Source organism: Helianthus annuus, chromosome 12, assembly GCF_002127325.2.
Source record: "Helianthus annuus cultivar XRQ/B chromosome 12, HanXRQr2.0-SUNRISE, whole genome shotgun sequence".
NCBI lineage: Eukaryota > Viridiplantae > Streptophyta > Magnoliopsida > Asterales > Asteraceae > Helianthus > Helianthus annuus.
Genome location: NC_035444.2, coordinates 29,769,827 through 29,914,005, shown reverse-complemented (window position 1 = coordinate 29,914,005; position 144,179 = coordinate 29,769,827). Strand labels below are relative to the sequence as shown.

General features: G+C 38.1%; 5 protein-coding genes, 2 long non-coding RNA genes and 3 pseudogenes across 11 annotated transcripts in view; 3 read left to right on the top strand and 7 right to left on the bottom strand.

Moving 5' to 3' along the window:
- The window catches only part of LOC110892656 (ARMADILLO BTB ARABIDOPSIS PROTEIN 1-like), a 5,394-nt gene extending 2,568 nt beyond the window's left edge, over positions 1-2,826 (bottom strand). The window contains exon 1 of the mRNA XM_022139807.1: positions 2,821-2,826. Coding sequence (XP_021995499.1) covers positions 2,821-2,826 — 6 coding nt within the window. The remainder of the gene's footprint in view (positions 1-2,820) is intronic.
- A 2,364-nt stretch (positions 2,827-5,190) lies between these two features.
- Positions 5,191-10,029, bottom strand: LOC110892655 (annotated as a pseudogene).
- A 40,751-nt stretch (positions 10,030-50,780) lies between these two features.
- On the bottom strand, positions 50,781-56,991 carry LOC110892654 (serine/threonine-protein phosphatase 2A 65 kDa regulatory subunit A beta isoform-like). Its single transcript, XM_022139805.2, has 3 exons — positions 56,873-56,991; positions 56,735-56,801; positions 50,781-50,900 (listed from the first exon to the last, which is right to left on the bottom strand). Exons 1-3 carry the CDS (start codon positions 56,971-56,973, stop codon positions 50,781-50,783), a joined length of 288 nt encoding a protein of 95 aa, XP_021995497.2. The 5' UTR covers positions 56,974-56,991.
- LOC110894511 lies at positions 51,718-55,600 on the top strand. Of its 2 annotated transcripts, XR_002566367.2 has the most exons (7): positions 51,718-51,864; positions 53,179-53,337; positions 53,611-53,665; positions 53,805-53,956; positions 54,790-54,917; positions 55,016-55,099; positions 55,342-55,600. It is a non-coding gene; the product is annotated as an uncharacterized LOC110894511 (long non-coding RNA). The 2 variants fall into 2 exon arrangements; XR_002566366.2 differs by lacking the exon at positions 53,805-53,956 and having other exon boundaries at positions 51,723-51,864.
- A 2,958-nt stretch (positions 56,992-59,949) lies between the features above and the next one.
- On the bottom strand, positions 59,950-60,565 carry LOC118484841. The gene is made up of 3 exons (XR_004874652.1): positions 60,464-60,565; positions 60,292-60,324; positions 59,950-60,068 (listed from the first exon to the last, which is right to left on the bottom strand). It is a non-coding gene; the product is annotated as an uncharacterized LOC118484841 (long non-coding RNA).
- A 4,461-nt stretch (positions 60,566-65,026) lies between these two features.
- On the bottom strand, positions 65,027-69,659 carry LOC110894509 (IST1 homolog). Its single transcript, XM_022141735.2, has 5 exons — positions 69,275-69,659; positions 68,273-68,376; positions 67,607-67,748; positions 66,887-67,038; positions 65,027-65,662 (listed from the first exon to the last, which is right to left on the bottom strand). Exons 1-5 carry the CDS (start codon positions 69,458-69,460, stop codon positions 65,536-65,538), a joined length of 711 nt encoding a protein of 236 aa, XP_021997427.2. The 5' UTR covers positions 69,461-69,659; the 3' UTR covers positions 65,027-65,535.
- Positions 69,660-79,212: 9,553 nt separating this feature from the next.
- LOC110896537 lies at positions 79,213-82,763 on the bottom strand (annotated as a pseudogene).
- A 3,231-nt stretch (positions 82,764-85,994) lies between these two features.
- On the bottom strand, positions 85,995-87,401 carry LOC110894508 (annotated as a pseudogene).
- Positions 87,402-88,561: 1,160 nt separating this feature from the next.
- Positions 88,562-91,546, top strand: LOC110894507 (uncharacterized metal-dependent hydrolase YabD). Of its 4 annotated transcripts, none has more exons than XM_022141733.2 (4): positions 88,587-88,674; positions 89,473-89,590; positions 89,723-90,618; positions 91,295-91,546. In XM_022141733.2, the coding sequence occupies exons 3-4, from the start codon at positions 89,775-89,777 to the stop codon at positions 91,297-91,299; spliced, it is 849 nt and encodes a 282-aa protein (XP_021997425.1). In that variant the 5' UTR covers positions 88,587-88,674; positions 89,473-89,590; positions 89,723-89,774; the 3' UTR covers positions 91,300-91,546. The 4 variants fall into 4 exon arrangements, with proteins under 4 accessions (XP_021997424.1, XP_021997423.1, XP_021997425.1 ...); XM_022141734.2 differs by having other exon boundaries at positions 88,610-88,678; XM_022141732.2 differs by lacking the exon at positions 89,473-89,590 and having other exon boundaries at positions 88,562-88,678.
- A 4,351-nt stretch (positions 91,547-95,897) lies between these two features.
- LOC110896536 (60S ribosomal protein L39-1-like) lies at positions 95,898-96,301 on the top strand. The gene is made up of 2 exons (XM_022143827.2): positions 95,898-96,044; positions 96,134-96,301. Exons 1-2 carry the CDS (start codon positions 95,959-95,961, stop codon positions 96,180-96,182), a joined length of 135 nt encoding a protein of 44 aa, XP_021999519.1. The 5' UTR covers positions 95,898-95,958; the 3' UTR covers positions 96,183-96,301.
- The last annotated feature ends 47,878 nt before the right edge of the window (positions 96,302-144,179 follow it).

Sequence of the window (144,179 nt, the reverse complement as noted above, 5' to 3'; positions counted from 1 at the left end):
GAACTGTGGCCAAAACGCGGCGTTTTGGTCCGGTTAACCACAAAAAGACTGACGAGTTTCTGACGGGTCTGTTGACCGGACCAAAACGTCGAGCTTTGGCCGCGTTTCAGACAAAAGACTGACACCCGGTCTGGTTGCAAGACCAAAACGCGGCCAAAGCTCGGCGTTTTGGTCCGGTCAACAGACCCGTCAGACTTTATCTGGTTAACCGGACCAAAACGCCACGTTTTGGCCACAGTTCGACACTGCAGAGTGTGCATATAAAGACAAAAACCACCTTTTTAGGATGACTATCTACACACTTGGTGTGTATATAGTTTGGGCCTATATTAAATATGGGCATTGGGAATAATGAACTAAAAAGACAACTCTGTCAGGTCATAATTCACATATTTTCAGTCAAACTTTCTTAATATTAAAACCTATATAAAGAAGTAACTTTTTCATGCATATAGAGTTGTAACATGTGCTCTGGGGATTTTTCAAAAAAAAAAAACTTGATTTTTTAGTTTTAACCCAAAGGTTTTACCTTTTGCAATTTTAACCCTATAAAATTTGTTTTTTTAACTTTAACTCGAAACTTTTCATTATTTGCAATTTAACTTCACAACTTTTGTCAATTATACTTCTCATCTTTGGTTTAACGTTTTTACGTTTCGTTACGTATAGTTCTAAATTTTTCGAGTTCATAGGACGCAACGTACGAGTGTGGTTCAACTTTTTATGCTTTGTTTCAAATTTTGAAAGTTAACATGGCGCAACGTGCATATGTGGTTCAACGTTTTTACCTCTATTTTTTCATGTTTGACAGGTTCGTCGCAACACGCAGATCCTAGGTCGACTCAGTGTTGGTGGTCGATCACGGTTGTGTGACATTAATACTATTTGAAGTCGTTTTACGCCCCGCCACAAAGCAGGTTGTGCTTTGGGTGTTTTCTAAAGAAAAAATGGTTATGCATATGGTTGTCGTAACCTTGGCTTTAGAGGTTTTCCAAAAAAAAATTGATTTTTTTTTTACTTTTCACCCAAAAGTATTTCATAAATTACTTTTAACCCAAAACTATTTGTTTTTTTTTGCTTTTAACCCAAAACTTTTTATCTTTTGCAATCTATCCTCATAACTTTTTTTACTTTCAACTTTGATCCTTTATAGTTTTCATTTTCCGCAAATTTTCCGCTTTATGCTTGGTTCTAAATTTTGTGACTTAACACATCGCAACGTGCGTCTTTGGTTTAACCTTTTTTACGTTTTGTTCTAAATTTTGCGAGTTAACACGACGCAACGTGCGTGTATGGGTGAACGTTTTTACATCGTCTTTTTTTTCGTTTGACAGGTTTAACATAACGTGCGGGTCTTAAGTCAACTTAGTTATAACTAAAGAATCCCCGCCGCATTGCGGCGGGTCTCAATTCTAGTTTTTTTTGAAAGGTAACTTTCTTAATACTTAACCAATTTATTTTGTTTAATTTGTTGTATACTACTTATATGTTTTATTTATTTTTTAGTTATTTATTTATCATTATATTAAGTTTAGCTTTAATTTACTAATAAAATTTCGGTTTGTTGAATATATTTTTATCACAAATCAAATATTATCTATAAAACTTCTAAATAACATTTAAAGTTTTATATAAACCTATTTGATAACATTCTCGTATATGTGATATACCCGTTAATAAAAAAATTGGTAATCATCATATGTTTTAGGGCTGCAATATATGTGATATAGGTTAATATTAGGGGTGAAATTGGGGCCAAATTTTTGCCTTAAACTTGTTGAATCTTTTTGTAATTATGTCTATTTTTATTTGTTTAATCTTAATGTGATTTAGATAGAAATTAGAGCTTGAAAACGTTTTTTATTTGATATTAATATTTTTGTAATTACTTTTTTAATGTTTGAGAACGTTTTTTATTTGATATTAATATTTGACCCGACCTGACCCGACTCGAATCACCGACATCCAACCCGAACATATCCCCTCGAAACAAAGCGATAGGAAATTTTTTTTTGGTCCGGTGACTTCCGACCCCCCGATGAAAATTTTCAAGCTTCGCCACTGCTTAAAATAATTCGTTGACATAAATGTTTGGATTCTAGTTATGTTTCTCTAGAATATTATCAACATAACCATTCTTATTGTATAGTTATACGTAAGGAAGAATGTTGTACAACGTTCTACAACTTATAATTTTTTTTATCTCTGTGTTATAACCGAATAAAGGAAGAGGATTTATATTAATGAAACTAGTTATAAAAACCGTCGCCGCGTTGCGGCGAACTTATTTGGTTATTTAGTCTATGTCTATATGAATTTGAAATCACTACGAGCGTGTTGCACACGGGATCGCTGACAAGAATAAAAAGAAAATGTAGAAAAAATACACTAAAAATAACCGAAAGAAAATCAACTAAAAAAGTTGTATAGTAATGATGTTCGGTAGAAGCCCGTAGTCAGAGATGAGCAAATAGTGATGGGTACCGGTACCGAATTTCCTGAACCGAAAGATCCTAAGTACCAGTTCGGTACTGACGTTTGTCGTTCCTAGTACAGGTTCGCTACCGGTTTTTACCTTCATATACCGATATCGTAATCGGTATTCTCGGTACCAATACCGATTCGGTATCAGTTGGCACCGAGCTCATCCCTACCCCTGAAAATTAAATAAAAAGTTGTACGATACCGTTGGTGTTCGTACGGTACCCGTGAGCAAATGGTACTGCTACCAGTACCAAATTTCTCGAACTAAATGACTATCAAACTCAATCCGATACCAACTTTTGGCGTTTTATGTACCAGGCTGATGCTGGTTTTTACCTTCATGTATCGATAACGAACCGATATTTTCGATACAAGTACTGGTTAACACCAAATTTATCAGACTTAAAAAGTAAAGGAGATAACAATTTATTATTTGACAACCAGCACGTGTTTATCCCATTTGCTTTTGATACTTTTGGTTTTCTGGCGCCAGAGGCTGTGGACCTACTTAGTCGAGTTCAAAGGGTCATGCATAGTAATGTTATGACCCCGAGATCTATGGACGTAGTTTTTAAAAGGCTTAGTTTTGCTATTTAAAAAGGGGTAGCGGCGCAGCTTGTTGCCCGTTTACCAACTATCTCGATGTAAATTACCTGTTTATTAATAAATAATAATCAAATAATAAAACTATAAAAAAACTGTATATAATATTTTATTATGTTTATAGTTTACTGTTCATTTGATTCGCTTTTTAATAATTTAATTTAATTTAATTTAATTAATTTTAATTTAATTTAATTTTAATATATAGGATCAAATACTGAAAAAGGCCTTGGAAATTTCTTTCGCTTTGGATTCTTTAGAAACGTTGAGTTGGGCCCGTTTCAGGGTAGTAATATACCTAGAGCAATGGTTAAATTTTGATGGCCCAACGAAGGCCTTATAAGAAGTCAAGAAACCAAGGTGGATGTGGTTGTTGAGTTTATAAAATAGTTTTTATTTTTTAAGATATTATTATTATTTTTATTTTTTATTCTTTTATTAGTGTGTTTATATTGTCTTTTAAGGCTGGTTAGGTTGGGTGGTGTGGTCTCAAGCCTTTAGAGGTTTTATCATGTCATGTAAGCGTTCACGTAGGCGACACATAGGGGGGGGGGGGGGCTTTATCGTTAACTTGCATGGTATGGAATAACGCCCCTGTAAAGCCCTTTTTAACTATATTATAAACAAAAGAAAAATAAATAAATAAACTCAAATCCGATTGGTTCAAGCACTGGGCTCCATCCCCTTCTTTATCTTCACGCCCGCTATGGCTTATACGGAGGCCAAGGATAGCGCCCCCTTGGGGAAGGCAGGATGGTGTAGGGGCACCAAAATGGGTGAGGTGGCAGGGGGTGTGAGACAACACCACCCGGCCTTATCATTTTACTAACTTTTATTGTCACATCTTAAAGTGATTGCCACACTATTGCGACGGGGACGAGCACTAATGCCACACTACTGTCACCAACATATCACACCACTTTTACTCACTTTTTTTTCACTAGCTCATTGTTTTCGTTTCACAAGTTTTCACTGCACATCATTCGTCTTCTAATTATTTCTTATATATTAAATATCATTTTAACTAAATTAGTAAATATTATTTAACAAAATTGTATTTTTAATTAAGTAAATAAATTAGTAAATAATAAAAATAATTGTAACTAGTATTAAGCACCCCACGCGTTGCGGCGGGGGCGAGCACTAATGCCACACTACTGCCAGCGACCATCGACACTGAAGTTAGAGCGTGTTAATGCGAAGAAATTAACTGAAACGTAAAACATAGAATAAAATAACTAAGTTGATCTAGGACTCGCGCGTTACGATGAACCCGCGACTATTTTTTCCCCTTTGACAGGTTCATCGTAATCTATATATATTATATATCATTACCACTATACAAACCATAATGAATATATTACAACAATCATTGCATCAATATGTTGCAAATTATATTTATATAAGATTTTGGCTAAATTAATTAGATTATTATAAATAATAATAATTTACAAATAAAACACAAAATTGAATGGATCAAACTGATTGAACATGGTAAGATAATGAAACCATTATTTGATTAGGGCACAACCACTTAAGCACAATTTACAATCATACATGCATACAAGACAGACTGAATTTGGTAAGGTAATGAAACTATTATTTGATTAAGGTACAACCACTTAAGCACAATTTATAACCAAACATGCATACAAATTATTTGGTTAAGCACTACTAGAAAAATGGAACTTTTCAACATGTTTTTCCGTCACAAATGTGTCGCAAATTTGAATTTGCAACGCATTTGTAACAAAAACCTAATATTGGAAAAGGCCCATGGAAAACTTTTTGCAACATATTTACTACGCAAATTTCAACTTATTTGCAACGGAAATATTGTGTTAGAAATTTGTAACGCATTTCCTACGATTCTTTAATTACTCTTGCATAAGATTTGTGACGTGTTTGCAACGGAAACATGCGTTGGAAATTTATTTATAACGCATTTCCTACGCCATTTCTTAAAGAATTTGCAACGTATTTGTAACGAAATATTTATAAAAAAATTTAAAAAAAAAAACTGGAAAATTTAATTTTCTATATAAATTTGCTTTTTTTCTTTTTGCTGAAAATTGCATGAAAAATCACCAAAAAAAATATAGAAAAGAGTAAAAAACCTGCTTTAAATTCACCGTACTTCGAAAATAATACATAACGCAAGTTCTAGTGTTTTTAAACCACAAACTAACATGCGTATATGTCTAAAAAGACAAACATATGTATGATAAACCACAAAACAAACGTCTCGCAAAGGTTACAGAGTGTTGCATACTTCCGGTCTTCTTTCTCCACATTCAAATAGAACTTTTTAATACCTTCCAAAGTGACCCGCTCGCGTTCTGCTTCTGAGCTGATACGAATTCCATCAATATGTCGAATATAATATTCCTAAGACGTTTCGACGAATAAGTTAGTTTTCTAAACAAAATTCAATAGCAAGTGACTTTTTAACGAGTTAATTTTGTGCATAAGTAGCATACCTGATAAGCTTCCATCTTCGCGGTATGTACTACTCCATGATAAACCACATATTGCATGTCGGTAATGGTGCAGACCGTATCAAATAACAGTTTCGGCCGATCCTTACATCTCATGGTAATTACTGTGTAATCTTTGTCGACACAATCTAACACACTAACCTCTCTTCAATCCAGTAACGTCTTTGTGTTCAACCTTTTCATAATCCCTATCAGCAAACATAATCTGGTGTAATCTTCTCTCTCAGTGCATAGAACCAGGGGGCGAAAGCGTCATTTTTGCAGTCTTCAAGTCATTGTTTGCCTTAAAAACATTGCAAAGGCGGTTTTTAATGGTTAAAAGTCTATCTGGATCTTCAATTGCACAACCCGTCATATCATCAGTCATATTCACCACGGCTGCAGCCCGAGCATTGTGGGTCCATATTTTGGCACTGACCACATTGCAACTAAGATCAGCAAGAACGGCACATACTTCAGATAGTAACCCAGGTCGGTCTGCCCCAGCTAGTTCAATTGATGTGTAGTCTAAAGAAGACTTTAGCCCAACTGAACTTTCCAGTGACAGAACATAAAAGGCGTCGCTTTCGAGTACCTGTCATAATTTTATATCAAATACGCGAAAATCAACTTAGTCATGAACACCAAAACATCATCCCATACAAAAAGATTGATATAAAAACATAACAAGAAAGTTCCTAACCTTTTTTATATAACTGATCACCCCGCCATCTCTAACTTTGTTTCCGTTTCGTTGCTTCACATTAAAAACTGCAACAAAAATGTCAAAAACATAACAAATCCTATGAGCTAAGAACATAAAAGAACAAAAAAAAATGATATGGGATTTGCTAGAAGCTTGCAGTACCTCTAAAGCTAGTGCTTCTAAATTAGTTCCAGATGACATTTCTTCATTTTCTTATCATTACCATCACCTGCATCACAGAAACAAGGGTGTCACTGTTCAATGCCTATAAAACTGTATGATGGAGATCAAGTATAACAACAATCATGTCACAGTTCAATGACCATATTGACTTTTAAAATATTTTAAAGTTGGGCTGAAACTGGACTGCCCGCCGAAGATGATGGAAAATATAAACAGACAGAAATCAGTCCTGGTCATAAAAGAACGATCTTTCTAGTGCGAAAAAAGACCCATTTAATACCTCTAACACTCGGATTCAGCTTCTTATGACGGTATATTCCCCTCTAAGAAGTGCCTCCTCTGTATTAAGTATATTGTCACTAGCATTTGACCCATACACAGAAACTTTCTCAATTGATTGGGATGCCTACTAATGCGTATTATAGTCAACAAGGAATTGTTTTGTTTGTAGTTCTACGTAAAGATAAGAAAATATGTAAGTAAAATAAGTATATAAAGTTTTCATTTTCTTCAAATAGAGTGTTACAGAAAAAGGTAGTATTATTAAACCTATAGTGATGTTTTCACAGACTCAGGTGTAACAGACTCCCATGGTCCACCATTTGACCACTTGTTTAGTCATCAGTTACTAGGATCTTATTTCCATATATGTTTAGTCAATCGGTCATTCATACTCAGGATCCATCAAATCGAACCGAACAAATCGAACAAAAACCAAATTTAACATTGTCTGATTGACACTCACTAGATTAAATTGATAGAAAGCTTTGAGCTGCTAAACATGGATTGCAATTTGCATCATGAAACTCAATCTAACGCACATACATGAACATATATAACTATAAATACGTAAATCAACCGGAATCAAGCAAAAACTTCAAAGTCAATATGAAAATTATTACACACCTTTGCATAATAATCCTTCCAGACTCTTCTAGCAATCCGATGACCTCCTAAATCGAACGCTTTGAACTTAATTTTACAGATACTCAACTCTTCAGAAGTCCGATGTTGCGTTGGTTGATGTTGAACTAATCTATGGTTAACAAATAATATCAGGTCAGAATACAACAAAAACTACAAAATCACGATGAAAATCTCACAAATAGGTAACAATTAGGTTAAAATTGATGCGATTTCGTTTAAAAAACGATAAAGAGGTAATCAGTCAAAACTGATGCAATTTTGTGTTAGGAAAACGAAATTAAGAGGCAATTAGATCAAACCTGATGCAATTTCGTTAGAAAAAAAACTAAGAGGCAATTAGGTCAAAACTGATGCAATTTTGTTAGAAAAACAAAATTAAGAAGTAATTAGGTCAAACTTGATGCAATCTTGGTTAGGAAGACGAAATTAAGGGGTAAATAGATCAAATTTGACGCAATTTTTGTTAATGAAACAAAATTAAGAGGCAATTAGGTCAAAAATGAATTGATTTTGTGTAAGACAAAGAAATTAAGAGGTAATTAGGTCAAAACGGATGCATTTTTGTTTGAAAGCTGAAACTAAGATTGAATTAGGTTATAGATAGAACTGACCTCATCTTTAAGCATGTGAAGCAAGGTAGTTTTGCTGGCATTATTGAGGTATACACAGAGAGATTCGATTGAAATTACATGAGAGAAGAAGAGGTGGAGCAGAGTGGAGGTGGAGCAAGTTTTGGTGGCTATTGCCTGATATTCTAGTAGTGTTAACAAGCTCATCAGTGGACATATCAAGGAGAGCATCCAGATCAACTCCTCTGAAACTGAACTTCTTGAACGTTCTCTTCTTCGGTGTTCCGGCTGCCGCAACATCAACCTCAACATCCGCCTGAAATAACAATAAAAAATTGTTTTTTAGATGAAATTGTGAACTCGAATCTACAGAACCGATTGATGGAGAGAAAATTGAGAATCACCATTGTTGATTTGCTGAAGAATCTGGTATGCGCCGCTAGGGTTTTTGAGGGACTGTGAGATACTAGAGGGTGAAATTGACCGTTGAAAGTTTGGTGAACTTACCGGAGATGCGTGACGATCCAACAGATTTGTGTTTTTCCGGCGATAATCGGAATTTTGGTGAATTGATGAATGAATTTGGGGATTCAGAGCAAAAGTGGTGAAGTTGGGATTTTAAAGTTTAAAAGGTGATGGTATAATTGTAATTAGTTGGGTATTATTAGGGTTAAATATATAATTAGTTGAAAGTGGTGGTCAGTTGCATATCTGGTGGTTGTAATCTGCGTGGTTTATTTTTATAAGGACACTATATTTCCGTTACAAATACGTAGCAACTTGTTATACATTTTCAACCCACAACTTAGAATTAGTAGTTTCATTTGGGTAGTGTTTGGTATGCATGAATGACAGGTGGAATGGAATGAGTGATTACAAGGGAATGAAGAAATGAGTGTTTGGTTGGTCAATGGAATGGAATCACCCATTCCAAAAGGCATTTCATTCCCTCAAAATCATTCCTTCCAACCCCCATGTTTTTTTTTCATTCCATCCCCTCTTGCACCATTCATCAACAACACCACAACCCACGACCTTCGTCACAACCCACCACCACCACCACCCACCACCGACGCCATCGTCGCCACCCGCCACCACCTCACCCCGACAGCCGCCGCCGCCACCCACTCGCCACCGTTGTCACCCACAGCTGCGACCAACCGCCGCCGCCACTCGCCGCCGCCGCCCACCACCATCGTCGACGCCACCACCACCAACTGCCGCCGCCACCAACCGCCACCTTTTCTGCCACCCACCACCAACGGCCACCTTGTCGCCACCACCACTCGTCGTCACCGCCGCACCGCCACTCGCCGCCACCACCGCCACCCATCGCCGCCGCCGACACCCACCACCGCCACCTATAACCACCCACAATCACTACCACCGACCACCACCACTCACCGCTAATTTTATTACTCCGTTTTTCTTACCTACCGAACAATACACAATAATAATTCATTTCACTCACATGGTAACCAAACAAGACATGGAATGGTAATGATCCATTGCATTCCCTCGTCCATTCCATTACCTCGTCCATTCCATTCCTTCGTCCATTCCATTCCTTCGTTCATTCCATTACCCCATACCAAACAGACCCTTGGGGTTTTAATTGGAAATGTGTTGCAAAATTGTATTTAAATATAATTCAAATTAGAGTTTTTTTGTTTGTGTGGCTAATGTGTCACAAATTTGTTTAAAAAAAATAGGTTTCTTTTTTCGTCAATATTGTGTTGCAAACATGTCGGAATTTGCGACGCATTTTTTTGCGTTGGAAATTTGCGTAGCAAAAACACACTTTTCTAGTAGTGAAGGTACAAACATTTAAGCATAATTTACAACCAAATATGCATACTATTTGATCAAGGTACAAACATTTAAGCATAATTTACAACCAAAGATATATGCTATATGTTTAAGGTACAAATATTTAAGCATAATTTACAACTAAAGATGCATATACATATTACAAATTAATAGTGTATAATAGTGTATAATGTATAAATATAAATTTTAACAAAAATTCACTGAATAACTTTAGGTTATGAATAACTTAAAAAAAAGAGTTAACTGCCATTTTTGTCCCTGTGGTTTGGTCACTTTGGCCATTTCAGTCCATTTTTCAAAAATGCGCCATTTTCGTCCCCCACGTTCTGGAAAGGTGCCATTTCAGTCCAAAAATCATAACCCAGTTAAGTCAGTTTGTAAATAAGGACTGATTATGTAAATTTGTAACATAAAGGACTGATTGTGTAAATTTGTAACACCACCACCACTAGCTCTGCCACCACCACCACTCCGCTGCCACCACCACCACCACCACCACCACCGCCACCACCGCCACCACAGCCACCACAGCCACACCGCCACTCTGTTAACTGCCGCCGGAACCGGAGCTCAGCCTAAAAATCAAAACAGATGTCGTCTTCTTCGTTTCAACAACAGTTTCCCGACGCTTTCAAAGTGTCACAAAAACAAAGAAACCCAGCTTCTTTTTCGTTTCAACGACAGTCGAACCCAAACCAAAATATGAAACTCAGCCGCAAAACACTCCAACCTGATGATGGTTTGATAAAAGTTTAAAGGCGGTGGTCGGAGAACGAAGATAATGGCCGGTAGTCGGTGATTGATAAGTGATGGCGGTGGACGGAGATGATGGTACGACGATGACTGAATTAAAGAGAAACAGTTACAGGTTCTGGGATGATCGGTGTACGGTGGTGTGGAGGAATGATGGTGGCAGTGGAGATCGTTAGTTACTATTTTAACGTCTTCATGCTGCGCAGACGAACTGAGCAGAACAGACTAGATCCAATGAATGCCGACAGCGATGATGATGAATCGCCGGAGTATGATTCAGAACCCAGAAAGTTACGCGACGGTTGTAGTTTTGATTCAACATCGGAGAAAATCGTTGTCGATGAAAGCGGAGATGGAGGCCATGATTTCTTATATGATTCCTGCACGTCATCTGATACCATTGGTGCACCGTGTACAACTAAAGTCAACACATCATGGGTGAACCATGAGTTTAACTTTGAACCTTTGGATCCACGAGTATGGGATGTCGGTTATTTTTCGTGTGCCAGAACTAAAACTGAGTTCTTGCCCACAGGCTCAATGATTGAAGAGGTTTTTGGCGTTGAATCTTGGGCAAAAATGAAGAAGAAGCTGATAATTTAGCAAGTAATGTGGCAAAAATGAAATTAGGAGAAAAGGTTGTTGATTGGTGGTGGTGGCAGTGGCTGTGGTGGCTGTGGTGGCGGTGGTGGTGGCAGCGGAGTGGTGGTGGTGGCAGGGCTGTGGTGGCGGTGGTGGCGGTGGTGGCGGTGGTGGTGGTGGTGGCAGCGGAGTGGTGGTGGTGGCAGGGCTAGTGGTGGTGGTGTTACAAATTTACACAATCAGTCCTTTATGTTACAAATTTACACAATCAGTCCTTATTTACAAACTGACTTAACTGGGTTATGATTTTTGGACTGAAATGGCACCTTTCCAGAACGTGGGGGACGAAAATGGCGCATTTTTGAAAAATGGACTGAAATGGCCAAAGTGACCAAACCACAGGGACGAAAATGGCAGTTAACTCTAAAAAAAATGATGAGGTTTGATGTGTAATTTAATTTGAACCTTAGGGGGATTTTAAAAACACCTAATTAAATCAAAGAACAATTGCTTTGACTTCTTCGACGGCTCCGATCTGAAAATTCGCCGCAAATCACACCAGGGAAGGTTGCAGTTGGCTCCAACGTAGGGATGAGCATGGTATTTGTTTGGTATCAAAAAAACAAAGAAAATTGGTATCAGTATTGATACGAATATACCGGTTCGTTACCGGTATTTACCTGTAAATACCCGTACCGTACCGGTACCGAAAAACGAGAAAAATGAGTACCGGTATCAAATATACCCGGTACTAAAGGTGTACAAATATTTTTTTTAAACCAGTCTGGTTTTAACCGAACCGGTTTTTTCATCCAAAACAAAAACCTGTATTTTTTATAACCGGTTTCGGTTACTAACCGGTTTTTCAAACCCAAAACAGTAACCGGTTGGGATCGGTTTTTACAAAAAAAAAAAGGTTTTTAACCGGTTTTTACCAAAAAAAAAAAAACAACGGTTTTTAACCGGTTTCGGTTATTAACCGGTTTTTCAAATCAAAAATAGTAACTGGTCACAAATCGCCGGTTCGGTTCGGTTCTAAAACCGGTTTCGGTTTTTTTTTCCGGTTACGGTTCTATAACCGGTTTTTTTTGTACACCTCTACCCGGTACGGTTCGGTACCGGTACCCAGTAACAAATGCTCATCCCTACTCCAACGCCTCTTTTCCTTCGTCCGACGAACATTTAGGGCATGCGGACCCACTTCACGAGCATTAGTTCTCAAAAATGGGTACACTCATCGTACAAAGTCTCTCTTCTTCCTTTGGCTTCACATCTCATCAGACTATACGGTGCCGTGGTGTGGAGGCCTCAATCATGCCGGAACACCATCCCTTGTGCGGCGTGGGGGAAGGGCGGCATCTTCTTCACCGGCGGGATGTTTTGGTGATGATGAGGTGGCGGTTGTTTATTGGATGGAGGATTTTATTTTATTTTTTAAATATAAAATAATTACAAAAAGTGTATATCACGTGTCACACTGTTATAATTTCAAAGGATGATTGTCATTGAAGAGAATGACCTCCATATATACAAGAGTACAGCACTGAAATTAAGGGGAGAAATTGTCTCCTTGTGTTGACTAAACTAATTTACATATAATCACAATTTAATATAAATATATTTTGACTAAAATTAAGGCAGACTATTATCCCCCGTCAATCGAACAGGTGGTGGTCCGACGCGAAGCATGTTTCGAAACCGTTGAAAGAGAGGTTTTGGTAGACTCTTTGTGAATATATCTGCCACCTGGAGATTGGAAGGAACAAATTTTGTATGAAGACGACCGGATGCCACAAGTTCCCGAACAAAGTGATAGTCAATGTCAATATGTTTAGCCCTTTTGTGAGCGACCGGATTTTGGCTTAAGAAGATTGCACTTTTGTTGTCACAAAGCAATGTAGGTCGATCTGGCGGTAGGGCATGTAGTTCTCGAAGAAGATGAGTAAGCCAAATAATTTCAGTTGTCGTATTTGCCATAGCCCTGTATTCAGATTCACATCTAGACCTTGAAACAGTAGGTTGTTTCTTAGCACTCCATGATACGAGGTTTCCACCTAAATAGATCGAGTAACCATATGTCGAACGCCGAGTTTCAATACACCGAGCCCAATATGCATCTGAATAACCCACTAGCTTGGTGGTATGAGGTCTGTCAAAGGTAAGACCGTAGGATAATGTTCCCTTGACATAGCGTAAAATCCTTTTAACAGACTGAAAATGAGATATAGTGGGAGATTGTAAATATTGACTAGCTTGGTTGACGGCGTATGAGAGATCGGGTCTCGTAATGGTGAGATATTGTAGCGCACCAACAAGGGATCTATAGAGAGTGGGATCATGGAATGGAACTCCCTTGGAAGTGAATGGTTCGGATGTCGACAGTGGCGTTGCAACTGGATTTGCATCTAATAGACCTGCACGAGCTAATAAATCATAAGCATATTTAGCTTGAGACAAAAATATACCCGACGTCATGTGTGAAACTTCAAGACCCAAAAAGTAGCCCAAAGTGCCCAAATCTTTTATGGCAAACTCACTATGAAGTTGATGAATAAAGTCTCGCATGATGAGGTCGTCATTGCCAGTTAAGATGATGTCGTCTACATATACGAGAAGATAGATGAGAGCCTTGTTCTTTTTGAAAACAAAAAGAGAAGTGTCAGCTTTGCTACAAAGAAAACCACGATTAATGAGAAAAGTGCTAAGGCGTTGGAACCATGCATGTGGCGCTTGCTTTAACCCATAAAGAGCTTTACGTAAACGACACACGTGGGTGGGGAAGTTTCTACCGACAAATCCGGGTGGTTGTTCCATGTAAACTGTTTCAGTGAGATTGCCATTTAAGAAAGCATTTTTGACGTCTAGTTGATGCAATGGCCATTGATAAATAGTTGCAAGTGCAAGGACCACACGTACCGTAGAAGCTTTAACGACCAGGCTAAAGGTATGAAAATAGTCGAGTCCTGGAACTTGGGTGAACCCTTGAGCCACTAAACGAGCCTTGTATCGATCAATGGAACCATTGGATTTATATTTTGTTCTATAAATCCATTTAGAGCCGACTACATTAGACGTTTTTGGTCGCGGCACCAATTCCCAAGTTTGATTGTTTTTTAAAGCCAACATTTCTTCATGCATGGCCTTGACCCATTTAGAATGTTTTGCTGCCGACTTGTAGCCTTTTGGGTCATGTGAAACAAATAAAGCATAATGAAGGTTGTTTGAAAAAATAGAAAGATTTGCAAAGTGCTTTGGCATAAAAATACCATTCTTTGATCTCGTGACCATTTGATGGGTGTTGGAAGGTTGTTGTGGTTCAGGTGTGATGTGGGTTAATCCAGAATTTTGAGATTGGGTTGAGTGATGATGGGCTTGGGAAGGTGTGGGATTTGGTTAGGCTTGGAAAGTTGTTGTTTGGGTTGACGTGATTGGAGTGGTGCCAGTTGGATTGGGGTGGTGTGGGCCTGGGACATTGTTTCTGGGGGTGTATTGGGTGGTGATGTGGGCTCGATTTGATCAAATTGGACCGACAAAGTGGGTGCAACATGATCGGGTTGGGCTGGTAAATTTTGCTCAGCTGTATTAGTGGGGATGTTGGTTGTTGGTAAAAGGCATAAGTCACAAAGAGTAGAAGGGTTATGGGTACATTTAGGCTTGGATTCAGTAGTGACAGTATGTGGTGATGGAGATAAGTTGGGATTTTTTGGTTGTAGTAAATGGGCAGGCAATGATTCATCAAAATTTGAGAAAATAAGGGTCGCCTCATTTACGGGTGGGATATTTCCACTAAATGGGAACACGTCTTCATCGAATTGTGCGTGACGTGTAACATATACACGCGAAGTGGTTGGGTCCATACAATGATACCCTTTGTACTTTGGACTATAGCCAATAAAAATGCACGAGGTACTTCGCGGGGCGAGTTTGTGTTTGGCATAATTTCTTAGGTAGGGAAAAACGCGACAACCGAAAACACGAAAAATTTGCATAGATTGGTGGTTGACCAAAGAGAACCTCAAAGGGGGACTTGTGATCAAGAAGAGGAGTGGGTAGTCGATTTATAATATATATGGCCGATGTAAAAGCGTCCACCCATAAATTTGTCGGGGCATGAGAATTAAATAACATTGCAAGTCCAGTTTCGGTTATGTGTCGATGTTTTCTCTCGGCTCTACCGTTTTGTTGTGGAGTATAAGGGCATGAGAGGCGATGTTGAATTCCATATTGTTGGAATAATTGTTGTACTCGATTATTTGTGAACTCGGTGCCACCATCACTCTGAAACACCTTAACTTTGCGTGAGAGTTGATTTTGCACAAAGGGTAAGAACACCAATAATGCGTTGAAAAATTCAGACTTGGTTTTTAATGGATAAAACCATGTGAACCTTGAATGGTCGTCAATAAAAATTGCATAATAATAACCCTCGGTCGAAACAATAGGTGCGGGTCCCCCACAGATCGCAATGTATCAACTCTAAGGCATGCATAGAACGTTTTTGATTTAAATCAAAAGGCAAACGACGTGACTTAGATAATTGACAAGAGGAACAAAGTCCCGGTTTAGGTAATAACGAAGTAACCGATAAATGACCTGACTTATTTAATTTTGAAATAACATCAAAGGAGACATGTCCGAGTCTACTATGCCACCTTTCAAAAGACACTTTAAGATGATGTGATGAAAAAGAAGCCACAAAAGCTTGTTGTCCTTTTCGAAGAACATAAAGCCCGTTTTCACATGTTCCGCTTGCTAGCACTTCCTTCGTTTGTCGTTCCTGAATATTAAAGAAATTATTAGAAAATAACACATCAACGGGTGAGTCATGGGTGAGTCGACTAATAGAAAGAAGACTCTTGGTAAGATGAGGAACCACAAGAACATGAGATAGTGGTAACTTGTTGTTGATTTTGGTATGACCGATTTTTGAGATGGGTAGGGACTGACCATTTCCGAATGTCACAAAATTATTATTACCCGGATTGTGATAGATACCGGCGAGAGCATCCGCATTTGGAGTCATATGAATTTTGGCTCCCGAATCCGCGGTCCAATCTGGATAGTTTTCATTAACTTGACATTGAGCTTGAAAGGCGTGTGCAAGATTCGCATCGATAGGAGAAGCACGTTGTGCAAAGGTGGACAAGCTAGGACATGCATTTGCATAGTGTCCTTCTTTACGACAAAGTTGGCAATGTGGTGGTCTTCGCCCACGACACGTCCCGAGCCTCGACCACGTCCCCGGTTTGCGCCATGAGAGTTGCAAGACGGGTTAGCGGAGCGTGATTGATGCGCAACAAATGCAACTTGGGGAGTGGTAGCAACATGTATAGATTGTAAAAAAATTTCATGATTTTCAGCTTTGGAGAGCAAGTCACGAAATACAGTGGGTGTAGGGAGAGCACGGTGAGCGGTAGAGAACGTTTCAAAAGCTGATCCTAAACCACATAAGAACCAGTGGCATTTGTCACTTTCGTCAACCGGGTGACCAATGGCGGCGAGTTGGTCGCAAAGAAGTTTAAACTTCCGACCAAATTCTGAAACGGTAGACGAACCTTTTTGTAGTTGGCGAAGAGTGTCTCTTAAAGTGTGTATCCGTTCCAAAGAACAGTGACTGTAAGCATTCTCGAGAGCAAGCCAAACTTGACGAGCCGACGAGAGCCCGATTACTTCGGTCAAAGCCTCTTCGGATAAAGAGGACTGAATTAACAGTAAAACTTTCTGATCGGTGTCTTTCCAGGTTGCGAAATCCAGATTCGGAGTGGATTTTTCATTGGTAGTGATGGTCTTTGGTGGGGAAGAAACAGTGCCATCAACATAGCCTATTAGTTTTTGAAAAGAAAGAACATGCTCAATTTGGCTTTTCCATGGGACATAGTTGGATGAGGTTAGTTTGTGGGGAAGAAGATGGAGGAGGGTTTGAAGAGGGATGGTGGTGGTATTCTCAGAAGATCCAGCCATTGATGATTGGAGAATGAGAAAACAAGAAAGAAGGGAGGTTTAATTAAAAAAAAAAGAGGTTTGTCCAAGATGTATTAGGCTGATACCATGTTATAATTTCAAAGGATGATTGTTATTGAAGAGAATGACCTCCATATATACAAGAGTACAACACTGAAATTAAGGGGAGAAATTGTCTCCTTGTGTTGACTAAACTAATTTACATATAATCACAATTTAATATAAATATATTTTGACTAAAATTAAGGCAGACTATTACACACCACGCCACCCTTCCATGCTCCCATCCCACCCCATGCTTTTTGGTTCTATTTTATCTTTCTGACAGGTGCTGACACGACTTCTACGTAGTGCTTCCTGCCCTCTTTTCATACCCTCTTTTTATGTCCTCCCACATCTTAAGTTCAAAGTCTTCGTAGCTTACAACCTCAAAAATGTTGGGCGGTTGGTTGCTGCTAACAATACCAAGTTGCAAACATTGTGGTTAGTAACAATTAATTTATGTTATATCATATATGTGTTACAAACAAAAATACGTAAAAAAAATCTAAATTCTTATTGTAACATCTTTTTCACTCTATCTATATATATATATATATATATATCTATGTATATATAGACAGAGATAGACGGGAGAGGTGTGTAAATATTAACACCGCGCAATCCATGGCGAACCAACCTTGTAACAAGGGGTAACCTCCGTTGCATCTTGACACTCCGACGGTAGTGTAAATTTTAAAAAAAATTAAAGTTTTTTTCAATTTCATTACCTTTTTTTGAAGTGTGATCGTTTAGTTTGGCTTTGATTCTTGTTTCAAGAAATAATAATAATAATAATAATAATAATAATAATAATAATAATAATAATAATAATAATAATAATAATAATAAGACCCGCACCGCTTGCGCGTGGACATATTGCAAACATTGAACGAATTAGTCCAAGCGTAATGTGATGTGTTAAATGTATGAAAACGCACGTTTTGAGGTATTTGATTTAACTCAATAGCATTGAAGTTGGATCAAAATGTAAAGTAATCGAATTTATATCATGATGTATTTATATGTGACCCAACTCATATACAGGAAACGTATAAAAATACATAAAACGTGTATAAAGGGAAAATTGGCACGTGTAGTCGAAAGTAGGGTTGTTCACGAGCCGAACCAAACCGCTTAGACCTTTGCTCGTGCTCGGTTCGTTTATACACCGAACCGAACCGAGCGTTTCCTCACCGAGCCAAAGTCGAACAAGCGTCTTTCGATCTGAACTTTTTTCGAACAAGCGTTGAGCGAGTATTGAGCGTCATAGAACAAAAAAGGAAAGTGACGATGGGGTTGCTAGTTATTAGAATAAAGTGCATTTTTTGTCCAATTAAAACACAAGTAAAAAAATTTAACAAATAACAAGGAATACAAGAACACTCAACTAGTTCTGTTGAGATTAAATGAGCGGGAAGATAAATCGTCGACCTATTGAAGCATACCCTTGTTCTATTGGAAATTTGAAATTGAATGACCGATTGAAGCAGAAACCCTGGCGAGTTGGCGTCTTAGTGAGTGGCGATGGAGAAATCAAATAATGATGGCCAATGGGGGGTTTTGATTAGGATCTTGTACTTCTGAATCAAATGGCGGGTTGAGACTTGAGTATTGATCAGCGCTTCGTATTTCACTATTTGAAATTTTGTCTCAACTACTCAATTGGACATTTAAGTATTGGAAAATGGACTATTGGTATTGAACTTCAACTCTAATAGGACATTTAAGTATTGGAAAATGGACTATTGATATTAAACTTCAATTCTAATTACTTAAATAAGCTCTATTTGGACCTTGGTCCAAACATTGTTAATGTGGGCCTCTAGTCATTTCATTAAAAATGACACACACACATGTACATATTAAAAAATAAATCGAGCCAACCGATCTGAACCGAACCGAGCGAACCTTTGCTCGTGCTCGGTTCGTTTACAAACCGAACCAATTTGAACCGAGCTTTTTTTTCAATCGAGCTGAATTGAACGAGCAAATTCCGAGCATTTTGTGTGTGAGCATTGAACGAGCGTCGAGCGCCGTGCAATTTGAACAGCCCTAGTCGAAAGACATATTCACATCAAGGATTGAAATTTACCCCTAGCACGTCACGGTGGGATCAAAACGTAAAAGTGGAATTGTACATAACATAAGCCCAAAAATGTATTATATTTGACCTCACTTGTTAAAAAAAACGTTTATTCCGAAACATAAATAAAAATATGCACGTAAATAATAGTTCTTTTTTAGGTAAAGGAACGAAAGGAGTAAACTCGAAACTTTAGAAACTCAAGTGTGTCAAAAAGATATTTTACAAAGTTCTTAAACACCATGATAGATTAGATTTTTAAAAAGATATTAGCAAAAAAATAGTTAAATGCAAAAGTGTAGGGGTTAAACTGCAATTTTAGAACTTGAGGGGTTGTGTGATGTGTGTAAAATGAGGGACCATTTCTGTAAATGCTACAGACTTTTGGGGGTTGTAAATGGAGTAAATGTATAGGGTTAAAAATGTAATTTTCATAACTAAAATGGCACTAATATATACGACCAGCGACCGATGTGTCATGGGCTCGTTACTTAAAATTTAATGGATTAGTCCAAATGTTGTGTCATGCGATAAGCATATGAAAGCGCATGTATCGACATACTTAGTTCAAACTCAATGAATAATACTAAAATTGCAACGTGGTGGATGTTTGGGTTAAAAAGATAAGAGACTAAAGATGCAATTTGATCATACCTAGAGGTGGTTTGAAAAGTCAACGGATTAAATATGCATATTGATGAAAGACAATACACTAAGCAAACTGATCAAACCTAAAGGTGATTTGGAAAGGGTAAGAGACTAAACATATAAATTGACCAAACTATGGGAGGCTTTGATGGTGTGTGGGGAGGACCTCTGCACAAGACTCACGATTTCGAGGGGTATGCGATTTAAAAAAATCTGATATGTATATGTTATTTTTTTAAATAGTAAACACATACCACTTTCAATATAGGCCCATTTACAAATCATTTTTTATGATCTAGAATTTTTCCCACTTGGAATTAGGTTTATTAAGCCCAATAGTGATTTGATCTTTTTTAAATAATAACAAAACATAACAGAATGGCATATTTTTTCAATCTCGAACAGGATACGTAAATTTTCAGAGACGTCTCTGACCAAACCTAGGGAGAAGCCGATGGAGTTACCATCGACTTTTAGGATTAAGAAAGATAGAATAATAAAATTATTATTATTATTATTATTATTATTATTATTATTATTATTATTATTATTATTATTGTTGTTGTTGTTGTTGTTGTTGTTGTTAGAGTAAATTACAAGTTTTGTCCTTTATGTTTACATCAAATTTCAGGCGATGTCCTTTAACGCAAAAGTTGACAGGCGGTGTCCTTTACCTTTCAAAATCTTGCACGTTTTGTCCTTTAGACCAAACACATTTAGTTTTTTTGGTTAAATCTAGCCATGTGCAAGGCACATGAGGGTACTATTGTAATTTCACCATTCAAGGGGCTATTGTGTAAGATAAATTATATCATGGGGCTATTATGTAACTTGAACCAAATTCCCAATTCCCCCAACAATCCAGTGTTCAAATTCTCAATTCCCCCTTCAAACCCTAGATGTTATCGTCCACCGTCTCAATCACCGCAAACCGTCCCGACCCTTCCTTACAAAGACCCACATTCACCAGCGACAAAAAAACCGCCCTAGATGCCACCGGAAACGACGATCTCGTGTAACACCCCAAAAATGTTTATTTGATAAGTTAAAGTTTATTTAAAAACTTAACTTAGTTAGTTGGATTTAGTTTCCATGATATAAAATAATAAAGGGGTGAAGTTTAAAACTAAATAAGTAAAGGAAACTTGAGGGACTAAAGTTGTAACATGTCAAAAATTAAAGTTAATTAAAATTAAAAAGGATTAAAAACCCACACACACTCTCTGTGCGTGGGTTCTGGACGATCGAAGAGAAGAAAAGGGTTGAAACCCTAGCATCAAGAAATCCAGCAATTTAGCTTGAATCAAAGGAAAAATTCAATGCATGATGCCCTAAACTCGAGTAGCTAACCTCAATTTCTAAGGTGGTAAGTTAAATTTTCTGAAATCATGATTTGTAGAATGAGGGGTTCAACCAATCTCGAAATTTTATGCCTAAATGTGAGAAATCTGAGTTAGGGTTACCTTCTAGGATAAGAATCATGTTGATTTTTAGGTTATTTGAAAGATTTTGGTAAAAACCCACTTGTAGTAGTAATGCTATGAAGATGATGATGCTAAATGTGTTAAATTGAGTACGGTTATGATATAAGAAGTTAGGTATTGTAGATTATTATTATAAGGATCCGATTTAGGATGAAGGTTATGTGAAAATTTGTTGAATTTCATGATTTTGATATGAACTAGTAAGATTATGTATAATATACTTGTACACTATGCCTTGTAGATGGTACGCACGCAATGTGTTCGATGAAATGCCTAAGTGAGTTTAGTTATGGTTTTTACATGAATACTTGTTAAGTCGATGTAACTCCTTTATGATAATGGCGTATGTGATTAGTAGACACCATAATGAACTATAAGGAATGTAAAAGTAATGTTTTTGAAAGCTAAAGTATGGGATTATGACCTATAGGCACGAAGAAGGAAGAAGGCGCAAGTCACTCGAAGGCATAAGTATATCAAGATCGCGGTAAGTTCTTTTGAACTTTATTTACTCTACTAGTAGATTTACGATGATATTGAATGATATTATTTGATAATACAATTCGTGTAATTTCTTTACGGATAAAGATTGGTTAGATGTAAGAGTTTATCTCGAAAAAGGTTTTAGAAGTTATGTTGTAGTGGATGCGAAATAGCAAATCCCTTGTGGATTTGGTTATGCTAACAAAGGGTATGATAAGCTATGCAAGTCGACAAGTTCTAGTTGAACAAGTCGAGTAAGAATAAGCTACTACCCGTTTTGAACGGGTGGTCATGAATGCTATGACAAATGCTTGAAGTTTAATCCGTTATACGGATGGAAAGGAAAGATTTATGTTGAAAGCAATTAACCCAATTAAACGGGTCGAAAGTGTATGCTTAACTCTCACTGAGAGTGTTTATGCCAAACCCAATTAAACGGGTTGAATATGTATGCTTAACTCTCAATGAGAGTGTTTATGCTAAACCCAATTACTTGGGTAGTCGAATGCGTAAAAAGAATGAAAGTTCTTGTATGGATGGAGCTAAAACGAAAGAATTATGATTTAATATGTGCGACAACTAACCTTTAAAATTTGGTTGTTAATGTAGGTAAAACTCCACTCTAGGCGACTTGGAGATTTGGAGCGAGCACGGGCCCATGCTATGTTATACCAAATGCTTCCGCTAGTTTTTGTTCGTCTTTATGGTCCATGACTTGTTATTTTGTCCAACTTTGTTAGTAGTCGTATTTTGCAAAAACTTGTTGTCTTTGTCTTGGGTAGTTTAATGTCAAAAAGGGTCATGGATTGTTGTTAGTTTTATGTGTTAAAAACAGGGAGGCATGCCCGTTTTACGAACGGGTCATGCCCAAATTTCCTAAGAATTTTATTATGTATCAAAGCTTGGTAATTTGATGTCTATAAATTACTTTTGTAAGTTGTTTTGTAAGGACGAAAAATGTGGGCCTAACAAGTTGGTATCAGAGCCTAGGTTTGAGGGATTCGAGCTTTTAACGCGATGCTTGAACTCAAACCGACGGCTCATTCGAAAGTGTGCTCGCTCCAAGATCACCAATGAGGTAACAATTTAAGTTTTTAGTGAACGCAAGTATGTGTAATGTGCTTGTAAAGTTAAGTTAAGTTAAGTATGCGAAGGGGTAAATATGGAGGGTAAAATGATAAGTTCTAGGGACCGCACGGCTGGAAACGGACCCGAAAAAGAGTTAAAACACTTAAAAATGGAAGCAGCAGCGGATTAACAAACGGCAGGCCGTCGCCGACGGCTGGATGCCCGTCGCCGACGCCACCCCCCCAGGGCCGACGCCCTATCTGTCTGCCGACGGAAGTAAGTGGCCGACGCCACATTCTGAGGCCCGTCGCCGACGAATCCTCTAACCGTCGCCGACGGGTTGTGCAAATCCGATCCGTGAAATTTCCATGTTTTTCACGTTCTAGCCAAACGTACTTCCCGAAAGCCTGATTCACGGCCCCGTTGAGCCCTTATGGGACAAATTAAGCCATGAAAGGATAAAAGAAAATTGGTGGTAACGAAAAATTTTTGTTTTTCACATTTAGAGTTACCGGGTTGTCCGAAAGCCTATTTAATGATTATGTAGGGTCCATATAAGGCCTAATAGATGTATGTAACCACGATTAGTGGTTACGATGGAAAGAAAATTTTAAGGGTCGAAAGTAATGTGTCGGATGACACAAATGAATGCTAAAAAAAAATGAATGAAAAAAATGAGTAAAGTTTTAAATGTGAGGATGCGAATGAAGTAAATACGGACTAATAAACTATGATGTATTGAAAGCTTGTGAACTATAATTGAAGTTACCATACTTCTCAGAAATGCCCGTTTTATGCTCCTGGCAAGTTAATAGAAGATATAATAAGTTATGTAAGGTTATGTAGACCGTTGGCGATAAAGTAAAAATTTATGAAAATTCGGATGAATGTATGCTTTGATCAGAATTATGCATTAGAGGCGTGTACCTTGTACCTGAATGGTGTGATGCTTATGTGTAATTAATTAAATTGCCATATTACGATTAAAGGGCAAATACGTGCTAAACGCGAATCATATGAGCATAATAGTAAAAGATACGTTGGAATTATGTTATATAGTTAACTTGAATGGTAATTACCATTGTAGAATCATGAAGCATTAGTATGCGAAAATGCGTGAAGGTGAATGTACATATGTGTATTGTTTGGGGGATTACGTAAATTATATGTATGAAATACGTAGAATATTAGTATTACGGTCTATCATGTTTTACGTGTTCAAAAGTCTGGAGTATGTAAGCAAGACAGTTGACTATCTAAAAGTCAACAGTATAGGAATATTATGAAATGGTCATTAGACACAAAAGCTAAAGTAAAGAGTTGATATGTTAAGTATTAAGTGATTTACGTGTTATGCCTGACGATAGTTTAGTTGTATGGATTGGAAGTGAGATGACTAATAATAAATGCCTTGTTTTTTTTTTTTTTTTTACGAAATTTGACTAACGAAAGTCAATTAACTTATGAATAGAAAGAAAATGAATAGTTGTATGTATGCTCACATAAGCTAACAGTGTTATGAATGTAATAATATATTAATATGTAAGGATGGAAGTCTTGTCAGTTGATTCAAGTATGGATGGCAAACGGAGTAAGAGGAAGCAATGAGGCAAGCATGAACATGAACGCTAAAGGTAAGTGATTTCGCAATCGCTTCGAATTCATCTACATGAAGGTGTATACGTGTTTGAGTATTCGGAATCAAAGCGGAATGTATAAATAAATAAGAAAGGTTATGGTACGTTTTGTTGAGATTGTTGGCATAATGTTAAACCGATAAGACCTCATTACAAGGGTAAATCGGTCATAAATTTTAGTTGAGGAATTCTAAGGCGGAAATGAGAACTTGGTAATGTCGATGAAAGGTATGGGAAGAATATTAGTTGGGATGTCAGTTAAAGACATTTTGTAAAGATGTTCGAATTGAGAGTAAGTGCAACATGTACGGAAATACTTATATACAAAAAAAAAGTATTGGGTGGTGGTTGACCTTATAAGGATATATTGTAGAATACAGTAAATAATAATTACTTACAAACTTTGGAAATATTACGTAAGAACTGCAACGTGTAATGTAGGATACTCGTTAGTAAGGGACATGCTAGAGAACGTAGGTGAATTAACACCAAATATGGTGAACGAACAAATGGAAATGATATATTAAGAAATGGTCATGAATTGACCGAAGCTCGAGAAAAACACGAGAATCATCTCACTTATGTCCAGTCAAGCTAGCAAAAAGGGGTCTAACGATTCTTAAAGGATTGGATCAATATAGGAAAGAAGGATAAGAATGAAAAGTTTAAGCTTACGATTGAATGTGAATCAAATTTAAGAAAGAATGGTGGGAAGACCACTAGAAATAGGATGTAGAGTGTGGCGTAGAGACGCGCTACATGAATTAGGACATGGAATTAGTGCTAGAACCCAACACTTGAAGTTGAATGTAGAAGATTAATACGAAAATATATCATAAGAAATATCATGGTAATTGATACGACAGGAGAACGTAAGGTACAGATGAAAATATCAGAATATGAGAAATGGATTCAAACTAGTAAAAGTGAAAAGTAATAATTTAAAAAAAAGTTCGAATCCATTAGTGAAGACGTATTAAAGAAGTGAGAATAACTAAGTACCAAACTCAAATAAAGTTATACGGGTCAAAGGACGATCGCTATTTGAACCCGGTATTAAATGTTCGGTTTATCAAGTTTATTACTTATAGGTGAGCATAATGTATGGGCATGCTTTGTCACAGTTTGGAAAGCATTGCCGTCGCAAAGTATAACTAACGAGTCAAGGGTTTTGACCCGCGCCAGGTACGTATAAAAGATTATATTTTTAATAGGATCTTAGGGCTCGACTAGAGAATGATGTGTCAAAATAAGATAACTGATACCCATATGTGAGAATGTATTTACAATTAGACTTCCGAAAGGTCAAACGAAATAAATGAAGTCCTTGCAATTATTCAAGTATAAGGTACGAACGTGTACCTCGATGCGACCACAATAGGTAAGGGGGTGTTAATCCGACACTGAAAGGTCAAACTGCGAAAGTTGGCGAGATAATCAATAAAAAAAAAAGAAATGGAACGTATGATATGTTTAGCATGTACGTAAGAAAATTTTGAAAGAGAAAATAGGCGAACCAACACCCTGTAGGACGCAATTAGGAAAGGTTGTGTGCTAACTATTTATGATGTAATTCTTCGTGAAATGATAGTATTGAAGCTAGTGGAAGGATGCCCACGAGTGGGAGCATATTTCATGAATGAATGAGAACAATTCTGGTACGGAAGGTACCTATAAAGAAGCGAATCGATCCGGCACACGGATGACCGGCTTATACATTGAAAGCGAAGTTAGTAAAATGTTTAATTTTTAATTCATGATTAAGAATCCATAGATTTATTTGTAAATGTGAGCAAATGAATTGGTTAAACGCTCGTATGGTACTCGTACACAACATACTTAGTCGTTATCATAAGTAGTTCGTGCAAGGAGCTAATAATGAAGTGTGCGAAGGATTAAATTTAAGGCTAAATTCAAACTTGTAATTAGATCAAGTGACGGTAGTAACCATAGAATGATGCCTTATACCCGTATTAAGTATGAAAGAGTAATTAGGAAGTGGATAGCTTGGTATCAGTACCACTAAGTCATTAAATGTCTATAGTATGCGTATAATGTTATGTTAAGCCCTCATGTGAACAAGAAAGTAATTGGAAAAAAAAACGTTAGTAATGGGATGATGGGGTGGTTTATGATTACAATAATGAATTATAGCGTACATGATTCGTGTGTAGAATAAAATAAATCGATTGTTTATATTAGTAGATGTATGAATATGTTACGCTTAATTAGAAGGATAGAAACAAGCCGCAAGCATAAGCTTGTACGACAAATAGTATGTATTTGGAATAAATTTCAATGAACGAACCGCTAGTGATGATGTATGTTAGGAACTAGTATTATAAAGTGAAAACGACACTAATAAGAGTTCCGGATCAGATTCTGACTTATATGTGATTATGAAAGTAAATTGTTTGAGTTAAGAACGGAGGGACAATGCGTACAGATACGTTTATGCATAAATGAACACTTGCCAAGATTCAAAATGCGTCCATGTTATATTAAGCAGTGTGAGCAAATAGATGTAAAAGTAAGAATAGAAGTGGTCTTGTTGGAATGAGAAAGGTTTCGGGGACGAAACCTCTTTTAAGGAGGGTAGATTTGTAACACCCCAAAAATGTTTATTTGATAAGTTAAAGTTTATTTAAAAACTTAACTTAGTTAGTTGGATTTAATTTCCATGATATAAAATAATAAAGGGGTGAAGTTTAAAACTAAATAAGTAAAGGAAACTTGAGGGACTAAAGTTGTAACATGTCAAAAATTAAAGTTAATTAAAATTAAAAAGGATTAAAAACCCACACACACTCTCTGTGTGTGGGTTCTGGACGATCGAAGAGAAGAAAAGGGTTGAAACCCTAGCATCAAGAAATCCAGCAATTTAGCTTGAATCAAAGGAAAAATTCAATGCATGATGCCCTAAACTCGAGTAGCTAACCTCAATTTCTAAGGTGGTAAGTTAAATTTTCTGAAATCATGATTTGTAGAATGAGGGGTTCAACCAATCTCGAAATTTTATGCCTAAATGTGAGAAATCTGAGTTAGAGTTACCTTCTAGGATAAGAATCATGTTGATTTTTAGGTTATTTGAAAGATTTTGGTAAAAACCCACTTGTAGTAGTAATGCTATGAAGATGATGATGCTAAATGTGTTAAATTGAGTACGGTTATGATATAAGAAGTTAGGTATTGTAGATTATTATTATAAGGATCCGATTTAGGATGAAGGTTATGTGAAAATTTGTTGAATTTCATGATTTTGATATGAACTAGTAAGATTATGTATAATATACTTGTACACTATGCCTTGTAGATGGTACGCACGCAATGTGTTCGATGAAATGCCTAAGTGAGTTTAGTTATGGTTTTTACATGAATACTTGTTAAGTCGATGTAACTCCTTTATGATAATGGCGTATGTGATTAGTAGACACCATAATGAACTATAAGGAATGCAAAAGTAATGTTTTTGAAAGCTAAAGTATGGGATTATGACCTATAGGCACGAAGAAGGAAGAAGGCGCAAGTCACTCGAAGGCATAAGTATATCAAGATCGCGGTAAGTTCTTTTGAACTTTATTTACTCTACTAGTAGATTTACGATGATATTGAATGATATTATTTGATAATACAATTCGTGTAATTTCTTTACGGATAAAGATTGGTTAGATGTAAGAGTTTATCTCGAAAAAGGTTTTAGAAGTTATGTTGTAGTGGATGCGAAATAGCAAATCCCTTGTGGATTTGGTTATGCTAACAAAGGGTATGATAAGCTATGCAAGTCGACAAGTTCTAGTTGAACAAGTCGAGTAAGAATAAGCTACTACCCGTTTTGAACGGGTGGTCATGAATGCTATGACAAATGCTTGAAGTTTAATCCGTTATACGGATGGAAAGGAAAGATTTATGTTGAAAGCAATTAACCCAATTAAACGGGTCGAAAGTGTATGCTTAACTCTCACTGAGAGTGTTTATGCCAAACCCAATTAAACGGGTTGAATATGTATGCTCAACTCTCAATGAGAGTGTTTATGCTAAACCCAATTACTTGGGTAGTCGAATGCGTAAAAAGAATGAAATTTCTTGTATGGATGGAGCTAAAACGAAAGAATTATGATTTAATATGTGCGACAACTAACCTTTAAAATTTGGTTGTTAATGTAGGTAAAACTCCACTCTAGGCGACTTGGAGATTTGGAGCGAGCACGGGCCCATGCTATGTTATACCAAATGCTTCCGCTAGTTTTTGTTCGTCTTTATGGTCCATGACTTGTTATTTTGTCCAACTTTGTCAGTAGTCGTATTTTGCAAAAACTTGTTGTCTTTGTCTTGGGTAGTTTAATGTCAAAAAGGGTCATGGATTGTTGTTAGTTTTATGTGTTAAAAACAGGGAGGCATGCCCGTTTTACGAACGGGTCATGCCCAAATTTCCTAAGAATTTTATTATGTATCAAAGCTTGGTAATTTGATGTCTATAAATTACTTTTGTAAGTTGTTTTGTAAGGACGAAAAATGTGGGCCTAACATCTCGACACTTCTCCGGCCACCGACGACACCACCAGCAGAGCCAAAGATCTCACCCACTCAACCAAACAAGTAGACACTCTTCTCGAAAGATCTGTTCAAACAAAAAACCGTATACCAACAAATTCAACCACCAAATTACGAAAACGAACCGTCGTTAAAAAAGCAACCGGTCCCTCGCCTTCTCGCCCGCCTTGGAAGACTGCTGTGAGCGTAATTGTAAAGAATTTAGGCCTTTTGGCTATACTGTTGGTTCTGATTCAGATGGTTCGTAGGTTAGGGTTTAATCAGGGAGGTATTGGATCCGGTGGATCTGTTTCTGTGTTGGGTTTGGAGTACGAAAGGCGGATTACGGTGGTGGTTGGGTGTTGGTGGTGGCGGTGGGAGATGGGATGTGGCAGCTGTAACACCCCGTGTATTCGAATGTCAAAGTCAAAGTCAAAGTCCAAGTCAACTTTGACTTTCTTTGACTGTAGATAGTCGATTTCGTGTCTTAGTTGTATTATGTGGAGTAAGTGTTGTAATCAGCAAGAATCGAAGTAATCGAACGTGTTTTAATGCGAACCGATCTACGACTGTAAATGATAGGAAGTAACAATGCGATAAAGTTAATCTAATCAGAAATCAAACCGATCTAACAATCAATCGAACTCAAGACTCGAGTCATGCGAATTTGGTATTATTAAACGTGTGTGTGTGCCTTACGTGTTACTTGTGCGTGCTACTTTATGTTTGGTGTGGTATTCAAGCAAATCAATCGAAAATCGAATCGAAACTCGAAAGGCAATCAAACTCAAATAGAAACCGAGATCGAAGCATGACTTAACGAAGACTGTATGTTAGATATAGTGGTTGGGATTAAAAGTAATTTGACTAGGAACTCTATTGAAATCATAACATCATACGTCGAAATCGAAACGTCGAAAATCGTCGCAAAATACTCAAGGTGCGTGGCGGATCGAACTGGAAGCATCCTGATCGAACAGGCCAGCCGATCGTCTAGTATCTTGCCAGCCGATCGTCTAGTATCTTGCCAGCCGATCGAGCAGCCCACTTGATCGGATCTCCCAGCCAATCGGCTGACACTTTCCTCTTTTGGAAGCCTATAAATAGGGCTGTCATTGTCATACTTTCCACTTTTGGAAAGCTCTGACCAAACCAGCTATCTTCTTCACCTTTTCTCAGATTTCTCTCAATCCCGGTAAGTTTTCACTCTAATTCTTGTACGATCTTGATCATTACTTGATTCTACACCTTTCTATCTTTCAAAACTTAGATTCTAACCGTGAAATCACCAAGATCTAAGCGTTCTTGGGTGATGTCATCATAGTGTTCTTAAAGAACATCATGTTTTGGCCTCATTCCACTATGATTAGCTTCGATCTAACCGATTTCCACATAAACAAGCTAAAATCCATCATGGATCTAAACATTTCATAATGTAAAGGATTGAAAGAAGGATTTCCAACTTTCTTTCAACTCTTTTACACTCAATGCCTTCAAACCGGTAGAAACGGAGCTTGAACCGGCTAACCAATCATTCAAATGGTTGGGAGGGTTCAAGATTCGGGTCTATAAAAAAGGTTCATCGATAACGGTTAAACTCTAAACCGGCATTCCAAACCGTTCAACCGGCCGGACTTGGGTGATTCCTGTTCGAGCCAAGGGAACAGGTGGGAATGAAGGTTATCATAATTCAACACGTTGTCAAGATACCTTGAAAGAATAACAAATAAACAAACAACCAGGTGTTAGACGAAAGGCCGACCAGGTCAGAAATACTGGCCGAACGGCTAGGCTGTCAAACAGCCCAGCCGATCGGATACGCCGGCCGATCGGCTAGCACATGGCCCCACACTCCGAACTTTTGAAGAATAGTATTGACGAAGTAATGTTCAATCGAAAGGGTCACTCGATGGGTAAACATTACTGTTCGGATCATGAGATACTATGCTTCAACACTTAATCGTTTTCGCAAACTTGTTCGTAGTAGAGAATGTCAGCCGATCGAACAGACTGTCCGATCGAGTGACATTCAGCTGGGGACTAACATGAAGCTCCTAGCCGATCGAGTGGGCTAGCCGATCGAGTGAGCTAGCCGATCGAACGAACCGTTCGATCGAACGACTCGAAAAGGTAGGAACACTTCAGTGTTCTCAAATACTGCAACAAAAACTTCCAAAGTTCAAATCCCCTAACACAAACACACCAGAGGAAGAAACAATCCACTCGAATAGTCCAGCCGATCGAGCCAGCCGGCCGATCGAACAGGACTGTCCAATCGGATATACCAGCCGATCGAACGGGCCGTTCGATCAAACCTGTCGTTCGATCGACCAGCCCATTTGATCCATCCACACTTGTTTACCTTTCCGCGTTACTTATCGTTATGCTATCGAACTATTCAGGCTAATCTTACTCTCAGCACTCCCTTCAATCCACAATCAATCATGGTGAGTATACTCGATCCCTTTTTGCTTTAGCACTTTTGGGTGTTACATACGTTACTTATCAAATCACAATCAAACACAAACTATTTGAACGCTGACCGAATTGCATGTGCTATTTGACTAAATGAATGTTGTTTATTATGTTTACACGTGGAGTGCTATCTACCTGCCTTAGCAACATAGTACTATAGTTTGGACTCAGCACCCGTTCACACGGGGGTTGTTAAGGACAAATACTTGCATGGATTACGGTGGTAATCATGTATTTCGAACCGTCTCGGACAGTCAACCCGCAGTCGTTGGTACCGATGGTCCCATGTCGATAATTAACATGCATCGTTTTCCTCTGTGTACGTGCATGGTTATGCGTAAACTATTCGAACTCTATATGCTATTATCAAACTTGTGTGCTCACCTTTACATTTTATGTATTGACATTATTTTAACGTATGTGACAGGTAATTAGGATGCTTACTTGCTAGGAAAGCGAGGCAATAATAAAGCTTTAGAGCCCATCTAGCAGTTGTAGGTCGTAGCCTACCTAGGGGTCTCTAGAGGTGAATAAACTATAGCCGTGGAGCCGTTGGAGTTGTTCGATCAAGCATCTATGGCATTAGTTGTCTGTAGATCTTGTCCGGACGAGTCTTAATGACTCTGGGCCGTACCTTAAAACATTTGGTTTGTAATAAATTAAATCTGAGTTGTCGAAACAGTACTACTTGTTTAGTTGTATTCTATGATAACTTGTTTATTTATTTGGGATACGGTATGGGACGTATCACTTAACTGAATTTGTAATAATAGTTGTTGTGGAAACTCCTGGACAATCTGTTTCGCTCAGTGCCGCGCCCCGATGATTCCGCCATCGGTTGGGGTGTGACAGATTGGTATCAGAGCCATAACTATAGGGAATTAGGCAGACACGACCTAGTCCGGGTCGCTGTCTTAGAGACCTAGACTATAGTTAGGAACCATCAGACCCAGTTTATATGCCTTATTCTGCAATCTCTCACTATCACTGCACTCAAATTTCAAATAAAGTCGGTAGATTTAGTTAGGAATAGGTGTGAAAGCCGCAAACTCCTGACCAAACTGCCTGACTTATACTAATACTAATCGTTTATTCATGCTTATCTCATTATTTTTACCAACAAACAAGGGGGATTATACCAAATCAGGAGTGAAATCCATAATTTGATGCATAATTTCCCCTATTTTCATTAAAAACAAGGAAGAAATTGCTAAGCCAAGGGGTGAAACCCTGACCTTGGCAGTTGTTCTATACTTATTTATCTCACCAAGGCATCGACGGACTCCAACAACCTGAACTCACGAGTATGACCTAGGGAACGCGTGCGGAATGCCCGAGAATCGAGGCAGAAACACGACCTCTAGAATCGAAAGTGACGACAAGTCTACTGCGAATTGTCGAATTGTCTTGGGTAGTCGATGTCTAGTAGCCGCAGACAATCTATCTCTCGATTTCATACGTTTAACAAATTCGTCTGGTGCTCTTGTTGATTTTATATGTTTATGTATGCTTTTTCTGCTTTGTGTTTATAATTGCTCCTCTGTTTCTATTTCGGGATGTTATTCGATTCTGCTACCAAATTTCAATCGACACACGCGACTCGCATCGTTATCTTATCCCTAAAACGACACTCAGCTATCGCGAAGCTAGACGATATCATACTATACTGTGCTACACGACTAAGTTAGGATTATTCGATACAATATTCGAACGGTACTCGAACTTTGAAGGATAGGTTTCTGTTTTCTGACTGCTTCTGTGATTAAATGATTACGTGTTATCGTGCTTATGTGACTTTGTGTTTATGTGCTTCTGTGCTTACGTGCATCTGTGGTTTTGTGCATATGTGTGTACGTGCTTATGTGATTCGACGTGATTCTAAGCTTTAGTAGGCTAGACGTGTGAGGTGAGATTCGATTTTGTTGTGTTGAGTCCTGTGACGATGTCTGTTGCAGACCATGTCGTCGTCTGGATCACGTCAACGTCTGACCCGCCAAGAAAAGAGAGACCGACGCCTCGCTGCTATCATCTCCAAAACCGTGGCGAAAGCTGTGAGTGAGGTGTATGAAAACGCTAGCAAGTCGTCAGAAGAATCCCGAACCGAGATCTCCAAGGATTCAAGAAAGGCTGCTTTCAGCTTCAAGCAGTTCAAAGCATGCGGACCAAAGGAGTTCACTGGCGAAGATGGTCCAACAGCCATGTTTCACTGGTTTGACTCGGTCGAAGTCACTCTGCGCCAGAGCGGATGTCCTAAGCATCTCCGTACTCTCAACGCAACAGGCGTCTTCCAGTCCCGTGCTCTAGACTGGTGGACGGCCGAACGAAACAAGCGCGGAAATGATGCAGCTTACGGGCTATCATGGAAGGAGTTGAAAGCGATCATGATCGAAGAATTCTGCCCTCCTCATGAACGCCAAAAGCTGGAGGATGAGTTCTGGGAAATCAAGCAGAAGGATGGAGACAACGCTGCTCTCACTGCTCGCTTCAAGCAGCTTAGTATCATCTGTCCTGACCAAGTCAAGACCTCAGATCAAGCCATCAAGAGGTACATCCGAGCCCTACCCGACTGTGTAGCCGATTTTGTTCACGCAGCCAAGCCAGCAACGATCGAAGAAACCTACCTGCTCGCCGCTGAGATCAACGATAAGCGAGTCAAGTCTGGTTTCTGGGATAAGCAAACCAAGTCTCTGCATCAAGCTACTACAACACCCACCGACACACCTGCTCAATCCTCCAAGTCATCGAGAAGGAAGAAGAAGCATAACAACAACAGCTCCAACAACAAGAGCTGTGCTGCCGCAACCACTGCTACTCCTCTACAAGCAGTACCAGCTCAACAGCAGCACCACCAGCGTTCAGCTCCAGTGATCAATGCACCGCCAGCGAAGCGTGCATACACAGGCCCTCACCCACTCTGCCCAACGTGTTCGTATCATCATCCAGTGGGTCTAGCTTGTCGTTTTTGCACTCACTGCAACCTCTACGGTCATTTCACTGCGAACTGCCGTTATGGTCCTCGTCAAACCCCAGCTCAAGCTACTGTCAACCAAGCCCTACTCCCTGCTCCTCAAGGCCAACCAGCAGCTCCAGCACCAACAGTCAATGCTCGAGTCTGCTTTGCATGTGGTGACCCTAACCACTTTGCAAACAGGTGCCCGAACAGGGTAGTCAAGCAAGAGCCCCAGCAGCAACAGCAACAACAGCAGCCTCAGCAGCAGCAGCAGCAAGCAGCCCATGCCCGAACTTTCAACCTCAACGTCCGCCAGGCTCAGGCGGATAACAACGTGGTTAATGGTACGTTCCTTGTGAATGGTATTTATGCATCATGTTTGTTTGATACCGGAGCCGATAACTGCTTTGTGTCATTTGAATTCGAGAAGCTCCTTAGTCGTAAGCGCTCTTACCTATCCTCGTCATTCGAAGTCGAAGTTGCTACAGGGAGAACCATTGCCGTTAACTCAGTACTCCGTGATTGTACTCTCGAACTCAACGATCACATCTTTCCGATCAACCTTATTCCGATGCAACTCGGAAGCTTTGACGTCATAATCGGCATGGACTTTCTTCGTGAAAACCATGCTGAAGTCGTGTGCTTTGAAAAGATGATCCGATTCTCGCTCGCAAATGGTGATCTCCTACGTGTTTATGGTGAAACAACGTCGAAAGGTCTCAAGCTTATGTCGTGTATTCAAGCCAGCAAGTATCTCCGCAAGGAATGCCGACCCTTCTTGGCCAACATCGTAGTAGCGGAGAAGGGAAAGAAAGAGAAAGTTGAAGTCAAAGATGTTCCAGTGGTTCGTGAATTTCTTCAGGTGTTCCCTGATGATCTTCCTGGACTACCACCAAGTCGTGATATCGACTTTCGTATCGATCTCATTCCTGGAGCTAACCCCGTTGCCAAAGCCCCTTATCGACTCGTTCCATCCGAAATGCGGGAACTCTCGAATCAACTCCAGGAATTACTCGAAAAAGGCTTTATTCGCCCAAGCACCTCTCCTTGGGGCGCGCCAGTCCTTTTCGTCAAAAAGAAGGACGGGTCGTTCCGGATGTGCATCGACTATCGGGAATTGAATAAGCTGACCATCAAGAACCGATACCTTTTGCCCCGAATTGACGATTTGTTTGATCAGCTACAAGGTGCAGCATGCTTCTCTAAGATCGATCTACGTTCAGGATATCATCATCTACGGATTCAGGAGGAAGACATTCCTAAAACTGCTTTTCGAACCCGTTATGGCCATTACGAATTTGTTGTCATGCCCTTTGGATTAACCAACGCACCCGCGGTTTTCATGGATCTCATGAATCGTGTGTGTAAGCCTTATCTTGACCGTTTCGTCATCGTGTTCATCGACGATGTCTTGATCTATTCCAAATCGAAAGCCGAACATGCGCAACATCTACGTTTGGTTCTCGAGTTACTTCAGGGGAACCAACTCTATGCCAAGTTCTCCAAGTGCGAATTCTGGTTGGAGGAGGTTCAGTTTCTGGGTCACATAGTGAATAGTCGGGGTATCCATGTCGATCCTGCGAAGATTGAAGCCGTCAAAAGCTGGATTACGCCTAAGAACCCGTCAGAAGTTCGTTCTTTTCTCGGACTAGCGGGCTATTACCGACGATTCATCGAAGGATTCTCCAAAATCGCTGTGCCGCTTACCGCTCTTACCCATAAGGACAAGCCTTTTGTGTGGGGAAGCGCACAAGAGATTGCCTTTCAAACCCTTAAGCATATGCTGTGCAACGCACCGATCTTACACTGCCCGACGGAAGCGACAACTTCATTGTCTACTGTGATGCTTCTAACCTTGGTCTCGGCTGTGTTCTCATGCAGCGAGACAAGGTTATAGCCTACGCCTCTCGACAGCTCAAGATCCACGAGAAGAACTATACAACCCATGACCTCGAGCTAGGCGCGGTTGTCTTTGCATTGAAGATTTGGCGACACTACCTGTATGGCACTAAGTGTACAATCTACACTGATCACAGGAGTTTACAACACATCTTTAATCAGAGAGAGCTTAATATGCGTCAACGCCGATGGGTAGAACTTCTCAATGATTACGACTGTGAGATTTGTTATCACCCAGGCAAGGCGAATGTGGTTGTTGACGCTCTCAGCAGAAAGAGTTACGTGCTCAGTACTCGAAACATCCAAGCACAGCACAACCTCGAAACCCTCATCCGAGAAGCTCAACATGCTTGCTTTAACGAGCGTACATTAAAGAAAGAAAGGATCTATCACGATGGAGCTCAGTTAGTAAGCAAACCAGATGGGATATTCTATTACCTGGACCGAATTTGGATCCCTAAGCGGACCGATTTGCGAAAGATTATCATGAACGAAGCCCACAAGTCCCGATATTCTATTCATCCCGGTGCAGAGAAGATGTACCAGGACCTTCGTTATAAGTACTGGTGGCCGGGTATGAAAAGGGATATCGCTCTGTACATTGGAAGCTGTTTAACGTGTGCAAAAGTCAAGGCTGAACATCAAAGACCTCCTGGCTTACTCGAACAACCGCCGATACCCATATGGAAGTGGGAGAGTATAGCTATGGATTTCATAACGAAACTCCAGCCCACGCCATCAGGTCACGACAGTATTTGGGTCATAGTTGACCGTCTAACGAAATCAGCCCACTTTTTGCCGATACGAGAAGACTACAAGGTGGAACGACTAGCCCAAATCTACACCGACGAGATCATTCGTAATCATGGTACGCCTCGTGACATCATTTCAGATCGTGACGCCCGGTTCACTTCGCGGTTGTGGGAAACGTTTCAAGCGGCCCTTGGTAAGTCGCTTAATCTGAGTACTGCATTCCACCCTCAAACCGACGGACAGACTGAAAGAACGATCCGTACTCTTGAAGACATGCTCCGAGCGTGTGTAATAGATTTTGGTGGAAGTTGGAACAAACACCTGCCATTGGTGGAATTCTCGTACAATAACAACTATCATGCCAGCATCCAAATGGCACCTTTCGAGGCCTTGTATGGTAGAAGATGTCGATCGCCTATTGTGTGGCACGAGATCGGTCACTCGCAACTAACCGGTCCCGAGATTCTACAAGAAACGACTGAAAAAATCCACCAGATAAGAGAAAACCTGGTAAAAGCTCGGAACAGACAGAAGAGTTACGCCGATAAAAGACGCAAGCCCCTTGAATTTGAAGTTGGTGACTACGTACTCCTAAAGGTATCACCTTGGAAGGGTGTAGTCCGATTCGGCAAGAAAGGGAAACTCGCGCCTCGATATGTTGAACCTTTTAGGATTCTAGAAAGAATCGGAAAAGTCGCCTACAGACTCGAATTACCGGAGGAACTCAGTAACGTCCACCCGACTTTCCATGTCTCTAACCTCCGGAAATGCCTTGCTGATCATGATCTAATCGTACCACTCGACGATCTTCAGGTCAACGAAACATTACACTTCGTGGAAAAGCCTGTCGAAATCATGGATCGCCAAACCAAGCAGCTCAGGCGCTCTCGCATCCCGATCGTGAAGGTCCGATGGGAAGGCAAACGAGGCGCGGAGTTCACTTGGGAACTCGAAAGCGACATGAAGGCCAAGTACCCGCAGTTGTTTAAATAAATAGATCTGAAGCATCAAATTGGTAAATCACGGTGCTGTGTAGCCTTCGAGCCTAATTTCGGGACGAAATTCCCTAAACAAGGGGAGGCTGTAACACCCCGTGTTTTCGAATGTCAAAGTCAAAGTCCAAGTCAACTTTGACTTTCTTTGATTGTAGACAGTCGATTTCGTGTCTTAGTTGTATTATGTGGAGTAAGTGTTGTAATCAGCAAGAATCGAAGTAATCGAACGTGTTTTAATGCGAACCGATCTACGACTGTAAATGATAGGAAGTAACAATGCGATAAAGTTAATCTAATCAGAAATCAAACCGTTCTAACAATCAATCGAACTCAAGACTCGAGTCATGCGAATTTGGTATTATTAAACGTGTGTGTGTGCCTTACGTGTTACTTGTGCGTGCTACTTTATGTTTGGTGTGGTATTCAAGCAAATCAATCGAAAATCGAATCGAAACTCGAAAGGCAATCAAACTCAAATCGAAACCGACATCGAAGCATGACTTAACGAAGACTGTATGTTAGATATAGTGGTTGGGATTAAAAGTAATTTGACTAGGAACTCTATTGAAATCATAACATCATACGTCGAAATCGAAACGTCGAAAATCATCGCAAAATACTCAAGGTGCGTGGCGGATCGAACTGGAAGCATCCTGATCGAACAGTCCAGCCGATCGGCTAGTATCTTGCCAGCCGATCGAGCAGCCCACTTGATCGGATCTCCCAGCCGATCGGCTGACACTTTCCTCTTTTGGAAGCCTATAAATAGGGCTGTCATTGTCATACTTTCCACTTTTGGAAAGCTCTGACCGAACCAGCTATCTTCTTCACCTTTTCTCAGATTTCTCTCAATCCCGGTAAGTTTTCACTCTAATTCTTGTACGATCTTGATCATTACTTGATTCTACACCTTTCTATCTTTCAAAACTTAGATTCTAACCGTGAAATCACCAAGATCTAAGCGTTCTTGGGTGATGTCATCATAGTGTTCTTAAAGAACATCATGTTTTGGCCTCATTCCACTATGATTAGCTTGGATCTAACCGATTTCCACATAAACAAGCTAAAATCCATCATGGATCTAAACATTTCATAATGTAAAGGATTGAAAGAAGGATTTCCAACTTTCTTTCAACTCTTTTACACTCAATGCCTTCAAACCGGTAGAAACGGAGCTTGAACCGGCTAACTAATCATTCAAATGGTTGGGAGGGTTCAAGATTCGGGTCTATAAACAAGGTTCATCGATAACGGTTAAACTCTAAACCTGCATTCCAAACCGTTCAACCGGCCGGACTTGGGTGATTCCTGTTCGAGCCAAGGGAACAGGTGGGAACGAAGGTTATCATAGTTCAACACGTTGTCAAGATACCTTGAAAGAATAACAAATAAACAAACAACCAGGTGTTAGACGAAAGGCCGACCAGGTCAGAAATGCTGGCCGAACGGCTAGGCTGTCAAACAGCCCAGCCGATCGGATACGCCAGCCGATCGACCGGGCCAGCCGATCGGCTACCACATGGCCCCACACTCCGAACTTTTGAAGAATAGTATTGACGAAGTAATGTTCAATCGAAAGGGTCACTCGATGGGTAAACATTACTGTTCGGATCATGAGATACTATGCTTCAACACTTAATCGTTTTCACAAACTTGTTCGTAGTAGAGAATGTCAGCCGATCGAACAGACTGTCCGATCGAGTGACATTCAGCTGGGGACTAACATGAAGCTCCTAGCCGATCGAGTGGGTTAGCCAATCGAGTGAGCTAGCCGATCGAACGAACCGTTCGATCGAACGACTCGAAAAGGTAGGAACACTTCAGTGTTCTCAAATACTGCAACAAAAACTTCCAAAGTTCAAATCCTCTAACACAAACACACCAGAGGAAGAAACAATCCACTCGAATAGTCCAGCCGATCGAGCCAGCCGGCCGATCGAACAGGACTGTCCAATCGGATATACCAGCCGATCGAACGGGCCGTTCGATCGAACCTGCCGTTCGATCGACCAGCCCATTTGATCCATCCATACTTGTTTACCTTTCCGCGTTACTTATCGTTATGCTATCGAACTATTCAGGCTAATCTTACTCTCAGCGCTCCCTTCAATCCACAATCAATCACGGTGAGTATACTCGATCCCTTTTTTACTTTAACACTTTTGGGTGTTACATACGTTACTTATCAAATCACAATCAAACACAAACTATTTGAACGCTGACCGAATTGCATGTGCTATTTGACTAAATGAATGCTGTTTATTATGTTTACACGTGGAGTGCTATCTACCTGCCTTAGCAACATAGTACTATAGTTTGGACTCAGCTCCCGTTCACACGGGGGTTGTTAAGGACAAATACTTGCATGGATTACGGTGGTAATCATGTATTGCGAACCGTCTCGGACGGTCAACCCGCAGTCGTTGGTACCGATGGTCCCATGTCGATAATTAACATGCATCGTTTTCCTCTGTGTACGTGCCTGGTTATGCGTAAACTATTCGAACTCTATATGCTATTATCAAACTTGTGTGCTCACCTTTACATTTTATGTATTGACATTATTTTAACGTATGTGACAGGTAATTAGGATGCTTACTTGCTAGGAAAGCGAGGCAATAATAAAGCTTTAGAGCCCATCTAGCAGTTGTAGGTCGTAGCCTACCTATGGGTCTCTAGAGGTGAATAAACTATAGCCGTGGAGCCGTTGGAGTTGTTCGATCAAGCATCTATGGCATTAGTTGTCTGTAGATCTTGTCCGGACGAGTCTTAATGACTCTGGGCCGTACCTTAAAACATTTGGTTTGTAATAAATTAAATCTGAGTTGTCGAAACAGTACTACTTGTTTAGTTGTATTCTATGATAACTTGTTTATTTATTTGGGATATGGTATGGGACGTATCACTTAACTGAATTTGTAATAATAGTTGTTGTGGAAACTCCTGGACAATCTGTTTCGCTCAGTGCCGCGCCCCGATGATTCCGCCATCAGTTGGGGTGTGACAGCAGCGGTGGGTGTTGGTGGTGGGAGGTGGAGGTGGTGGTGGGAGGTGGTGGTGGGAGGTGGTGGTAGTGGGTGAAGAGAGAGAAAGGAGAGGAGAGAGAGAGAGAGAGAGAGAGAAGAGAGAGGGAGAGAGAGTCAGAGAGAAGATTTCTGTTTTTTTCAGTATTTATATTTTATTTTCTATTTCATACACAACTAGTCCTTTGAATATCAAGTTATTTACTTAGTAGTCCCCAGGGAGGTAATGACAATAATGCCCTCGTATGATTAGATTTAACCAAAAAATCTAACTGAGTTTGGCCTAAAGGATATAACGTGCAAGATTTTGTAACATTAAGGACAAAACTTGTCAACTTTTACGCTAAAGGACAACGTCTGCAATTTGGTGTAAACATAAAGGACAAAACTTGTAATTTACTCTTGTTGTTATTATTATTATTATATGAGTTTTTCGACATTTACATCCTTCTCACCCGAGTTTCCTTCTTAAGTTCAGATTAATTCTTTTGCAAGTATAACCAGCTAGGTAAATTTGGATTATTGGCGGACAGTGGTGGATCTAGAATATCCGCATAGGGGTAACGTTTTAATAAAAAAGGGTAACGAAATCGAAAAAACGTCAAATTTTTCCAAAATTTGCACTACCGTCGGAGCGTAAAGGGGCAACGGAGGTTACCCCTTCTATAACTCTAGGTCCGCCCCTGACGGATTACTGGAATATCATGTATATACACCAATTCAGGAGAAAATCCAATAAAACCATCCGATCATATCCCTAATAACTTTGGAAAACCCCCTTGTGAGAATTGAACCAGAACCTAATGGTCCTTAAACCTTATCCCACCTCTAAAATATGATTAGACTATAAGTGAAATCAATTTTTTTCCCTATGTTTAAATCAAACTTAATTAAATTATAAAGGTTACGCCATTAATTTATACTTTCCAGAGTATGGTTACATACGTGATGAGGAAGGAATATTATTTTTTGTTTTCGGTTGACTATCAAGAAAAAGGAAACGTATGCATGCAGCAACACAAAAAAGTTTCATATGAAATTTCCGTCATTCCTTTTAAACATGCATCTTTTACATGAAAAGTTGTGAGAATTTTACTTATTATTTTTGGACTAATATAAACGGAAAGAAAGGCTACCATACTAGAGAATTGGGTTGTACGGAACCGTAAAGGAGTGGTAATTACGAGTCTTACAATTGAAAAACAATTAGGCTATACAGTATGGGGATCGGCTTTGAACCGTCCCCTACCGTCGCCGTTCCTCCCTCCACCTCGTCCCCCCCCTCCACCTCGTCCTTTTCGTCTTCTGCTCGCCGTCCAGGACGGTCCAAATAAGGACAAAACTCCCTCACAGACCATATATACATACAATATATAATATATATTTTATGATCATCCCCCATTTCCATACCTCCATTCTCTTTGCCCCATCCTCATGCCCATCCTATGTGGCGCTTACGTGGCGGACCATCCTCCAAGGGAGGACCATCACCATACCCTCTAGCCTTAGAGAAAATGGTATTATAGGCTTTTCTCACTTAAACTTATTCCCACATTGATTTTCAAACAACTATAACTTTTTCATACGTTAATATGTTTAAAAAATGTACGCCGTATTAACAAGCATTTCACTCTTTAATTCGAGCAGCCTATTGCTATAATTTTCTTAAAAAAATTTACGGGATTTTGAATACTCATTACGTGATTACGTGATTTTGAATACCTAGTACCCATTAGGTGATTTTGAGTACCCAGTGCATGACTACGCGGTTTCATTATAGTATGTGAAACCACACTAAAAAGGTGTTTGGGATTACGTTTTGAAGTGATTATTTGATTATTGCGTTTGTAAAACATAAATAATCAAAAAAGTGTTTGGATGAAAAGGTGATTATCTGCCTCCAAAACGCAATTTTGGAGAAGCATGTACCTACATGCTTTTTCAAAACTTCGTTTTGAAAACGCAAAATCTATTTTGAAAAGCATAATCTATTTTGAAAACGCAACACCAAACACCCCCTAAATGATTACATAATTACGTAACAATAGTTGACTATGTGTTATTATGTGATTACGTGATTTTAAATACCCATTTTGTGATTGCGTGATTTCATTATAGTATTTTTGTGAAACCCCACTGAGTGATTACGTAATTACGTAAAAAAACATGTAATACATAATATTTCTTATGAAATACCTAGGTCTAATCACATATTAAGGATAAATTATATACAAAACATTAACCAAAATCAACATATAATAGCCACATAATGTCGTATATTAAAATTTTAATCACGTAATAAAGCATAAACAATCAAGTTCTTATTATTTGAATGTGTGATCATGTAATAAGCATAATTGTGATAACATTAGTTATAACAAATCATATTGAATGTGTAATCATGTAATGGATTTATACTGAATGCGTAATTACGTAATGGTTTATGTTGAATGTGTAATCACGTAATGTGTATTCAAAATTACGTAGTCATGTGCTGGGTAATCAAAATAACGTAATCACAAAATGGACTAATAGGAATCTTGTAATAAAAAGTAAGCAAACTATAGCAAGAGGCTGCTCGAATTTAAGAGAATGAAATGCTCGTTAACCAGTGTAGTTTCTTTGAAAAAAATATCAAGGTGTGAAAAAGTTATAGTCATTTGAAAATCAATGGGGGAAGTTGTTTACTTGAGAAAGGACCAAAATACCCTTGCTGCCAATAACACTTGTCCTCCTCTAATTTTCGCATATGCTTCGTACGAGAAGTTTGTCATCTACATGGTCTCACCACTATATAAGGATGTACATATGTTATGTCGATATTTAAAATTTCAATCCTAACTATAAAAACTATAGATTTAGCTAGTCTTAATTGTTTGTAACTTTGATAATTAATATGACTTTAACTAACGGATGGATTCTTCGGTAAAAATAGGACCTGTCGGTAACCATTGGTGGAGTTCAATTAGGAAACGGGCATGAGTAAAGACTTCACAAACGGATAACCCACTGATATTACCGGTGGATCACCAATGTACAGTTTACTAACAAATCACTGACGGCTATTTCACCAACGGTAGCCTATTACATGTGAATTACAATATTACTGACGGAATTGTGATTAGTCTTTCACTAACAAGTCGTTGGCTGCTTCGTCAGTTGGATAATTATTTTTAATAAAAAATAAATAATATTAACAATATATCCCGTAAAATTGAATAACACGTTCCAAATAATATAAAAAAATCATGTCAATACAAAAGAATTCATTTTGATCAAAGTCCGTAATAAGATGCAAAATATGTTCATATAATGACAAACTATCCAGCCAATGATAGGAGTATGAGGTGGCTTGATGAGTTGACGCATAAAAGCCCTAAATTGCTCATTCAGATGGTTTTTGATATGTTTCCGTTCAACCTTCGGCTTTTCCTACAGCATGTTGTTGGGTAAACTTTTGTTTAACGATAACTTTTTTCTATTTTCATGTAATTTTCCGGCTCTCGACGCAATCTGTCAATGATTATCAACGAAGCAACACCTATTAAAAATTGGCTTTTTTTTCTTATTTCGCTTTATCCACCAATGATCACCAACAATCGAGACATCAATGAAAGTCATTATTAGTAGGTTACTGTTTATAATGTGTCTGGTTTCTAATATTGACCGACCTTACATATAATATCAAATTGATTTGAAATAATATATTCTAACAAAACAACTGAAATAAAAGTGATGTGTATGAATGTGTACTTAATTTCAGACCACGTTTAAAAGATAAAATTACCTAAAACTACATACAAACGAAAAGTGTACCAGACGTGAAATAGTATAAAAGGCAAGACCGAGTATCGAACCTAGGGACTCTAATTAGCAAATTCTAAAACTTGACCTAAACTGAATTACTAGCCTAAAGTTGATTTAGATTTTTGTTTGATATTAATTAACTAATAACCTAAATTAACTAATGAGAACTAAGATGAATACAAGAGCAAATAATAACTGAGAATATGACAAGTGATGATGAACGATCCATATAGACATGAATCCCTAATGACATGCAATGACCGTCTAATTTGACAATTACCACATTTTCTGATTGTAGATAGACGAACCTCTTGTTAAAGATGGCAAATGCTATAGTAATTAGACACTATGGATGTGACTGACACGCACAAGCCTAAGAATCGATCTATAACATACAATTAGAAAGTGAATGAAGTGTTAGATAGAAACGAGTCTAACTAAAGATACCGAATCACACACTTATAGACTTGAAAAACAAAGACTTTAACAAACTTGTAGATGTAAACCTAGTTTTACATTGATAAACCAAAAACCTAGAATCACCTAGACGCGAATAAATAGAAATACCCTGCGCTCTTGAGTGTCTACAACTACCAAACAACGACTAGACAAACCCTATCAATCCCAAATCATTTCTCTATTCAATGGGATTGGAAGCACGCTTATGTGTAATGATTTTAGCTGATTAATTACCTATATCATTTCTAATAATAGGGTTAAGACGCAAGTTGGTCAGATTAACGAATTAACCAATGATTTTAATGTGATTATGATGAATTTCTTTTTTACAAACACATCAATAATGCAAACCAATCAAATAAACTCAGCAAACAGTCGCATACATGATTAAATTTAGTATCAATTCAAAACTACTTTACTTCAAACACAAAACATGGATAAAAGTCAAACCAAAAGTAAAAAACAAGTCAATAGTTCATCAAACTCTAGGCAGCTATGAAACCTTAGCCTCTAAACATGATTACAGAAGCAAAACATAGTTAAAAAAAGGATAACATCTTGTTCATGAAAAAGAAATTAAAGAAAAAACTGAAAAAGTAAAACCTACGGGTTGCAAACTTCAAAAATTCAAGCTTTATCTGCAATTCACGATCCTAGCACCTTCTCTAGCTCTTGAATGCTCCAATAATCTTCTCTGGTTTGTAAAATTGTGAAGGAATATGACCTGATGGCTAGAAACGTGTTTAAATAGTGAAAGCATCATATATGGTGTCGAATTGCTTGTAGGCGTGTCGCGAGGAATCCTCTTCTCCCTCTCACGACACGGGACAAAAATAATAGAGCTAAAATAGTCGGTCAAATGCGGATGAGTTCTAGTCAAACACAAACATCACCCGGCGCATCGCGAGGTGGCATTCACCCTCTCTCGCGACTCACCTACCCCTTACATCTTCAGAATTTTCACTTTAAGTGGGAAGAGTTTCGCAAGGAGCAAAACCACGTCCAAAACGGAACTAAGATTACCCTTTCTATCTAGCATTGCTGAAATATTGAAGTGGAATGGGAAAGTGACACCTTCTCCCATGTAGGAGGAGAGATTAAACTTAATGTGCTATTGAAGTGGGGACACTCCTTCCTTATTGTTCCATGGAAAAACACACTCGTGTACTCGCGAAGGGTGTTTAAACTTGCATTCGCACTCGCACACGCGCGTGGCATGGGCACAATGTGGCGTTTTGATGACGCACTTTGCACTTCGCGAGCCGCTTGAGAGCCGTCTTTGTATTTTGTTACCGCTAGTGCATGGTCTAGTACATAGGTTACAAGGACCAGGTGGCGCATGATGACTTGGCGTGCGCGGGTATGCGCGAGTAGCGCATGACTAGGCAGTGTCCTGATCAGGGCGTACGACTTCCAAAGAGCGCCCAGGTGGTGCGCTTGGCGTACGAAAGTGAGCCAATATGGCGAGACTGTGTGGCGCGCTTGTATAGGTACACTGTGCGCACCAGGGTGGTGCATACCTGTAAACTTGCGCGCGCGTGACTCACAGAAGATTCCCATACTTCAGTAACAGAGCAGTTTCGAATCAGCACTTGAAACATACGAGTCAAGGCACCTTAACTGAGAATTAAATGACGAATTCAAGTGCATTGAAGACGTTTAATGCGGTGTAATTCTCTCTATTAATTTAACTTTTCTGTTTCATCTCAACCTGCAGTATAAATACCATGTGAGACTAGTAAAAGGGAAACCAGAATTACCAACAGCACATGCATAAAATTCTCTCCAACCTTTTGCTTCTTTTGCTTCTTGTTTCAAGGTTGCTATTTGGGTCCTCGTGCCAATCCGGGTAGTACACGGTGCTTGGGTTGTTGTACCCTGGAAAACGAAACGAGTTCTCTTGTGAGACTTGGAATTTGTTTTAAGGGCATGATGTTAAACACAACCCTCAGCCTCTAGTACATTGTGTTTTATTTTATACACAAACAGTTCCTACACTTCATTCCTTGCTCTTGATTTCTCGTCTCTTGGTCTTTTAAACCCGTGTCTGCTCTGTTAATGCACTGGGACCTGCAAATACATAAACAAATCAAATAGAAACTAAAAACATACAAAAACGACTCTAAAACTATAAAAAAAATATACAATTTAGATAGGATAGATGCATGTATTTTACAACACATTAAAAAAAAAAAAAAGACGCGTCAACATGCCTGGTTTCAAATATTGACTGACTTCAAATATAATATCAAATTGATTTGAAATTTAACAAAATAACTAGAATAAAAGACACGTCTAGCATTGAATTATGAATAAAATATAGAATAATATCTTTCAAAGATTAGCATCGTGCCTTAATAATCACCACAACTTTATGGTCGTGATAAGACTTGCGGACTTGTAATTTGGTTAAACCAACTTTTATTTTATTGACTTGTGTAAGTCAACATATTACTCGTCAATGAATTTGGCTCCAATTGGAAACTTAACTTTACCTACATCCCACCTTCCATGCAACCCACCCACTCCCCGTTGACCGTATCCAAACCAATTATTCACATTCACTAAGACTATATATATACATATGCACATATGCTCCCCAATTAACCATCAATATTTCATTCTTTCTTGCAACTCAACACAAAAATGGATTCATTTCAAAATTCTTCAAGTGTGGTTGATGCGGATGATAACGCGTTTTACCAAGAACTCAGTCGACAAATATTGATGCTTACGGATGAAGATGATGATGACAAAAGTGTGCGTTTGAATGGTGTTGCGGAATATAGGCGGATGCCAGTGGCTTATGGTGGTGTTGGGTGGAGACCAGAGACTAAGAACTACTATAGTTGGTCTGACCCCGAGAGGTATCCGGTCCCTAGTTGGATGGAGAGCTTGTGGGCTAACGGTGGTGGTGGAACCGGAGTTTTCATACCTAGCGGTGCGGTGACTAGTCGTCGCGGCAAGAAGTCCGGTAGGAGAAGGTATAATAATAACAATAATAAGGGAACCAAAAATAATGATAAAGGAAGAGTGTATTCACCGGTTGTACGAAAGATACATGGTTAGTTGGGTAGTTATATGGCTAGTTTACTTATATGTAATTAACACATAAGATTATTTATATGTAACTATAATCATATATGAGACTAATAAAACTTTGTGTTATATATATTTACCATCTTTGTGTTATATGTCTTTCCTGGTGGAGTACAATAACTAGTATCTTTGTAGTATCAAATCAATGGACTAATATTATAAATAGAGTAATGTATTTGTGTTTGATTCGTCTCTTTAAGAACGCTCGTAATTGGGCACCAACGGATGTAAGTAGCATCCGTGGCAGAGAACTACAGATGGACATCCGTTCGCTGTCTGTTGTTTGTTCGTTTGACCTTCATGGAGGATGTACACACCATTATTAGAATACAATACAAGTACATGAAAGACTTTTCATATATATATACAAACGTATTTAGAACTTCGTTCTAATTCTTATACATTTTCATATATTATATAAGAATTATAGCTTCTTTTAATTATCTACCTTAAGTTAACTACAAAATATTTAGTCACAAAAAACAAGACTCAATATGACCAAAAACAAGACACAATATGACCAAAATATTTAATTATGTATCTTATTATATTTCAAAATATGACCCAAAAAAATACCGAATATATTTAATTTAGATTTATGTAATTACCAACGTGAACATAAATACAGGCTAATCAAGCAGTGAGAATCGTATTTGATTCGTAAAATATGAAGATTTGCGTTATGTGGTTCATAGATTCCAGTGCACTACATTAAAGAGATACTCAAACTAAAAAATGACCACATTTTTTTAGGATAGTAAGCTATGTCAAGTGTTGGGTCTGTGACAAACCGAGTCGATACCATTAGAGCAACGTAGGAATCAATACCCATATTCAATTTGATGGCTCCTGATCGATATAACACACATGTTGATTGCTATACCGATTACCAAGTGACGAAATCGTACCAACACTATAATGAGCTGAACGGATACTAATCAGAAGCAGGGGCGGACCCACATGATATGGGTCGGGGTCCGCGGACCCCAATATTTTTTTAAAAAATAGTAGAACCGGTATGTTAAATGTTTTAAGGACCCCATAAAACAAATTAGTTGGACAACATAGTATTAAAAGCAAAGATGGTATGATGGTAAATCTCCTTGTGTTTCAACAGGCAGGTCTTAAGATCAAGTCTCACATCTCTTGCTTTTTAGTTTATTTTTTCAATCAAAATTAAAGTAGTGTTAAAACACCACAACCACCCATTGATCCTCTAATTTACTTTTTTAAAATGATAAATTTAATGTCTCCGAATGATTTTATTTCACATTTGATTAAATAAGACTTTCAACATATAGGGTATGTTTGGCATGTAGCTTTTAGGAGCTTCTAGCTTTAAGCTTTTAAGAAAAAGCTCCTATTTAATAAAAAGTCTTGTTTGTTTAAAGGAGCTTTAAACTTTTAGGTTCGGAGCTTGAAGCTTTTGGTTGAACGCTACTACTAGTAGCGTTTAGAAGGAGCTACAAGCTTTTAGGGAAAAATGACTATTTTAACCTCTCAAAATAAGAAACTTTTTAATGCACCAGCTTTCTAAATTTTTAGTTATGTCCATTTTGGTAATTTTATACATTTTATTAAAAGCTCCAGCTACTCTACCAAACACCAAATATATCTAAAAAGCTACAGCTACTAGCTACCAGCTACAGCTACTAGCTTCCAGCCACCAGCTACCAGCTTTCAGCTTTCAGCTACCAGCCACCAGCTAGTTTTGCCATACATACCCATAGTGGCGTTCAAAAAAAAAAAGCTTAAACAAAATTTTGAAGTTATGCGAAGTAGTTGTGTTGTTTAGGTAGCTATTGATTTCAAGCAATTTATTAATCATCACAATTTGATAACTTGATTATTAAAAATGGTTATTAATAATGTAGTGGTTTAATGTCCACTAAATGCTTCTACATTATTTCCTAGCCCCGACCCGACTACAATGACCGACCCGAAAATTTTAATGTTTGGTTGTGAAAAATTCTAAGACAAAAAAATAGACCCCAATGAAAAAAAATCCTGAGTCCGCCACTGATCGAAAGCCCGCCGCATAGCAGAAGAAATCCCACTAGCTAACTTGAAAATACAGATACTCGTACCAAGAAACCAGGCACGTTTAATTTCCGTTTTTAAACCAAACTGCGTAAAAGATTCAAATTTCTTAAATGTTACCCAATTCACAAACCCACCCATGCCATAGTCTAGTTTCAAAATTTAAAATGAATATATATCGACATTTTACAGCATTCATTAATACTAGAGGCAATAGATATACAATAGAATTAGCTAGACGTCATGACTTGATCGATCGATTGAAGAGCTTGATTTGCAAAATGACGAACATCAACATCTGGGTCCTCCGCCAGCTCAACCAGGCATGGCCTAATGCCTTTCTCTACCACCTGTATCATATGCAAACTTGTGTTATACCTCTATAGTCATCTCACAAAATTTCACATTTATAGTCATGAAATATGCGATCTATCTTTACTACTCAAGTTGAAAATGTAGATATGTAAATTTGGTTCGTGTATCATCATAATATTTAATTCACATAGTATTTGTTTACTATGTAGATATTTATAGTCATGAAATATGCGATATATCTTTACTACAAAGGGGTTTTTAGGGTACAATACTCAAATTTAATTCACATAGTATTTGTTTCTAGTATGTTTTTTCGTACTATTGAAAAAATAAAGACTGATACACGATTAACAATGAATATGCGGCCAAATATTCAGATGTCCCACAGCTATATGCGAGAAATTGTTCTAACATCCACCATATAGACATCACATTCTAGAAAATGACCATGTTAGGTCGTATACGTAGTTGGGCGCTGGGTGGGGGGGGGGGATTTTTGAGCTATAGCGCCCGCCTCACCATTACAGGCGACGCGATGGGGTAGTTTTTTGCTACTAGAAAATTGGGCAATTGTGACCAAAATTTGCTACCAAAAAAATGGTAGCAAATTTAGCCACCGATTTGCCACGAAAATGAAAATAAGTGTATTTATCATGATATGGTAGCAAAGTGGTTGCAATTTTTGCCACTTTTTTATTTTCGGTGGCAATTTGTGGGAAAATACGCAAAAGCATGAAAAATAGAAAAGGAATTTGTTAATTGTGACCATATTATCGGTGACAACATGAAAATTCAAATAGACAGGTAATTTTTTAGTGGATTTGGGCGCTTCAAAATAAATTAATTAGAATTAGGTTCCAACCAAATAACTACCCTCCCAAAATTCTAATCCCTCTTCTCACCCGCTCCCCTGAGTCTAGCCATTCAAAAAACTCTACTCCCATACGTTTGATCTGATCGAAGAACCAAGACTCTTGCAGAACCAACTTCACCTTTCAGGTAGATCTTTGTGTTTATGGAATTGATTTAAGGGGATTTGGGTTAAGAATTGAGGTTTGTAGTTTGTTAGGGTTTAGATCTATATTAAGCATTTAGATTTCCGACATTCTTGTACAATGCGGACACATCACACATGCATCCATCCACTTATCGTTATTTGGAGCTAATAATTTTTCTTTTTCATTTTCATTTTTTTCATAATTGGAGCTTTTCTTTGTTTTTTGAGGGTTTATTTGTTGCCCGCCCACAAATTATGATAGATCCTTCTGGGTGGTATTAGATGTATTGTATGTTCCCTATATTCATAAGCCTATGACAGTGCTGTAACTACAACACATTCATACATTTGAATTAGTACCCAAAAAGACATATTAGCATATAGGGATGTTTGTTAAGAATACCTTTTATCCAGTGGTAGAGTTAAGGATAGAGGTTGAGTATGGCAAGGTTCTATGGTTACAAGTAGACCTGGCAAATGGGTCGGGTCGGGTCATAGGTCAAAACGGGTTCGGGTCAGAACGGGGCGGGTTAGTTAAAAAATGTTTTTCTTTTTAAAAAAAAAACATAGAACTGAAACTTTTGTTTTTATTTTTGTATGTGAAATTTTTGTTTTTATTCTGCTATGATGTTTTTTTGCCTATCTGGTCATCTCTTATATGGACTAAAGTGGCCAGTTTAGAAAGAAAATAAGCTGCTCGACGATATGGTCATGGATGGGCTCATTAATGTTGGCTTAATATTATGTCGGAACTTACTGTAATTATTGACATAAGGTATTGCTGATGCTTCACAAGAAGTCATGAGATATGGGTCGAAACGGTTCGATTCGAAACAGTACCGGTCCAAACGGTAAGGGTCAAAATGGTTCGATTATCGTTCGAGTCAATAATTACAGATTAGTGACATTAACGAGTCAATAATGATAGACTAAGGTACGGGTCGAACGGTTCGCGTCGAAACGGTATGCATCGAAACGGTACGCGTCGAAACGGTTCACGTCGAAACGGTAGCGAAACTCGTCTCGTGCGGAAACTCATGTCGGCCCAAAACCCGTTGCGATCCGAAACCCGTCCCATGCAGAAACCCGTGAGGTGTACCGACATTGTTTTTAATCGCTGTCAATCCTTTCAAAAGATTACCTCATCTGTATGCCAACGATGTGATTTCAAAATACATAAACGCAGCTTTTGGGGAACTGAGCCCACATCCTTATGCTCTTGCACATACTGCTTATAGGCATTCTATATAAATTACTTACTTTTCAATTCATAAGGTCCATTTAGTCACTACTAAACAAGAATTTGTCTGATACAGGCAGATGGTCAACGAAGAAATAAGCCAATCAATTCTTGTTAGTGGAGAAAGTGGAGCTGGTAAAATTGAAAGCACAAAGAATCTTATGCAGTATCTTGCATTTATGGCCCTTCAGATTCATCCGAGGGAAAACGAAGTGTGGAACAACAAGTCTTAGAAGTATGCAATATTGTTCTTTATATATTTTTACCTTACACACAAAATAGGGTGAAAACTACATAGTAAGAAAGTTTCATAATGTTACATTGTTGTGAATTTTTTCATAAACGGTTAAAACTGGGTGACATAATTAAATGAAATTTGCTCAAAAAAATTTTACCAAAAATTTTAATAGAAACCCAATCTCACAACTGTTCATTCAAATAACTACTCATCAAAAAACGAAAAAATGATGAAAGTCTGTCTTTATTTCACAAATATTCTATTTTGCAGTCTAATCCGGTTCTAGAAGCATTTGGTAATGCAAAGACAGAAACAATAACTCAAGGTACCAATAGCTCCAACCTACCAAATAGTTAAATAACAATGAATCTTCTTTTCAGTTGATTAACTTGTTTAAATAATGTGGTATTGTGATAGCCGTTTTGGTATATTTGTTGAGATCCAACTTAATAATCACATTACAGTAGTCTGAAAAGTACAAAGTTGAAAATCCAAGAAAGATTCATTACCTTAATCAATCAAACTTTTATGAACTGAATGGAGTTGACGAGTCTAAATAGTATCTTGCTACAAAGAAAGCTATGGATGTTGTTGGAATCAGCTCTCTGATGAACAGGTGCTCACAAAATTGTCACCTTTTTATTTTCTAAATAATAGTTTTGCATAAACTACTTTTGTTGGACAAGAGGCTATATTCCGTGTTGTTGCTGCAATTCTTCACTTAGGCAACCGTTGGACTTCAGCAATAAGCAAACAATTTTGTGGATCATCTTTATATGTTCATGATTGTTTTTACCTACGTATAAGTTCGCATTTTTGTTTTACGATTTTTCTCGATTTTGGTCGTCGTTTTCTTACTTACTACTTAGTATAGTTTTACGACCCCCGCACCCGCAACGCAGGGGTTAAACACTAGTTTATACTTTATAGCTTTTGAATGCGATTAATCTATTATCTATCGTTTAACAACGGATTTGGCTAAAAGTACCTCCTATATACTTGTTATACCCCCTATTATACGGGTGTATAGCACATCTTATACGCGCGTATAACATAGGTATATCTTGGGAGTGAGTGATTTGAAAGATAGAATTATATATATTATAATGAAATGATAACGATGATTATAACCCAATCCTAAAAAGCGCAAGTCGGTTTTGACTTAGGCTCGTATGATTTAAACTAATAACATTGGTGAGCCAAGCTCGAGCCAAGATTTGACTTGTTTAAGCGATATTAAAGCGAGCTCAAGCTGAGCTTTTAGCTTATTTGAGATTGTACCCAAAATAGCTCAAGCTGAGCCGAGCTTTGGGTTTTACTCAGGCCTGGCCCGGCTTGTTTACACACCTATGTAGAACCATGATGACACTATTTTCGTTCACGTACACACTTGATTTTAAAGCAATCACCACAACCCATTCTATTCTTGAATAGTGTTATTGTGTTTAGGTGAAGCTGAATACATTGTGGAAAGTGAGGTCTAGTTCTCTGCAGGTGTAGCAACATGAAATCACCAGCACTAAAGTAATGGGGTCTTTGCTCTCATGTGACCATCAAGACAAAATTCATAGCTTTTGGTACAACAAATATAGCATATATATTTTTTTTTGGATTTTGAATATATAGAAGTTTTATAACATTGTTTATAAAAATGATTTTTGGTTTTTGTATACAGTTGTGGCAATTCAGATGTTTAATACTTGAGTCTGAGTGCAAATTTGCATCATGAGTTAGACTATTAGCTACTATGGTTACTATGGTGAGACAATATCCATTTATACAATTCTTGTTTCTTTTCTATGTTGGTAGTAGATAAGACCAGCGAGTCTTTTTGTATTCATATTTTTTCTATGGTGAGACAATATCCATTTAACTTCTAGCACTTGAATTGTAGCTTACAATTGGATATTGTTATCTTTGCAACCAACTTGACCCGTTATTAGTTTTAATTAATTCTGGATTCTTTGAATTAATTCATTGGTTGTTTTGTTGATTGAAAAGTTGAACTTAGTTATCAAGGATCTCGTTAAGGAAAATGATGAAGAAAAAGAAAGGCTAAATGGAATTATTGCCGGGTTGTTGGCTGAAAAAGAAAAAGATAAGTGGATAAAGATGCTATGCTCATACGATGTCACAAATTGAAGCTATGTTAACAAGTACAATTTGAAGATAGGCTACAAACACTTGGTTTTGAATGTTTCGATGTTTATCTTATTAGGATTTTTTTAGTTATTTGATGTTTTAGCTGGTATTTCTATTAGAATGTTTTATACACTTTTGATACACATATGTTTTATATAATTTTGGGTTTTTGTGATCTTATTAGACTTTTTATATAATTTTGTAATTTTATTGATTATGTATTTTTTATGAAAAAAGCAGGGAAAAATGAAAAATCAAGCTGAATAAAAAACTACTATTCAAGCAATCACAAAATGGTAGCAAATAATTCAACAAGCTCGCTAAAAGGTGGTGGTTAAATGGTGGCAAATCGGTAGCAAATAAGGTGGACCGTAGCAAACTTTTCAATGAAAATGGTGGTTAAATGGTGGCAAATCGGTAGCAAACATGGTGGTTAAATGGTGGCAAATCGGTAGCAAACAAGGTGGACCGTAGCAAACAAGAAGCGGTGGCAAATAATTTTGACCAATTTTGTGGTGCCAAAAGTAAGGTAGCAAAATATAAAAATGGTGGCTATTTGGTGGCATTAGGGCAATTGACACGGGTGTTTTTGTCACGGCATTTTCGGTAGCGAAATGGTGACAACAGAGAAATTGCTACTGTTTTGTGACCAAAAGTTACATGACAAAAACCCTCTTTTCCAGCGCTATGTTCATAGCGGCGTGAAGGATTTGCAAACATTTCCCTCACTCACACACATATATATACATACATATGTATGTATAATTGAAGGGGTTATATTAATTGAGTAATGATGAGGTAGGGGCTTTATGAGTACGGGATCTAGTGATATAACGCTCTATAAATCCTCTGTGTGACGTGACACGACACGTATCGCATAACGCCTACAAAAGGGCTTTATGAGTATATATTTCCTTAGTGATTTTCTCTTTTCAATATCTTTGTATCATGTATTATTAATGCAATATGCATTGTTTTGATTAAGAAAATAGCTACTTGAATGCCAACTTTCTATATTGGGAAACTCGCAAACTTGATAAGGGAAGGCGGTAAATGTATGCATTAAAGTAAACATTGAAAATTTTTCAACTTTTCGGCTGTTTTCCCTCTTTTAGCTATTTTTATATTTGACACGTTTGAGATAGAAATATAACCCATTTATGAGCAAATGGGTCGAAATTTCAATTTCTAGTAAGATTGCATAACAAAGAAAACCAAAGATCAATATAACATACAAGAAAATGATACTTACCGACTGGTCAACTAAAGGAATAAACGATTGCAAGACCTTTGCAACATTAAACTTGATATATTCGGCACTCTAAAATAAAAATACCGCACATAAAAAACACAGATAAATTGAAAGAAAAAAAAAAACAAATGTTGTTACCTGTCTTTAGATGCGGTAACGACTACAGAAAGCAATTTAGAACAGGTGATTTCTGAGCCCATAACATGTGCCAATAACGAAATAGCACGAAGAACCGTCATACGGGTTTTTTTATCATATCCAAGACCTACCATAAAACAATAACATAAATTACACATATTAAATGACTAAAATACTAAATAACACACTCATAAAAATGACTACTTTTGTAATTTTTTTAATAATTATAAACATTTAAATCTAAACCATGAGAGCCTAACCTGGGGGACAATGTGCTGCATAGCCCAATCTGGACCGAATTCCTCTGCAAGGCGTTTTAAGTTGTTAGCAGCAGCATCTCTTATGGAGTAAACCTGCAAAAGAAAACATAAAATTCGTAACAAATTAATAACTCCACAAAATATATATAGGTTCATTTCCTATGAGAACTCATCTAAGTTGTGAGAACCGCGAGAACTCCTACTTCCCGTGCGATTTTTCAACCAAATTTTGCACAAACATAGATCAACATCTATAACTAACACATCTGTGAAAAAAGAAATTAAAAATTGACGAGCTGACTTATATTCGACATGTAAATTTGATTTACACTGGTGCTAATGGCTGATGACGTCATCCGCTTCAGAACGTTACGGCGGGAGTAAATTTGTTTTACAGCGACGTAAGAAGTCGTATACAATAAAAAAAATTGAAAAAGTTACATAAAAAAATTCGTCAAAATTTTTATTCAAAAAACCTTAATATCAAAAAGTTCTTGAGCTCTCACAACTCAACCTAGTTCTCATTTTAACCCTTCCGTGTGTGTATAAATATACACACACACTAACCTTGTCCTGTAACCATTGCACCTGCTCGGAAAGCGACTTGGTATTCAACGAAATCGCCAGAAATGACCATTTTTCTTACAATACAATTTCAAAACTTGTTACCAAATACTTTTTTACTTTCAAAACTTGTTACACTACAATCAAAATAAATAAATAACTGAAAAGATAAATAAAGAAAAGGAGTAAATTGTCATTTTAGTCATGAGGTTTATTTCAAATTATCACTTTAGTCCAAATAATTTATTTTTCTCCTCTGGATCCAGTTTTCCTTTTTTTTTTTCATTTTGGTCCAACTAACTTTGTTAAATGTGATTTTCAAACCAACACTATTTCTCAAAAAAAAAAAAAAAAAAAAAAAGAAAAGAAAGAAAGAAAGAAACTCTATGGAAAACAATTGTAATAGTACTAATAGATAATTTTTAGAATAGCAAACATATACACCATATCTTACTGAATCTACATCGTCGTTCACTATGGGACTTGATTATTTGAACTCTCAACCTCATAAGAGTGGACACTCCTAAGTACGCATCTTGATACCACTAAACTTCTAGAATGTGGTAAATGTTAATTGATAGTTATTTGGAAGATAACTAAACAAGAATATCTTTTTGGTATTTTAGTGAACCAAAACATAAAAAAAAATATTTAACCTCTAATTAATTTAACAAGATTTCCTAGGGGTGTAATGGGTCAAAAACTTATGAGCTATTGATACTAGTTAATTTGTTAGCATTATTAAGCCAAATGTGAGCTCAAGCTTGTAAAATTTTTGGGTGAATTAAGAAGGTATACATGAGTTATCATCTCAACCTATCATACAACCCTCTTTCCTTCACATCAGCACCACCTCATATGTTTTTCATCCTGCCTTTTCCATCCCAAAAGATGGGTATCTATCATTTTCACTGCACTCATTCCACAACCATTTTTTGAGTAATTAACCTAAGCCAATACAACTAGTTTAATACTCGTCCGGTGGACGGGTTATTCTCATTGTCATAATCTCATGACTACACTTCCTTGTTTTTTTAAATGAAAAGATCCATGTTAAATATGATATTAAGGTGGGGTTTGGTTTCTAAATGTAAAATGATAATGGCAATGTGTACACAAAAGGAGAGAGAAAAAGGTATAAATGTTTATGAAACCTTTTGTTTTACAAAGTTTGCAGTCAACACTTAAATTAATCAAATATATAAAGCAGAATGTTATAGCTTACAACCCTCTAAACCCTTTGCTCTCAAGTGTGTCCGTCTTCCTTTTTATCCTTGCTTTCAGCAACTCCTTTACTCTCTCAACTGTGCTTTCTAAATTCTTCATATGTTCCATCCACGTATCATGTTAGTCTCGTAAATAAATCCGTCACAACTCTAGATATACAATGCTTAATAACTACTGTTTGTAATCCCGTTGTGTATGAACAACCCGTGATCCCACTATAGAGATCCAAACTATACGTCATGGTACTTTCTTTATGTATGTGGCTATCTCGAGTTAACTATTTCATCACATATGATTTGCAATTTCATCTTATTACAATAATGTAATACACTTATTTTCTATCTTCAACATTCATATTTTCGTTTCAAGTTGTTTCAGTTATATTCTATATATTAATAACCAACCCATTCCTTCCTGCAAACACAGGTAGTCAGAAACCTTATTAAATCATGGCTTTTAATAACAACAGATTGGTACATTATAATTACAAACATATATAAATATAGGTTTTAGTTTAATTTGTGTTTTTGCTATTGTAATCTAATTCCAATACAATGCTTCTAGTTCTATACACGTCCAGTGGACGGGAATTTTCATGTCATAAAGTATTTTTTTCTTTGCATTCTAAAGAAAATTGAAAACCGTTAATGATGTGTCATAATCCGAGGTTTAGCAAATCTTAACAGGCCTTTCTTTTTATTGCTTATAATGGCTAATGCCCTTGGAAGTTGGTCAAACTTTTGCTTATATCCTTTTGTCAAGGCACGAACTTCATAAGCCTTCCTTAGCTCCTTAAATCGTCAATTGGTGCAAAATTGGAAATCGTTAATGATATGTTAGGGAGATATTAGGATAATGGGGACTACATGTCTCTCTTCTGATCATGGGAGGCTTTGATGGTGTGCTGGAAGGACCTCCGCACAAGAGGGCGTTATGTTTTGTTATTATTTAAACATTGCCCTTTTTAACACTACTTTTTAATAATTTATAGACTTCTTCTTTTTGACTAACAAAAAATATATAAAAATGAAGGCATAAAGAGGGCGATAGGTACCGTATATCAATTACAAATGAAGACAAGAAGTTGCCATCTGAGTTCTCTTTTGCACCATACATGCATTTTGCTAGTTTTTTGACACTCAAATCTGCAGGGTACCAAAAGATATCAAAGTGACAATTAAATCATTTTTGGGATCAAGATTCTATGGAGTTACTAAAAAAACAAACCATGCATTTGGCCACAAAATCATACTTTCATATAAATAAATTAAAATAAATGAAAAATTCATTAATGATTTAACCCTTTAATTTTTGTGGCTGCTTTTCAAAATAGACAGTTTTTTCACTATAAGGACGGTTTGTACTCACCAGTCTAATTGTGGTACATTGGAATCTCTTCTCCTGTAAACGGAAAGTAGAATTAGTAAAAAATTCATTGCAAATCCAGATCACAATATGATATTGGTTTGAGAAGATGAACAATCTGATGGCTTTAGTAATAAAGAAGATGCGAATTAAGGGGAAAACCCCTAAGACGAACCTCAAATATGCTCTGTGATGATGTGGTTCACAAATTCTTCTTCAATTGCAGTGGGGGAGAAACCATAAGAGATCAGAGAAGGTTGATTTGTGTATGTATTGCATAGAGTGTCACACCCCAACCGATGGCGGAATCATCGGGGCATGGCACTGAGCGAAACAGATTGTCCAGAAGTTTTCATAACAATTATCATTACTATTCAATTTAAATAACACGTCTCATACCGTATCTCAAACAGTAAACAAATTATTACAGATAAAATCTAGGCAAATATTTTTGTTCCGACAACTCAGATTTTAAATACAGCAATTATTTATCTGCTTCTAGAGACCCATAATTTGACCACTACAGACAACTATTTGTTGGGCTCTAGAGCTTTATTCTAGCCTCGCTTTCCTAGCAGATAAGCATCTTAAACACCTGTCACATACGTTAAAATAAAGTCAATACATAAAATGTAAAGGTGAGCATACAAGTTTGATAATAGCATAATAGAGTTCGAAATAGTTTACGCATAACCAGCACGTACACAGAGGAAAACGAAGCACGTTAATTATCGACATGGATCTATCGATACCAATGACTGCGGGTTAACTGCCCGAGGCAGTTCGCAATACATAATTACCACCGTAATCCATGCAAGTAATTGTCCTTAACAACCCCCGTGTGAACGGGTGCTGAGTCCAAACTATAGTACTATCATCGTTAAGGCAGGTAGACAACATTCCACGTGTAAACATAACAACAAGCATTCATTTAGTCACGTAATACATGCGGTAATGGTTAGCGTTTAAAGTAATTGCGTAGTGTGTTCGATTGTGATTTAGAATAAGTAGCGTATGTAACACCCAAAAGTGCTAAACCAAAAAGGTTTCGAGTATACTCACAGCGGTTGATGGATTGAAGGGAGCGCTTGAGAGTAGGGTTAGCCTGAATAGTTCGATAGCATAACGATAAGCAACGCGTAAAACGGAAACAAGTGTTGGAGGGTCGGACAGCTGGTCGATCGGACGGTAGTCCGATCGGTCGGCTGACTGTTCGGTTGACAGTCCGCTCGGAGAGCTGTCCGATCGGTCGGTAGGCCGATCGGATGACTGTTCGAGTGGATTGTTTCTTCCTTTGAGTAAGATGTGTTTGTGTATGATGGTTTGACTTTTGAAGTTTTTGTTGCAGTATTTGAAAACATTGAAGTATCTTTACCTTTCAGGTAGGTCGATCGGACGGTCGTTCGATCGGCCGGCAACCCGATCGGCTAGGTACCTCAGCAAAACAAGTTCTCAGCAGGGTGTTACCTGATCGGACGGCTGTTCGATCGGGTGGCACTCCTAGTGCGTCGAACATGTTGAAAAATCGATTAAGTGTTGAAGTATAGTATCTCATGATCCGAAGAGTAATCCAATCGGACGGTAGTCCGATCTAACATCAGTTCGTTCCATACTCAACTTCAAAATAAATTGGTTAAGTGTGGGACCATGTGCTAGCCGATCGGCTGGCCAGTCGATCGGCTGGCCAGTCGATCGGCTGACTGTCCGATCGGCTGGCTGTCCATTCGGACAGCAGTCCGATCGGTCAGTGCCCTAACCTGGTCAGCCTGTTCGTCTAACACTTGGTTGTTTTGGTTGTTTGTCGTTATATCGAGGTATTTTGACAACGAGTCGAACCATAGAAAACTCGTCTTTACTTGGTTCTCCTCATCGGACAGGAATCACCCAAATCCAATTAGCGAACGGTTCGAGACAGAGTTTAGCGTTTAACCCGAAATCGGTGAACATCATGGGTAGAATCCGGATCTTGAGCCATGCAACCACCGGAATGATTTGCAAGTCGGCACAAGCTCCGTTTCTATCGGTTTTGAAGGCATTGAGTGTAAAAGAGTTGAAAGAAAGTTGGAAAACCATCTTTTAATCCTTTTCACCGTGTATATGTTTAGATCTATAAAAGATCTTTGTTTGTTTATGTGGAAATTGGCTAGATCCAAGTTATTTTTGGTGGATTGAGGCCAAAACATGAAGTTCTTCAAGAACACCATGATGACATCATCCTAGAACACTTGAATCTTGATGATTTCACGGTTAAAAGTCAAGATTTGAATGATAGAAAGGTGTAGGAGTGCATGTAGATCAAGAAAGTACAAGATTTTGGACGAAATCTTACCGGAATCGAGAGAAATCTAAGAAAAGATGAGCTGAGCGTGCTAGTCGGACAGAGGTTTCCAAAGGTAGAAAGTTTGACAATGACAGGGGTATTTGTAAGATGCCAAAAGAGGTAAAGGCTGGCCGATCGGTCAGGCAGCACGATCGGACAGCCTGTCCGATTGGACAGCAGTCCGATCGGCTGGCTGTTCGATCAGCTGGTAGCCTGATCGTTCAGCTGCCTGATTCGAGTGTTCGGTGCGACGATTTTTGAGATTTCAATTTCGATTGAGGACGATGCGAGTACGATAGAGTTTCCTTATTCAAATTACTTTTAATCCCAACTATTCATATCTTGCGCTATCCTTTCTCCACTGATTATCATAATTCGATTTCGATTGAGTTCGATTAAGTTTCGATTGCGATTCGAATTTCGATTGATTACCACACATAACATAAAGTAAACATGCACAAGTAACACATAAGGCACACACACACTTATAATAACACCCAAGTTGCATAATTCGAGTTTCCAGTTCGATGATGATTAGATTAGTTCGATTACTGATTATTTGACTTTATCGCATTGTTACTTCCTTTGATTCACAGTCGTAAAGTGTTTCGTAGTGATAAACATTCGATTACTTCGATTTTAATCAAATACTTAACATACAACTAACGTAAACATAAAATAGACTAACTACAGTCAAAGAAGTCAAAACAGTAGTTGAGCAAAGAGTGATAGATCGCAATTAGCGATCTTTTCTTCCTTTGACTTCAATCTTGACTTTGACTTTGACTTTCGAAAACACGAGGTGTTACATAGAGAGCCGCGACGTGTGGAAGGGGTTCCAGAGAAATAGAGAAACCGTTGATAACAGATGCAAAATAGGAAAGAGCGAGGCCTTGATGATGCTGGGTAGGGGAGGATTTATAGTGGGTGACCTGGGGCGGTTGGGGAGGAGAAAACGGGAAACGTGGGTGGGGAGGACGGAAACCGCCTGAAACCACATGATTTGAGGAGAGCATGGGCAGGAAAATGTGGAGGCCCAGGAAACTTCTTTGAACTGCCATTAGAGAGGTTATTTTTATTAGTTTAAGTGGCTGAGATTTAATCTTCAGCCAAATCCAATGATGGATATTGATTTGAGAGTTGGTTAGACTTAATGGGTTCCATGGATATATATTCTTTTGTAATAATTTTAAAACAATATAAAAAAAATTATTAAAAATATAAAAACCATGGACTTAAAAAAAGATTACAAATCATTAGTTTAAACGAAAGTACAATACTAGAAAAAAAAACATAAAAATAATATACAATGCTATGTTAAAACTAGCCATCTAGACGGAGAATGCGGGTGTTTGCAATGTGCTTCATAAGATCCGCTCGAAGGGTATGGTGGGTATCTTGGCAACATAAACCTAAACCAATACAATTCTTTTGTAATAATTTTAAAACAATATAAAAATAATTATTAAAAATATAAAAACCATGTACTTAAAAAAAGGTTACAAATCATTAGTTCAAACGAAAGTACAATACTAAAAAAAACATGAAAATAATATACAATGCTATGTTAAAACTAGCCATCTAGACGGAGAATGCGGGTGTTTGTAATGTGCTTCATAAGATCCGCTCGAAGGGCATGGTGGGTATCTTGATAACATAGTTTCATAAGAACACAATCAGTTACTTCCTCATCTGTTGGAGGATCGATTTCATGTTCAAGACATATCACTGCACCTTCATTTTCCAAGATCATGCTTTGTGAAATTCATTCATGTAATGTTTTTTCAAATATACTTAGACAGAGTGAATAAATTTGTCATTTCTTGAAATCTTTATTCTAATTCAAAATCATGGTGTAAGGTGTATTCTTCCCTATTCCGGTCATGGAATAATGAAATAGATCACAAAATGGATTTTTGTCTAAGAATAAAATCTTGTTGAAACTATTCATATCCATGAAGGATGTTGATTTGTTAGCTTAGGGTGGTTTGGAAACCATTTTAGAAGGGGATAGCGGCGTAGTTTGTTGTCTATCTACCTGATATCCTTAAGTAATTTGCCCCGTATAGTATTGAATTGAAAAAAAAAATTAAAAAAAAATAACTGATGACAACAATTAAGATTAGAAGCACAGTTAGAAGAAAGCAAATTTTCTACAACCACTGCTTGCACTACACAGTCAAAATTGGATATACCTAAACTACTACACATTATTATATTATATTATATATACCTACAAAAACTAACTTGAGACAACCGAATAAATAACCGACGCATCTTTTGACCACAAAGAAGAATTGGCGGCATCCCAACACACATAAATGTTTTTCTTTATTTTATTCAATCCAAAAGGCAACGGTTGATTTCTTATATTTTTAACCGACGTACCCCATTGTACCGACGTACCGCATTACAGCCTTCCTAAGAAACACGTCTTTCATTATAACATCCATAAATGATGCAATGCTACGGCTGGGTTACAAACCCTATATATGGCAGCCATCATTTATATACCGGATCATTCTCGGTTTGAGTTTTACATCATTCAATCATCTAAGATTTACACAATAACACAAATCATCCGATTATATAAGAATCTTATCAAGGTGTTCACACAACATGATCTTTGAACCAGAAACAACACGATGGGTGACAACGGTACCATATTTTTTAAGCCGTTTTCTTATTTAATTCTCTCGCTTCTTCTTTGTTGCCTTCACATTCCTTTCCTCTATTGACACAGCGGCGATCTCACCGGAATTTGTTTTTCTCCGGATCCGTGACAACGTACCTCTGTAGACACCGATGGTTTACCTTAAGTCTTCATCTCCGTCATCTGTGGCTTTTAATCATCACCGTTGTCGTCGTAAAATAGCCAACGTTACCACCGTTGTCAACGTGAACCAGGGACGTCTTCATCTTCGAACTTATAGGCTGACGAGATGTAATAACAGGCCGAAATGGGGTGTTAGCCGGACACCATGTCTGGCCTTTTCAAGGTTTTTCTCCATCTCTTCCGGTCTCTGTAGGTGGTGATATCCTTTCTGTCTCTCTCTAAATTTTGTGCATGTTAGTTTAAGATAGAAGAAATATAGAATGAAAAGTGACTGCGTACGTGTGTAAGAAATGTAGCGTGTGTTGTCAAGTGTTTGGTGAAGCCATGTGTCGAGGTGATGGGGCCGTGTGTCCCCAACATTGAATAATCAAAATTTAAGTGAACATACATGTCACCCTATTTAATTTAAATTCTAAGTATTACTAGATGAGGGAAACAGTCAATTGGTTGTGTTTAGTTGATCGTCTCCCTTATCTAAAAACCACCCAAGGTTGGTTGCTCACATGATGGATTACAACTTTCATGTCATACACGCCCATAGGTAGCGACCTTAAAGACCACCAATTTCATCACTTGAATCTCAGTGATCTAATCAATTTCTAAACTATATCTTAGATACTAACCGTTTTCGAATGATGCTTGGCATCTTGGCATACCAAAGTAAACTTCTTAAATCTCAAACTGTTTTTAAATAGCATTTGAATTGCACTTTCCATTTCTTATTCTTCTGTGACTCCTTTTTTTTTACCAAAACTTTTAATCTTCTATGAGCCCTTTTTCTACCAAACTTTTAACATAACGTTCAAATAATCTTAAATTTAGAAAATGAGCCACTTTTAGACTTTTAAATGAATAATGGCTATTACACTTAATAGTTTTTTATGCATATAGGATGTTGTTAATATATATTTTACGCAAAAACATACAAATTATAAACCCAATTTTAATCGCTACAATTTTCACATATCATAGAAACTTCTATAATTTTCTTCCCGCCGTAACGCGCGGGTTGCGTCAACTTGTTTAGACAACATTCATCAAATCGTCAAAGTCTAAAAGGGTTAAAAGTGGTTCAAAGTCACCCGCTTCTAGTGTTACAACCTCCAAACCGTTATATTTAAAAGCTTATATTAGTGTAGCCATGATTTTATTTTATTTATTTATTTTTTTTTTTTGCAACTATAACTAACACACTTCTTATTTAGAAAAAAGTTCAAAATTATATATAAAAAACTGTTTGAGTAAGTTAACTCAATCCAACCCACCCTACCTGTTTCGACTCGTTTATGAATTGAACAGGTATAATCTACCCGTCCGTCTTGCCACCTCTACTAATACGCTGCAACACACACACACCATGAGCATTTTCCGACACTTCACTGACCTAACCGACTAACATAAACCTGCCTTGGGTTTTGTTTGATGCCGGAACTTAGACCTACCCGGCTAACTCAGGTTGCGAACCGGGACTATCCAGATCGCTTGAATCAAATTTCTCGAGTAACAAAACAATGCCATTCTCTCTAGCAATTCCTTCAAGCACCTTCATCCTAATCTCCAAACCTGGCTGCTTTGCCGACAGTTTTTGTATCATCTAACATCATGCAACACACCATCAAAATAACACAACTAAATCTGGTGAAAACATGAATATATCATCATTGGGTCAAGTTATTCTACAAAAGCTCCTAATTTTAAGAAGTGTAAGAAGGATTTATAGAGTGACAAGTGTCCAATAACCTAAAATTAAACCCACTATATCACCATCCAAAACCTAAACACCCACCCCACCACTACCCAAAAACCTAAACCTCCCCCCCCCCAAACCCCCGGCAAAGAAAAACAAAAAAAAAACTATACCTCACCAAAAAAAACCCCAAAAAACCTACCCCCCCCCCCCAAAAAAAAAAAACTAAAAAAAATAAACACCCACCCCCACCACCACCCAAAAACCTAAACCCCCACCCCCTCAGCAAAAAAAAAAAAAAAAAAAAATATTGGGGTGGGTGATGGGGGAGGGGGTGGGGGTTTAGGTTTTTGGTGGTGGTGGATGTTTAAATATATATTTTTTTTTTGTAGTGGGTTTTTTTATGAGCCTTTGTACCCTTCTTACAATTAGGATCCTTTGTATTTGATCCTAATCCATTATTATATATTTTTACCTTTGACTCGATGGCACTGAATTCGTTCCTAAAACGAGCGGTCAGGATTGCTCGAATCTCTCGGAGCTCCGGGAACTCGCCACATCTTGGAGCCGCGTATAATAGGCCTGATACTGCCTCTTTCAGTTCTTCTGGACAAACCCTGTGGAAAGAACCAGAAAAACAATGGTTTGAGCTAAAGAAACACCACTGGCACACTATCTATAGAACACCATAGAGGTTTCATAAATGTCGTACATTGGCGAAAAATGATTGTGCAGGGTCGTATGATGTGTTACGATGTGTTACAATGACACATCATATGGCCCATCATGTTTAAATGGGTTGTATGAGTTAGTGTTTTGCTAAATCATACATATAATATATAATATGATCGTATGATGTGTTACAATGACACATCATATGGACCATCATGTTTATATGGGTTGTATGAGTTAGTGTTTTGCTAAATCATACATGTACTATATAATATGATGGTTAGTTTGACACATAAGTGACTGAGCTGACAACGCACACTACTGAGTATTGACAAAGACATATGTCCCGTATGATGAAATCTGTTGGTGTAAGTATAGTAGCGCTAGCACCCAAAACAATTCATAAATCATGGATCTGATTAAATTCCATTTCATGAGAAGTTATAGATAAAAGAAAAAAGGTGCGTACTTTGATTTTTCTATGAGGCCAATCTTTTGTTTGAGGAGATGACAATAGCAATTTATCATATCATACACTTCTAACATGTTCTCATCCTTCATCACTTGCTCCACCTGTCACGTGTATTCCCTTTAACATACGCCATGTTTGAGTGTCACAAATGACTTTTGTGACCGAAATATTTTTACCATAAAAATCTGTCACACGACCAATATGTTTTTTTGACATGACTTTTAGCGACCAAACCTTTTTGAGAAAGAAATTATTCATGACAAAATTTATTAGCAACAAATCATTTTCGGCAGTGGCGGATCTTGCCCGTTGAACATGTCAGGGCCGAAAGACACGGTCACTAAAAAAGCCCGGACAAGCCCGGGCCAAACATAGTATATATAAAAAATTTCGATCGAAATGCGGAAAATTAACACTACGCCCGAAAAACTTGCCCGGGCCATGGCCCTGCCATGGCTCTTCTAAGAACCGCCCCTGATTTTCGGTGGCTAGGTTTGTGACCATTTCATCCGGTCGCTATATATGCTACTATCAGTTATGGATCTTAAACTTTTAAATAAGGGGGCGAAAGTTTTAAAAGAAAAATAGGGGGGCCAGACTTAATATATATAAAATTTTTGGCAAAATTTACACTTCGAAGCAAAAAGACGTGGGGAGAGGGGTCCCCTTGGTCCTAACTAAGATCCTCCCCTGGCTACTATATGTGTGGCCAAATTATTTTTAATGAATTTTTAAAATTAGTGACCTTTTGTTAACAAAATTTATTTCAGTCGGTAAATAGGGACCGATATTCTTTTGGTCGCTAACTTGTAACCCTTTTGTTATGTTAGCTAATTTTGCAACTATTTTGTTTAGTCGCTAACTTTACGACTATTCTCAAACTTGCAACTGTTTTTGTCAGTCTCAAGTTTCGGTCGCTTTTGTCCATTTAGTCAGTAAAGCGTGTGTGTATATATGTATATGTATATAACGAGCGAAAGAGAGAGAGAAAGAGAATACCCGAAGGAGCGCTTGTTGATGATGGTTAAGGCGGAGGAGTTGAACGAGGTCGGAAAGTGCGATTGTGAACCGAGCACTGCGGTGGTTTTTGAGGAGGGAGAGGCGGGAGATGGCAAGGTTGAGTGTGGCTTCGAGTTTGGAGGTCTTGAACTTCCGGCCAAGGAGTGCATCAAGCTTTCTTCCCATGGTTTACTTTCTTTGTGTTTTTGGATGAAAACTATGTAAGGGTACTGGCCATAGGAGATAGAATTAATACAAGTGTACAGCACACTTCAAGCCAATGTTACACTTTTAATTTTGTTGTGACCAATGAGATTTTAGATAACTTTATAAAGTGAGTAAATTACAACCGGTGTCCTTTACGTTTGCATCAAATTACAACTGGTGTCCTTTAACTAAAGAAATTACAGGCTCTGTCCTTTATGTTACCAGTTTTTAACATGTTATGTCCTTTAGACTTAACCTAATTAAGTTTTTTCGATTAAGTCTTACTATGTGCCTCTCACATGAGGGCAACATGGTCTTTTCATCTCAATTATATATTAAGAAACGAAATAAATAAATCTCTTATATCCCCTCCATTTTTTCAGCCGACCGCTCTATTTTTCGGTCAATCCAAACAAAAATATAATGCATGGTTTGGAATTGGAATTATAAAATCAAAGTAAAATATTTAAATAATGAGTAGTCTTATCTTTTCATAACCTGTTCACAATAGAACGATATTTTGGAATTGATCTTTGTTTTCTTATCAAACCAATCAAAAGAACTGACCATGTTGTCTTCATGTAAGAGGCATATAGTAAGACTTAACCAAAGAAATTAACTAGGTTAGGGCTAAAGGACATAACATGCTAAAAATTGGTAACATAAAGGACAGAGCCTGTAATTTCTTTAGTTAAAGGACACCGGTTGTAATTTGATACAAACGTAAACGACACCTGTTGTAATTTACTCTTATAAAGTGCTACCCTTAGGTTTCTCATTGCTACAACTAGACCCCTTAGCTTTGATGATGGTGTCGAATATGAAACGTAATAAAGTTTTAAGTAGAGAACCACGGGAATCGTATAAGTATTCGTACATATTGATTTAAGTGCAATATATAAGGCATTTATGTAACTACATAACAATCTTTTTCTCTTCCGGGCTATATGTAATGAGCACTATGTGCAAGTTTTATGCACTTCTAGGGATTTTATGTTAAAAAGCGATTATGTGTTGAATGTGTCCCCTATCTACTAATTAAAGATGTTTCAATATGCAGTTTAATTTTTAAACTAGTCCGATCGGCTAAGCATCATCGCAAGTACTTCTAGTTGGGGACTTTTGAATTTTGTTCTGTAATTTTGTCAATTGGGATTTTAGTTAAATATAACTAATATCGGCTTTTGGATTTTGTTGTGTAATCATGTTCTTTGTATCTTTAGATATTAATAATACAGTTGTTAAACTTGCACTACTACCATAAAAACATTTTCAAATATTTATTAAAGCAAATATTTTGATCACCGTCTTAAACTTGATGAGCACCGTCTTTCAATATAAAAGCATTTTCAAATATTTATTAAAGCAAATATTTTGAACACTATCTTAAACTTGATGAACACCGTCTTAAACTTGATGAGCACCGTCTTTCAAACAAATATTTTTTAACACCGTCTTACAAACATTTGCTAAAAAAAACATTTACAGTAAAAAAGAAAAACATTTCCAGAAATACACATCAAGCTACACCAATAGAACATTTTCAAATCAACAAATCAAACCTTAGGCATTATAGCCTAGTGGCATTTTGCGGGTGGGAAAAAGCTTAGGGATCATTAGGTTCTGGGTTCGATTCCCACAGGGGGTTTTTTTTCCCAGATAGGTCTTGGGTTCGATTCCCACACGGGGTTTTTTCCCAGATGGGCTAGTTAAAGGGTCAGGACACTCAGGGGCGGACCCACATTGAACGGGTCATGGTCCTCGGACACCAATGTTTTTTAAAAAATTAGCAGATACGGTATATTAAATTTTATAAGAACCCCATAAATATAATTAGGTGGACATCATAGGAAGAAAAAGAAAGCTGGTGTAGTGGTAAAACCCCGTCTTTACCAACAAGAGTTCATGGGTTCAATTTTTGTATAGCCCGTTTTTTCTGTTTTTCTTTTTAATTTAATTCAAACCTTGGTCTGACCCGAACCGAACGAGGACCGACCCAAAAATTTTAATATTTTGTTATGAAAATTTTGGACACCGAAAAAATGGACCCCATTGGAAAAAAAATTCTGGATCCACCACGGATGACACTGACACGTAGAGTGGGGCTTGAACAACTAGCTCGTTCTTTAAACAACCCGTTATAGTTAAGCTAACAATTAAGGAAAAATAAAAAGAAAATTGTGGTGCAACACCCATTAAGACATTCACAAAAGCATGGTTGGCGCCATCCCTTTGTCAGTCCTGGCCCCTGGGGCGATGTGTCGAGTGTTAAATCGTTGAGAGGTTGTGGGGGCGCCAACGGTTGGTCTAAATAAGGAAGAGAAATTCATAACAAGTGAAGTGAAGGTGGGATGAAGAGTTTAGTTTTCGTTTTAAATTTCTTGCTAGATATAAAACCTTCAATTGGATTTTAAAAAAATAATAAATTATTCGCCTACGTTCATTAAAAAATATCTATTACTAGGTTATGGCCCCGTGTGTTACACGGGTTGATTAATAAAAACGATATAATTTATTATTTGTATATACTTATTATTTTTAATCTACTCTTGATAGTTTTGATTGACATACATGATAAATTCATAAATTATCATTAATAACATTGAATTTCATGGGACAAACCTCTAATAACATTAAATTTCATGGGATAAACCTCTTAAAATTATAAAATAGAAATAAAGTCATCAAAATTCACACCAACAAAACTGGGGAAAAGTTGAACTAAAGAAAGAAATATTAAATTTTAATAATCTCAACTATTCGTCGTTGACCGCTAGCAATTCCAATTTAAAAACTGGCTGTCCCAACTATTAACATATTGGCTTCCAATGGACACTGACTAACAGAACCCTAATGTTGTTAGTCTCCGATCGCCGGAAAAGGTTCATAAAGGTCCGATCTAAGGTTACAAAAAGGTTTGGGACGAAAATGTTGAGTTTTCCGGCCAAAAACTTGAGTTTTCCGGACAAAAAGAAGTTTTCCGGCGATGAAAGAATTTACAGCGACCTCAATAATTGGAGCTTTTAGTAGAAAAAGGTTCATTTATATTTTTAAATTATAAATCTAAAACATTAGTAGAAGCCATGAGTTACGTATTCTTATTTTATTATAATTCAATTTTATTAATCACACTATTATAAAGTAAAGACATGATAATATAAATGGAAAAAAATAGTAAAAGATAAAATTTATAGATTAAAATAATATATATTCTTTATTTGAATTTTATTAACAAATATTATCTAAATCTATTTGTTTAGGATATATTCTTTATTTGAATCTTATTAACAAATATTATCTATATCTATATGTTTAGGGTAAAAGATAAAATTTATGGATTAAAATAATATATTTTTTATTTAAATCTTATTAACAAATATATTATCTATATTTATTTATTTAGGCGGGAAAAAATAGTTGAGATCACCTAATAGAGCGCCATGTGTCCCCATATGATTTACTTTATTATATGTATAGATAGATTTTTTAAAGAAAATACTTTTTTTTAAATACAAGTAGTATCTCTTACTTTCATCGAAGATAAGATCAAAGACCGATTACACGTCTTAAAATAATATCTTAGGTGAGTAAGTTTATACATACACATATATATGCTCATGGTTGTAAAAGTCCCGCCTAGGCTCCGAGTACTCCCCGAGTACTCGCTACAAGGTAGGCTGCCGAGGCACGAGTACTGGTCTCCCAGGCCAATTACTCCCCGAGTAATCTCCGCCAAAGCCGAGTACTTCCCGAGTACTCCCGAATCCGACTAAGGAGCGCCTAGCGACTTTTGCAACCATGTATATGCTTCATATTTTTAATTACTGCTTGATAAACAATAATTTTCAAAAACTTAGTAGTTATACATATAATTTATTGAACCCACTCTCTAAAACTTAGCAGTTACAGCAGTGATGTGTTTTCTAATTTTTAATTAGTGCTTGATAAACAATAATTTTCTGTTGGGAAAATTAGTGAATGGATATTTAGTTAATTTATAATTAAGTGAAATTATAATCACTAATTAAATTCCATATGTGAAACTCTTGAGTAGAGTTTTATGTCACCTGATTAGCTTTTATTAGAGTTTTATGTCTTTAATTAAATCACTAATTAAGTGAAACTTTTATTAGAGTTTTATGTCTCTAATAAAATCACCAATTAAGAGAAACTCTTCACCACCCACAACTCTTGTAAAAAATGGTAGGTTATGTAACTCATTGGAATGAGAAGGAAATTACAAGAGAAAGATAATATGTATGAAGAATTCTTGGAGAAGTGGTGAAGACTTGAACATCCATATGTTGGGAATTATAAAGAGATGAGTTTCTCTACTCGATTCCATCACCTTCGTATCATTATTTTCCCACAAATTCAAACACTATAATCCTATTCGGTGTAACCTCGGGCGCGTGGCCATTTCCGGCAGTACATACTGCTTCGGCTGTTGTACCCTGGGAGACAGACGCGTCGTCTTTAGTAGAGGCGCGGAATCTGTTTTAAGGAAAGCGTGTTGAACACGTGCCTCAGCCATAATCGTCAACATTTGTTTGTTCTTTTTGTAGGAAATTATTGTACAAGAAGACGTGGTTCAAGACTCGTTGAATCCTACACAACGGACTTAAAACACAACGAACCATACAAATAGACGCGGTTAAAGATCAAGTTGAAGACTTTATCCTTTGAAGATATTGGTTTGAATCGATTGTTTTATTAAATATGTTGTAGTTTAAATTTATTTTCTTTTGAATTTGTACACGGTTCATGTGCTACAATTTCCCAAATGTTTAAAGAAAGTATCTTCATTTTTTATTAGTTTTATTAATAGAAAATGTGACCCATATCCAACAAACTTAAAACAGATTTCGTGAGATTGTTGCTACAATCTTAAAATCTTATTTATAAGGATTTTGGGTTCACAAAAGGATTTATAATAAAAAAATATTTTTAAAGACTATGATCTTATAAATATTTTCTTTTGGGAAATATGTATGTGGTACAACTTGTTGTGTTTGGATTTCTTGAGATTGAGATACAATCTTAAATCCTATACCGTGGTACAAAACGAATAGTTTTGGTTCAACCGTTTGGTTTTTGAAACGATTTTGGGAATCGTTAATTTTTCTAACTTTTGTGTTAGATCGGGTTTATTAGTGTAAACCATACGTTTTTTGTAAACGTTAAATTTTCTAACATGTGTGTTAGACCGGAATTATTGGTGTAAACCATACGTTTTTTATAAACGTTAAACTCTCTTAAGTAGAGTCTTTTATGTCTTTAAATAAGAGTTTTATGTTACTTGATTAGAGTTTTATGCCTCTAATTAAGTCTCTATTTAAAGTAGACTCTTCATCCACCCATGGATTGATATGAACAAATAAGTCTTATAATGATTTTTGTAATCATTTGTCTTCTAGGATGTATGTTAGAAACGTTCATGAAACGCGTTAGTTTGGAAGCAATTTTTTAATTGTTCAGTTTCTAACGTGTGTATTAGAAATGACTTATTTATTTGAACCATATATGTGTTTTTAGCAAGTCGAATTAACATTTTGTGGAAATGTTAATATTTCTAACGTGCGCGTTAGAATTTCTTTCATTTTAACATGATTGTTAAAAATGGTTAAAATACAAATGCTTTGAAATGTTTTATGTTGACATTTTATATAAGCAATTTGATGTAGCATTGTTTTCAATGCTTTGTATGATTTAGAAATAAAATGTCATACATTGAAGTTGATATTTGATTGGCTTCAAGGAATTAAATCACCATAAAGTGATGGTGTGGTATTTATATGAATTTAATGAAATTAAAATCATTTACTAGACTCTTCATATCTAAGATAAACTCTTAAGAAGAGTTTCATGTCAATTTATTAGTTTTTATTAGAGTTTATTTCTCTAATAAAGTGAGACTTTTAGTAGAGTTTTTATGTCAATTTATTAGTTTTTATTAGAGTTTATGTCTCTAATAAAATCTCTAACATGGTGAAACTCTTGAGTAGAGTTTTAATGATGACATTTGATGAGTTTTGTTAGAGTTTAAATTTATAATTATTAAAACTCTTAACTTTTCATATGGTGAAACTCTTGAGTAGAGTTTTAATGATGACATTTGATGAGTTTTGTTAGAGTTTAAATTTATAACTATTAAGACTCTTAACTTTTCATATGGTGAAACTCTTGAGTAGAGTTTTAATGATGACATTTGATGAGTTTTATTAGAGTTTAAGTCTATAATTATTAAGACTCTTAACTCTTAATATGATGAAACTCTTTAGTAGAGTTTTAATGATGACATTTGATGAGTTTTATTAGAGTTTAAGTATATAATTATTGAGACTCTTAACTCTTCATTTGGTGAAACTCTTGAGTAGAGTTTTAGTGATGATATTTGATGAGTTTTAATGATGACATTTGATGCTCTAATTTGGTCATGTTTTGTATATATAAAATGACTTAAATTTTCTAACACGTGTGTTAGAAAATGTGTATCACAAATACAAGGTTAGAGACTGTACTTTGTATAAGCCATAAGGAATGGAAATGTTTTATGTAAACATTTAATTGCCTATTTTGCATAGTTTTAGAATTCAAATAGTTTGCTACTCTTGCTAGAAGTAGCATTTGTTGAACAAAGTAACAATCTCGTGAATATGATTTGGTGGAAAAAACTTGGTGTTGTTATGAACAAATTTAATTGTTCAATTTTGCTACTTAAATATAGCCTTTGTAACAACTTGGTGTTGTTTTGAGCAAACTTGTCCAAGTTCAAAATTTCAAGATGAAATGGGGAACTTGTACTTACAAGTGCATGGAGTCTTATTGAGGGAGTACCTCAAGACATGCCATGAGATGATATCGTTGAGAAGATTTCGGTCAAAGTATAAAGTGTTGAAGATAAAAGCACTTTGCTATTTGATGTCTACATATTATCTATGCTTCCGTTTAAATTTCAAAAGTGATTGACACTTATGATTTAGTTTCCAATGTATTTTATTGTTTTGTGTTCAATATCTTTGGATAACACATGCAATTTTTTACAAAGAAATAAATCACTAATGGTTGTGACGTATTAATATTTTTGTGGAAAATAATTATAACGTCGGTTATACATTGTTTTAAAAAAAATATGGTTTTAAACGATAGTACATGAAAATACTTGGACATAAACAACTTGAGAGTTGTTACATTGACTAAAAGTAAAAAACGAAACATCAAATGTATAACCACATCATGAGTGAGTAATGAAAGAACGTAGTGAGTGTATTGAGATGAAATACACTAACGACATTCATGTCGACATACTTCATTAGAAGTCATTAGAAAATTCACACGTGTGAATTCTAACATGTGAAAGTAAAAGTACTATATATTATTGTATACCTTTAATAAATCTTGCGAGATTTATAAGTAGATGCGTCTACCACTTGATTATTGTTAGATCTATATGGAGATTTTACCTTCATTTGGGAGAGCATCCTAAATATACATATCTCCTAATGAATAACAATACATGTGTGCAAATCACTTATGGCAAAATTATGAATGCCATGTTGCTGAGTGTCGATCTAGTTGATTCTATCTCACACATAATAGTGATTGTAGACGAGAAACATTTATCTTGTTGGTGATGAATGTGTTCACCAAGTGACTTGGATTAAGACTTATGTTTAAGTACTTATGAGTCAATGGTAGATCATTGGAGATCAAAGGTAAACAAGTTATGTTCCTTAAACGAATGATGAAATTTAGCTTTGTGCTATATACAATAATTTGTGAGACCTTCCTAAATATTGATGTTTTAGGATTATGAATAAGTCTCATTATTTTGTCTTAACAAGGGATGAATGTTGCAAAGTGATATTATGATAGCCTTAGGGCTGTGAAGAATCAGAATGATGCATCTTCTGTTCACATGCTAAAGTATTGTAGTCTAAAGCATGCTAGACTAGTACTTGGTTAATTATGGGTCTTGACTGAGACTAATTAACTCTAAACATTCAAATGTGTATGAACACAAAAAGAATTTGTGTATGGACAAAGCTGAGAGAGAATTTTCATTCATTATAAGGAAATGACATGTAACTTTTGAGGATAACTCATTGTCTAAGCTTATTCTAGATGTTAAATTAGAATTATTCTAAGTTGGTGACAAACTTATGACAATGGCATGTGTTGCTTTGGTCAGCTCGGAAGCTTGTGTAAGCTAATGCAATATGAGTTGAATTCACTGATACAACAAGGTTGGTCTTGTTCAGTCATATTTGTATAAATGTCGCCATAAGTGGTGTTACGGAGATGTTGATAAAATGGCAAGAAATGCGGGGAGGAACCATTTTAGAAACAACCCTATAAGGGTATGTAGAAATGGTTCTCATTAACACATCTAAATGTTATCCAATAACACTTAAATGTGGGGAGTGTCTTGCATTTGTTTTCAGCAATAAGGATTTTGTAATCCAATCTAACATTGCAAATAGACGACTAAGTGGAGGAGACAAAGGTCGTAGTGCATAATGGAGATGTGTTTGCCTTAAATGATACACATATCTTACGAAGACATATGTTATAACCAGATTCAGATGGCCACTGAGGTTATATTCTTAGAAGTTGACAATAGGCAAAATTAACTTACGAGTTAAGAACACATCATGACAACTGATCTCAAATACGCAAAGTTATTTGCTAATGTTATGGATCCAACAACCTGAGGGTTTATTAGAGATCAAGTTGTGGAATGAGACTAAAGCCCTTGAAAATGAAGTTCATATGATGGAAACCTAACTCAGTAGACTGGAGATCCCAAGAACTGAGTTCAATAGGAAAACCTAATTGTATGAATAAGCGAGGTCACTGTGGGGGAATAACCCTACGTATTTAATAAGGTAGTTTATTATAAAGATTAATAAACTTCCTAGTCCATTCCTAAAAGTGACAAGTGTGAGGCTAAGCATAATATGTGGTAAATGATTTGGATAAATCACGATAACCACAATGCTTTTAATGATCTAAGGAGAATCACCTATGTTAGAGAGAAGTGGGGTCGCTTCAAATGGAATTGGGGGCACAATTCCTAGAGCTCTCGCAGAACCAGGAAAGTGTTCCACGACCATTATTGGACACGACTATGAGGAGATGGCCCGGCTAGGGAGAGTCTTGTGTGAAGTGTATTGTCGTCTACACAAACGGCAGACGAGTTCAAAGACATCAAGATCTACTCAGAGCTAGTGGGCTAAGTGCATTTCATGAGCGAAGGTTCAAAGGGTAACACCTACCTATCGTATGCAAAACTCAACTGTCGAGGTTACATTGGAAATTTTAAGTGTTTTGAACAATCTCCATTCATGTGGGGGATTGTTGGGAAAATTAGTGAATGTATATTTAGTTAATTTATAATTAAGTGAAATTATAATCACTAATTAAATTCCATATGTGAAACTCTTGAGTAGAGTTTTATGTCACTTGATTAGCTTTTATTAGAGTTTTATGTCTCTAATTAGATCACTAATTAAGTGAAACTTTTATTAGAGTTTTATGTCTCTAATAAAATCACCAATTAAGAGAAACTCTTCACCACCCACAACTCTTGTAAAAAATGGTAGGTTATGTAACTCATTGGAATGAGAAGGAAATTACAAGAGAAAGATAATATGTATGAAGAATTCTTGGAGAAGTGGTGAAGACCCGGTTTTCAAAACCTTGGTAAAATGAAGAAATAAAAAGCCAAACTTCCCTTTCTAATTAAAAGTCAAATATCAAACATGAATACAAATGTTCAAAGAAACCATAAACAAGACAAACCCATATGGAACCTCTTAACAAAATCTTCATTTTTTGGGGGTGGGGTGGGGGCTTAAATCTTTATTGACCTGTTCAAAATCACCTAAAAATATCCAGAAAATGATGGGCAAAAGATATATAACAGTGGAAGTACAGCATGATAATATTGCAAATGCTAGAAACCAAAAAGTGTTACCCCTGCAAACCAAGTTTCTTAGCTGCATTGACCAACAGGATGTCAGGATCTACAGTGTAAATGTTCTGCAAAGGTTGTTAGCATTTTACATTGTCAAGCTGTCGGGTTCTTGAACAATCTTTGCAAAGGTTTTAAGGAAGGCAGCCAAGTCTGCTCCATATACGATTCGGTGATCGGCAGTTACATTTACCTGGAAATTGATTGTACAACACAGGTTATTGTTGTAGCAATGCTAAGATGAAACAAGCCAAATGGGTTAAATGGGTCACAAGCCGTGTATTAAAATGCTAAAAATGTCTTAATTAATCATTTTATTTTGTAAGAAAATATGAGTGTTATAAAGACAGTTTTGTAATCATATTTAAGTCATTATATTTTACAAGATAGTGGATAAATAATGTTGTCAGGTTCACCCGACCCGACCCGTATTGACCCACACATAAAAGAGTCCCCTTTGCCACCTCTATATTGATATGGATTGTCTTTTGTTCTAAGAATCTAAATTCAGTGACTTCTGAAAATTCCCAAAGTGTTTTTATTTCATAAAACCACCGAAATAAAAAACTAGAGTATCATAAAGATTATAATAATGTTTGACAATTGACACGTAAAAAAACATTTAAACTTTTTGGACGAAAGTGTGTACCAAAATTACCTTTTTGACCCCTGACTAAATCTGCCCAGCCTACCAATTAGGCCACCTCTTATCTCTACAACCTTTCCGTTTATAAACTCTAAACAAACCTCATCGTTTTATTAAAAAAAAATGATCCTGTTACAGTTGTTAAGTGAGTTTGTTACTTTTGTAATAGTTTAGTTCATTTCTGAAATATTGTAATAGAATAGAAACTAAAAATGTAAAGTTAATTGGTTTGAGGAGTCGTTATAAACAGTTAAGCGGGTAACAACTAACACAGCTTGGATTTTGGGTCTTTCTCTCTCTAAAACCTGAGCTCTAACAGATCCCAATTCAACTTCTCTTTACAACTATGCATACACACTCATATGAACTAGAGAATGACATCAATCATTAAAATGAAAAACCTGAATGGATAACAAGATGAAACAAACAGAAGAAGCATCATGCTCTAACACTAAGGATATATTACTAATCACTAATCCTGTTTAAGAATATATGTAATCACTAATCACACCTGAATATACAAATCAGTCATATATCTATTCGATCTTAGTTTTCCTTCAAGAGGTCATTGATATAAAGGTCATATGAGCTTAATACATCATTTGAGTTATAAAAGACTCACCAGCATTTGACTTTTCACACTGAAATATCCATCTTTATCCGGAACAGGAGTAGGCTTTGAAGCTCCAACAGCCATAATAGCCCCCTGCAACACATGAGCATATTAGTAAGAACATATCTAACTTGCACATACAATGATCCTACAAAATCAAGCTATATGTTAACACATGCCTGCCCCGGAGGAAGAATAGCATCAAAGCGATCCACTCCAAACATGCCTAAGTTAGAGAGAGTAAAAGTCCCTGCAATCAGAACTATTGAAGTCTATGGGGTTCCACTCTAAAACCAATTGGTGATAGAGGGAGTAACCCAAGATCTTATTAATACAACCGGAAGGTCTTATTCTTTCGATGTGGGATAGGGCTCCTCCAATACCCTCCCGCACGTGTAACCCGGTCTATCAAGAGGTGTACACGTGGCCTTAACCGGAGCTGACATAGAGCCGTGGCTCTGATACCATATTGAAGTCTATGGGGTTCCACTCTAAAACCAATTGGTGATAGAGGGAGTAACCCAAGATCTTATTAATACAACTGGAAGGTCTTATTCTTTCGATGTGGGATAGGGCTCCTCCAATAAGAACCACAAAAGTCAATACCATTTTGCATGCACGTTTTTGTAAAGAAAAAAGGTCCAAATTACCATTTGAACTTACCTGAGTTGTACTCATGGGGCTGAAGTTGCTTTGACCGCGCTTTCTCCACAAGCTCCTTCCATTTCTCAGATAGCAGATAAAGATCCAACTACAATAACACACAACGAAATTTCAGACTCCTAATGTACAAACTTGCAAAGATATTGGTTATCAAGAAACACAAATCACTTAAACCATCACACACCTTATCGGCATCTTGAAGAACAGGGGTGATCAGACCGCCATTAATAGCCACAGCTACAGCAATATTGATGCTACTGTTATAAGTAAAACTCTTTCCATCTTTGCAGCTTGCATTCACCACAGGGTGCTGAGCAAGGGCCATTGCAGCAGCCTTAGCTAGCAAAGCAATCATGGTAACACCCTTAGACTTAACCTAAATATCCACAACCAACCGAAAGTTCAATCAAACTACCAGATCATAAAACAAGTATACACATGATCAACACAACTAGAATTAAGTTTAGAACTCGACCTTCGCATATAGAGCATCAAGAGCATCAGTCATAATAGGGTAACCAACACGAAACGTCGGCACAGACAAGCTCTCGATCATGTCCTTCGACACCGCACCATGCATAGTAGTACACGGAACAATCGTTGCCCCAGGCACTTCAGCAAATGCAGGTACTGATTTAGCCGCAGGAGGAGCAGCAGCAGCAGTTACCACAGGAGTCACACTTTCCGAAGGCGCGATTCCTGCAGCGGCTTCCACATCAGCTGCAGTAATCCTCCCAAACGGGCCCAGTCCCAACCACCTTACTAATATCAACCTTATGCTGTTTCGCCAGCTTCTTCGCATACGGCGTCGAAACAGCCTTCCTCGGTCCATCCGCCACAACCGCAGCCGGTGTTGCAGCCGGAGCCGGAGCCGAAGCCACAGCAGCCGGAGCCGATGGGGCCGCAGCAGCCGGAGCCGAGCCGGAACTAGCGGCGGCTTGAGCCCTAGCGGCTTCAATTTCGGCTTCAGACTCGGCTAACAAACCAATGGGAGCACCAACAGGAGCCGATTCACCCTCCGGAACAACAATAGCAGCAAGGATTCCATCGTAGAACGTTTCAACATCCATATCAGCTTTATCAGACTCAACAACAACAACGGACTCACCTTTGGAGAGAACATCGCCTTCGGACTTGATCCATGACACGATCTTACCCTCAGTCATTGTGGAGCTGAGTGCCGGCATGAAGATCTCTCTGATTTTAGCGTTGACTGTGGATTTCGTTGTGCGACGAGTGAATGTAATCGCCGGAGAAGAGGTGAGGCGCCATTGCGGTTTGGTGGCGGAGATTGATGAAGAGAATGAGAGTGATTGCATAGCGTTCGGTTGAATTAGGGAGGATGACACTGGAGTTGCAGGTTACGGGTGAATTGTAGAGAGAGAGAGAGAGTGGAGTTGCAGAGTGAGGCGGAGAAGACGAGGGAATGAGTGCAGTGTAAACATCGCCCCAAGATCATAGGCCATGCCATCCGAGTTCGTTGGTCTAACCCCAAACTAACGCACTTTTGACATATTAGTAAGGTGGTTGGGTTGGGACACTGGGCCATTTTAAGTATTTGCGAACAAGATATTGGTTAGTTCAGGATTAAACATTTAAAAGCCTATTGTCTCGTGTTAAGTAACAGGATTTACATGTTACTCGTCAGTCAACAGTGGCGGATCTAGAAAAAATGTTTAAGAGTAACACTCAATTTTTTTTTACCATACATTTATAGAATGTAAATGAAACAAAAAAAAATGATAATAAATAAAGGATAACATTTACATAATAGATTTTTCCTTTTCGGCATTTGAAAGCTTAAAATTGAGCCACGACGTCGTCTTCATTTGTTACTTTATCTATTGTTTCTTTTTCGACCATACAAACTACATCATTTTCCAAATACTCATCACCCATTTGATGGCGTAAACCTGGCTTGATAAGCTTCATTTTAGAAAGAAAAAAAAACATCTTTCAAATACTCATCACCATCCCGCTCTTCAGTCCTCTCTCTCATCATGGGTTCACCAATTTTTCGCCAAACACATACGCCCTTCAAACAACGTCACAAGATTTACACACAATCAAAACCCACAAACAAAATTCATGCTTTACTAAAACCCGTTTTAGGGTTTAATTATTCCTTAGTTTCTTGATTTTGTTATTCTTTACCGATTCATCTTATCTGAGCGCTATTATGTATAGATCTAGAGCTACAATGGCATGGAATGTGTTCAAATTTTGTACGACCTTAAGAGGGTTAGGCTTGATCATGATCTTGTTGGTTATTGGTGTCACCCAGTAGCGAAATTATAACTTTTTATTTGGGTGGTCAATATAACAATATTATTTTCATATACACTAAATAAAATTTCTAGTGATCAAATCGATATAGAAGGAGGTTAAGAATGATTATTAATTGAAAATAAAATTTTCTTATTTTAAAAACTTTGTAAAATTGTTTGTATTTACAAGTAAAAACATATTTTTTAATATGATTTACCAATCAATATGCACTTCAACATTTTATGTTTTTATTACATATGGATAACAAATTGTGAGGCAAATAACTGATATAACAAACAGAAACGTTTTTAAAAATTAAAACAAATAGACTAATAAAAATAAAAATTGACAAAGAAGTTAAAATATACTTCATAATTTTTTTTTCATATGTGAGTCTAGTTATAATAGTTTATGATTTCAAGGTTCTTTTTACCTGTTTTCATAGTAACGTTGAAAAAGATAATAAAATAACAATAAAATATTATATACCCATAGTTTAAAATCAAAAGAAACTCACTTAAAAGTCAGCCTGCTTCTTCGTTTTCATTTCATCTGTGTTCCAAAACTCCCGCGGCTACCTCCTAAGTTGCTTGTCATCGCTGCTTCTTGCCAGAAAAAATCAAGTTCGCCGGAGGGGTAGCATGATATAATCTCATGGGCAACGTAATGCATAAAATGTAAAAAAAAAAAAAAAAATCCACTTCGCCGGAAAAGTGAGGGGTAACGGAGGTTACCCCTGCCACCACACTAGATCCACCCCTGCTAGTCAAGCTATGATATAAGTAATAATGATTTTTTTTAAACTCAAGTGTTCTTCATTCTAATCAACAGGGCAAATTATATAATGATAGCAGGTAGACGAGCAAAAAACTGCGCCGTCATCCCCTTCTGAATAGAAAACCTTAATCTACTAAAAACAAAGCCTCGCCCTGGGGGTCGAAAAGTTGCTGTGGACCACACGCTGAACTCTAGCCAAGAACCGAACTGCCTCCGGTGCCAAGGAGCCGAACGTGTCAAACGCCAGGGGGACAAAGGCATGCTGATTATCCTCACAAGCTTTCGCGTGCTTTCCACCTTCTTTGACTCTGCTTTCAGTACCGCTTGCCCGCCACAAACTCATTTCCCCGGAACCCGGCTAGGGGGATACACCTGTGAGATCGACACAAGCATGTTTCCCGCCCTCCCAACCAAAATCTAGCACGTCAGCCGGGTGTAGAGTGGACCTCCCTTCCGCCGGGTCTGTAAGAAAATTAACCGGTGCCTCTTTCTTTAAACTCGACAACTCTCTACAGTGTAACACATGCTCCTCGTATTTATCCAGACATGCTTTACGGCAGACTGGGCAAGTTTCATCATTCGGGAGCATGGGGATCATCAGACGGTACTTAAGGATTGACCGGTACTCCACCGCTGACATACGTTGACCCAGACCTTCATTAGGAATAACAGTTAAGAAATTCTGAGTGTGAGACCTCTGTAGTCATTCGATGATTAGTTCCGTTTTTTTTTTAAGTTCAATTCTCCATAACTTTTCCTAAATAAAAGCATAACACATGAAAGCAACTATGCATGATTCCATTTTAAAAAGTTTGTGTACTCATCTCGACAATACTGATTGCAACCTTAACAAGTGTTATCAGTCAATTGCTTCCACACCTACACATATATTGTTCAACCACAGTCTCATAAATTTCACATCCAATATTACACTTCCTATCGACTCAGTTTCATATCATTATCTCGATTTCGTCCAAGATTTCAATACACGTTATAATTTCAACCTCAACGCACATATATCTTGTACATGAACTTACCATCTTAGCATATCCTCGTGATCTGAATCGTGCAGGGTACGCATGTTGAATGAGGTCTATTATGCCGCTACTAAGCTATTAAAAGTGTTTTCTTACCGCAATTTAACCACAAACTCAAAACTCGCGAACTTGAAATTTAAGAACAAGATACTTATAACCGATCGATGAAAGATTACGGTAACACCTTCAGCTCGATAAACTGAACTTCACTTTCTTGTAATATCCACATCATGATACAAGTTGCCATCATTGATAGATTTTGTATCATATTATTATCATTCGCAGAACATGTGAGTATCTTGATATTGTAAGCAATTAACACATAATTTGTATAATTCATTTGATCAATTATGTTCAAATAAAGGTGGGAATCGAACAACTTATTTGAATTTGGTAATCGTGCAAACAAAGTAACCCTAAACTACAATTCTTAAAAGTTAAAAGCGAAGCGACTAGGGTAGACGGGTACAAAATATGAGCAAATAATCTCCAGATTTTTACGTGTCAACAGTGACGGGTCATTTATTGGCTCGTGAAACAAAAGGTCTCGCGTTTCATATCATTCAAGTGAAAAGTACATATGTTTTGAAATTGTCACTATACACAAATGATAAATCTAGCTCATTCTAACACAATTTACCTAATCCTAACAAAGAATGGCCAATATTCAAAAAGAATGAGAACAAACTCAACTAGAGAGTATTAAATAATTTGGAAGAAAATATGAATAATTTTAGACAATCAACCTGGTTGTTGTTGTTGTTGTTGTACAAGAAGATCACCAATCCAATGAAATGCCCCTTGAAGTGTACAAATTATCTATGTACTCTATAACCGGCAGGGATGCCTTTATGTACCGTCTCATTTCTTTCTCAGCTGATTCATCTGTCACAAAATTTCAAGATATCAAAATCTTGTTAAATACCCGCCCATGATTAAAATTCAAACTTTGCCGATTTCCACTTTTATTAAAAATGTCAATTGTTCACAGGTCTTTCATTTTGTCAACAGAAGTTGATTAACTAACCAGTTTCATTTAGACTCAGCAGAAGTTGATCTCTTGTAGGAAGAGCACACATTCCAGCAGAACCTGCAGTCCGGACCGCCCACGTGTGGTACGGTGCACAAACTTGTTTATAAGCTGTTGAAGCTGCTTCTTTCAATGAGTAATCACTGAAAGATTACAACAACACAAGGCATTATTAGTTTATTATTATGATTTAATGATGTTTAAGAACTGGATCATAGGATTAAAAGATTAAAAAAAAAAGCATACTCCGTTGACAAAAAGTTTTGAAACAGCTCTCTGATGAGATCTAGACCCTGCCGAACTCTTCGAAGCTTGCGAGTAAGGCTTTCAGCTGATTTCACTGTGTCTGTTTTCACATCACAGTCAATTACTTTACTCAAAGTGCCATAGAGAATTGCTGCATCAGCAAGATCATTCACCTGAATACCATCAATCATGAAATTAGGTGGCAAAACCGTTATTGTTAAGCTAGAATTTGCAAATAGATTGCGAAACTAACCTTAGAGGTGTATTCCATCTCGGCAAACTTAAAAGCGATCCCAAGTGAACCAAATAACACAGAGATCACAACGAACACGCATCACAAAAAGGTTTCAAACGCAATTCAACCGAAACATCCTTATTAACAGAATCCGATATTTCCTCAAATGCATCCGCGATCAACGAAAGAGCGGTTCCTGCACCAGCATCTTCGAACTCATCATCATCAAAGCTCAACCTATTGACCACAACACTTCACAGGTTAGCGTAAGCAAGAAAATTATGAAAACTGAATAAAACAATGAAATGAACCAACAACTTACTTCTCTGATGTGAAGTATGAAAAGATATCCATGGTTTTTGTTTGTGGTTTTACTTAAGTTTCAATTTGTCTAAAAAATATGTGGTATTGTTCATTTGAAAGAGTTATATTTTAAATCCACAACGGTTATATGTGTTGTGTGGCCTACCTACCTACCTTTTGTTCTCCTTATGGTACAAATGATTGGATTTTTCTCTTGTATTTTAATGATGATATTATCTTTTATAAATGTTCCTAAAAGATCTTAAGAGTATTATAAGATGCAAATATATATGGTTAGCAGAAATAGTTTAGACGCTATGACATTGGGTCACTCAAAAAGAAAGTAATCGTTCAAAAAAAAAAAAAAAAAAACCAGAAATAGTTTAGGATTAGAAGCCGTGCTAAAAAACAATGCTTTATAGATAAATACACAAATTCAGGGGTATTTTGTTAATCTTAACACAGGTTTTTGTTTTTTTTAACGGTAAGGAACGACGTGCCAACCACCGTGACATTAGGCGTTGTGGCCAAGGTCAACTACTCGAACGCCGCCAGCCCCTTGGCTCTCCCAGATGCGCGGAAACCCGACCTCCACCCGCCCGAAGGCACGACAGTGGAATAATCGGTAAAACCTTGCCTCCCATCCAAGACGAACTGGCGCCACCCGTATTCGCCCTTCACCTGGGTGCTACAGAAAATAATGGGGAGAGTGGGAGTCGAACCTAGGTCACAAGAAACACCAAGTTTTCCCCAACCACTTCACCACTACCTCATTGGCAAGAAGTTTATCAAAACTGAACTTCGACCTGAATTCAAATTTATGAATCTAGAAGTAGGCATACCTGAATTTGATATTATTATGGTATACTTAATGATTTTGAATTTTTGAACTCTTATGGTAATTTGGTTTATTAAAATAGACCCGAATTTGAAGAACCTTATTAGCGTCGGTTATTCAGATCAAATTCTAACTATCTAAATAACCCGAAAACCGACTCGAAAACTTTCTTTTAACGGCAAATTTGGATCGATCCGTGGAAATCCGTCGGAAATTTCTAACACTTTTCCTACGCATAACAATTTGTCGCTTTTTTGTCGTTTTTTGTCACAAAACTAAGACCCTTTCTTGTTCGTCGGAATTTCGTGGGAAAAGTGTCGGCATTTTCGTTCCTAGGAAATGTGTAGGAAATTTTGGTAGGAATAGTAGCAGTTTTCTAGTAGTGATCACTGACGGAACACTGGGGTCACTCACCTCTATTACAACGCCACTATACCATTTTTATACTACTTGTATCTTACTCTTCGGGAGTTGTACGTTCTCTTACCTCTGGTTCTTTTTAATACGCCCATGCGTATCAAACAGCCAAGCAGTTCATCAGCTTCTTCAACCGTCTATACTGTAGGTATCTTTTTCTTCAAACATATATATATGTGTGTGTGTGTCAAATTTGTATATATAGTTGCCATACTTTCACAATCTTTGTAAGATCCGTCGTCTTCATTGATATAAACATGCGTTTTCTGTTCATTTGCGCATCTGATTTTAACATAAATCAATCAAAGAGAAAACACGTCTTAATTAATTGGTAAAACTTAGGGTTTAGGTTTTACAGATCATGTTAAAAATCTAATTGGAGCCGTTTTAGTTTAGGACTAAATTGTTTCAGCTTCAATTCAAAAGTCAACACCCTAATTCATCATTTTTTTAGGGAAAATTACCAACCCTCCTTCCATGGGCGGACTCATCCGGTATGGGAAGCGTCTGGTAGTAAAGTTGAAGAGTCCATGAATGAGGCGGTTACATGTGTCCAACAAAGCTCATGCGTCAGTGGACGAGTCCACTGACTGACGCTTCGGAAGAGTCCACTGACGCATGAGCTGCCTTTTTGGCTTTGATGGGGACACATGTAATCACCTCATTCATGGACCCTTCAACTTTACTGCCAGACGCTTCCCATACCGGACGAGTCCGCCCATTGACGCAGGAGGGTGACGTTTTGGTAAGTTGAGTTGGTCAAGTGACATTTTAGTAATTTTCTCTTTTTTTTAATTCAATTTGGGGAAGAATGTTTTTTATAATGTGTTCTGTTTCGGTATTTATGTCTATATGCTTTCTTGTGATGTTACTCTGTCACCACTTTTTTTTGTTATTGGTAGCTTTCTGTTTCTATATTTTTAGTTCGGTTTTTCTTGTTAGGATCACACGAAACAAATCGAAAACAGTAAAGAACACGAGACATTTTACGTGGTTCGGTTACAGTGTGTAACCTACGTCCCATATATCTATCTATCCTTTTTGCCTCCTGGGAAGAAAGGTAATGATTATTGAGAGGCATGAATTGTATGTTTTAATGGTTTTTATGATGTATATAGAGTTGTTACTAAACTGTAAGCCCAAATTGAACATATCAAAATACGCACAAAATCGCTAATTGTTGACGGGACAGGGAAAGATCCATCATCTATCAAGAAAGCGAAGCAACACTAGATTCTATAGCCATGATAAAACTCTTCGACGCGCACTGTCACCTACAAGACCCGAGAGTCTTCAACAAGGCTCCGAACCTCATCAAGACAGCTCTAGAACACGGCATACATCATTTTGCAGTCAATGGTGTCTCCGAGAATGACTGGCACTTGGTCAAGGAGATGAGTGACACCTATCCTTGTATAATTCCATCATTCGGGCTCCACCCGTGGTTCATCACGGACCGCACCCCCAACTGGCTGACATCTTTACGCGATCTGTTAACTGCAAACCCTTCGGCTGCAGTAGGAGAGATCGGTTTGGACAAAGGGTCCCACGCAAAAACAGATTACACAGATCAGGTTGAAATTTTCCGCTTGCAACTTCAACTCGCTAAAGAACTGAAACGGCCCGCTTCAGTGCACTGTGTGCGCGCGTTTGGTGATCTTCTCGATATAATGAAATCTCTCGGGCCGTTTCCGGAAGGTGTGATCTTGCATTCCTACTTAGGTTCTGCGGAGATGGTTCCGGAATTTGCTAAACTCGGGGTGTATTTTTCGTTCTCGGGGTTTCTTATGGATAAGAAAGAAACCGAGGCAAAGAAGGTGGTGAAATCCGTACCTTCTGATAGGATTTTACTAGAGACCGATGCACCAGATGCGTTACCCAAACCCAACGGTTCGGAATCTATTATTTTGGTGGACGAACATGAAAGTAACGGAGACTCGAAAAAGATGCTTAATCATCCGGCGAATATCCATCTTGTGCTTTCTTATGTTGCGTCTTTGCTTGATGCGTCTAAAGAACAAGTAGCGGATGTAAGCTACAAAAATGCGGTGAGATTGTTTTCTTATGAAGGATCTAAACTACAACAAGGTTAGTTCATCATTATATTATCTTTTATGTAGTTAGATTATTTTTAGGTACTTAATCCATGTTTGTTTGGGGGGGGGGGGGGGTGATCTTATTGTCAATTTTAAGAATACATGTGTTTATGGCCCTAGTTATTCAATTTGTATGCAAATAAATACACATTTTAGTGGTTTTTTTGGATTAAACAATAAGTAATGTGCTTAGTATATTATAATGTGTACTACCTTACTAGTTCTAGACCTTACATGTTAGAAATATATGTTAAGTTGTGTCAACCTTGCAAGCTAAGGCTAGTCTGAAAGTGTATGATTTCCGAGCGATGAGAACTTACGTTTATAAGGTTGTTTGGATCCCACAACTGAATTGTTAACATATGATTCTCGGATGGCGAGAACTTGCTCGCACTCATTGATTAAGAAGATTTGAAATGCAATTGTTGTGTTTGGTTTTTATGCATGTGATTTGGTGATCTAACCATTTTCGTTATTGCACATAATTATCCCCCTGATCTTACATTTAATGTTTGGGGGGTGTCTGAATCATCATGTCTCAAATATATGTGTGATAACTCACTAAGTTGCTTCAATACTTTAGGTGAATTGTCATTCAGGTCAAGTTTCCCCACTGACACTCATGTTTCATTTAGCATTGTTTAATGTGTTGTGATTTATACGTTCAGGTTAATCACTAAAAGGAGATAAAAATGAGTAATGAGCTCGGGAATGGATCGAACAAGGCTATATTATGTAACACAACTACATTAACCCTTTTCTTACCACTAGTACCACAACTTTGTTGTAAATTATCATGTAAACCGTGTTAAATAAGTGGTCCATTGTAATGTATCATATAAACCCTGTTAAATAAGTGCTCCGTTGTGATGTATCATGTAAACCTAACTTAATATTATAAAAAAAGAAATTTTAGGTCACTTAATCTCGACCGTTAAATTAGTAGATCAATGCTCGTATTCCCTCCTATCCTTCACATGTAGCATTCACTTTGTAGTTAATCCAGCCCCAATAAAATATAAAGCGCCCTAAATAAATAAATACGGAAGGTGCTGGCCGCCCGGTGTTTTAATGAAATTTATCTTTCAAAGAAAAGGTAATTAAATGAGATTTTGAAAAAAAAAATATATATATATTAAAAATATATGAAATCTAGTGTAATCACATGGTCCGGTTCGCTGATTCATTGGTCTAGTTACTTCTGCTGCTGAAGCAAGCTGAATGATTGGATTTTGTACTATTGAGGCCCAAATAAATGAGCCTGGTGCTCTTGAAGTCAAGCAAGGGCTATTATTTCTATTAACATCATAAAAACAGGCCCACTTTGTCACATTGAATATCCATCAACAGATAATATTATCGATTTATGGATACTCTTTACCCAATTATACAGCTAACCTCTTGGAATTCACAGGAAAAGATCTCAAACTAGTTTTTTTTTTTTTTAAAAGTGAACTTCATTAACGAAACAGCCGACCTCAAACGGGCCGACAAAACAAAACACCCTACATATTTACAAATGAACACCACTCCCCACAATCTATCCCTTTATATTTCGATCTGTTCGAGAACCAAAGAAAACCCTAAGCCTTGACCTCACTCAAAATACTATCTATCTTAACCGGTTTATTGGAGAATTTAAGGTTGTTTCTAGCACGTCACAGACTCCAGCAAACGATCACGATAATGCCTTGAACCACTTCCTTCTTTTTCTCTGAGGCCCTTAGGTCCGCATGAATAACGAGAAGATCCTTTAACGAAAAAGCAAAGATATTTGGAATCTTACACCACGAACTAACTCCGTCCCAAACAATCGATGCCACTTGACAGGAGATAAAAAGAGGTTCCGTAGTTTCTTCGTCCGAGCTGCAAAGAGGACATGTGGTATCTTAAATCCGAATGTTTCTTTTCCTTAAAGCTTCCCCGGTAGGAATCTTATCCATTTCCATTCGCCAACCGTGAATGTTGCATTTAGCGGGAATCCATTTACACCAATCCATAATGAACCTGTTGCCAGCCACATAGTCCGCATATAGCAGCCGTTTTACTGCCTTTACCGAGTATACACCTGCCGATCCAGATAACCATTCCCAACGATCAGACCCGTCCGAGACCGGGACGTTGTCCAGCAAAGAAATTAGTTGCTGGAAACTGGTAACAGCCGCCGGGGACACCAGCGCTGACTTACACTCCCAATTCATCACAGTTTCACTACCTTGTCTCATAATACGATCCGCAACCTTACATTTTTTGGCCGAATCCAATCTGAAAAGATCGGGGATCTCTGTTTATGGGGTTCGTTGATAATCCACGAATCGAGCCAAAATGATATCTCCTCACCGTTTCCGACAATGCCTTTGAGATAATTCCAAAGAGGTAACCCGCCAGCCTTAGTGTTAGCAAACACCTTGGCTATGTTGCTCCAAACACCGTTCAAAGTTTTCTTGAAAGGGATGCACTCCCACCCCAACCTACTGAAGTGAAAAGCATCAATAACTTTCTTCCAAAGATTGTCTTTTTCTATTTTGTAGCGCCATCCCCATTTGGTTAATAAAGATATATTAATTTCCTTTAATTTGTTCAAGCCTAAACCGCCTTCTTTCTTGTGACATGAAACCCGATCCCAGGCTACCCAATGCATTTTCCTTTCCTCAACGGAGCCTCCCCAAAGAAACTTTTTGATCATAGCTTCCAAGTCCGAAGTAACCTTCTTGAGAGCTTTGTATAGCAAGAAATAATAGGTCGGTAAGCGTTCCATAACAGATTTCGGAACGTATCGTACAGCGGTTGCCAATTGTTGATCCGATTCATGTTGGCCCCCACTTTTAAACCAAGATACTTGAAAGGCGGAACATCCGGCTTGCATCCTACCTCATTAGCCATATCCCCAATTTCCTCCAAACCCACTCCAATGCCATACAAGTTAGATCCACAAAACCATTGATGTTTTGACTTGAATAAAAACATTTGGATTTGATAAAAATATCACACTTTAATAAAATTAACCGTGTCTTCGGGTTTATCTTGGATTTCAAAGCGAGTTCCCTTCAATTCATTGACAAAAACCTTCATCCTTTCATTTGTGTATATAGCTACACCTAGAGAGCACAATCCTAAAACCCAATGGATTAAAAACAGAAAAAAAATGTGTTTTTTTCTAAAACGCAATGGACTAAAAACACAAAAAAAATATATGTTTTTTTCTTAAAACACTATCACAAAATTAAAAACACAACTAAAACACAATGAGTTGTGTGCTATTCAAAATACAATATTCAGTTTTCATAATGTATAAATTTAATTCTAGAAGATAAAATGAAACTAAAAGATGAAATGTATAAACCATAAGAATTGGCTGGTTTTTTTAGATTTAGGGTTAGATGAGATTAATTTATAGTTGACAAAAATGGCTTTCTCTATATTTTTTTTCTTTGTCATGTGTCATTCTATTATTATTGTTTCCCACCTTTCTTACTTACACCATACTTTTTATTTGATCCTTACCGACTATTATTAATTATATGTATACACACACATTGAAATTACTTATATGAATCTAATCTATACTTTCTATAAAAGGAGAAATCCAAGTGACATAAGAAAAGTTAATGTGTCAGCTTGAGAGCATGTCCAACAACGCTTTTCTTATGTTATTATTACATCATAAAGGCTAATATATAAAGACTTTAAAATTCAAAGTTGGCCCCCCACTTTCACCTTTTTCAAAGGTCTGCCCATCAAGCCACTGCTCATCTTCAAACCTTTTCAAACCACTTTCAAAGCACTAATGATTCCAAACCTCAGTCGATTCAAAATTCAAACCACTAACCCCAGATGATTCAAAATTATGGCTCCAGATTCAAAATTCAAAATTATGGCTCCAGATATATAAGATACCATCTTCTTCAATCAATTTCTCTCTCTAATCAATTTCTCTCTCAGCTCTCGCTCTAAAACTCACTTTCTCTCTCTCTAGTATGTTTCTTCAACACGAGCAGATGCTTATAAACCCTAACTTTTGGAAGATCAAAAGGCAGAGGTTCAGAAGTTGTTCATCGAAGCTGAAGGTAATCTGAAAGAAGCTAAGAAGTAATATGTGTTGATTATTAGTTTATTACTAAGGTAATCTGAAAGCCCCTCCTTAGTCCTTTTTCTTCCCCATTTATTTTTCAAAACCCTAAACCATTAGTGATATCCCTTTTCTTCAACTGCAGAACTTCAATTCAAAAACCCTCCTGGTTGAATAGCAGAACTTGAACGCATACGAGCTCAATCAAGGTCAGTCTGGTAATCGGCGCTGTGGAAGGTGGTCTGGGCAAATCGGCGTCTGGTAATCCGAGCTCAGTCTGGTAAATCAAGACAACCTTTGGCTAATTTGAATGCATACAAGCTCAATCGAGGTGAGTCTTTGTTCACTGCCACCGGATTTATCCGCCAATCACTCCGGCGATGCGCTTCTAACCCCCGAATTAAAAACAATCTGCAGCCGTATTGATCTACCGCCATCGCTGACGACATCCTCCATTGATCGATTCAAGGTTAGACATTCAAATTTCTTCAATTTGAATATATAAATTGCTTCTGTATATTTTTATTAAATTTTTGCGTATGTTTTTTTTTCATTTTATTGCAAAAACTGACTTTCAGCATTTAGTTCTCAGATGAGGTTGGATCATATGATGGAAAGATGTTTGCTTTAACACAAGGTAATCTTGATTTCTTGATGCTTAAAGTTTTTATTTTTTATAGATACATGAGGTTCAGTTAATAATAATTCTAGGGTTTCGTAAAAACTGTTGACAGGAATATGAAGAAGGTGTTAATCAACCTAACTCTGGTAGCATAATAACAGTAGTTAGATTGGAAGAGAAGCATATTTCATAAAAATCGGAACTATCGGATAGACATTGCTTGTAATATCTCTATGTTATTTGTTTGTTTACACTGCTATGGTCTAATATAAATCTGAATGTGAATATCATGATGCATTATGGTACCAACTGTTTAACTTGAAACTAAAAGCAGATCACTAAAAAGTAATAGACATTAATAAGTTGAGGGTTTTGGAGGAACGGATGGACGATTCAACACGAGTAGACGATTCCGATGGTCTTCAACATCAACTCTCTAATTTGGATGATTATTATCCAGGTATCAATATATAAGTTAAGAGATAGTCTAGGGACTGAGATTCTGTGATTAATTACTTGAAGCGAAAATTCCGCTGTGCTTTTTTCTTGAAATGATTGCCAATAACACATGATGAGGCGGAAATAAGTTATGATGTTTAGATCATGTGTTTGTTTTAATACAGCCGTCCCACAAGACTTCCATGATCAAGAAGAAGCTTGCAAAGAAGATGAGGCAGAACAGGCCCATTCCCCACTGGATTCGAATGCGGACTGACAATACTATCAGGTAAAGTTTTGCTTTACAACAATCAATCTTGATGTTACGAAAGATGCCATTTTTATTAACAACTAACATGCTGTTTGTATTTTATTTAGGTACAATGCGAAGCGCAGGCATTGGCGTAGCGCGCAGCTTGGGTTTTGAGATATTTTTGATGATGTATTGTTTCTTGGTAAACGCTATGGATTTGATTATGAATTTATTTGATCACATGTATTTCTTGTACCTTAAATGATGGTAGACTATTTAATGTTTTAAGTCAATATGTTGTGTTCAGTTGCAGCTGCATCTTTTAGTGGAGGTATGAAGTGGAAAAACATGAATTCATAAATCTTGAGAAGGAAAAAGTTAGATATTTATTATCTTCTGTTCGCTTATTTGTTGGATATTCAAATTATAGTTGAATATATATATATATATATATATATATATATATATTTTCTCAGGCTGAAAAGGCAATTTTAGATATGGAAAAGAAATGCGACCAAAAGCTTTCAGAATGCAAAGAGGAATCAAAGCAGCAACTGATGCAGTTAAAGGGAGAATACGCTGTTTTAGTATGTATTGTTAATATATTGTGTTTAAAGCGGATTAATGGTAATATATTGTTAATATATTGTGCTTAGCCTGATGAAAGGTATGTAATTTTCCTTTTGGTTTTGTTGTTTTCTTATTCGAATCTTATTCATCAATTAACCGCTCGAGGTTTAATTTCATTATAACTGCTCGAAACCCTAACAAGAAGATTGTGTTCTATGACTGCTGCAGGCATTGCCAAAGAGGAGCAAAGACAGTCCGGAGGTTCGGAAATGCAGTCGGAGAAGGTGGATGAGTGTGAGCCGATGGTGAAGTAGGAGAAGAGTTCGTGGAGGAGTTGGCAGTGGAGCAGTCGCATCAACTGTTTTTGATTATGTTTGGGAATGAAGTTTCGAAAGGAATACTTACACAGTGGAGTAATCAGCGGATTAGGTATGGCAATTGGTTACCTAATGCAATTCAATTATATGTATTGTTTGGTATGCGTGTTATAGTTTTGTAGAGCATGGATTGATGTGTGGCTTTATTGGATATGTCTGTAATTCACTTAAAAATTTATATTTTGTTTTGGATTTGTTACAGGTAGTCGAAGTTGTTAGCAGAGACTGCATCATTGTTGCTGATGATTCTCTTCCGTTTGGTAGTCTAGCAGCTGAGAGACGTGTTAATCTCTCGAGTATCAGGTGTCCCAAACTGGGAAATCCGAGAAGAGACGAAAAACCTATTCTGTATGCTCGTGAAGCAAGAGGAAACAGTGGTTGAAACCCACTGTTGAGTTTATTGGGTTAAGATAGTATTTTGTGGAGAAAAGAGTGGTTGAAACCCACTGTTGGGTTAAAACCATGGTTTGAAACCACTGTTCGGCCAAAATGTGTTTTGTGGAGAAAACAGTGGTTGTAACCACTGTTGGTTTTAACCACTGTTTTCTCCAGTGTTTTGTGGAGAAAACAGTGGTTGAAACCACTGTTGGGTTAAAACCAACAGTGGTTTCAACCACTGTTTTCTCCACAAAACACTGTTTTGGCCGAACAGTGGTTTCAAACCATGGTTTTAACCCAACAGTGGGTTTCAACCACTGTTTTCTCCACAAAACACTGGAGATTTGGTTGAAACTCATGTCGGATATTGCAAGTATTTGCTTGAGGCTACAAAATTTCACTGCTGTAACACCCCGTGTTTCGAAAGTCAAAGTCAAAGTCAAGATTGAAGTCAAAGGAAGAAAAAGATTGCTAATTGTAATATGTCTCTCCTTGCTCAATTCCTGTTTCGAATTCTTTGACTTATAGTCAGTCTATTTAATGTTTTACGTTAGTTGTATTATGTGGAGTAATCAGTTAAAATCGCTATAATTGAAGTATATATATCGCTACGAATCGCTTTACGACAGTGAGTAGTAGGAATTAACAATGCGATAAAGTCAATTAAACGCTAATCGAACTAATCTAATCAACATCGCGCTCGCAAACTCAAAATACGCAAATTGGTTATCATTATACGCGTGTGTGTGTGCCTTATGTGTTACTTGTGCATGTTTATTTACATTATGTGGTAATCAACCGAAACGCAATCGAACTCATCGCAATCGAATCGCAATCGCAAATCGAATACGAAATAAGGATGATTGTATGTAGATATAGTATGAAAAATTAGTGGAGAAGAGACAGCGCAAGATATGAGTAGTTAGGATTAAAAGTAATTTGAAAAGAAAACTCTATCGCATCGCAACGCTCGCAAATCAAAATCGAAACAGCAAAACTCGTCACACCGAACACTCGAAACACGCGACCGACCGATCAGGCTACCAACCTATCGACCAGCCATCCGTTCGGACTGCCGTCCGATCGGACAGGCTGTCCGATCGAGCTGACTGTCCGATCGGCCAGCCCTTTCCTCTTTTGGAATCCTATAAATACCCCTGTCACTTTCACATTTTCCATTTCTGGAAACTCTCTGACCGAACAGCACACTCTCCTCACATTTTCTCAGATTTCTCTATTCAGGTTAGATCTCGCTCTAAATCTTGTACTTTCTTGATCTACACGCACTCCTACGCCTTTCTATCTTTTAGATTTTAACTTTTAACCGTGAAATCACCAAGATTCGAGTATTCTATGATGACGTCATCATCGTTTCTTCAGGAACTTCATGTTTTGGCCTCAATCCTTCAAGAACAACTTGAATCTAACCGATTTCCGCATAAATAAACAAAGATCAATCATAGATCTAAACATATTCACGGTGAAAAGGATTGAAAAGATGGTTTCTAACTTTCTTTCAACTCTTTTACACTCAATGCACTCAAAACCGATAGAATCGGAACCGATGCCGACTTACTACCCGATCTGTGGTTACGTTAGCTCAAGATCCGATCCTGTCCACGAGGTTCATCGGTTTCGGGTTAAACAAGAACTCCGTCTCGAACAGTTCACTAATCGGGTTTGGGTGATTCCTGTCCAATCAGGAGAACCAAGTATTGACAAGTTTCCGATTGTTTGACTCGTTATCAAAAAGCCTCGATAAAACGACTAACAATAAAAAACAACCAAGTGTAAGACGAACGGGACGACCAGGACGGGGTGCCGTCCGATCGGACTGCTGTCCGAACGGACAGAAACCCGAACGGTCGGGCAACCGATCGATTTACACTATGGATCCCACATTTTATCACTTATTCTAATCCTTGAAATTTGAGTATTGAACGAACTGCTGTTTGATCGGACTACCATCCGATCGGATTACTCTTTGGATCATGAGATACTTGGGCTTTAACACTTAATCGATTTTTTTCAACATGTTCAATGCACTAGGAATGCCACCCGATCGAACTGCTGTCTGATCGAGTGAAAATCCGTTGTGAACTTGTTCTCACTAAGGTGCCCAGCCGATCGGGTTACCGGCCGATCGAACAACCGACCGATCGACCGACCTGGAAGGTAAAGGTACTTCAAATGTTTTCAAATGCTACAACGAAAACTTCAAAAGTCAAACCATCATACACAAACACATCATTCCCATAGGAAGATACAATCCACTCGAACAGTCATCCGATCGAACTACCGTCCGACCGGGCAACTGTCCGAACGGATAGTCACTCACCCGACCAGCTGTCCGATCGGACTATCGTCCGATCGATCAACTGTTCGATCCACCAACACTTATCCTCATTTTGCACGTCACTTATCGTCATTCTATCGAACTATTCAGGCTAACCTTACTATCAAGCGCTCCCTTCAATCCATCCAACCGCTGTGAGTATACTCGATCCCTTTTTGCTTTAAGCACTTTTGGGTGTTACATACGTTACTTATACGAAATCACTTCGAACGCACTACACAATGTTTTAAACGCTAACCGTTACAGCATGTATTACGTGACTTAATGAATGCTTGTTTGTTATATTTACACATGGAATGTTGTCTACCTGCCTTAACGACGATAGTACTATAGTTTGGACTCAGCACCCGCTCATGCGGGGGTTGTTAAGGACAATTACTTGCATGGATTACTGTGGTGATCATGTATTGCGAACTGCCGTGGGTAGTCAACCCGCAGTCATTGGTTTCGATAGATCCGTGTCGATAATTAACATGCTTCGTTTTCCTCTGTGTACGTGCTGGTTATGCATAAACTATTTCGAACTCTATATGCTATTAACAAACTTGTATACTCGCCTTTACACGATGTGTATTGACTTTTATTTTAACATATGTAACAGGTAATTAGGACGCTTATCTGCTAGGAAAGCGAGGCTAGAATAAGCTTCTAGAGCCCAACAAATAGTTGTCTGTAGATCTGAAGCAAGAGTCTCTAGAAGCTAATAAACAATTAGGCAATTTTGTAAAATCTGAGTTGTCGGAATAGAACTATTTGCCTAGATGTTGTCTGTAATAATTTGTTTACCTTTTGAGGCATGGTATGGGATATGTTACTTTAAATTAATTGGTAATGATAATTGTTATGGAAACTTCTGGACAATCTGTTTCGCTCAGTGCCATGTCCCGATGATTCCGCCATCGGTTGGGGTGTGACAGATTGGTATCAGAGCCATAACTAAAGGGAATTAGGCAGACTCGACCTAGTCCGGGTCGATGTCTTAGAGACCTAGTCTATAGTTAGGACCCAATAGACCGACTCGTGCATGACCATTAGGGATTATGTATGAGCTTACTACTATTCTTCGCTATATTCGCCTATACTACACTATCACTGCACTCGAATTTTTAAATAAAGACAAGCGATTAAGTCGAGAATAGGTGTGAAAACCGCAAACTCTCGACTAAAATCTGCTTGATCAAACCGCGTTTTACTTATCAACGGGGAGAATTATACCAAATCAGGAGTGAAATCCATATTTTGATGAATAATCTCCCCTATTTTATTAAAATCAAAGAGAAGTTGTCAAGCCAGGGGTGAAACCCTAACCTTGACGGCTTGTCCATGGTTTTATAAAACTCTCACCAAAGCCTCGACGGACTCCAACGACCTGAACTCACAGTAAGGCTAGAGGGATGTGCGCCGGATGCCCAAGAATCGAGGCAGAGGCCCAATTCTGAAAGCCAAAATGTGAATGACAAGTCCTTGAGAATAGTCGAATCGCTTGGGTTAGTCAATGTCTAATAGCCGCAGACAATCTATTTCTCGATTTTTACATGTTTCGATTCTGAGCCCGCAACTGCTGACTCTGATAACTCGTTGATTTTCTGTGTTTTATGTGTATCTACCTGTTTACGTGTTTAAAGTTTTGGAAAACTCATTCGATTTTTGCGTTCACAACGATCGACACACACGACCCGCATTGCTCTTCTATCCCAAAACGTTAACAAATCGTTACTACTATAAGGAACGCCGTACGCTTATGCTATGCTAATCGCTACACTGAACGCGATCGCTATATTCGAACGATCGCAGACTTTGAATGATAGGTTTCTGTATTCTGACTGCATCTGGTGACTAAATGCGTATGTGTTTCTGTGTTTCTGTGCTTATATGCTTATGTGTCCCTATGTGAATTTGTGATTTCGTGCCTATGTGTTTATGTGATTAAACGTGTTCATAAGCTTTAGTAAGTACTAGGCGTGTGAGGTGAGATTCGACTACGATGTGTCTGAGACCTATGACAATGTCTATTGCAGACAATGTCAACTATACCGTCATCAGGATCCCGTCGCCCATCACTTTCTTGCCAAGAAAAGAGAGACAAACGCCATGCTGCTATCATCGCCAAACAAGTAGCAAAAGCTGTCAGTGATGTCTACGAGAACGTCAACAAATCGTCTGAGGAGTCGAGAACTGAAGCTCCTAAAGCTACCCCCAAAGCTGCCTTCAGTTTCAAGCAGTTTAAGGCTTGTGGGCCAAAGGAATTCACTGGCGAGGAAGGCCCTACAGCGTTGTTCCAATGGTTTGATTCCATTGAGGTCACTCTGCGACAGAGCGGTTTCCCTGACGATCTCCGTACTCTCAACGCTACTGGCGTCTTCCAGTCCCGCGGACTAGACTGGTGGACGGCCGAGAGAAACAAAAAAGGGAACGATGCAGCCTACGATCTGTCATGGGACGAACTCAAGGAAGTCATGCTGGAAGAATTCTGCCCTCCTCATGAACGCCAGAAGTTGGAAGATGAATTCTGGCACATTAAGCAAAAGGATGGCGAGAACGCTGCTCTAACTGCTCGATTCAAGCAGCTCAGTATCATCTGCCCTGATCAGGTGAAGACTTCTGACATGGCAATCAAGAAGTATATCCGAGCCCTGCCTGACTGTGTTGCAGATTTCGTGCAAGCGGCTAAGACTAAGACGATCGAAGAGACTTACTTACTGGCCGCTGAAATCAACGACAAGCGGGTCAAGGCTGGTGTCTGGGATAAAACTCTGAAGTACCTGCATCAAGCTACCGCCGCACCAACCGCTGACTCCACCACCACCGCACCTCAGTCATCAAGGTCCTCACGCCGAAAGAAGAAGAACAACAACAGCAGCTCCAGCAACAAGAACTTTGCTGCCACTACCACTGCTGCTCCTCTCCAGGCCGTACCGGCCCAGCAGTAGCCCCATCACCGTCCAGCTCCAACTACTTATGAACCACCAGCAAAGCGTGCATACACAGGTCCCTACTCGGTTTGCTCAACATGCTCCTATCATCATCTGGTGGGAATTGCCTGTCGTTTCTGCGCTCACTGCAACATGTACGGCCACTTCACTGTCAACTGCCGTACTGGTCCTCGCAACACCGCAGCTCCTGCCACTGCTCATCAAGCTCTGATCCCCGCCCCGTAAGGCCAACACGCGGCTCCGGCACCCGTGATCAATGCCAGAGTCTGCTTTGCATGTGGTGATCCCAACCACTTTGCGAACATGTGCCCAAAGAGGATGGTGAAACAAGAGCCCCAGCAGCAGCCTCAACAGCAGCAACAGCCACAGCAGCAACAGCAAGCCGCACGCGCCAGAATTTCAACATCAATGCGCGCCAAGCCCAGTCCGACAACAATGTGGTCAATGGTACGTTCCTTGTGAATGGTATTTATGCATCGTGTTTGTTTGATACTAGAGCCGATAATTGCTTTGTGTCGTTCGAATTTGAGAAGCTCCTTAGTCGTAAGCGCTCTTATCTCTCCTCGACATTCGATGTTGAAGTCACTACCAGAAGAACTGTCGCTGTTAATTCTGTTCTTCGTGATTGTACTCTCGAGCTGAACAATCACATCTTCCTGATCGACCTTATTCCGATGCAACTCGGAAGTTTTGATGTCATAGTAGGCATGGACTTTCTTCGCGAAAACCATGCTGAAGTTGTATGCTTCAACAAGATGATTCGATTCTCCCTCGCAAACGGTGATTTATTATGTGTCTATGGCGAAACTGCTTCGAAAGGTCTCAAACTTATGTCCTGCGTCCAAGCTAGCAAGTATCTCCGCAAGGAATACAGGGCTTTCTTGGCTAACATTGTAGTAGCGGAGAAGGAAAAGAAAAGGAAGATTGAAGTAAAAGACGTCCCCGTGGTTCGTGAATTTCCTCTGGTGTTCCCTGATGATCTTCCTGGACTATCGCCAAGTCGTGCTATCGACTTCCATATCGACCTCATTCCTGGAGCCAACCCTATTGCGAAAGCTCCCTACCGACTCGCGCCGTCCGAAATGCGTGAAATCTCAAATCAACTCCAGGAATTGCTTGAGAAAGGCTTCATTCGCCTGAGCACCTCTCCGTGGGGCGCGCCAGTCCTTTTCGTCAAGAAGAAGGATGGGTCGTTCAGGATGTGCATCGACTATCGGGAATTGAATAAGCTAACCATCAAAAACCGTTACCCTTTACCTCACATTGACGATTTGTTTGATCAGCTGCAAGGTGCCACGTGTTTCTCAAAGATCGACCTGCGCTCAGGCTATCACTAGCTACGCATACAAGAGGAGGATATACCCAAAACCGCTTTTCGCACTCATTACGGCCATTATGAGTTCGTTGTCATGCCTTTTGGTTTAACCAACGCACCCGCGGTTTTCATGGATCTGATGAATCGCGTGTGTAAACCATATCTCGACCGTTTCATCATCCTATTCATCGATGATGTCTTGATCTATTCTAAGTCAAGAGTCGAACACGCGCAACATCTACGTTTGCTTCTCGAACTACTCCAGGGGAATCAACTCTGTGCTAAGTTCTCTAAGTGTGAATTCTGGCTGGGGGAGGTTCTGTTTCCGGGTCACATTGTCAATAGTCAAGGTATTCACGTTGATCTCTCCTAAGAACCCGTCAGAAGTCCGTTCTTTTCTCGGACTGGTGGGCTATTACCGACGATTTATCGAAGGATTCTCTAAGATCGTTGTGCCGCTCACCGCTCTCACGCATAAAGATAAGCCTTTTGTTTGGGGAACCGAACAAGAATCTACTTTCCAAACCCTCAAGCACATGCTCTGCAATGCTCCTGTTCTCACATTGCCCGCTAGAAACGATGGTTTCATTGTCTATTGTGATGCTTCCAACCTCGGTCTTGGTTGTGTTCTCATGCAATGGGACAAGGTTATAGCTTACGCGTCTCGTCAGCTCAAAATCCACGAGAAGAACTATACAACCCATGATCTCGAGCTAGAGCTAGGCGCGGTTGTTTTTGCGTTAAAGATTTAGCGACACTACCTATATGGTACAAAGTGTACGATATTCACCGATCATAGGAGCCTAGAACATATCTTTGACCAGAAGGAACTTAACATGCGTCAACGCCGATGGGTAGAACTTCTCAACGATTACGACTGTGAGATTCGTTATAACCCAGGCAAAGCAAATGTCGTTGCCGACGCTCTTAGTAGACGGAGTTATTTGCTCAGCATTCGCGATACCCAAGCTCAATACGATCTCGAAACCCTCATTCGTGAAGCCCAACATGCCTGTTTTAATGAATGCGCTCTGAAGAAGGAACGAGTCTACCACGATGGAGCTCAACTGGTAAATAAGTCGAATGGGATATTCCACTTCCTGGACCGAATTTGGATCCCTAAGTGGACTGATTTGCGACAGATCTTGATGGACGAAGCCCACAAATCATGGTATTCTATTCATCCCGGTGCCGATAAAATGTACCAGGATCTTCACTACATGTACTGGTGGCCGGGTATGAAAAGGGATATTGCTCTCTACGTCGGGAAGTGCCTGACTTGTGCAAGGGTCAAGGCTGAACATCAAAGGCCCTCTGGCTTACTCGAACAACCCCCAATCCCTATGTGGAAGTGGGAGAGTATAGCTATGGACTTCATAACAAAGCTTCCACACACATCATCAGGTCACGACAGCATATGGGTTGTCGTTGATCGTTTAACCAAATCAGCCCACTTTTTGCTAATACGGGAAGACTACAATGTGGAACGATTAGCGCGAATCTACACCGACGATATTATTTGTAATCATGGGATGCCTCTTGACATCATCTCCGACCGTGACGCTCGGTTTACCTCGCGATTATGGGAAACGTTTCAAGCAGCTCTTGGTACTACACTTAATCTAAGTACCGCATTCCACCCTCAAACCGACGGTCAGACTAAAAGAACGATCCGTACTCTTGAAGACATGTTCTGTTCGTGTGTCATAGACTTCGGTGGTAATTGGGACAAATACCTGCCGTTAGTCGAATTCTCGTATAACAACAGTTATCATACCAGCATCCAAATGGCACCATTCGAGGCTTTATATGGAAGAAGATGTCAATCGCCTATTGTGTGGCATGAGATCGGTCACTCGCAACTAACCGGTCCTGAGCTATTACAAGAAACAACCGACAAAGTCCTCCAAATTCGAGACAACTTGTTGAAAGCCCGAAGTAGACAGAAAAGTTACGCCGATAGACGACGCAAGCCCCTTGAATTTGACGTTGGCGACTACGTACTCCTAAAGGTATCACCTTGGAAGGGTGTGGTCAGATTCGGCAAGAAAGGGAAACTACCGCCCCGATATGTTGGACCTTTTAAGATTCTGGAAAGGATCGAAAAAGTCGCCTACAGACTCGAACTACCGGAGGAACTTAGTAACGTCCACCCGACTTTCCACGTGTCAAACCTCCGAAAAAGCCTGGCTGAGCATGATTTAATTGTACCTCTCGACGACTCCAAATAAACGAAACACTACACTTCGTGGAGAAGCCTGTCGAAATCATGGATCGCCAAACCAAGCAGCTCAGACGCTCGCGCATTCCTTTTGTGAAGGTCCGATGGGAAGGCAAACGAGGCGCAGAGTTCACTTGGGAACTCGAAAACGACATGAAGGCGAAGTACCCGCAGTTGTTTGTTACGGCTTCGGCCTAATTTCGGGACGAAATTCCCTAAACAAGGGGAGGCTGTAACACCCCGTGTTTCGAAAGTCAAAGTCAAAGTCAAGATTGAAGTCAAAGGAAGAAAAAGATTGCTAATTGCAATCTGTCTCTCCTTGCTCAATTCCTGTTTTGACTTCTTTGACTTATAGTCAGTCTATGTAATGTTTTACGTTAGTTGTATTATGTGAAGTAATCAGTTAAAATCACTATAATCGAAGAATATTTATCGCTACGAATCGCTTTACGACTGTGAATAGTAGGAAGTAACAATGCGATAAAGTCAATTAAACGCTAATCGAACTAATCTAATCAACATCGCGCTCGCAAACTCAAAATACGCAAATTGGTGATCATTATACGTGTGTGTGTGTGCCTTATGTGTTACTTGTGCATGTTTATTTACATTAAGTGGTAATCAACTGAAATGCAATCGAACTCATTGCAATCGAATCGCAATCGCAAATTGAATACGAAATAAGGATGATTGTATGTAGATATAGTATGAAAAATTAGTGGAGAAGAGACAGCGCAAGATATGAGTAGTTTGGATTAAAAGTAATTTGAAAAGAAAACTCTATCGCATCGCCACGCTCACAAATCGAAATCGAAACAGCAAAACTCGTCACACCGAACACTCGAAACAGGCGACCAACTGATCAGGCTACCAGCCGATCGACCAGCCGTCCGTTCGGACTGCCGTCCGATCGGACAGGCTGTCCGATTGAGCTGACTATCCGATCGGCCAACCCTTTCCTCTTTTGGAATCCTATATATACCCCTGTCACTTTCACATTTTCCATTTCTGGAAACTCTCTGACCGAACAGCACACTCTCCTCACATTTTCTCAGATTTCTCTCGATTCAGGTAAGATCTCGCTCTAAATCTTGTACTTTCTTGATCTACACGCACTCCTACACCTTTCTATCTTTTAGATTTTAACTTTTAACCGTGAAATCACCATGATTCGAGTATTCTATGATGACGTCATCATGGTGTTCTTCAGGAACTTCATGTTTTGGCCTCAATCCTTCAAGAACAACTTGAATCTAACCGATTTCCGCATAAATAAACAAAGATCAATCATAGATCTAAACATATTCACGGTGAAAAGGATTGAAAAGATGGTTTCTAACGTTCTTTCAACTCTTTTACACTCAATGCACTCAAAACCGATAAAATCGGAACCGATGCCGACTTACTACCCGATCTGTGGTTACGTTAGCTCAAGATTCGATCCTGTTCATGAGGTTCATCTATTTCAGGTTAAACAAGAACTCCGTATCGAACAGTTCACTAATCAGGTTTGGGTGATTCTTGTCCGATCAGGAGAACCAAGTATTGACAAGTTTCCGATTGTTTGACTCGTTATCAAAAAGCCTCGATAAAACGACAAACAATCAAAGACAACCAAGTGTAAGACAAACGGGACGACCAGGACAGGGTGCCGTCCGATCGGACTGCTGTCCGAACGGACAGCCACCCGAACGGCCGGGCAACCGATCGACTTGCACTATGGATCCCACATTTTATCACTTATTCTAATCCTTGAAGTTTGAGTATTGAACGAACTGTTGTTTGATCGGACTACCATCCGATCGGATTACTCTTCGAATCATGAGATACTTGGGCTTTAACACTTAATCGATTTTTTTCAACATGTTCAATGCACTAGGAATGTCACCCGATCGAACTGTTGTCCGATCGAGTGACAATTCGTTGTGAACTTGTTCTCACTAATCGACCGGGCAACTGTCCGAACGGATAGTCACTCACCCGACCAGCTGTTCGACCCACCAACACTTATCCTCGTTTTGCACGTCACTTATCGTCATTCTATCGAACTATTCAGGCTAACCTTACTCTCAAGCGCTCCCTTCAATCCATCCAACCGCTGTGAGTATCCTTTTTGCTTTAAGCACTTTTGGGTGTTACATACGTTACTTATACGAAATCACTTCGAACACACTACGCAATGTTTTAAACGCTAACTGTTACCGCATGTATTACGTGACTTAATGAGTGCTTGTTTGTTATGTTTACACATGGAATGCTATCTACCTGCCTTAACGACGATAGTACTATAGTTTGGACTCAGCACTCGCTCATACGGCGGTTGTTAAGGACAATTACTTGCATGGATTACTGTGGTGATCATGTATTGCGAACTGCCTTGGGCAGTCAACCCGCAGTCATTGGTATCGATAGATCTGTGTCGATAATTTACATGCTTCGTTTTCCTCTGTGTACGTGCTGGTTATGCGTAAACTATTTCGAACTCTATATGCTATTAACAAACTTGTATACTCGCCTTTACACTATCTGTATTGACTTTTATTTTAACGTATGTAACAGGTAATTAGGACGCTTATCTACTAGGAAAGCGAGGCTAGGATAAGCTTCTAGAGCCCAACAAATAGTTGTCTGTAGATCTGAAGCAAGAGTCTCTAGAGGCAGATAAACAATTGGGCAATTTTGTAAAATATGAGTTGTCGGAATAGAACTATTTGCCTAGATGTTGTCTGTAATAATTTGTTTACCTTTTGAGGCATGGTATGGGACATGTTACTTCAAATTAATTGGTAATGATAATTGTTATGGAAACTTTTGGACAATCTGTTTCGTTCAGTGCCATGCCCCGATGATTCCGCCATCGGTTGGGGTGTGACAACTGTGATGCTGCTGAGCTGGAAGATCAACAAAATAGACAGACTAGAGCTTGCTCGCCAAGCGGCAATACGTGAGGAAGAGAGTCGATTGGCTGAAGAACGGAAGAAAGTTAAGGTCGGTAAAATTAGCTATGTTTTTTTATTGAATTTATGATTCTTTTTTGTGTGTATATATTTATGAGTTATGTTGTGTTGAAAATGAAAACACGGTTAGAAAAACGTAAACAAGAGGATGAGCTGAAGAAGGTGATGTCACAGGAACATCATCTGGAGCGTATTAAGGTTAGTCATCTGCAAGTCCTGCGTCTACCTTATTATCTAATTATGAATTTTAATTTTGAACTTGTGGCAACAGGAACATTGGAAGAGTAGTGGGTCAAAGCGGAAAGATTCAGCAATACCGTCTGATTGTTGTTCGTATTTCGATTCACACGCAATCGATGTACAGTAGGTTGATTGTGTCGACGTTTCTGCATTCTTTTAGCTATGATAGATAACATGTTTTGATACAATATCTATATATTTATCTATACTTTCTATCAAAATGTGTTATGCATGGTTTTCTAAGAAACGACCCGTGTTTCCACACGGGTCTTACCGCTAGTACTAATAAGAGTAACATTAATGCCACATGTCATTTTCTTATAATGAAGAATTTCATCAAAATGTCATGTGGCAATTTATTATGCTAGCTCAACCATATAATAAATAATAAATAAATTAATATAAAGACTGTTAAATAATTGAATTTAATATATATTAGAAATAATCTTATATTCATGATTATATCTCTCCAATATTTCTAATTCTTAATAATTAATATTAGTTATCTATTACCTATACTTTAATATAATATCTATACTTCAATAAATAAAAACATATTTATCAAAAGAAGATGGGATAACCAAAAATTTATACACCCATCACTATTTGAGACAACCAAAAATTTAAAACCTCTTCATTTTTATAATTTGTTATTATCGTTTTTACAAATGTTAAACATATGTAAAACAATATATATATATATATATATATATATATATATATATATATATATATATATATGTCTAATATATATAATCTTATATCATAAACTAATTCGATTCATCTTCTACTTTGATAACACTTTTTAAAATATGAAAATGTTAATTTGAAATAATATATTAATTATTTTGTATTCAAAAACAAAATTCTTACTTCGTAAACGCATCATTTAAAACGAGTAATGTTATATTTTCTTTAATTTTTTATGCATAGTTCATATTTAGGTTATATGTATTCATATCAAAATTTATATTTATGATGCATGATGCAATAAATAATATGAAATATAAAAAATAATTAAAAACTTATAACCGTTGTGTCCTTCAAACGCAACCAACCTTAACAATAACATATTTATTTAAAAAAAAACTCATTCAAGTTTATATAAATGGAAAACACATTTATTTTCCCAAATAACTCGATCAACTCCATTATTATCTTAAAACCTTTCATTTCTTATCCTAAAATCCATGTAATTCATGGATCGAAATTAATTATATGAATATAAAAACAATAAAATAATAATGACGTCAGCATGAGTATATAGAATATTCCTAAGTTGAGCTTAACATATTTGACAAAAGATTTCGAAACGAACCGCTCATAAAAAGTTAAAAAAATATCAGATAGGTAGTGTTTGGTATGTAGGAATAAGAGGTGTGATGGAATGGATGATTACGGTGGAATGAAGAAAATGGTGTTTAGTTGTTCAATGGAATGGAATCACCCATTCTAAAAAGCATTCCATTCCATCAAAATCATTCCATCCACCTCCCACGTTTTTTTTTTCATTCCATCCCCACTTGCACCATTCATCAACAACACCACAACCCACCACCTTCGCCACAACCCATCACCGATGCCATCGCCGCCACTCGCCACCACCTCACCCCGACAGCCACCGTCACCCACCCGCCACCGTTATCACCAACAGCCACGACCAACAGCCAACGCCACCCGCCACTGCCGCCATCGTCGACGCCACCACCAACCGCCGCCGTCGCCACCACCCACTGCCACCCACCGCACCCACGCCGCCACCCACCACCAACGGCCGCCTTGCCGCCACTACCACTCGTCGTAGCCGCCACACCGCCACTCGCCGCCACCACCACCACCCATCGCCGCCGCCACCCGCCACCACCACCTATAACCACCCACAGTCACTACCATCGGCCACCACCACCACTCACCGTTGATTTTATTTCTTCGTTTTTTCTTGCCTACCTAACAATACACAATAATAATTCATTCTATTCACAAATGGTAACCAAACAAAACATGGAATGGTAATGATCCATTGCATTCTCTTGTCCATTCCATTACCTCGTTCATTCCATTCCTTCGTCCATTCCAATACCCCATACCAAACAGACCCTTACAAAGAGGAAGAGGAAATCTGAAACATGATAACTAACATGCTAAACAAATGTATTATGTGACAACTAACATTGGTAAAAGAAATTTTTTTTGTTATATAGTATCAATATTGTAGCTACATGGCCGAACCAGACCTTCAGCCACAACCGATATGTGTAACCGAACATACACTTATGATTATCAGACACCAGGACGAGCCCTCCACGTCATATGAAGTGGGTCCGGCCTCTACTCAAGGACGCACATCAAAAGATGAGTCCAGGCCGAGGGACGTCATCTACATGGGCAAGTGTAAATACTCTCTCTAAGTACACTCCAGGTACGCTTTTATCTGAACCTTCGTCCTATCTTTCTCTCTCTACTTTCTCTATCTAAATAAATACTTATCCTCACGCCGGGGGGTGGTCGCAGAGTGGCTCTCCCACCTCTGCAGCGAGCCTAACGATCTGTTAAAAAGATCATCTTGTCCACAAGTCTTCAAGATCTAATCAAACCCGACCAGACTACGGTCTAGTTTTTGGATCTTCAAATACGATATTTGTGTTTTATGTGATATATGTATATCTTAAGAGTAAAGTGACACCGATTCTTTAAGAATTCTTAGTGAAAACAATAAAATAAATACATAAAAAACCACGCAAACCCCTAAATCCGTGTTGTGTGGAGTAGGTATCCCACGTTAAGAGTGTTGAGTGGCCAAACACTAGGGGTGTTCAAAATCAGATTATCCGTTTTTCGTATATCCGAAAACCGAATATCTGAAAATTTCGGATAGTGAATATTAATATCCGAACTCGTATCCGAAATTTCGGATACGAATTCGGATATCCAAGCGGATATCCGAATTTATAAATATATTCAAAAAATTTGTTTCATGCATAGATTAAAACTAAACCTATATTCGAATTTCCAAATTTTCAACATTTAAAACAAAGAACTTTTATAAATTCACATCTGAATTCAATTATTTACTATTTTTAATATATTCAAACTAAAAGTAGTGCTCGTATACTATATACATCTAAAAAATTAGTTTTCGGATATCGGATAATCCGATTATCCGAAAATTTTAGAAATTCACATCTGAATCCGAATTCGAAAATTTGGATTATCCGGTTTTTGGATATCTGAATATTCGGATATTCAGATCCGGATTTTTTAATACCCCGACCAGACACGTTGAATTTGTGAACCTAAAAAATATATAAAGGTGTGCAAAGCCAAACTAAAGACCGGATGACAAACTAGAAAAAGAACGACGGAAGACCGAACCGGTCGATTTTAGGTCGGACCAGAAAACCAAGTTCATGTCTCTGTTTTAATTTTGAAGTGGTTGTTGGGAACTTAAATCATAATCGTCATCAATCATTTTATAGTATTCATATCTAGAAAACACATCACAAAAACATTTAAAGAAAATCAAGAAAGTTATCGAATGATGAAAAACCTCTAGAAACTAGAATCAAAATGTTTTTAAAAATAAAACATTTTAGGAAGAGTTGTCCAAATACATTAGCAATTGAACAAAACCAACATGAGGCATCATCACACTCCTATATCTTCAACATATATCTTCAATAGTCAATTATCCCATAATGGCATAACCAAATCAGTACAACTAGTTATAACTTTTTACAAGTGGTGCCAATGACCCGAGAAACACTCTAAATGGCTCCACGAAACTTTGAAGGTCGATCAAAGGAACAATGACCCTAGGTTCTATTGGTTTTTACAAGCTTTGAATTGGATCAAACACGAATTTTGATAAAAATACACACCGAAGCCTGGACCAACACATATTTTGAGCCGGTCTAGCTGGGTCTAATGAGATGTTAAAAGCATAGGTGACAATCATGCAAGGTTGGTAGGTTGTCGAGCTAAAATTAATGAACCTGAAAACGACCCATGTATTTATTATTATCAACATGGTTGTAAAACAAGGTTTCTAAGGCCGAGTACTCCCCGAGTAGTCGCTACAAGGTAGGATGCCGAGGCGACTTTCTCTAACTCCGCCTAATTACTCGGAATCGAACAAAACGCGGTCAAACTCGGCCAAAATCGGATCTAGTAGGTTAATTTGGGCCGAGTTTGACTTAAAAAATAATAAAACATATTTTATATGACTATCATATTAAATAATGAATATCATTTTCACGTATTTTTTATAAATATTAGTAAATTTATGTGACACTCGAGGTTTTTCCAAACGATCACTTTGTAATATTTTGTGCATATATGATTATTATTAATTGGAAACGTGACTTTTACATGATATGTGTGATTTGTATGTATTATATATATATTTATATGAGAGCCGAAACCACGACCCGAGACCACGACTCGCAACCACTCGGTTGCGAGTGGGCCACTCGGTCTCGAGTGGGCCTAATGAGCCGAAACCGGTTGGGCCGAAACCCCCTTGGCCTACTTGATGCTTGGTGTATAAATTCCAACCTTTTCCACACTTGTTTCATTTGGTTGCACAAACACACCCACACTTCTCCTACTTTCTCTCAACTAAGAAAACCCTCAAACAACAAACCATCCTCTCCCTCTCTTCTCGGTTCAAGCTTGGATCCCGGACAAGAAACTCGGACACTTCATCTTCTCTCATTTTCTTCCTTTCTTTCGGCTCATCCTCCTTCTTCACAACCGGTTAGTGTTGTTACTATGTGCATAAGATTTATGTATATTGTATGAACTAGAAGATGGTTAGTTAAAATTGTTACACATGATTTTTGGATGATTTGTGAAGTTGGATTATGTGTGTTAAACCTTGTGTATGAAAAATTGCTAAACATGCTTAAAATAACTAGAAATGGTAGATTAAGAATGATTATGGCCAACCAAACTATACTTCTTTGTTTCTTGCAAAATGTTGATGTTGAATTTAAGATTTCGGCTATGTAATGCATGTTTCTTTGTTCTTGCCATGATAATCTTGTCATAAAAATGTGATTTTTGGTTCATAAAAGGTATGATTTGTTATGATGAAAACCCTAGAAAAATATGAATATAGGATGAACTAGTTGAAGATGGTTTGAAGATTTAAAAAAAGGCAATGTTTGATCCATATTTTAGTAATGACAGTTTAAGAAAAGTGTTCGTAGAAATCCTATTGGTAGTTTCCTAATCTGGGTCTGATTTCATATGTACAAATTGGACTGTCTTTTCTGCATCATCACGTGTGTATGAAAGTGACAGATTACGACTCGCAACCACGGCATTACGACTCGAAACCACACGGTTGCGACTCGCAACCAAAGCATGACAAGTCAAAACCACGAGATTGCGACTCGAGACCACGCCGTTGCGACTCGCAACCAAAACGTGATGACTCGAGACCACGGTTGCGACTCGCAACCACAGCGTGACAAGCCGAAACCACCTGGTTGCGACTCGAGACCAACTGGTTGCGAGTGGGCTGTTCATTTTAGTTATTGGGCCATTCTGTGTTAACTTGGGCTATCTGTTGAATGGATTATGAGTTGCTGTTGACTGCTTAATTACTTAGGCCGGCCCAGTAACCCACTGTTTACCTATATGCTTGTTACGTGACAGTATGTGTTTTACGTGAATGCTTGTATACCGAACCTGACCTATACCGGTAACCATGTTAGGACGTGGTGACCAACGTGATTGACAAGCAACCTAAACCTACCGAGCAACCCAAGGTGAGTTCACAACTTAAAAGCATGCGTCCCGGTGGTTTGGGACACGAGACTAAAACAACCCTATCCCCTGGTAAAAGGGGATACCATTTACATACCTTCCCTGGTTATTGGGAACAAAACTACTTTTCCTTCCCTGGTTATTGGGAACAAAACTTACTTTCTTTCCCTGGTATTGGGAAACCTTTTGGTTAATTACTGTTTATACGGATTGCAACTAACGGCACTAAACGAAACTCTATCACTCAAGTCCCTACTACAAATACCGATTAGTCGCCGGGTTAGGCGAGCGGGTTATTAGTTGATAGCGCTATTTAGGTGTTTACCAGCCTCACACCGTGCCCTGGTTTGGGACGGTCGTGAACTAATGTACTCAGAAATCCGTCAATGATGATAGAACATTGACATCGGGGCATCCTGCGGATACGCAACGGTTACCTAGTGTTCGGTATTGGAAAAACAGTTTAGTCGCTAACTTTTGGGGTAGCTCCCCAGGGCATGTATAAACGGATAAATTAACCGGTGAAACAAAGTTTTTGGTAAATAAAACTGGACAACTAGTGAACTCACTCAGCATTATTGTTGACCCCCTTACTGCATGCTTTGCAGGTAACCAGTGACGAAGGAGCTTGCAGCTTGGGAACGTGTAGTGTCTGTTCACCCTTGTGTTGGGTGTTATCTTATTTTGAATCATGAACTTTGTTTTAAACTACCGTACTTATGCTTCCGCTACTTGTTACTGTTTTGAACTTAAAACTTTAAACTCTGAACTTAATATTTGCTAAGCTTATGCATAGTAAGTATTACTTTTGTTAACAACTTAAATATTCAGTATAATTGGTGGCTGGATCCTGGTCAGTCACGCCCTCGAAGCGGGTGTTATCCGCAGGTGGATTTTGGGGGTGTGACAGATTGGTATCAGAGCCATTGGTTATAGTGAACTTGGTTTTAAAAAGGGGAAAATCTTTTTGGAGAAAACCAGACTATAACTCGTGACTAGCAACGACACTACACTCCAAGTGCAAGGCTCGACACATTTGACCTCATAGCTCGGACTAGTGTTTACTTGTTTGCTTTATGTTTCCTGTTATGCTATACATATTAGTATGCCTAAAACGGATAGATACACCTCTCTCTTCTATCTCATTCTCGCTACATTACGACATCGCACTCATACTGTGTTTTCTGGTTATGAAGACAATGAGTGGACGTGGAAGAGGAAACATCAACATGACACAGGCTCAGTTCACTAACCTGCTTAACACAGTGGCTGCAGCTTTCGCAGCTCACCCTATAGGTAAGCTCGTTGTTTTAGGATGTTTAGATCCTACCGCCACATCGACTTTTCGCCTCTAAACCTATACGCTTCGCTTCTCACGAACAGGTCAGCATGCACCTGCGCAACCACCAGTGTGTACTTTCAAAACTTTCATGGATTGCAAGCCTCTCCCCTTCAACGGCACTGAGGGTGCCATAGGTCTTCTGCATTGGATCGAGAAAATTGAAGCTGTTTTTGCTGTTTGCGAGTGTCCCACTGCAAATTGGGTGAAATTTGCTACTGCTACGCTCGAAGGGAGCGCGCTTTCTTGGTGGAAGGCGCAGATTCAGATGTTTGGATTGGAAACTGCAAATGCTACTGCGTGGGAGGATTTCAAGGGTATGATTAAGGATGAATACTGTCACCGGGATGACATCCACAAGCTTGAGAATGAGTACTACGAGCTCAGGATGGTTGGGTCGGAAATTGAAACTTACACCAAGCTGTCTAACGACTATGCTGCTCTTTGCCCAAACATGTCACGACCAATGTACCGAAGGATCGAACTGTATATCAAAGGTTTGGCTCCAGAGATTCGAAGCCATGTCACTACAGCCAACCACACTACCATTCAGCCGATTGTTCGACTTGCCCACAAACTTACTGATCAGGCCGTAGAAGAGGGCCGGTTGCCCAAAAGGATCAATGCTACCGTCGGAACTTCTAGTGACAGCAAGCGTAAGTGGGAAGGAAGTCAAAGCAAGGATGCTAACCCCACTCAGGCCCCAGCGCAGCAAAGGAAAACTGAAAACAACAAGGGCACTCAACAACAGGGTGGCTACCGGGGAAGCTACCCTAAGTGCAACAAGTGTAACAAGCACCACAATGGGGCATGTAACAAGGGCCAGTGTCAGCGATGCCACAAGATGGGGCACGACGCCAAGGATTGTAGAAGCCAGTTCCCAGCAAGACAGAATCAGCAACAACCCCAACAGCAACAGCAGCAGGGAAACAACCGGGCATGTTTTAAGTGTGGAGCTGAGGGGCACTTTAAGAAGGATTGCCCTGAACTGAATCAGAACCGCAACAACAATCAGGGAGCTGGGAACAACAATCAGAACAACAATGCTGGGAATGGTGCTAGAGGAAGGGCTTTCGTGATTGGAGCTGGTGAAGCAAGGAATGACCCCAATGTCGTGGCGGGTAAGTTCCTACTCGATGATCGTTATGTTTCTGTGTTATTTGATTCCGGTGCCGATGCTAGTTATGTATCCCTACGTATTAGTAAGAAGCTTAAGCGTCCGCTTTCGTTACTAAGTTCTCCTCATATCGTCGAGTTAGCCAATGGTAGAAACATCGAGGCCTCACATGTTGTCAAAGGCTGCAAACTAGAGTTGTCTGGTCAGACATTTAGTATCGACCTTTTCCCTGTTACTCTTGGAAGCTTCGACGTCGTTATTGGTATGGATTGGTTATCCAAGCACCGCGCTGAGATCCTCTGTCAAGAGAAAGCAGTTCGTATTCCTCGCCGTTCTGGCAGACCCCTCATTGTACAAGGTGGCAAAAGTGGAGAAATCTCCGGCGTTATCTCGTTCTTGAAGGCCCAGAAGTGTCTACGAAAAGGGCACACCGCTATCTTAGCACTTGTTACCAACACGCAAGAAAAGGAAAAGAGGATTGAAGACTTTCCAGTAGTGCGCGACTATCCCGAGGTATTTCCTGAGGAATTACCTGGACTCCCTCCCCATCGTCAGGTCGAATTCCAAATCGAGCTAGCTCCCGGAGCAGCGCCTATAGCTCGTGCGCCTTATCGACTAGCCCCCGCAGAATTGAAGGAACTCTCTACTCAACTACAGGAACTTTTGGATAAAGGGTTTATCCGCCCTAGTTCGTCACCCTGGGGAGCACCGGTACTCTTTGTTAAGAAGAAGGATGGCACATTCCGAATGTGCATCGACTATCGTGAGCTGAACAAGGTTACCATCAAGAATCGTTACCCTCTCCCTCGAATCGACGACCTATTCGATCAATTGCAAGGATCAAGTTACTACTCTAAGATTGACCTGCGATCAGGCTACCATCAGTTAAGGGTCCGTAATGAAGATATTTCCAAGACTGCATTCAGAACTCGTTATGGTCATTATGAATTCCTCGTTATGCCCTTCGGAATGACCAACGCCCCTGCAGTATTCATGGATCTCATGAACCGGGTATGCAAACCCTACCTCGACAAATTCGTGATCGTGTTTATAGACGACATCTTGATCTACTCGAAAAGTCAAGAAGAGCATGAACAGCATCTACGCCTTATCCTCGAACTCCTTCGCAACGAACAACTGTATGCCAAGTTCTCGAAATGCGACTTCTGGCTTCGAGAAGTCCATTTCCTTGGGCACGTGGTTAACAAGGATGGAATCCACGTCGACCCTGCAAAGATCGACTCTATAAAGAATTGGCCTACCCCTAAAACTCCGACTGAAGTTCGCCAATTCTTGGGATTGGCAGGTTACTACCGCAGATTCATTCTGGGATTCTCAAAGATTGCACAACCCCTCACTACGCTCACTCAGAAAGGCGTCACCTACAAGTGGGGTGAAGCTCAGGAAACCGCGTTTCAGAAACTAAAGGATAACCTCTGCAGTGCTCCTATTCTCTCGTTACCTGAAGGAACGGACGACTTTGTGGTTTACTGCGATGCGTCTATTCATGGGCTCGGTTGCGTGTTGATGCAACGCGAGAAAGTTATTGCTTACGCCTCTCGACAACTCAAGATACACGAAAGGAACTACACAACGCACGATTTGGAACTAGGAGCAGTGATCTTTGCGCTTAAGATATGGAGGCATTACCTGTACGGTACCAAGTGCACCATTTACACCGATCACAGGAGCCTCGAGCATATCTTCAAGCAGAAGGAATTAAACATGCGGCAACGCCGGTGGGTCGAACTTTTGAATGATTATGAATGCGCCATCAAATACCATCCGGGCAAGGCCAATGTCGTGGCAGATGCCCTCAGCCGTAAAGACACTATACCAAAGCGCGTGCGAGCATTACAACTTACCATCCAGTCTAGTCTCCCTACCCAGATTCGAAATGCTCAGATTGAAGCTTTGAAACCGGAAAACATCAGGGCTGAATCCCTGCGAGGATCGAGACAGCAACTAGAACAGAAGGAAGACGGCGCCTACTATGTGGCAGGGCGCATTTGGGTCCCACTTTACGGAAATCTACGAGAGCTAGTGATGGACGAAGCTCATAAGTCCCGATATTCAGTACATCCTGGTGCAGATAAGATGTACCACGACTTAAGAACCACATACTGGTGGCCTGGCATGAAGGCCCACATAGCAGCCTACGTTGGCAAATGTTTGACCTGCGCAAGAGTCAAGATCGAGTACCAGAAACCAGCAGGTCTACTGCAGCAACCGGAAATCCCGAAGTGGAAATGGGAACAGATTTCCATGGATTTCGTCACAGGATTACCTAGATCTCAACGCGGGAATGACACTATTTGGGTGATAGTAGATCGATTGACTAAGTCTGCACATTTTTTGGCCATTAAGGAAACGGACAAGTTTTCTACCTTGGCAGAAATCTATTTAAAGGAAGTAGTCTCCAGACACGGAGTGCCAACTTCTATTATTTCCGACCGAGACGCTCGTTTTACTTCCGAGTTGTGGCAAGCTATGCACAAATGCTTTGGCTCACGTTTGGACATGAGCACCGCTTATCACCCGCAAACGGATGGGCAATCTGAACGCACCATCCAAACTCTGGAAGACATGCTTAGGGCATGTGTGATCGATTTTGGCAAGAACTGGGAGAAACATCTACCGCTGGTGGAATTCTCCTACAACAACAGCTATCACACTAGTATTCAGGCGGCACCTTTTGAGGCATTGTACGGTCGTAAATGCCGATCACCTCTTTGCTGGGCGGAAGTAGGTGACAGTCAACTCACAGGCCCAGAACTAGTGGTTGATACAACGGAAAAGATTTCACAGATCAGGCAACGCATGGCGGCAGCTCGTGACCGTCAGAAGAGCTACGCTGACAAGCGTAGGAAACCGTTAGAATTCCAGGTCGGGGACCGGGTTCTACTTAAAGTCTCACCCTGGAAGGGTGTGGTCCGTTTTGGTAAACGAGGCAAGCTGAATCCACGGTATGTTGGACCATTCGAAATTACCGAGAAAATCGGTAAGGTTGCTTATAGATTGAACCTGCCTGCAGAGCTGAGTGCAGTGCACAACGTTTTTCACGTATCTAACCTGAAGAAGTGTTTGTCGGATGAAACACTTGTGATTCCTTTTAAGGAACTGTCGATTGATGAACAGCTACACTTTACTGAGGAACCGATTGAGATCACGGATCGAGAGATCAAAACCCTCAAACGTAGCCAGATACCCCTTGTGCGAGTTCGTTGGAACTCACGGCGCGGCCCAGAGTTTACCTGGGAGCGGGAGGACCAGATGAAGTCCAAGTATCCCCAGTTATTCCCAAACGAAAACCCCAGCACTGAAGCTACAACCGAATTTCGGGACGAAATTCCAAACTAACGGGGGGATGATGTGACACCCCGTTAAAACACGCTAGCTTGGCAGTGGCTGCTTCAACTTTCGGGACGAAAGTTCTTAAAACTTGGGGATAATGTGACACTCGAGGTTTTTCCAAACGATCACTTTGTAATATTTTGTGCATATATGATTATTATTAATTGGAAACGTGACTTTTACATGATATGTGTGATTTGTATGTATTATATATATATTTATATGAGAGCCGAAACCACGACCCGAGACCACGACTCGCAACCACTCGGTTGCGAGTGGGCCACTCGGTCTCGAGTGGGCCTAATGAGCCGAAACCGGTTGGGCCGAAACCCCCTTGGCCTACTTGATGCTTGGTGTATAAATTCCAACCTTTTCCACACTTGTTTCATTTGGTTGCACAAACACACCCACACTTCTCCTACTTTCTCTCAACTAAGAAAACCCTCAAACAACAAACCATCCTCTCCCTCTCTTCTCGGTTCAAGCTTGGATCCCGGACAAGAAACTCGGACACTTCATCTTCTCTCATTTTCTTCCTTTCTTTCGGCTCATCCTCCTTCTTCACAACCGGTTAGTGTTGTTACTATGTGCATAAGATTTATGTATATTGTATGAACTAGAAGATGGTTAGTTAAAATTGTTACACATGATTTTTGGATGATTTGTGAAGTTGGATTATGTGTGTTAAACCTTGTGTATGAAAAATTGCTAAACATGCTTAAAATAACTAGAAATGGTAGATTAAGAATGATTATGGCCAACCAAACTATACTTCTTTGTTTCTTGCAAAATGTTGATGTTGAATTTAAGATTTCGGCTATGTAATGCATGTTTCTTTGTTCTTGCCATGATAATCTTGTCATAAAAATGTGATTTTTGGTTCATAAAAGGTATGATTTGTTATGATGAAAACCCTAGAAAAATATGAATATAGGATGAACTAGTTGAAGATGGTTTGAAGATTTAAAAAAAGGCAATGTTTGATCCATATTTTAGTAATGACAGTTTAAGAAAAGTGTTCGTAGAAATCCTATTGGTAGTTTCCTAATCTGGGTCTGATTTCATATGTACAAATTGGACTGTCTTTTCTGCATCATCACGTGTGTATGAAAGTGACAGATTACGACTCGCAACCACGGCATTACGACTCGAAACCACACGGTTGCGACTCGCAACCAAAGCATGACAAGTCAAAACCACGAGATTGCGACTCGAGACCACGCCGTTGCGACTCGCAACCAAAACGTGATGACTCGAGACCACGGTTGCGACTCGCAACCACAGCGTGACAAGCCGAAACCACCTGGTTGCGACTCGAGACCAACTGGTTGCGAGTGGGCTGTTCATTTTAGTTATTGGGCCATTCTGTGTTAACTTGGGCTATCTGTTGAATGGATTATGAGTTGCTGTTGACTGCTTAATTACTTAGGCCGGCCCAGTAACCCACTGTTTACCTATATGCTTGTTACGTGACAGTATGTGTTTTACGTGAATGCTTGTATACCGAACCTGACCTATACCGGTAACCATGTTAGGACGTGGTGACCAACGTGATTGACAAGCAACCTAAACCTACCGAGCAACCCAAGGTGAGTTCACAACTTAAAAGCATGCGTCCCGGTGGTTTGGGACACGAGACTAAAACAACCCTATCCCCTGGTAAAAGGGGATACCATTTACATACCTTCCCTGGTTATTGGGAACAAAACTACTTTTCCTTCCCTGGTTATTGGGAACAAAACTTACTTTCTTTCCCTGGTATTGGGAAACCTTTTGGTTAATTACTGTTTATACGGATTGCAACTAACGGCACTAAACGAAACTCTATCACTCAAGTCCCTACTACAAATACCGATTAGTCGCCGGGTTAGGCGAGCGGGTTATTAGTTGATAGCGCTATTTAGGTGTTTACCAGCCTCACACCGTGCCCTGGTTTGGGACGGTCGTGAACTAATGTACTCAGAAATCCGTCAATGATGATAGAACATTGACATCGGGGCATCCTGCGGATACGCAACGGTTACCTAGTGTTCGGTATTGGAAAAACAGTTTAGTCGCTAACTTTTGGGGTAGCTCCCCAGGGCATGTATAAACGGATAAATTAACCGGTGAAACAAAGTTTTTGGTAAATAAAACTGGACAACTAGTGAACTCACTCAGCATTATTGTTGACCCCCTTACTGCATGCTTTGCAGGTAACCAGTGACGAAGGAGCTTGCAGCTTGGGAACGTGTAGTGTCTGTTCACCCTTGTGTTGGGTGTTATCTTATTTTGAATCATGAACTTTGTTTTAAACTACCGTACTTATGCTTCCGCTACTTGTTACTGTTTTGAACTTAAAACTTTAAACTCTGAACTTAATATTTGCTAAGCTTATGCATAGTAAGTATTACTTTTGTTAACAACTTAAATATTCAGTATAATTGGTGGCTGGATCCTGGTCAGTCACGCCCTCGAAGCGGGTGTTATCCGCAGGTGGATTTTGGGGGTGTGACAATTTATGTTATTAGACATATATTTAATTTCCGAAAACTAATTTCTTTATAATTTAACATGTCCGAGTACTCCCCGAGTACTCTCCGCCTATGCCGAGTACTCTCAACTCCCCGGTCGACCGACTAGGGAGCGCCTAGCGACTTTTGCAACCATGATTATCAAAGATATAAGCCCTAACCCAAATACACTTGAAATTATGTAACCCAAACATGACCATGGGTAAGTTGTAAATGGTCAAAACAAATTGGTAGGTTGTAAATGGGTTGTAGTGAAGTTGTACAAGCTTTGGATTGGATCAAACCCGAATTTTGATAAAAATACACACTGAAGACCGGACTAACACATAAATTGAGCCGGTCTAGCTGAGTCTAATGAGATGTTAAAAGCATAGATGACAATCATGTAGGGTTGGTAGGTTGTCGAGCTAAAATTAATGAACCTGAAAACGACCCATGTATTTATTCTTATCAAAGATATAAGCCCTAACCCAAACACACTTGAAATTATGTAACCCAAACATGACCATGGGTAAGTTTTAAATGGTCCAAAGAAGTTGGTAGGTTGTAAATGGGTTGTAGTGAAGTTGTACAAGCTTTGAAATGGATTAAACTAGAATTTTGATAAAAATACACACTGAAGACCGGACTAACACATATTTTGAGCCGGTCTAGCTGAGTCTAATGAGATGTTAAAAGCATAGATGACAATCATGCAGGGTTGGTAGGTTGTCGAGCTAAAATTAATGAACCTGAAAACAACTCATGTATTTATTCTTATCAAAGATATAAGCCCTAACCCAAACACACTTGAAATTATATAACCCAAACATGACCATGGGTAAGTTGTAAATGGTCCAAACAAGTTGGTAGGTTGTAAATGGGTTATGGTGAAGTTGTACATGCTTTGAATTGGATCAAACCAGAATTTTGATAAAAATACACACTAAAGACTGAACTAACACATATTTTGAGCCGCTCTAGCCGAGTCTAATGAGATGTTAAAAGCATAAGTGACAATCATGCAGGGTTGGTAGGTTGTCGAGCTAAAATTAATTAACCTGAAAACGACCCATGTATTTATTCTTATCAAAGAGATAAGCCCTAACCCAAACACACTTGAAATTATGTAACCCAAACATGACAATGGGTAAGTTGTAAATGGTCCAAACAAGTTGGTAGTTTGTAAATGGGTTATAGTGAAGTTGTACATGTGCCATAAATGGGATGGTGAGTTTAACTTTAAAAATAAAATTACTTTGGCACTACCCAAAGGTGACTTATTCAATTAAACAAGTTAAGAACGTCAAATAAACACAAATTAAATTTGTTAAACATGTTAACTCAAAGACAATCCATTTAATTAATTAATGGGTTTAGCCAAAATTCTTAGTGAAAATGTTTCTGAACAATCACATTGGTTCTTCATCATGTATTATAAAAAAGGTGTCAATCGAGTTGGACTCGTTGCTGACAGGTTTAGGTTTAATTATTCAACCGGAACACGATCCATATATTTATTCATGTCGTGATGGACATGCTTAAAATCGGGTCGTTTTACATGTCGAGCAGTTTAATGTCATTTACGAATACGAGTAATGTCTAGTGACTTAATAACAATTTAAACAACCAATTGCTTCGACTCAAATAAACTTTTTTTATTTGGTGTCCTTTTATTTGTTTTTGTATCATTGTCTTCAAATTAAAATTAACAAAGTTGGTTTAATATGTTTAGCTCGATATTTGAGAAAGCAAACGTATATAAATGAAGAATGAGTTAGAACTCATGAATAAAGTTGTTTAAATTAAGACGTTATAATTACAAATTTAACACTTTTTAAATAACCCTCTCTAAAATTTAATAGGGACCTTTTGAATATCCTTAAACAACTTAACATTAAAATTAAAATACTATATATAAGCAGCATATTTGTACTTATGGTTGTTGTACTTTTTGTCTTGACAGTTTAAAAAAAAATTGGATTTTTCCCTTCTAACTTTAAATTTTCAATCTTTTTCAATTCAAGTCTAAAATTTTAATCTTTGGCAATTTAACTCTTTTGATTAATTTGATTAATTTGATTTTTCATTTCTAATTCAAAGTTTCCATCTTTTACAATTTAACCCATTTAAATTTTTTTACTATTAACACAAAGTTTTTCATCTTTTGGAATTTAACCCCAATATTTTTTTACTTTCAATTTTGGTCCCTTAAACTTTTCATCTTTCGTAAGTTTTCCGTATAACGTTTCGTTCTAAATTTTCCGAGTTAACACGCTGCAATGTACGAGTGGGATTCAATGTTTTTTCGTCTATTTTTTTCCGTTTGACAGATTCGTCGCAACTCGTCTATTTTCCCCGTTTGATAGATTTGTCGCAACGCGTGAGTCAGAGATCGACTTAGTTATTCATTTCTATGTTTTATACACAGGCTCGCAGTTATGTAAGAAACATTTGCCTTTCACTGACATGATATATAACTAACGAATCTCTCGCCACATTACGACGGATGATAATTATAGTTTAACCCAATTATTAAACGATGTTAATTTATAAATATGGATCGTGGTCGAGTTAACAGGTTTACTAAAACATACTATATTAACCGACTTAAAATACGATTATTTTAATTTGGTATCCAATCCTATTTATAAACCACCTAAATTTAAGAATCACGTCTATACACCTGAAATGGTAATATATGAGTTAAAGGCCCTTGGTTGGCTTCTTATTATTTTTACTACAGGAACAAGATATTGGTCCTGCTTCGGTCATTGTTAGCATCAATGTCTATATAATGGGTTATAATTGTGGGGTTAGTTTTTGCGAACTACTTATTTATCAATATTATACTGTAAGGGTGGTTGGGGCTCTTGCGGGTAGCAGCCAACAGGTTCCAACTCGTGCCAGCACACCGTCACCACCCTATCGGGTTGGCGAGGCTATATGGGATACCCGCGTGAGATGATGATGGTTTCGAGATTTTCAACCTTTGAGCAACGGTCAAAATCAATTAAATAAAAAATACCTATTTTTAATACTATATGTATTATTATTTCGCCTATATAATTTAAACGCACACACTCTCAAAATCCTTCGTTACCAAAACCCTATTAACTCTCTACAATGGATTCAAAAAAAATCAAGAGGTGCCGGTTCGAACAAACGAGGAACCGGTTCGAGCAAAAAAGGAGCTGCTTCGAGCAAATGGGGTTGGCTGACGAGTCATTTATCGAATTTCTAGGTTTTTTAATTTTCTCACATTGTCGTTTTTTAAAATTTATTTTCCGATTTTTAGTTAAATTTCATTTATGTATTTTGTTTTATTTTAATGAAGTTTTTTTTTTGTTTAAAACTGAATTTCATTCATACTTGTAAAGTTACATCAAAACAGAAGGTAGACGGACAACAAGCTGCGCCGCTACCCCTTTCTGAATTACAAACCCTAATGAAGTTTATTTTTTATATTAACATTTGACTTTCTTTAAATTAAAAATAAATAAAAAAATTGTTTGCGGTATGGGTAGGCGCCGCCACCACTTACTAGTTAATAGGTACTTAGAACACTTTTTGATGTGGCGAGTGATGGTTGATCGGAATTAAGGTACTTACTCTTAAATGCCCTTTCCTCCCTATGAATACAAGCTCTACTGGAAACGGTTAAATATTTTTAATTTTGATTTCTTAATTTTTTTTTCATTCATTATTGAGAACTATTTATTTATGCTTTTCCATAACTCTATTTAGTAACTATCCAGAGGCATATGTTTCTTAAGGGCAGATCTTTGAATCTAAGCAAGAGAAATATTTTAGAATATTTGGTGTAAATTACAGAGGGTAACATTTGTCTCGTTAAAAAAAAAAAATTAACTATTTAGAGCATTCATAATATGTGTATCAAATTTTGTGAGAGTGATTTTTATATTATAAAAAGATAGATTGTAAGTAGTTCTGAGTGAAAAACCAAAAAACTGTTACTATTCATGTAAGTGGTTCTACACCATCTGTAAGAATAGGTTCCTTGACCTTTACCATTAATCATAATCCCTATAAATAATACATTCGGTTTTGGCTATTTTGGTACAAATATATGCAAATTATATCATCCAATCAATGCCTAATATATACACGCTATTACACCCCCGCAGTCGAAGCGGGAGGGGACTGTATGCTGAGACTGTATCTGAAGTCTTCAAATAGGATTCGTGGTAGGCCTTTGGTGAAAATATCTGCAATTTGATATCTGGAAGGGACGTGCAGAACCCTCACGTGACCCCGCTGTACCTGTTCGCGAACAAAATGTATATCGAGCTCTATGTGCTTGGTCCGCTGATGTTGAAGGGGATTACCGGACAAGTATATAGCACTGACGTTGTCATAGTAAACGAGTGTAGCACGGGATAATGGTAAATGAAGCTCAAGGAGTAAGTTGCGGAGCCAGCAAATTTCAGCTACTACGTTTGCCACGCCACGGTATTCGGCTTCCGCGCTAGAGCGGGAGACAGTAGATTGCCGTTTGGAAGACCATGAAATAAGGTTGTCGCCAAAATAAATGCAGTATCCACTAGTAGAGCGGCGTGTGTCGGGACAACCGGCCTAGTCCGCGTCCGTATAGGAAACTAAGGATGGATGCGAGGTACCAGTGAGCATCAAGCCGAGAGACGCAGAACCTTTTACATACCGGATGATTCGTTTCAAGGCATTCCAGTGATCAATCCGGGGTGCATGCATGTGCATGCAAATTTGTTGGACGGCATAGGTGATGTCAGGACGGGTGAATGTAAGGTATTGGAGAGCACCTGCCAGACTACGATAGAGAGTGGGGTCGTGAAAAAGTTCACTGTTCGTGGCACTGAGCTTCGAATTTGTGTCGACCGGAGTGGCTACCGGATTGCAAGATTGCATGCCAGCTCGAGCAATGATATCAGTAGCGTAAGAGTGTTGCGAGAGAAACATGTGATTGGCCGTTCTGGAAACGGAGATGCCTAGAAAATAGCAGAGAGGGCCCAAGTCTTTCATGGCGAATTCATGAGCAAGTCGAGACATTAAGCGCCGACGAAGAGCGTCAGAGGATGTGACTAAGAGGATGTCATCAACATATAGAAGCAAGAAAGCTGTCTCACTGCCCTGATGAAAGGTGAAGAGAGAAGCATCACAACGACTGTGTTGAAACCCCATGGTGAGAAAGTGATCGGTGAACCGTTGGTACCTAGCCCGAGGAGCCTGCTTGAGCCCGTATAAGGACTTCTTGAGGAGACAAACATGATCAGGAAACTGTTTGTTGCGAAAGCCCATGGGTTGATACATATAAACTGTCTCATGTAAGTTCCCGTGTAGAAACGCGTTAGTAACGTCTAGCTGATGAACCAACCACTGTTTGGAGATAGCAATGGACAAGACGGTACGAAGGGTCGCGGGTTTGACAACTGGACTGAAAGTCTCCCCGCAATCCACACCAACTTGTTGCGATCTACCGTCACAAACTAATCGTGCTTTGTATCTTTCCAAAGACCCGTCTGATTTGAATTTATGCTTATATAACCACATACACCGAATAATATTCATATCTGATGACCGAGGTACTAACTCCCAAGTTCCGTTTCTAATTAGTGCGTTGTACTCCGTAGTTATGGCGGAGTACCATTCCGGTATATTAAGGGCAGCCGATGGGTTTTTGGGTATAGGTTTGAGTTTGGTAGAGACGGTGGTGATATTTAAGTTTAGAGGATGTTTAGGTTTAAAGATGCCACTCATGGATCGGGTGTGCATTGTTCGGGTCGGCTGGGCAGTGGGAGGCGGAATAGGTGGGTTCAGGTTGGTTGATGGGTGAGTTGGTGTTTGGTCAGAGGAGTCGGGTATGGGGTGGGGTGGGAGAGTAGTGGACAGTGGCTGGGGTAGTAAAGTATTTGGGCTGTGGTAGGGTATCGTCGCATGTGGGCTGTTGGGGTTGGGGCTGTTGTTTGGGCTGGTGAGGTGTGGGCCTGGGAAACGTTGGGAAGGTTGGGAAGGAGGAGGGGAGGTAGGAAGGTTGATTGGGCCGTGGTTGTGTAACTGTGGTTGTGGGCTGGGCGATGATGAGGGTTGGGCCGAGGAGATATGAGGACACAAATGGTAAGGAAATGGATCAGACAGGAAGGTGTAAGACGGGGCTGGTCCGATTTGTTGGGCAAACGGGAATGTAGTTTCATCAAACGCGACATGACGCGAAATGAAAATTTGTTTTGTTTGAAGGTCTAGACAGCGAAACCCGCGGTGCGTTGCGGGGTATCCGAGAAAGACACACGGTTGGGAGCGGTATTGAAGCTTGTGTATGGTAGTGGAAGGAACGAGTGGGTAACAGAGGCACCCAAAAACTCGTAAATGGTCATATGTAGGGGTGGTTTGGTATAGAAGCTCGGTGGGTGAGGCAGAGTGAGAATTAGAATTAGGTAAGATATTTAATAGATATGTAGCTGTTTCGAGAGCAAAATGCCATAAGTAAGATGGTAACGACGCGTGAGCGAGGAGGGTGCGTATCATGTTATTTATTGTTCTAATTTTTCATTCGGCTTTACCGTTTTGAGATGACGTGTAAGGACATGATACACGGTAAAGAATGCCGTTAGTGGTAAAAAAAATTTGGAAGGGCATTGACGTATTCACGCCCGTTGTCACATTGAAACGTTTTAGTAGTTCTTTCAAACTGGGTTTTAATGGTAGAAGCAAACTGTTGAAAAGATGGGAAAACCTTAGACTTGTTAAAAATAGGATATGTCCACAAAAAAATTGGAATAGTCATCTAAGAACAACACATAATATTTATGGCCAGAAGAACTAATGATTGGGGATGTCCAAACATCACTATGTATAATGTCAAAAGGTTGAATAGTGTAATTATTGGAAGCAAAAAATGGCAACCGAATACTTTTACCAAAAATGCAAGAGTGGCATACATTATTATGAAGTTTATTAAAACCAATAGAGCTAGAAGTTTTTAGAGAATGTAAGGAAGAACGTCCAGGATGGCCAAGACGTTGATGCCAGAGTTGAGCAGAGATAGCAGCAAGGGCGGTAGGTTGGGATGTAGTTGACCCGAGCACCAAAGGGTAAAGATCACTGCTGCTGTTGCATCTGAGGAACGGCTTCTTGGTCTTGTAATCCATCACAAGAAATCCAAAGGGGTCAAATTCTACAGAAACAGAATTATCCGTAGTAAATCAACGTACGGAGATTAGGTTTTTGACAATTTTGGGTGAGTATAAAACGTTTTTAAGTATAAAGGGTGGAAAAGGGTTGGGTAGGTATTTAGTGCCCTGTCCTAGTACCGGAATGGTGTCGCCATTACCTACAATAATATTTTGAGACACGCACGAATTAGAAAAAGAATGGTAGTTACCTGATTCATGAGACGCGTTCGAAGTTGCTCCCGTATCCATGTACTGAGTAGGGTCAGGTTGCTGTAGGGACATAGTATACATAGCTTGTTCTATGTCCGTTAGGCAGTAAGCGATGTGGGCTTGAGTGGGGCGCGGGCCGAGAAGTCCTGAACCCGGATTTAGAGTGTTGTTGTTGGGCCTATTGGTGGACGGGTAGGGACACGGTGGAGTGGGCCAAAAAGGTTGCTGAGAAGGACCATAGGGTGACATGAATGGGCCGTAATTGGATGTGGGCATCCATGGCTGGTAAAATTGATTTGGCCAGTTGTAATTTGGACGCCCTTGTCCATAAGAGCCACGGACCCGGCCACGTCTGCCAGACCGACCACGTCCCCGACCGCTGGTTCGGTCATCGTTCCTAGTCGGTTCGGAGGGAACCGAGCGATGTGTAGTGACCGCAAGAGCCGAGCCAGCTGTTTTGGAGGCATGTAGGGCCTGTTCGGCTTTGCGACTTTCAACCTGAATGATCTTGGAGCGGGCTGCGTAGAAGGACGGCAAGGGTTCTTGTTGTTGCAGAATGGTCGCAATACCGTCATACTCTTCGTTCAAACTGGCAATCAACTGAAGCACAAGCCGATCGTCATCCACAGGAGCATTGACGTTGGCAAGTTGGTAGGCCAAGGTTTTTAGTTCTTGGCAGTAGGAGGATACATTCGGGAACCCGTCAAGTCTAGTGTTGGAGAACTTAGGCATGAGGTGAATTGCACGAGCACTTTTGTTGTCATGAAAAAAATTTTCAATGGCAACCCAAGCATCGTACGCAGTAGCAGTTTTGTTGATGATGGTGTGCAAGAGATCGTTCGAGATCGTGCTGTATATCCACTGTAAAACAATGGCATCCAGACGCTCCCAGTCATCCGACGGCTTGGTGGTTTCGCTGCAGGAGGAAGTATTTTCAGGCTTGTCTTTGATATGGTCGAACACAAGGAATGCTTTGCAGTGAAGTTTGAACAGAGTGGCCCAAGAATTGTATTGCCCGGATTCGATTTCAAGGGTGATAGGGATCAAGGCTTTGATATTGTTAACGGTAGTAGCAGGGTGAATTTTGGAGTCACCTACGGCAGGAGGGGTATTAGTCGAGCCTGTCATGGTGGCGGCAGAAGTGTTGTGGGAGGAGAGAAGGTGGGCGAATTAGGGTTAGAAAGAAAGAGGGATAGGATCGAAGGGTGATACCATGTAAGAATAGGTTTCTTGACCTTTACCATTAATCGTAATCCCTATAAATAATACATTCGGTTTTGGCTATTTTGGTACAAATATATGCAAATTATATCATCCAATCAATGCCTAATATATACACGCTATTACCATCTATAATTATTTTAATATATTTGAGTAATTATGAGTGGATATTATTTAATGGAAAGGATATATATTTGTTTTTACTATAGGTTAGATTTGAAAGGTATGTGAATGCTCAATGTTATTAAGATAAGCTCAATAATTGTGTGGATTGCTATCGACTATAATAAATAATACAAAATTACGCAAAGAAACATTAATTAGTTAACAATAATAGGGTACCCGAATAATAATACATGTGTCTATTAGCTTTTTTTTTAAGCAAATTTTATTAGAAACAGGCCCGCCCAAAAAGACCGCGCCAAAACAACCGCCTACAACATATACAACAGATAATTACACCAATCTCTTCAAACGCTAAATATACAATATACTAATTTTTATTTATATTACTCGTGTAACATAACATACATAGTTTACTAATATATTTTTCTGTAAGATTAGTTTAACCTGATCTTATTATTGATAATACATGATATTAGGTAGAGGATCCTGTAAAAAGTCCAACTTTTGTGAGAAGTGTGAGAAATAATTTAGGAATGACAAGTGTCCCTTATCTTAATTAATTCAAAAGGGTATATTAGTAATTGTCCATTCTTATCAATTAATTGATTTCCAAAGATAACTGCCAAAAATATCAGGCGATATATTAGGGATGTGATTCGAATTCGATTTGTTCTATACATTTAATTGTTTACGGTAAGTTCTTGTTGTAGTGTTATATTCCCCAGTCAATAGTTTTATATTATGTACATGTATCTTTAATCTTCTTTTCATAGTGTTTTATCCCCATCAATAGTGTTTTATTCTGTATAGTGTCTTACAGTAAACAGATAGTGTTATATCTTTCTATAGTGTTTTATCATGTAATATACTGTTCCTTTTCATAGTGTTTTATCCTCATCAATAGTGTTTTATTCTGTACTTACAGTAAACAGATAGTGTTATATCTTCCTATAGTGTTTTATCATGTAATATAATGTTCCTTTTCATAGTGTTTTATCCCCCATCAACAGTGTTTTATTTATGTATGGTGTCTTACAGTAAACAGATAGTGTTATATCTTCCTATAGTGTATTATCATGTAATATATTGTTCTTTATAGTGTTATAAAAAGTTGTTGTGAAGGAAATCGAAGAATTTATTTCAGTACGAGAAATTCGCTGATTTTTTAGGAGATTGATGGGGGTTTTGAAACAGTTACCATAAATTCGCTGATTTATAGGAGATTGATGTGGATTTTGAAACGGTTACCATATTTGAAACGTTGGAAAAGTCACTATTGCCCTTTAATTTTACATAAGGTCCTTCTAATTAAAACACAATTTACATTTTATACCCTATTGATCTCAACCATTAGATCAAATATCCAATGGTTTAAAACACTTCTTACCATTCTCACATTTTAGACACTTTTTACCATATCCCTACCCCATGATATTAATACTTTAGTTTAACTTGATTTTATTATTGATAATACATGATATTAATACTAGTGGGTTTAATTAATTTTTTTAATAAATATTTGCTTAATAAGAATATAGTTTTATTGAAGTTACAATAAAAAAAAACAAATATTCTTTTAGGCAAAGATGCAAGCACTTAACTTTTTTAACCATTTGTGCTTTACTGGTTTTTCAAGACTTTTGAGATTCGAACTTTTTTTAGGTAAACTCATTTGCTGAAGTTACATTAATTTATGTTTGAATATAACAAAAATAAAAGACTAACTTTTAATATATTTTTGAACTTTTTAATCATGTGAAATTTAGTAGCTTTTTTTATATTTAATCATATATTATTTTTCATGAAGTATTATAACATAAAAACAAGACCATAATATAGATAAGGTTTGTCAAATTGTGGAAACTAATAATACAAAATCTCTCCCCTCCCGCAAAAAAAAAAAAAAAAAAAAACAGCAAATATAATATAAAGGGGGTAGTTGTGTGGATTGATTTTTTTTTTTTTTTGAATGGCAAATTTTTTTATTCCTAATGCGACTTGAACCCAAAAGCTTCCTTTTTAAGATGTTTAAAGGTTTTATCTTTGGTAATAGATCACTACCCTGGATTGATAATGACTATTAGGCTATAGGGTGTGGTCATGACCCTCATGACCACCATGACCCTCCATGTTAGTGGCATGTAACCCATCTCTAATTCACCATCCAAAACCACTACCCTAAGGGTGTGGTCATAACCCAAACCATTAGCCACTTATTTATTTTAATTTATCTTTGTGTAAATGAAAAAGGAAATGATTTGTTGAAAAATGGAAAAGAGGACCATGGTTGCCATGGTTTAATCCATCCAAACCATGATGGATCAATCAAGAGGATGGTGTAACATTCCATTCATGTTCCTAAGTGGCAAATCATATCCCAACTATAACCCCCACACCCTATAGCCTTAATTTCAAATAAGTATTGCAGTTGGTTGACCCGTTTGCCTTGTAAATGTACATGACTTTTCCAAGTTCCAACAATAAAAAGAAACTTCATCTAGGTTCTAATTATAATCATAGATCCACCAAAAGTCCAAAATTTCACCAAGTTTGGTCCCCAATAATACTTTTTTTTTGAACGGCATCCCCAATAATACTTTGATGAAAAAAAAAATAACTCTATTTTATTTTCACTTTTCAATTGCATAATATAAAAAGATTTATGAAGAATATGTATCTATGCATAGTGAAGAAGAAAATATCAGTTGACATATACTTGAACCGCTAAGTACTTATACAAGAAGGCTTCTGATAGGATCTTGTCACATAGATGTAACCGAATTGTGTATGGGTTTGACCTAGGTTGGATAGAATCTTGTGGGTATATGGATTAAATTCAGGTCATATTACTTCATATACTTAGATCTGTAAACGAATCAAACGAACACAAACACATGTATATTCGTGTTCGTTCATTTGATTTATAACTAAATACGAACACGAACATATAATCGAATATGTTTTTTAGTTCATGTTCGTTCAGTAAGAAAAATGGGCTTGTTCGTGTTCGTTTATGGTCATTCATTTAAAACCTAAACGAACACTTCATGAACGTAAACAAACATAAACAAACATACACAAATGAACATAAATGACCAAACATAAACATACATAAAGTGCCCACGACATTATAGCCTAGTGGCATCTTAGGGGTGGGACAAGGCTTAGGAACCATTTGGTCATGGGTTCGTTTACCACAAGGGTTTTTCCCAGATTTATTGGGTTTCCACCTGAATTGGTGTATATTTATTATTGCCTAGTGGAGATGGATATGATCGGATGGTTCCGTTGGTGGCACGATGATGCTCTAGTGGTCCAAATTTGCCGTTAAAAATAAATAAATAAAAATTAATAATCATATATAAAGTCGCTTTTATATAAATTATTGATTAATTACGATTAGTTATATTGGAAAACCATTTTTATTACCGGAAAGCCTAAGTATCAATTAGTTATATGTATATAGGTAGTTAAAAACCTCTTTTATGTTTATATTTATATAAACTAGGGTCGTAGTCACCCACGCGTTGCGCAGGGACGTGGTTGGACTTCGAAACTTATCGCACACCATGACAACCGATGAATAAATTCGTAAAGTTACGTGTTCGTTAAAAACGAAACTAAGAGAAAAAAAAACTGAAAAAGAAAAACTAGGTGTAACTTAGCAAAATGACCATGATTCACATTAGCATGTACTCATTATTCGTTTTCCCTTCTTTTATATATAAATAATATAACCCCATATGTATTTGTTATAATATTGACAAACATAAACGAACATAAATGAATGAACATCATGTGTGTTCTTCTTTGTTCGTTTAATTAGATGAATAGATTTTGTTCATGTTTGTTCGTTTATTCAATAGACGAACTTCCTGTTGAACAAGTTCACGAAAAGCTCATAAACGTCCAGTTCGTTTACAAGCCTACAAATAGTGCATAACCCCCTTTGAGGGGGGGGGGGTATGTGATAAAGGTAAAAAAATAAATGGTGCGGGTTATATAACATGTATGTGTAGTGGAAGATTATGTATATATGTATGTATGTGTGTATATATATATATATATATATGTGTGTGCGTGTGTGTGTGTGTGTGTGTGGGTGTGAGAGAGGCAAATGTGCTCACCCCGTTATAATTTTCGCGAGACAGCCGGGTTCAAGTGGTATAGCGCCCCTCGGGGCGGTGTAGGGAGGCGTTATGGAGGTGTTAGGCGCCATACAACCTTCGACTACGGAAGGACTTAGGGAGGAAGGGACACTCAAGGTTACTTATCCTAGCCCCAATCAATTAACACCCGACATGTCAAATTTCATACAAAATACCCATTAGCTAGTAAGTAGTAAGGGCACCCTACCCATGCCATAAACTATATATATATAGGATAAAGATCCGTTAGGAACCACCCTTTATTGCGAGAACCGCGAGAACCAATGTGAACACATGACAAAATTGTAATTAAGTGGCATCTAATAAAAAAACACGCGCCTGTTCTGTATTTCCATCCCCTGTTCAAGATCGTCTCTTACAATCTAGGGTTTCATTCGAGAGATTGTATACATTGACGACGACGACTTATCTCTCCAATTTCACGATGGAGATTGTATACATTGACGATCGTCTCTTACAATCTAGGGTTTCATTCGAGAGATCGTCTCTTACACGCGATCTTGCTCTGTATTTCCAGCCACTGTTCACGTTCATACTGCAATAGTATCGATTACAATACGAATTTTGGAGCAAAAATTTCAATTATACGACGAATTTTGGAATATCAGATGGTGAAATCGATATGACGAACGGTTTATGGTGTGTTGCTATCGATATGACGAAGACGAACTACAGATGTAATCGGGACGAATACGGGACGAAGACGGACTACTGAGAACTGTTGATGCCTGTGAACTGAGAATTGTTGATGCAATTCGAGTGTCTGACATGATTTTTGTATAAATACACCATCCTGCACATGTGCAACGGAAGACGAATATGTGAATGTTAAACAAAAAGGTTAGAAGCTATTGATTATTTAGTATTCTTTTTATTATTTTTTTAGTAATTAAATCTGAGTTTATACACAAATGAATCATTGTATTAATTTTTTTTTTGTTAATAATGTAATTGGGATGAAGACGAACTACTGAGAACTGGTGATCCCTGAGAATTGAGAATTGTTGATGCAATTCGAGTGTCGGACGTGATTTTTTGTATAAATATACCATCTTGCACATGTGCAGCACTTTACCATTACCCTATAAATACACCATCCTGCACGTGTGCAACACTTTACCATTACCATATACTTATACGAAGTGTTGTGTATTGAATATTCATACGGATCTATTCAGGTTCATTTGTATTTACAATCTGACTGGTTATATACGAATATGCAAGTTACATATTCACATGACTCCAGGTTTTCATTCACACTACATTTTGTTTGTTGCATTGAATCAGTTTGTGACAGATCTACATCGGTTCGCAAGTGATTGTGTTACCGTGTTGTCTGTTTGCACAATCACTGACCAAGATCAAGTACATTGTTACATAAGCACGAACCCAAATCTGTTAGAATCAGTTCATTTGCATTTTAGTTCATTCGCAGAAACAAAACTTTCATCTGCTGGATCAATTCAGTCCATTCGATGGAATCAGTTTATTCGCAGGAATTGGTTTATTCACTGTTCAAGTACATCCGCCGCATAGATTACACCATCCGTAGTATATCTGTCCAGTCGCTGAACCTTCCATCTGCAGAAGTTAAATCAATCTGCAGATTTTAACTATATATGCAGAATTAACGGATCGAATTTAACGGGCCTGGATTAAATTGTTTATCCGTTTCATTAACATTCATTCGCAGTATTGCTCGTCTGCTTATTAGGAATAAGTACATCCGTAGATTAGACTTCATCGGCTCAGATTTAAGTTCATTCGCTCAAAGTTAGGATTTTGTTTAAGCTGGTTCATTCACTGAAAAACAAGTATATTCACTACTGATTCATTCACTGAAAATCTGTCCATTCACAAAACTGTCCATTTGCTCAAACCTGATGTCCATCCGCTGAAATATTATGCATCCGCTGAAAATTTGCTCATGCACATGTGCAACACTTTACCATTACCCTATAACTACACCATATTGCACATGTGCATCACTATACCATTACCCTATAAATACACCATCCTGCACATGTGCAACACTTTACCATTACCATATAGCCATCACCAATAATCTACATCCTTCAGATGTCAACACGTTACCATTACCCTATCATCATCAACAATAATTTGTTCACAATATCAGTACATAATCATGCACATGTGCATCACGTCGCCATTACCCTATAATCATCACCAATAATATGTTTATCATTTATACAACATTCTTACACATAACATTTACCTTATTAAATATCATTTTTTTACCACTTCATTATTCACTTTTTGACATTCTTTTTATATTCAGGAACATTCATACACAATGAAGCTGCTACTAGAATTCCAGACAGATGAAACAGATTCTTGTTCCGATGATGCTAATGATATTGATGAAGATGATGATGATAATGATACTGATAAAGATATTTATGATGACTATGAAGACCCTACATACATAAATGTACATGAACAACCCTTTATACGTTCATCCAGACGTCATAATGCAACCAACCATCCTAAATTTGATTAAGTTCGTCGTCAAATATCGATCATTTTGTTTTTATTGTTTGTTTTACATTTAGTCTGAACTATTTACATTCAAGTTGAAACACTCGTCTACGTTGAACTTGTTTACATTTAATTTGAAACGACTGCGTTCAATTTGATTATGTTGAATTATTGTTTACATTTAATTTAACCTGTTTACATTCAATTTGACCTACATGTTTACGTTGAACTACTCGATTAAACACCATTTAAACTATGTATTCTGATATTATGATTACAAATTTTCGATGTTTATGATTGAATGGATGATGTTGTTTTATCACTCAATTATTAAACAAAATCGTATGTAATTTAATTCCTGAACACCTAACATGTATTATTATTCTAAATAATGCAATTGTGCATATAACATACCACTTTCACATAACCTATACCAGTTCATTTCCATATACATTACCATCTGTGGATATATTACTAACATGCATACCAATTTCAAATTTTGCACATGTGCATACAAAAACCTCTCTAACATACCAAATGTATAAACATATTACACATATGTATACATTTTCAAATTATGCACATGTGCATTGAATAACCTTCATAAAATACCAAACAACCTATTACATCATCATCTACATTACCATCCATGGATATACTACCAACGTGTATACCAATTTCAAATTATGCACATGTGCATCCAAAAACCTTCATACCATACCAAACACGTAAATAAATTACCAATATGTATACATTTTCAAATTATGCACATGTGCATTCAATAACCCTCATACGATACCAAACAACATAGTACATCATCAACTGACCAATATAACTAAACCATCAACCACCATCTAAAATTAACCAAAACTATGCATATGTGCATACATCATCTTTCAAAACACAAACTTGTTTGTATCACAATACCACTCAATATCACCGTCAATGCCAACAAAACAAAAAACACGAAATATTGTTTCCACCAACCACCTACCTACAACACTCCTAGTGATTACTCAAATACTCCTTTTTATCTTCTTCCCATTTGTTCAACCTCCTCCAATGCTCCTCCTGCTTTGTTGATTCTTCCTCTAACCTTTTCCTAGATTCTTCATCCATCAGCCCGTGTATGGTATCCTTTGCCAAATTTATAACACATGTCAAAAAAAAAAACCCGGAAACACACGTTATATAATTTTCATACATAATTTTGCACATGTACAGATTCAACTTTATATTAACACAACTTTACAACACATACCATCAACGTTGTTGTCCACCATATCGTCATTATTCTCATGTCTCCTCTTTAATGTTGATTTTTCTACCTTCTTTTTCTTGACCACATACATCTCACTATCATCTTTGCCCAATGTTTCATTATTCTTCCGCTTACTTGTCCTCTCTTGTATATATTTTCCTGTATCTACATCTACATATTTACTTGCCTTCCTTGTATGTCTTTTCCTATATCTACATCTGCATATGGTATAAAATATTTGTTTAAATGAATGGCAACATCATTTAACATAAAAATAAACATGTGCATTCTACCCAATCGCATCAAATACACATGTGCATAATCTATACATCGCACTGAAATACAACTAAATACCTTATTCAATGTCACTTGCACCAACATTAACTACCTTATTCACATGTTATTGCACACTATGCACATGTGCACATTGATTTATTATTACAATCAACGTTCATTGTTTACACTTTTGTCACCAAAAACACATAACAACATAGTTCGAATCACAAACATACTCTGAACCAGGAACAGGTTCATAAGTTGGTATGTCAACTTCAAGAACCACGTGACCCTCTGGATTGTTATGCAACCATTCACCTTCATATCTACAACCATCCCATAACATGCACATACACATCAACCTCAAGGATCAGTCAATCAAACACTCAAACACATTGTATTAACATAACTTCCAATAAGACAATAAAACACACAACGTAACCGAACCATACACTCAAACACATTGTATTAACATAACTTCTAATAAGACAATAAAACACACAACGTAACCGAACCTAACCAGCCATTGCTCAGCTTCATACACACCTTTCCTATGAGCTAAATCATCCCAACCTGTACCTTCATACCTAATAACAGTAACACAAATAAAACTCATAAACTTAACTTCCACAAATGAATAACTTTCAACTTAGGTAGTGTTCGTTCTCACGCAATTGAATGTATTCTGAACGGAATGTTGGAATGCATTCTGAACGGAATGTTGGAATAAACTCCCAACTGCATCATCGAATATTAATCAACATTTTTTACCACTTTGTTTAACCATTGCGTAATCATCTTCCATTGCATCCGACCATTTTTTGACCCTTCATCCCTTGATTTCAAAACGTAAGTTACTTTCTTTGATTTTTTTCCGTTATCGATCTACGATAATAAAAAAACAAAAAAAAAACATAGGGCTAACAAACGTACAATCTCAATGAATATGTGCATTAACATTAACTTTATCATTACTCTATACACATGTGCATCAACATAAATTACATTGTTAACATATTCTGGCAAACTATGCACATGTGCATAACTATGCACATGTACAACAACATGAATGACCTTATTAACATATTCTGTCAAATTATGCACATGTGCCTAACTGCACGTTTGCATCAATATGCCTGACCTAATTGAAACAATCTGTCAAAATATGCATTTGTGTATAACTATGCACATGTGCATTAACATGATTGAGCTTATCAACAGGTTTGCTTCGATAAAAAAATAATATACAAAACAAAAGTTATTTTTTTGATTTTTTACCTCTTTGTTTAACTGTCGTGTGATCATCTTCCATTGCATGTCGCATAAGCATCTTCCATTGCATCCGACATTTTTTTGACCCTTCATCCATTGACTTCAAAACAAAAGTTAATTTCTTCGATTTTTTCCTATTGTTGATATACAATAATATACAAAAAAAAATAATAAAATAATAAAAAATAAGATCAATAAACATAAATTATCAATAAATATGTGCATTAACGTTAACTATATCATCATCATATACACAATGCACATGTGCATAAACATAAACGACCTTGTTAACAACATATGCATCAACTTTATCATCACTACATTAACTATGCACATGTGCATCAACATAAACGACCTTGTTAATCTATACATCAGCTTTATCATCACCATATTAATTATGCACATGTGCATAACTATGTGCACATGTGCATTAACATGACTGACAGTATCAACAGGTAATGTTTGATTCAATAGAATAACCTAACCATTATCAACTCAAATTTTGTATTACCACCAAATATAATTAAAATTATTCAGTAACAAAACCTACATACAAAAAAAAAACACATATACCTACCACATTACAAGTCGGTGTATCACAACAATTACCCCGAATCCCTAAAACATCATATACATCAAACCATTTTCGCTAATGTAGGTATGAAACTACGATTTAATCGTCATATTAACATATAAAGGATCTGAATCGACAATTAATCATCATGTTAAGATATTAAAGTGCAAAAACAAATTGTATAAACTTACAAATTCACAGAACTGTGTAGCATCATGTTACGATGAATCCATTTGATGTTTGTTCTTCAGTTTCTTCTTATTTGTGCTAGTTTCTCCTCATTTGTGCCGAAATCTTCAATGTTTCTATTATTATTGCCCTAATTTCGGATATATGATGAATATATGATTGATGATTCTTTTCTTATAGCCCTGATTTGAATATACGATGGATACATGATGAATTATATGAACGATACGACGAATTTTGGGGGATTTGGAGTGTGCATTATAAGACCGATATGACGAATTTTGGGGGATTTGGAGTGTGACGTGAATTGAGATGATGAATTGTGTAGAAACTGATGGATCTGGACATGAAGTGAGTAAAAAGAGGATTTAATTGTTGTTTGAAGTCCATAAAAAGAGGAGTGGCAGCTGTTTTGAATTTTATTATGTATTTACAAAATTGCCCCCTGTTCACATTGGTTCTCGCAATAAGGATGGTTCTCGCATGAACCCCACCCTATATATATATATATATATATATATATATATATATATATATATATATATAATATTAATAAAATCAAATACTTCATCCAATCACAAGTCATCTTAAACAAATCTTATGCGGGTACCTGTGCTAGCTTCACCAACCTGCTTGCCTGACCCTTGGAGGTGGCGGCGGTGTGCTGCCGGCATGGGTAAGTACCCTAAATTTTTCTACCCTCTAGGCCCCGTACCCCTTATAAAAAATCAATACATAACATGACAAAAAGATAATCGTTGAAATTAATGTTGTTTTAAATAACTTCACGTTTGGGTTTTCATGTTATTTAGCCAGTTTGATCTAACTATAATAAAATAAGGATTGAAGAAAAATTGTTCAACATTACTTGTTAATGATTATCAAAGAAAAAGTTACAAGTATTGAGCACTCACAATAGGGTGCTTACTGATTTATTATATGACGTTTTTATACACTGCTTAGGTTCATCAATGGCAAAGCTTTTTTCTCTCCTCACAATGGTTAATAAAGATGAAGTAACATGAGACTCACACTCTTTTTTATTATAATATTTATAATTTAATAAATATAATTGTGTAAAATCTATTGTTAATTGTACATGGTTAAATTCATAGGTAAAATCTAGTGATATGGTGTTTGCTTCTCACCAACATAGTATGAGTTTAAATCATTACAAGTGCAATTATATGTTATATATGTATAAAAAAATTGTTAAAAGAATTTACTTGTACAAATTAAATTAAATTAAATAGCTATAGTTATAGATGTAACAATATATAATAATACCTTAAGTTTATGGCTTTATAGCCTATTGACATCTTGGGGGTGGGATAAGACTTTGGGATTAATAGGTTATTGGTTTGATTCCAACAAGTGGGTTTTTCCCATATTTATTGAGCTTCCTCCTGAATTGGTGTATAGACATTATGCCTAGTGGAGATGGGTATGATCGGATGGTTCCGCTAGTGCCACGATGATACTCCAGTGGTCCATCGATGATCCAAATTTGCCGTTTAAAAAAATAATAATAATAATACCTTAAAAAAGCAAAGGTGCAACATAAGGTGGTGCAAGCAAGTTATCTAGAGTTTTTAAATAAAAGTTTTATGCATATATCATTTAAATTCTACACCAAGCACGTTTTGCTGGAACAATTGGGTAACGAGTAAATGTACAACATTCGTATGGAGAGCGGTAGATGAAAAATCCCGTCGATGGTAGCGCTGAGGAGTAGAGGTATAAATCTGCCTAATGTCACCTGAAAAACTTGTGGAGCGGCAGGAGAG

Excerpts from the sequence above, each read along its gene's own strand:
- LOC110892654 (XM_022139805.2), bottom strand. The coding sequence starts at position 56,973 with ATGACGGTTCTTCGTGCTATTTCGTTATTGGCACATGTTATGGGCTCA. Across the intron at positions 56,802-56,872 it reads GTTACCGCATCTAAAGACAG|TGCCGAATATATCAAGTTTA; the intron begins GTAACAACATTT and ends TTTATTTTAGAG. Across the intron at positions 50,901-56,734 it reads TTCCTTTAGTTGACCAGTCG|GTGGTAGAGAAAGGCATTAG; the intron begins GTAAGTATCATT and ends CATATGATACAG.
- LOC110894509 (XM_022141735.2), bottom strand. The coding sequence starts at position 69,460 with ATGGGAAGAAAGCTTGATGCACTCCTTGGCCGGAAGTTCAAGACCTCC. Across the intron at positions 68,377-69,274 it reads ATCAACAAGCGCTCCTTCGG|GTGGAGCAAGTGATGAAGGA; the intron begins GTATTCTCTTTC and ends TACACGTGACAG. Across the intron at positions 67,039-67,606 it reads TCAGTGCCATCGAGTCAAAG|ATGATACAAAAACTGTCGGC; the intron begins GTAAAAATATAT and ends GCATGATGTTAG.
- LOC110894507 (XM_022141732.2), top strand. The coding sequence starts at position 89,775 with ATGATAAAACTCTTCGACGCGCACTGTCACCTACAAGACCCGAGAGTC.
- LOC110896536 (XM_022143827.2), top strand. The coding sequence starts at position 95,959 with ATGATCAAGAAGAAGCTTGCAAAGAAGATGAGGCAGAACAGGCCCATT. Across the intron at positions 96,045-96,133 it reads CGGACTGACAATACTATCAG|GTACAATGCGAAGCGCAGGC; the intron begins GTAAAGTTTTGC and ends TATTTTATTTAG.